Raw genomic sequence first — 144,179 nt, 5'->3', positions numbered from 1 at the left:
GGAATTAAACGTACAGGGGTATCTGACGATAGGCAGGAAGGGAAGGGAGGTGGGGTAGCTCTGTTAATAAGGGATGATATCAGGGCAGTTGTGAGGGATGATATTGGCTCCAATGAACAAAATGTTGAATCATTGTGGGTGGAGATTAGAGATAGTAAGGGGAAAAAGTCACTGGTCGGCATAGTTTATAGGCCCCCAAATAATAACGTCATGGTGGGGCAGGCAATAATCAAGGGAATAATGGAGGCATGTGAAAAAGGAACGGCAGTAGTTATGGGGGATTTTAACCTACATATCGATTGGTCAAATCAAATCGCAGGGGGTAGCCTGGAGGAGGAATTCATAGAATGCATACGGGATTGTTTCTTAGAACAGTATGTAACAGAGCCTACAAGGGAGCAAGCCATTTTGGATCTGGTCCTGTGTAACGAGACAGGAAAAATAAACGATCTCCCCGTAAAAGATCCTCTCCGGAATGAGTGATCACAATCTGGTTGAATTTGTAATACAGATTGAGGATGAGGAAGTTGTGTCAGAAACGAGAGTACTATGCTTAAACAAAGGGGACTACAGTGGGATGAGGGCAGAGTTGGCTAAAGTAGACTGGAAACAAGGACTAAACAGTGGCACAATTGAGGAACAGTGGAGGACTTTTAAGGAGCTCTTTCATAATGCGCAACAAAAATATATTCCAGTGAAAAAGAAGGGCGGCAAGAGAAGAAATAACCAGCCGTGGATAACCAAGGAAATAAAGGAAAGTATCAAATCAAAGACCAATGCGTATAAGGTGGCCAAGGTTAGTGGGAAACTAGAGGATTGGGAACATTTTAAGCAACAGCAAAGAATGACTAAAAAAGCAATAAAGAAAGGGAAGATAGATTACGAAGGTAAACTTGCGCAAAACATAAAAACAGATAGTAAAAGCTTTTACAGATATATAAAACGGAAAAGAGTGACTAAAGTAAATGTTGGTCTCTTAGAAGATGAAAAGGGGGATTTAATAATGGGAAATGTGGAAATGGCTGAGACCTTAAACAATTATTTTGCTTCCGTCTTCACAGTGGAAGACACAAAAACCATGCCAAAAATTGCTGGTCATAGGAATGTGGGAAGGGAGGACCTTGAGATGATCACTATCACTAGGGAGGTAGTGCTGGACAGACTAATGGGACTGAAGGTAGACAAGTCCCCTAGTCCTGATGAAATGCATCCCAGGGTATTAAAAGAGATGGCGGAAGTTATAGCAGATGCATTCGTTATAATCTACCAAAATTCTCTGGACTCTGGGGAGGTACCAGCGGATTGGAGAGCAGCTAATGTAACGCCTCTGTTTAAAAAAGGGGGCAGGCAAAAGGCAGGTAACTCTTGGCCGGTTAGTTTAACATCTGTAGTGGGGAAAATGCTTGAAACTATCATTAAGGAAGAAATAGCGGGACATCTGGATAGGAATAGTGCAATCAAGCAGACGCAGCATGGATTCATGAAAGGGAAATCATGTTTAACTAACTTACTGGAATTCTTTGAGGATATAACGAGCAAGGTGGATAGAGGTGTACCGATGGATGTGGTGTATTTAGATTTCCAAAAGGCATTCGATAAGGTGCCACACAAAAGGTTACTGCAGAAGATAAAGGTACGCGGAGTCAGAGGAAATGTATTAGCATGGATAGAGAATTGGCTGGCGAACAGAAAGCAGAGAGTCAGGATAAATGGGTCCTTTTCCGGTTGGAAATCAGTGGTTAGTGGTGTGCCATAGGGATCAGTACTGGGACCACAACTGTTTACAATATACATAGATGACCTAGAAGAGGGGACAGAGTGTAGTGCAACAAAATTTGCAGATGACACAAAGATTAGTGGGAAAGCGGGTTGTGTAGAGGACTCAGAGAGGCTGCAAGGAGATTTGGATAGGTTAAGCGAATGGGCTAAGGTTTGGCAGATGGAATACAATGTCGGAAAGTGTGAGGTCATCCACCTTGGGGGGAAAAAAAACAGTAAAAGGGAATATTATTTGAATGGGGAGAAATTACAACATGCTGTGGTGCAGAGGGACCTGGGGGTCCTTGTGCATGAAACTCTTTTAGGAGTAAACAAAAAACATTAAACCGTGCCCCCCGATCTGGGGGAAACACCAACATTTACAAGGCCCTTTTTTTATTTTTTTGGGTTTTTTTGGCACAGAATCAAATTTTTTTTCTCCAAGTGCCCCCTATAAAAGGGGAGGGGGACACTAAAAGCACCGGCAATTAAACCAAATTAACTTAAAAACATAAAATCAAATTAAAATTTGGTTGCCTGGCGTGATGATGCACTCCAGTCCCTCCGGTGCCCACCTCTTGCGGAAGGCCGCGAGCATCCCGGTGGACACCGCGTGCTCCATCTCCAAGGACACCCTGGACCGGATGTATGCGTGGAAGAGAGGCAGGCAGTCTGGCTGAACGACCCCCTCGACCGCCCGCTGCCTGGACCGGCTGATGGCCCCCTTGGCCGTGCCCAGGAGCAGTCCTACGAGGAGGCCCTCGGACCTACCTGCTCCCCTCCGCACAGGGTGCCCGAAGATCAGGAGTGTGGGACTGAAGTGCAGCCAGAATTTCAGGAGTAGCCCCTTTAAATAACAGAACAGGGGCTGCAACCTCGTGCACTCAATAAAAACATGGAACACGGACTCCTCCAGACCGCAGAAATTGCAGGCGGCCTGGGAGCCCGTGAACCGGCTTAAAAATTTATTGCACGGCACTGCTCCGTGCACCATCCTCCAGGCCAAGTCCCCGACAAATAGTGGGAGGACCCCTGCGTAGAGTGCCCTCCATTGGGGACCCCCGCCTCCTCCGGACGGCAAGACGGTACGCCATGGTGTGTCCGGACGGCAGGCGAGGATGGCAAAGTTGAGAGTGTGCAGCCCGTACAGGAAACCCCTCCGCGCGGAACTGAAAGGCACGGAGGGGATTTCCCCGAGGCGGCTCAAGTTGTGAGGCGCCGGCCCCCGAGGGAGGTTCCGGGGTTTGGCGCCGATGAGGAATTCCGTCCGGACGGGGGTCAGTTCGGACAGGATCTCCCCACGTGTTTGAGCCTCCTCGATGCACCTAACGGAGTCGGGGCCCAGAGCTCTTTTTAGCGACTCGATGGCATCGGCCGCGTGGCGGACGTTGGCAGAATTTAGGCGCCGCGCCAGCATGTCTGGCGCTATCCAGCCCGCTCCTCCGCCATCGAACAGGTCCCTGACCCTGGTCACCTCACCAGCCACAGCCCTCTCGTCCGACCGCCACCTAAAACCTTGGTCGTGGAGGTACGGATTCCCGAGCAGCGGCTCCTGCAGGACGGCCGCCACTCCAGCTGGTGGAGAGCTGCGCTTGGTGGAGACTTTGTTCCAGACCCTGATGAGTTCCTTGTAAAAGACAAGCAGCTCCCGGAGGGCGATCCTGACGCAACCACACTCACAAACAGGAGCTGCGTGTCGTAGTTGAGGCCGTGCTGCTGGCGGAAGAAATACGTCGCCAGAGCACGCCACCTAGGAGGGGGCTCGACGTAAAGGTATCTCTGCAGGGTCTGAAGATGGAAAGTTGCGAGCTGGGTGCTGACGCACACCAACGACTGACCGCCCTACCCAAGCGGGAGCCTCAAGACCGCCGCAGAGACCCAGTGCTTCCTGTTGTTCCAGAAGAAGTCCACCAGCTTCTTCTGTATCTTGGCGACAAACGCAGGGGGAGGGGTCAAAGTGACCAGCCGGTACCACAACATGGCGGCCACCAGCTGGTTTATGACTAGCGCTCGACCCCTGTAGGACAGCACTCGGAGCAGTCCTGTCCAGCGCCCTAGGCGAGCAGCGACCTTGGCCTCCAGCTCCTGCCAGTTCGCCGGCCAGGCTTCCTCGTCGGGGCTAAGGTAGACTCCCAGATAGAGGAGATGGGTCGTGCTCCAGGCAAAAGGCCTAAGCTCTTCCGGCAGGGAGTCCACCCGCCACTGACCCACCAGGAGTCCAGAACATTTTTCCCAGTTGATTCTGGCGGAGGATGCGGCCAAGTAAATCTCCTGGCACTCACGCATCCTCCGCAGGTCAGCGGGATCCTCTACCGCGAGGAGCACGTCATCGGCGTAAGCCGAGAGGATGACCTCCACGCCCGGCCCTTGCAGAGCCAGTCTCGTCAACCTCATCCGCAGGAAAGGCTCCATGCAGACGGCGTATAACTGGCTGGACATGGGGCATCCCTGGCGCACCCCTCTCCCAAAGCGAAGGGACGCCGTCAAGGACCCGTTAACCTTAATCAGACACTCCGTGGCGGCGTACAAAAGTCGGATCCGGGCGACGAAATGAGTCCAGAACCCGAAAGCGCGCAGAGTTCCGAGCAGATAGTCGTGATCCACCCTGTCGAACGCCTTCTCTTGGTCGAGGGATAGGAAGGCGACCGACAGACCAGCCTCCTGGGAGTAATGGATGAGGTCCCGGACCAGATGGATGTTATCGTGGATTGTCCGGCCCGGGACCGTGTAGGACTGGTCGGGGTGGATCATGTGGTCCAGCACGGCGCCAAGGCGAGCAGACATTGCCCTGGCGAAGATTTTGTAGTCCGTGCTGAGGAGGGAGACCGGGCGCCAGTTCTTAAGGAGGCGGAGATCGCCCTTCTTAGGCAGCAGGGCGATGACTGCCCTGCGCCAAGAGAGGGGCATCTCCCCGGTCGCCAGACTTTCCCCCAGGACCCGCGCGTAGTCGCCCCCCTAGGACGTCCCAGAACGCCCTGTGGAACTCCACGGTCAGCCCGTTCAGCCCCGGGGATTTCCCCTCGAGAGCCGGTCGAGGGCGCCGTTCAGCTCCGCCAGGCTTAGCGGAGCTTCCAGATTTTCGGCGCCCTCCGGGCTGACCTTCAGCAGGTCCTCCCACAAAACTCCACGCGCTTCCTCGCTGGACGGCTCCGGAGAGAACAGGGCCCCGTAATATTCACGGGCCCTGTTGTTGACGCCCTCCGGATCCGAGACGAGAGAGCCGTCGTCGGCCAGCAGCGTCAAGAGCTGCTTACGGACACTCTGTCTTTTTTCCAGCGAGTAGAAGAAGGGGGAGCCGCGGTCCAGATCCCGCAGGAACCGGATCCGCGACCTCACGAATGCGCCTCGGGACCCGACGAGCTGCAGGTCCTTCAGCGCGGCCTTCTTCGCTTCGTACACCGTCCGCAGGGCCGGGTCCCCGACGACTTGACCGAGACGGGACGCCAGGTCGAGCACCTCTTTTTCTAGCGCCCGACCCTGGCCGCCCGCCTCTTGGTCGACCCCCTCGCGTACTCTTGACAGAAGACACGGGCGTGAGCCTTGCCAACGTCCCACCATAGCCTCAAGGAGGGGAAGCCCCCTTGCTTCCTTCTCCAGTCGGCCCAGAAACGACGGAACAAGTCCTGGAACCGCACGTCCTCCAGCAGCCGGTTGTTAAAATGCCAGGACGCGGACCCCGTCCTCGCGCGGAGCGAAGCGAGCTCCGCCCACACCAGGTGGTGGTCCGAACACGGCACCGGCCGCATGGAGGCCGCCGGGACGCAGGAAACATACGCCCAAGACACGTAAAGGCGGTCGACTCTGGACCATCCTACTCCAGGCCTCACCCAAGTAAAGGCGCTGGAGTCGGGATGGAGATTTCGCCAGACGTCCACCAAGTCGAAGGACCCGACCAGGTCCCTCAACTTCTCCATCGCCGTCATGCTCTGCGGGGCACCGGAGCGGTCCCTCGCCTCGAGGGTGCAGTTAAAATCCCCCCCGAGGACAATGCAGTCGCCGACGTCGACGGAGCCAAGAAGAGCGGACACCTCTTCGAAGAAGCGCGTTTGCTGCAGGCCGGGCTGAGGGGCGTACACGTTCACGAGATGGAGCGGCACGTCCCCCAGGCGAACCGTTACGTGCAGCAAGCGGCCTGGCACGGGCTCCTCGACCCCCAAGATCTCCGGCTGAAAATGCGGGGCCAGCAAGATGGCCACCCCACTAGAAGTGGCGGTGAGGTGGCTCATGCGGACCTCTCCTTGCCATTCCAGGAGCCACGTGGCTTCGTCTCCCGGAACGGTGTGGGTTTCTTGCAGGAAGCACACCGCATATTTCCCCTCCCATAGGAGTGAAAAATTGTTAAATCTACGGTGTGCCTCTCTGCTGCCGTTGATGTTGAGGCTGGCTATGGTTATCTTCATGACTAGAGCATAGTACAACCTCTACCTAACCTATTGTGGGGGGGGAGGAGTGGAGTCGTTTGTTGACCTCCACTCCTTCAGCAGCCCAGCGAGGAACTTTTTGAGCCGGCGCAGCTCAAGGCCTTGCACCCTTGATAAGGGCTCGCCCGCGGCCATGGTTTTAGCGGCGGCGCGGACGGAAGCGATGAGCAACACCGGCTCAGACCATCTTTCCAGGGCCAGACGGGCTTGGTCGCGGCGACCCCGGCACCGGACCAAAAAGTCCTTGAGTTCCTTTGCAGGAATGAGGAGGGTCTCAGCGGCGGACGCGAGCAGATCCACCGCCTCACTGGCGATGGACTCTAGATCTTCTCCCGCGTCCCCCACCGAGTCCCCGTCCCCCTCCGGGAGGTCGCCTCCAGCAACCGGCCCATCGACCGCACGAGGTACGGCAAACGGCCCGGCCGCTCCATCCGGCCCTGGCTCTGCCCCGATCCCACCCCCAGGATCGTCGGCAGAGGAGTCCCCACTGGGCTCTTTTAAAATTGGTGCTGGGTTGGGAAGCGACAGCGGAAGGGGTTCCTCTTCCGCCCCAGGAGCCGGGGAACACGGAGAGACCTGGTTTAGGAAATTCTCCAGGTCCACCAAGTCCCTCAGCTCCAAAGTAGGGGGCGAGGGTTGTTGTTCTTCCCCCTCCCCGCCGCCGCCCCCCGGCCCAGCATGTGGATGTATGTTAAAATTGTCTGCAGTTTCATTTTCTGCCAAGTCGAGCAAGTCCCGGGGGAAGTCGGTTATTGGCTGGGCGGGCTCAGGTGCGGCCTTTTCGGCCCCGCCCGCCTCAGTCCCCGGGACGCTCGACCCGGCGGCTACGCATTCCTCCGCTGGCCCCACGCCCCCCACGACAGGCAGATCTTTCACGCCATCCCCGGGAGGCAGAGGCTGGGCAGCCTCGACTGCCTCACCCTCCCCGGGGACAGATTCCTCGCGCCTACAGCGCAATTTGGGGGCGCTGGTGGGGGACGCGGGATACGCGGCGGGCACCGACTCCTCCGCGGAGGGATGTTGTTCCCCCTCCGCCTCATTGGAGCGGCGCCTCCTTTTGTTCCTGGGGGTGCGCGGAGGCAGGGAGACCCCCGTGTCTGCCGAGGCCTCCCGCTCCACCCCCCCCTTTTTCTTATCTTGCCCGCACCCGAACCCCTCTGCGGTATTAGTCAAGGGCTTGGGCACGGGCTCAGGGCACCCCGCGCTCGCCAGTGACGGGGTTGGGCCGAGCGCGGTAAACAAGTTGTTTGGCGCACCGAGGGGACCCGCCTCTAGATGTTTCGCCTTCTTCCGCGCCTTCTTTCCGGTCGGACGCTCTCCCTTCCCCCCGCCGGAGGCCGTGAAAACAAAGGCCTCCAACGATGCCCGCGCACCTACGGCTCCCGGCACCCGGACGCAACTAGGGGGAGGGGTGGCGGCGGCGCCAGCCTTGGCCGCCCTCGGTGGTTTGGCGGCCTTGGAGGCGGGGCAGTTCTTACGAACGTGCCCCACCTCCCTACAGGCATGGCACCGCACGCCGTCCGACGTCCAGAAGACGTGGTAGGCAGTCCCCTCGTGCACCACATTAAAATAGCCCTCCGTTGTCTCCTCCCGTGCCAGCCGGACAAAGAGCTGGCGGCGGAAGGAGAACACATGGCGCAGGCTGTTCTCTCTGAGGCCAAGCGGTATGGGGTTGATCCCCGACCTTACCTCCCCCAGTTGGTGTAGGTGAGGGAGGAGGAGCTCAGCGGGAACAAAGGGCGGGACGTTTGAAATGATGACCCTCTGCGCGGTGGCCTCGAGAGGGTCCACCGGCAGGAACGTCCCGCCCACCGTGAGCCCCTTTTCGAGGGCCAGAGACACCGCCCGCTCCGACCCCAGGAAGAACACGGCCTTCCCAGACATCTTGGAGACTGCGACAATGGCCGAGGGGCCGACTACCCCAGCCATCGCCCGCACGCACTCCTCAATGCTCATTGTGGGGTGGGTGTAGCTCTTGACCCCGTGTTTTCTTGTTATCAGTCTGAATGGTGGCAGGGCAGCAGGAGGTGCAGGAGGCGCCGTGGATGTGGACGCCGCCTGCGCATATGTCCTAGCTGGCCCTGCCACCGGCGTAGATGGGGTCGCCATCACGGGGTCCCTTTAAGGGCTACACCCACCCCAAAGTCACAGGCCTTAATGGTCTTAAATGGCCTCGTTTAAGTATTTAACAGAGGGAGCTCTGAAAGAGGCACTCCTCTCCCCTAGTTGGCAATTGGGGAGGGGCCTTGCTCCCTCTGCTCAGTTGTCTTCATTGTTCTTGTTTTTTTTCACTTGGGAGGAAGGGCTCTCAGAGAGAGAGGGGAGAGACAGAGAAAGAGAGAGGGGGGGGGTGGGAAAGAGGGAAACTGCGAAGGCAGGTCTCCCCTCACAGCAATGGGTGGGTGCACTCCCCAGATGGCAAACAAAACAGTCTTTGGGGTGGTCTTCGGGTGGGGGGGAGAAGATGTCTTCACCTGCGGCAGCTGGAGCCACACAGGTACACACTCCCAACGATGTTAATGAGGGTAATTGAGTTTCTTCAGCCTGGTAGCTCCAGCTATCCCAGGCTAGGCAGTGGGGGAGGGGTGCTTCAGTGGTGTGTGGGCCTAGCTGTAGGCAAGACCCCCACACACACTTCCACACACACACACCCCCCGCGATGTTCCGGCCCTCGAATGGTCTTTCCTCTCCCCACCGATACAACAAAGTCTTTTTTTTGGGAATGCACCAAAACACACCCACCTTTGGCTGAAGAAGTCTTTCCCTCCTTCCACACTGGTAAGTTGTTCTTTTTTCCCCCTCTCTCCAACTCTTTGTAGGAATAATCAAGTTGTTGCAGTCCTCTGTTCTCCTCTCACTCTAGATGGATTGTAATGAAGCCCCTTCCTTCCTCCTCTTCCTGGGCTGGTCTCAGGGCTCTCAAAGGCCTCCCAGACAGGAGCTAAAGCAGCAGCTCCTTCCCTCACTGCTCACGGCTCCAACTCATTAGGCCACGCCTCCAAAGTTCTACCATTGGCCCTTGTGCATGAATTTTTTTTTCTTTTTTTCTTTCTTTTTCTTTTCTTTTTTTTTCTTTTTTTTCTTTTCTCCACAGAATCGAATTTTTTTTTCCCCCTTGTGCATGAATCCCAAAAGGTTAGTTTGCAGGTGCAGCAGGTAATCAGGAAGGCAAATGGAATGTTGGCCTTCATTGCGAAAGGGATGGAGTACAAAAGCAGGGAGGTGTTGCTGCAACTGTATAAGGTATTGGTAAGGCCGCACCTGGAGTACTGCGTGCAGTTTTGGTCACCTTCCTTACTTGAGGAAGGATATACTAGCTTTGGAAGGGGTACAGAGATGATTCACTAGGCTGATTCGAGAAATGAGGGGGTTACCTTATGATGATAGATTGAGTAGACTGGGTCTTTACTCCTTGGAGTTCAGAAGGATGAGGGGTGATCTTATAGAAACATTTAAAATCATGAAAGGGATAGACAAGATAGAGGCAGAGAGGTTGTTTCCAATGGTGGGGGAGACTAGAACTAGGGGGCACAGCCTCAAAATACGGAGGAGCCAATTTAAAACCGAGTTGAGAAAGAATTTCTTCTGCCAGAGGGTTGTGAATCTGTGGAATTCTCTGCCCAAGGAAGCAGTTGAGGCTGGCTCATTGAATGTTTTCAAGTCAAAGATAGATTTTTAAGCAATAAGGGAATTAAGGGTTACGGGGAGAGGGCGGGTAAGTGGAGCTGAGTCCACGACCAGATCAGCCATGATCTTATTGAATGGCGGAGCAGGCTCGAGGGGCTAGATGGCCTACTCCTGTTCCTAATTCTTATGTTCTTGTTCTTATGTGAATATAAGAGAAATGTATAATTTGGAACTTGGCCTTATATAGGATTTGGGCAGCCAAGTTTTGGATGAGCATAAGTTTATGGAGGATGGGAGGCGGGCCAGGATTGCATTGGAATAGTCTTTAGGTGACAAAGCCACATAAGAGCGTTTCAGCAGCAGATGTGCTGATGTTCGAGCATAAATGGGTGATATTATGGAGGTAAAAGTAAGCAGGTGATGATAAGATTAGCCTGGCTGGGATGCTTTACTAAGGAGCAAGGTGTCTCCATTTATGAGCCAAGTTTCAATCAAAGCCAGGACATCTGTACAAACAACAACTTGCATTTATACAGCGCCTTTAATGTAGTTAAACATCCAAGGTGCTTGACAGGAGCGTTATGAAATAAAATTTGGCGCTGAGCCACATAAGGAGATATTAGGACCAGTGACCAAACGCTTGGTCAAAGAAAGAGGCAGAGAGGTTTAGGGAGAGAATTCCAGAGCTTAGGGCCTCGGCAGCTGAAGGCACAGCCGCCAATGGTGGAGCGAATAAAATCAGAGATGCACAAGAGGCCAGAATTGGAGCAGCGCAGAGATCTCGGACGGTTGTCGGGCTGGAGGAGATTACAGAGATAAGGAGGGGTGAGGCCATGGAGGGATTTAAAAACTAGTATGAGAATTTTAAAATCGAGGTGTTGCTGGACGAGAGCCAATACAGATCAGCGAGCACAGGGGTGATGGGGGAACGGGACTTGGTGTGCGTTAAACATCCACAATAAAGATATTGATGGCAAAGGTCTTGTTCACAATCAAATAAACATCCTGGAGGAAAATATGAACATGTGATGACTGTTGATTCGTTGCCGGAGTCTGTAGGGGGTGCGGTGCCGCGGGTGGGTGGGGGGGTAAGTGGTGTAGGTGAGGTGAGTGAGATGGGAAGGTGTTTGGTGAGGTTGGCCTCCAGCAGGTTTACTGCTGGGGACGGTCGGCAAGACAGGCTGATGGGGCTGTTGGGTTTGCTGTTCATAAATTGACAGTGACAGAGGCCTTAATGGGTCCTTTGCAGAATTCCAAGAGAGGCATAGATAGCCTCTTGGTGAAGCTATCTAGCCCAAGAGCATAGAAATAAAAGGTAGCATTGCTGGTTGGCAGGAAGGAGAGGAGAAAAGGGGCCAACAGGGGTGGGAGGGGGGGGGGGGGAATTGGGAGAAAGGTGGTATGGGCACAGGTCTGAATGGCAGCCAAAATGTACAGGTGAATGGACACAAAGAAAAACAGCAACTAGAGGTAGGAACTACTAGAAGCAATCAGAGCTAGACCAGCATAAGTGTAAAAAGTCGTTACGGAAGCAGAAACAGACTTCAGAAGCATATCAGGTAGCGCAATACAGGCAGCCCAGCAGAGAATACCCTCAGTAGAAAGCTGCGGCAAAGATGGAGGTTGTGGTAAAGCCCAGAGGTGAGTGGACAACTGGGATTCAACCTGGGAGATTCTGCAGTCCAGAAACACAAAAGGTAACTGTTATATATGTAAGAACATAAGAATTAGGAACAGGAGTAGGCCATCTAGCCCCTCAAGCCTGCTCCGCCATTCAACAAGATCATGGCTGATCTGGCCGTGGACTCTGCTCCACTTACCCGCCCTCTCCCCATAACCCTTAATTCCCTTATTGGTTAAAAATCTATCTATCTGTGATTTGAATACATTCAATGAGCTAGCCTCAACTGCTTCCTTGGGCAGAGAATTCCACAGATTCACAACCCTCTGGGAGAAGAAATTCCTTCTCAACTGGGTTTTAAATTGGCTTCCCCGTATTTTGAGGCTGTGCCCCCTAGTTCTAGTCTCCCCGACCAGTTGAAACAACCTCTCTGCCTCTATCTTGTCGATCCCTTTCATTATTTTAAATGTTTCTATAAGATCACCCCTCATCCTTCTGAACTCCAACGAGTAAAGACCCAGTCTACACAATCTATCATCATAAGGTAACCCCCTCATCTCCGGAATCAGCCTAGTGAATCGTCTCTGTACCCCTCCAAAGCTAGTATATCCTTCCTTAAGTAAGGTGACCAAAACTGCACGCAGTACTCCAGGTGCAGCCTCACCAATACCCTGTACAGTTGCAGCAGGACCTCCCTGCTTTTGTACTCCATCTCTCTCGCAATGAAGGCCAACATTCCATTCGCCTTCCTGATTACCTGCTGCACCTGCAAACTAATTTTTGGGGATTCATGCACAAGGACCCCCAGGTCCCTCTGCACCGCAGCATGTTGTAATTTCTCCCCATTCAAATAATATTCCCTTTTACTGTTTTTTTTCCAAGGTGGATGACCACACATTTTCCGACATTGTATTCCATCTGCCAAACCTTAGCCCATTCGCTTAACCTATCCAAATCTTTTTGCAGCCTCTCTGTGTCCTCTACACAACCCGCTTTCCCACTAATCTTTGTGTCATCTGCAAATTTTATTACACTACATTCTGTCCTCTCTTCCAGGTCATCTATGTATATTGTAAACAGTTGTGGTCCCAGCACCGATCCTTGTGGCACACCACTAACCACCGATTTCCAACCCGAAAAGGACCCATTTATCCCGACTCTGCTTTCTGTTAGCCAGCCAATTCTCGATCCATGCTAATACATTTCCTCTGACTCTGCGTACCTCTATCTTCTGCAGTAACCTTTTGTATGGCACCTTATCGAATGCCTTTTTGAAATCTAAATACACCACATCCATCGGTACACCTCTATCCACCATGCTCGTTATATCCTCAAAGAATTCCAGTAAATTAGTTAAACATGATTTCCCCTTCATGAATCCATGTTGCGTCTGCTTGATTGCACTATTCCTATCTAGATGTCCCGCTATTTCTTCCTTAATGATAGTTTCAAGCATTTTCCCCACTACAGATGTTAAACTAACCGGCCTATAGTTACCTGCCTTTTGTCTGCCCCCTTTCTTAAACAGAGGCGTTACATTAGATGCTTTCCAATCTGCTGGTACCTCCCCAGAGTCCAGAGAATTTTGGTAGATTATAACGAATGCATCTGCTATAACTTCCGCCATCTCTTTTAATACCCTGGGATGCATTTCATCAGGACCAGGGGACTTGTCTACCTTGAGTCCCATTAGCCTGTCCAGCACTACCCCACTAGTGATAGTGATTATCTCAAGGACCTCCCTTCCCACATTCCCGTGACCAGCAATTCTTGCCATGGTTCTTGTGTCTTCCACTGTGAAGACCGAGGCAAAATAATTGTTTAAGGTCTCAGCCATTTCCACATTTCCCATTATTAAATCCCCCTTCTCATCTTCTAAGGGACCAACATTTACTTTAGTCACTCTTTTCCGCTTTATATATCGGTAAAAGCTTTTACTATCTATTTTTATGTTTTGCGCAAGTTTACCTTCGTAATCTATCTTTCCTTTCTTTATTGCTTTCTTAGTCATTCTTTGCTGTCGTTTAAAATTTTCCCAATCTTCTTGTTTCCCACGAACCTTGGCCACCGTATACTCATTGGTTTTTAATTTGATACTCTCCTATATTTCCTTGGTTATCCACGGCTGGTTATCCCTTCTCTTACCGCCCTTCTTTTTCACTGGAATATATTGAGCACTATGAAAGAGCTCCTTAAAAGTCCTCCACTGTTCCTCAATTGTGCCACCGTTTAGTCTGTGTTCCCAGTCGACTTTAGCCAACTCTGCCCTCATCCCACTGTAGTCCCCTTTGTTTAAGCATAGTACGCTCGTTTCTGACACAACTTCCTCATCCTCAATCTGTATTACAAATTCAACCATATTGTGATCACTCATTCTGGAGAGGATCTTTTACGAGGAGATCTTTATTTTTCCTGTCTCGTTACACAGGACCAGATCCAAAATGGCTTGCTCCCTTGTAGGCTCTGTAACATACTGTTCTAAGAAACAATCCCGTATGCATTCTACGAATTCCTTCTCAAGGCTACCCTGTGCGATTTGATTTGACCAATCGATATGTAGGTTAAAATCCCCCATGATTACTGCCGTTCCTTTTTCACATGCCTCCATTATTCCCTTGATTATTGTCCGCCCCACCATGAAGTTATTATTTGGGGGCCTATAAACTATGCCCACCAGTGACTTTTTCCCCTTACTATCTGTAATCTCCACCCACAATGATTCAACATTTTGTTCATTGGAGCCAATATCGTCTCTCACAACTGCACTGATATCATCCTTTATTAACAGAGCTACCCCACCTCCTTTCCCTTCTTGTCTATCTTTCCGAATTGTCAGATACCCCTGTATGTTTAATTCCCAGTCTTGGCCACCCTGCAACCACGTTTATGTAATGGCCACCAAATCATACCCATTTGTAATGATTTGTGCCGTCAACTCATTTACTTTATTTTGAATGCTGCGGGTGTTTAGGTAGAGTGTTTTAATACTAGTTTTTACACCATGATTTTTAGTTTTGACCTCTCCTGTAGCCCCTTTATATTCATACATATTGTCCTTTCCTATCACCTTATGGTTTACACTTACCCCAGTGCTACTCTGTTGCCTCCTGCCTTTTGCATTCTTTCTTGGGATCCTGTTCATCTGAGCTCTCCCCCACTCTAACTCGCTCAGAGCCCTCTCCTGGGTTCCGAATACTCCTCGCGTTGAGGCACCGAGCTTTCAGGCTTGCCTTTTTATTACACTTTGACCCTTTAGAATTTTGCTGCACATTGGCCCTTTTTGTTTTTTGCCTTGGGTTTCTCTGCCCTCCACTTTTACTCATCTCCTTTCTATCTTTTGCTTCTGTCTCCATTTTGTTTCCCTCTGTCTCCCTGCATTGGTTCCCATCCCCCTGCCATATTAGTTTAACTCCTCCCCAACAGCACTAGCAAACACTCCCCCGAGGATATTGGTTCCGGTCCTGCCCAGGTGCAGACTGTCCGGTTTGTAATGGTCCCACCTCCCCCAAAACCGGTTCCAATGCCCCAGGAATTTGAATCCCTCCCTGCTGCACCACTGCTCAAGCCACGTATTCATCTGAGCTATCCTGCGATTCCTACTCTGACTAGCACGTGGCACTGGTAGCAATCCCGAGATTACTACTTTTAAGGGCCTACTTTTTAATTTAGCTCCAAGCTCCTTAAATTCGTCTCATAGGACCTCATCCCTTTTTTTACCTATATCGTTGGTACCAATGTGCACCACAACAACTGGCTGTTCACCCTCCCTGTTCAGAATGTCCTGCACCCGCTGCGAGACATCCTTGACCCTTGCACCAGGGAGGCAACATACCATCCTGGAGTCTCGGTTGCGGCTGCAGAAACGCCTGTCTATTCCCCTTAAAATTGAATCCCCTATCACTATTGCTCTCCCACTCTTTTTCCTGCCCTCCTGTGCAGCAGAGCCAGCCATGGTGCCATGAACTTGGCTGCTGCTGCCCTCCACTGATGAGTCATCCCCCTCAACAATACTCAAAGCGGTGTATCTGTTTTGCAGGGGGATGACCGCAGGGGACCCCTGCACTACCTTCCTTGCACTGCTCTTCCTGCTGGTCTTCCATTCCCTATCTGGCTGTGGACCCTTCACCTGCGGTAAGACCAACCCGCTACACGTGCTACTCACGTCATTCTCAGCATCGTGGATGCTCCAGAGTGAATTCACCCTCAGCGCCAATTCCGCAACGCGGTCCGTCAGGAGTTGGAGGCGGATACACTTCCCGCACACGTAGTCATCAGGGATACCGGAAGTGTATCCGCCTCCCACATGGTACAGAAGGAGCATATCACTTGTCCGATCTCTCCGGCCATGACTTAACCCTTAGATACACTTAATTTGGCGACAACAATGTTAACAGGTTACTTACTGATATAAAAAATATAAAGAAAAGCTACTCGCCAATCACCAGCCAATCACTTACCCCTTTGGCTGTGACATCACCTTTTGATTTCTTTCTACTTCTTTTTTGCTTTTTCTCCCGGCTGGAGCTGCACCGGCATGCCTTTTGTAGCCCTCACCAACGCCACGAACTCCCGCCTCTGACTGCCGCCGCCTCTCGCTGCCGCTGGGCCTTTTGTAGGCCTCACCAACGCCACGAACTCCCGCCTCTGACTGCCGGCGCCTCTCGCTGCCGCTGGACCTTTTGTAGGCCTCACCAACGCCACAAACTCCTGCCTCTGACTGCCGCCGCCTCTCGCTGCCGCTGGACCTTTTGTAGGCCTCACCAACGCCACAAACTCCCGCCTCTGACTGCCGCCGCCTCTCGCTGCCGCTGGACCTTTTGTAGGCCTCACCAATGCCACGAACTCCCGCCTCTGACTGCCGGCGCCTCTCGCTGCCGCTGGGCCTTTTGTAGGCCTCACCAATGCCACGAACTCCCGCCTCTGACTGCCGGCGCCTCTCGCTGCCGCTGGACCTTTTGTAGGCCTCACCAATGCCACGAACTCCCGCCTCTGACTGCCGCCGCCTCTCGCTGCCGCTGGGCCTTTTGCAGGCCCAGCGGCAGCAAGATTTTGTAAACTTGTATTTACTCTGTACAGCCACCAGAAGGCGCATCCCCTGGAGTCCCAAGGGATCCCATAATCCCTTGGGAGCACAGGTATTTAAGGAGGCTTCACAGGTTGGAGAGGCACTCTGGAGATCTGCAATAAAAGACTACGGTCACACTTTACTTTGAGCTCACAGTGTTCAGTCTGACTCTTTCTCCATACATAACAACTGGTGATGAGATACAGATAGCGAACCCAAAGATGCAGAGAACAGTGGGCATCCTGGAGAAATTCTCGGAGGGAGATGATTGGGAAACTTTTGTGGAATGACTCGACCAATACTTCATGGCTAACGAGCTAGATGGGGAAGAGAACGCTGCCAATCAAAGGGCGATCCTCCTCACCATCTGTGGGGCACCAACATATGGCCTCATGAAGAATCTGCTCACTCCAGTGAAACCCACGGAGAAATCGTATGGCGATTTGTGCATACTGGTCCACCGAAGGAAAGCGTTCTGATTGCGAGGTACCGGTTCTACACCTACAAAAGGTCTGAAGGCCAGGAAGTGGCGAGTTATGTCGCCGAGCTAAGACGCCTTGCACGACATTGTGAATTTGAAGGACTTTTGGAGCACATGCTCAGAAACTTTTTCGTACTTGGCATTGGCCACAAAACCATAATTCGCAAACTTTTGACTGTAGAGACCCCAACCTTGAGTAAGGCCATAGCGATAGCCCAAGCGTTCATTGCCACCAGTGACAATACGAAGCAAATCTCTCAGCACACAAATGCTGCTACAAGTACTGTGAACAAAGTGATGTTGTTTTCGAATCGTAACGTACAGGGCAGGTCTCACATACCTGCAGCTGCACGTCCGCAGATGTCTCAGAGTCCACCATCAAGGGTGATGAATGCAAGGCCATTAACACTTTGTTGGTGCTGCGGTGGTGATCATCATTTCCATTCATGCCGATTCAAAGGGTATGTTTGCAAGAGCTGTGGAACAATGGGACACCTCCAACGAGTGTGCAGGTGAGCTGCAAATCCTGTTAAACCTGCAAACTATCATGTTGCAGAGGAGGACAGATCCACGGAGGATCACGACGAACCAGAGCCTCAGACCGAGGTACATGGGGTGCACACATTCACCACGAATTGTCCCCCGATAATGCTGAATGTTGAACTAAATGTACTCCCGGTGTCAATGGAGCTGGACACGGGCGCGAGTCAGTCCATCATGGGCAAAAAGACTTTCGAAAGATTGGTGCAACAAGGCCTCAGGCCAGTCCTAACTCCAGTTGACACGAAACTAAGAACTTACACTAAAGAACTGATTCCTGTAATCGGCAGTGCTACCGTAAAGCTGTACGATGGAGCGGTGCACAAGCTACCGCTCTGGGCAGTAACAGGCACTGGTCCCACGCTGCTCGGCAGGCGCTGGCTGGGAAAGATACGCTGGAACTGGGACGACGTCCGAGCGCTATCACCTGCTGACGACACTTTGTGTGCCCAGGTCTTAAACAAATTTCCTTCACTGTTTGAACCAGGCATCGGGAAATTCCAAGGAGCAAAAGTGCAGATCCACCTAACTCGGGGGGCGCGACCCATCCATCACAAGGCGAGAGCAGTACCGTACATGATGAGAGAAAGGGTAGAGATCGAGCTAGACCGACTCCAAGAGAGGGCATCATTTCACCGATCGAGTTCAACGAGTGGGCCAGTCCTATCGTCCCAGTCCTCAAGGGAGACAGCAACATCAGAATCTGTGGCGATTGCAAAGTAACTATCAAATCGTTTCTCCCTGCAGGACCAATATCCACTACCAAAGGCCGATGACCTCTTTGCAATGCTGGCGGGAGGAAAGACATTGACGAAGCTGGATCTGACTTCAGCCTAAATGACGCAGGAACTGGAGGAATCATCGAAGGCCCTCACCTGCATCAACACGCACAAAGGTCTTTATGTTTATGACAGATGCCTGTTTGGAATCCGATCAGCGGCGGTGATATTCCAGAGAAACATGGAAAGCTTACTGAAGTCGGTCCCTCTCACCGTGGTCTTCCAGGACGACATCTTGGTCACAGGTCGGAACACAGTCGAGCATCTGCAGAACCTGGAGGAGGTTTTTAGTCGACTCAACTGTGTGGGGCTCAGGTTAAAATGTTTGAAGTGCGTATTCCTGGCGCCTGAAGTGGAGTTCTTGGGAAGGAGGATTGCGGCGGACGGCATCAGGCCCACCAATGCAAAGATGGAGGCAATTGAGAATGCACCGAGGCCACAGAACGTGACAGAGCTGCAGTCATTTCTGGGACTCCTGAACTACTTTGGTAACTTCTTACCGGGTCTCAGCATACTGTTAGAACCACTGCATGTCTTACTACGAAAAGGGGACGAATGGGTTTGGGGCAAAAGCCAAGAAAATGCCTTTGTAAAAGCGAGAAAATTGTTATGCTCAAACAAATTGCTTGTGTTGTATGATCCATGTAAGCGTTTGGTACTAGCATGTGATGTGTCATCATATGGCGTCGGGTGTGTATTGCAACAAGCTAATGATTTCGGGAAACTGCAACCGGTTGCTTATGCATCCAAGAGTCTGTCTAAGGCTGAGAGAGCCTACAGCATGATTGAGAAAGAAGCGTTAGCGTGTGTCTATGGGGTAAAGAAAATGCATCAATACCTGTTTGGGCTAAAATTCAAATTGGAAACTGACCATAAGCCACTTATATCCCTGTTTTCCGAGTGTAAAGGAATAAATACCAATGCATCGGCCCGCATCCAGAGATGGGCGCTCACGTTGTCCGCATACAACTACGCCATCCGCCACAGAAAACTGCGCCGATGCTCTCAATAGGGTGCCATTGCCCATCATGGGGATGGAAATGGCGCAGCCCGCAGATCTAGCCCTGGTTATGGAAGCATTTGAGAGTGAACAATCACCCGTCACTGCCCGGCAGATGAAAACCTGGACCCCTTATTATCTCTAGTCAAAAGCTGTGTGCTTCACGGGAGCTGGTCTAGTGTCCCAGTGGAAATGCAAGAAGTGATAAAGCCGTTCCAGCGGCGCAAAGATGAAATGTCTATACAAGCAGACTGCCTTCTGTGGGGTAATCAAGTGGTGGTCCACAAGAAGGGCAGAGACACCTTCATCAATTACCTCTACTGTATATAAGGAGGCCTCACAGGCTGGAGAGGCACTCTGAGATCTGTAATAACGGACTACGGTCACACTTACTTTGAGCTTGCAGTATCTACTCTGACTCTTTATTCAAGACTTAACAACTGGCAAACCCCACCGCAACAATGCAGAGAACTGTGGGCATCAAGGAGAAATTTTCAGAGGGAGATGATTGGGAAACCTTTGTGGAGCGACTTGACCAACACTTCATGGCCAACGAGCTGGAAGGAGAAGTGAACGCTGCCAAACGAAGGGCGATCCTCCTCACTGTTTGCGGGGCATCAACGTATGGCCTCATAAAAAAACCTGCTCGTTCCAGCAAAACCCACAGACAAGTCGTACGATGAGTTGTGTGCATTGGTCCAGGAGCATCTAAACCCGAAGGAAAGCATTCTGATGGCAAGGTATCGGTTCTACACGTACAAGAGGTCTGAAGGCCAGGAAGTGGCGAGCTACGTTGCCGAGCTAATGCGCCTTGCAGGACATTGCGAATTTGAAGGACGCTTGGAGCACATGCTCAGGGACTTCTTTGTACTTGGCATTGGCCATGACGTAATACTTCGCAAACTTTTGACTGCAGAGATCCCAACCTTGAGTAAAGCCATAGCGATAGCCCAGGTGTTTATCTCCACCAGTGACAATGCCAAGCATACTAATGCTGCTGCAAATATTGTGAACAAAGTCACGTTGTTTTTGAATCGAAATGTACATGGTAGGACTTACACGCCTGTAGCTGCACATCTGCAGATGACTCAGAGTCCGCCATCAAGGGTGGTGAATACAAGGCCATTAATACCTTGCTGGCGCTGCCGGGGTGATCATCGTTTCCATTCATGCCGCTTCAAAGGATATGTTTGCAAGGGCTGTGGAACAATGGGACACCTCCAACGCATGTGCAGGCGAGCTGTAAACACTGCTAATCCTGTAAACCACCATGTTGCAGAGGAGGACAGATCCATGGTGGATCATGACAAACCAGAGCCTCAAACCGAGGAGACAGAGGTATATGGGGTGCACACATTTAGCATAAAATGTCCCCCGATAATGTTGAAGGTTGAATATAATGGACTCCCTGTATCCATGGAGCTGGGCACGGGCACGTCAGTCCATAATGAGTAAATACTTTGGATAAGTTGTGGTGCAGCAAGGCTTCAAGGCCAGTCCTGACTCCCATTCGTACCAAACTTAGAACATACACAAAGGAACTGATTCCCGTAATTGGCAGTGCTACCATAAAGGTCTCCTACGATGGAGCGGTGCACGAGCTATCACTCTGGGTGGTACTGGGCGATGACACCACGCTGTTCAGCAGGAGCTGGCTGGGAAAGATAAGCTGGAACTGGGATGACATGTGAGCGCTTTCATCTGTTGACAACACCTCATGTGCCCAGCTCCTAAGCAAGTTCAGAATGGCAGGCAGTGACTAGTGGAGTGCCGCAGGGCTCAGTGCTGGGACCCCAGCTCTTTACAATATACATTAACGATTTAGATGAAGGAATAGAGTGTAATATCTCCAAGTTTGCGGATGATACTAAACTGGGTGGCAGTGTGAGTTGTGAGGAGGACGCTAAGAGGCTGCAGGGTGACTTGGACAGGTTAGATGAGTGGGCAAATGCATGGTAGCTGCAGTATAATGTGGATAAATGTGAGGTTATCCATTTTGGGGGCAAATTCACGAAGACAGATATTATCTGAATGGCGGCAGATTAGGAAAAGGGGAGGTGCAAAGAGACCTGGATGTCATGGTTCATCAGTCACTGAAAGTTGGCCTGCAGGTACAGCAGGCGGTAAAGAAGGCAAATGGTATGTTGGCCTTCATAGCTAGGGGATTTGAATATAGGAGCAGGGAGGTCTTAATGCAGTTGTACAGGACCTTAGTGAGGCTTTACCTGGAATATTGTGTTCAGTTTTGGTCTTCTAGTCTGAGGAAGGACGTTCTTGCTATTGAGGGAGTGCAGCGAAGGTTCACCAGACTGATTCCAGGGATGACTGGGCTATCATATGAGGGGAGACTGGATCAATTGGGCCTTTATTCACTGGAGTTTAGAAGGATGAGAGGGGATCTCATAGAAACGTATAAGATTCTGACGGGACTGGACAGGTTAGATGCAGGACGAATGTTCCCGATGTTGGAGAAGTCCAGAACCAGGGGACACAGTCTTAGGATAAGGGGTAGGCCATTTAGGACTGAGATGAGGAGAAACTTCTTCACTCAGAGTTGTTAACCTGTGGAATTCCTTACCGCAGAGAGTTGTTGAGGCCAGTTCATTGGATATATTCAAGAGGGAGTTAGATATGGCCCTTACGGCTAAAGGGATCCAGGGGTATGGAGAGAAAACAGGAAAGGGATACTGAAGGAATGATCAGCCATGATCTTATTGAATGGCGGTGCAGGCTCGAAGGGCCGAATGGCCTACTCTTGCACCTATTTTCTATGTTTACCCACCGAGACATCGTAATGATGAAAGCGACAGCCAGATCCCATGTATGGTGGCCCGGTATCGATGTGGACTTAGAGTCCTGCGTTCACAGATGTAATACGTGCTCGCAGTTAAGCAATGTACCCAGGGAGGCACCGCTAAGGTTATGGTCTTGGCCCTCCAAACCGTGGACTCGGGTACACATCGACTATGAGGCCTGTTCTTGGGTAAAATGTTCCTTGTGGTTGTAGACGCGTATTCCAAGTGGATTGAATGTGAGATAATGTCGGCTAGCACGTCCACTGCCACTATTGAAAGTCGGCGGGCCATGTTTGCCACTCATAGAAACATAGAAAATAGGTGCAGGAGTAGGCCATTCGGCCCTTCGAGCCTGCACCGCCATTCAATGAGTTCATGGCTGAACATGCAACTTCAGTACCTCATTCCTGCTTTCTCGCCATACCCCTTGATCCCCCTAGTAGTAAGGACTACATCTAACTCCTTTTTGAATATATTTAGTGAATTGGCCTCAACAACTTTCTGTGGTAGAGAATTACACAGGTTGACCACACTCTGGGTGAAGAAGTTTCTCCTCGGTCCTAAATGGCTTACCCCTTATCCTTCGACTGTGACCCCTGGTTCTGGACTTCCCCAACATTGGGAACATTCTTCCTGCATCTAACCTGTCTAAACCCATCAGAATTTTAAACGTTTCTATGAGATCCCCTCTCATTCTTCTGAACTCCAGTGAATATAAACCCAGTTGATCCAGTCTTTCTTGATATGTCAGTCCCGCCATCCCGGGAATCAGTCTGGTGAACCTTCGCTGCACTCCCTCAATAGCAAGAATGTCCTTCCTCAAGTTAGGAGACCAAAACTGCACACAATACTCCAGATGTGGCCTCACCAAGGCCCTGTACAACTGTACCTGCCCCTGTACTCAAATCCCCTCGCTATGACGGCCAACATACCATTTGCTTTCTTAACCGCCTGCTGTACCTACATGCCAACCTTCAATGATTGATGTACCATGACACTCAGGTCTCGTTGCACCTCCCCTTTTCCGAATCTGTCACCATTCAGATAATAGTCTGTCTCTCTGTTTTTACCACCACAGTGGATAACCTCACAATTATCCACATTATACTTCATCTGCCATGCATTTGCCCACTCACCTAACCTATCCAAGTCACTCTGCAGCCTCATAGCATCCTCCTCGCAGCTCACGCTGCCACCCAACTTAGTGTCATCCGCAAATTTGGAGATACTACATTTAATCCCCTCGTCTAAATCATTAATGTACAATGTAAACAGCTGGGGCCCCAGCACAGAACCTTGCGGTACCCCACTAGTCACTGCCTGCCATTCTGAAAAGTACCCATTTACTCCTACTCTTTGCTTCCTGTCTAACAACCAGTTCTCAATCCACGTCAGCACACTACCCCCAATCCCACGTGCTTTAACTTTGCACATTAATCTCTTGTGTGGGACCTTGTCGAAAGCCTTCTGGAAGTCCAAATAGACCACATCAACTGGTTCTCCCTTGTCCACTCTACTGGAAACATCCTCAAAAAATTCCAGAAGATTTGTCAAGCATGATTTCCCTTTCACAAATCCATGCTGACTTGGACCTATCACGTCACCTCTTTCCAAATGCGCTGCTATGACATCCTTAATAATTGATTCCATCATTTTATCCACTACCGATGTCAGGCTGACCGGTCTATAATTCACTGTTTTCTCTCTCCCTCCTTTTTTAAAAAGTGGGGTTACATTGGCTACCCTCCACTCCATAGGAACTGATCCAGAGTCTATGGAATGTTGGAAAATGACTGTCAATGCATCCGCTATTTCGAAGGCCACCTCCTTAAGTACTCTGGGATGCAGACCATCAGGTCCTGGGGATTTATCGGTTTTCAATACCATCAATTTCCCCAACACAATTTCCTGACTAATAAGGATTTCCCTCAGTTCCTCCTTCTAACTAGACCCCCTGACCCCTTTTATATCCAGAAGGTTGTTTGTGTCCTCCTTAGTGAATACCAAACCAAAGTACTTGTTCAATTGGTCTGCCATTTCTTTGTTCCCCTTATGACTTCCCCTGATTCTGACTGCAGGGGACCTACATTTGTCTTTACTAACCTTTTTCTCTTTACATATCTATAGAAGCTTTTGCAGTCCGTCTTAATGTTCCCTGCAAGCTTCCTCTCGTATTCTATTTTCCCTGCCCTAATCAAACCCTTTGTCCTCCTCTGCTGAGTTCTAAATTTCTCCCAGTCCCCGGGTTCGTTGCTATTTCTGGCCAATTTGTATGCCACTTCCTTGGCTTTGTAGCCAAAACAGTACTGCTTTGAGTACTGTTGAGGGGGATGACTCATCAGGGGAGGGCAGCAGCAGCCAAGTTCATAGCACCGTGGCTGGCTCTGTTGCACAGGAGGGTAAAAAAAAGAGTGGGAGAGCGATAGTGATGGGGGATTCAATTGTAAGGGGAATAGATAGGCGTTTCTGCGGCCGCAACCGAGACTCCAGGATGGTAGGTTGCCTCCCTGGTGCAAGGGTCAAGGATGTCTTGGAGCGGGTGCAGGACATTCTAAAAAGGGAGGGTGAACAGCCAGTTGTCGTGGTGCACATTGGTACCAACGACATAGGTAAAAAAAAAAGGGATGAGGTCCTACAAGATGAATTTAAGGAGCTAGGAGCTAAATTAAAAAGTAGGACCTCAAAAGTAGTAATCTCGGGATTGCTACCAGTGCCACGTGCTAGTCAGAGTAGGAATCGCAGGATAGCGCAGATGAATACGTGGCGTGAGCAGTGGTGCAGCAGGGAGGGATTCAAATTCCTGGGGCATTGGAACCGGTTCTGGGGGAGGTGGGACCAGTACAAACCGGATGGTCTGCACCTGGGCAGGACCGGAACCAATGTCCTCGGGGGAGTGTTTGCTAGTGCTGTTGGGGAGGAGTTAAACTAATATGGCAGGGGGATGGGAACTAATGCAGGGAGACAGAGGGAAACAAAAAGGAGACAAAAGCAAAATATAGAAAGGAGATGAGTAAAAGTGGAGGGCAGAGAAACCCAAGGCAAAAATAAAAAGTGCCACTGAATATAAAGGGGCTGCAGGAGGGGTCAAAACTAAAAATCATGTTTTAAAAACTAGGATTAAAACACTCTACCTAAACGCACGCAGCATTCGAAATAAAGTAAATGAGTTGACGGCACAAATCATTACAAATGGGTATGATTTGGTGGCCATTACAGAAACATGGTTGCAGGGTGGCCAAGACTGGGAATTAAACATACAGGGGTATCTGACAATTCGGAAAGATAGACAAGAAGGGAAAGGAGGTGGGGGGTAGCTCTGTTAATAAAGGATGATATCAGGGCAGTTGTGAGAGACGATATTGGCTCTAATGAACAAAATGTTGAATCATGGTGGTGGAGATTAGAGATAGTAAGGGGAAAAAGTCACTGGTGGGCGTAGTTTATAGGCCCCCAAATAATAACTTCACGGTGGGGCGGACAATAATCAAGGGAATAATGGAGGCATGTGAAAAAGGAACGGCAGTAGTCATGGGGGATTTTAACCTACATATCGATTGGTCAACTCAAATCGCACGGGGTAGCCTGGAGGAGGAATTCATAGAATACATACGGGATTGTTTCTTAGAACAGTATGTAACAGAACCTACAAGGGAGCAAGCTATCTTAGATCTGGTCCTGTGTAATGAGACAGGAAAAATAAACGATCTCCTAGTAAAAGATCCTCTCGGAATGAGTGATCACAGTATGGTTGAATTTGTAATACAGATTGAGGGTGAGGAATTTGTGTCAGAAATGAGCGTACTATGCTTAAACAAAGGGGACTACAGTGGGATGAGGGCAGAGTTGGCTAAAGTAGACTAGGTACACAGACTAAACGGTGGCACAATTGAGAAACAGTGGAGGACTTAAGGAGCTCTTTCATGGTGCGCAACAAAAATATATTCCAGTGAAAAAGAAGGGTGGTAAGAGAAGGGATAACCAGCCGTGGATAACCAAGGAAAGAAAAGAGAGTATCAAATTAAAAAAACAATGCGAATAAGGTGGCCAAGGTTAGTGGGAAACTAGAAGATTGGGAAAATTTTAAACATCAGCAAAGAATGACTAAAAAAGCAATAAAGAAAGGAAAGATAGATTACGAAGGTAAACTTGCGCAAAACATAAAAACAGATAGTAAAAGCTTTTACAAATATATAAAACGGAAAAGAGTGACTAAAGTAAATGTTGGTCCCTTAGAAGGTGAGAAGGGGGATTTAATAATGGGAAATGTGGAAATGGCTGAGACCTTAAACAATTATTTTGCTTCGCTCTTCGCAGTGGAAGACACAAAAACCATGCCAAAAATTGCTGGTCACAGGAATGTGGAAAGGGAGGACCTTGAGACAATCACTATCACTAGTGGGGTACTGCTGGACAGGCTAATGGGACTCAAGGTAGACAAGTCCCCTGGTCCTGATGAAATGCATCCCAGGGTATTAAAAGAGATGGCGGAAGTTATAGCAGATGCATTCGTTATAATCTACCAAAATTCTCTGGACTCTGGGGAGGTACCAGCGGATTGGAAAGCATCTAATGTAATGCCTCTGTTTAAGAAAGGGGGCAGACAAAAGGCAGGTAACTATAGGCCGGTTAGTTTAACATCTGTAGTGGGGAAAATGCTTGAAACTATCATTAAGGAAGAAATAGCGGGACATCTGGATAGGAATAGTGCAATCAAGCAGACGCAGCATGGATTCATGAAGAGGAAATCATGTTTAACTAATTTACTGGAATTCTTTGAGGGTATAACGAGCATGGTGGATAGAGGTGTACCGATGGATGTGGTGTATTTAGATTTCCAAAAGGCATTCGATAAGGTGCCACACAAAAGGTTACTGCAGAAGATAGAGGTACGCGGAGTCAGAGGAAATGTATTAGCATGGATAGAGAATTGGCTGGCGAACAGAAAGCAGAGAGTCGGGATAAATGGGTCCTTTTCGGGTTGGAAATCGGTGGTTAGTGGTTTGGCACAGGGATCGGTGCTGGGGCCACAACTGTTTACAATATACATTGATGACTTGGAAGAGGGGACAGAGTGTAGTGTAACAAAATTTGCAGATGACACAAAGATTAGTGGGAAATCGGGTTATGTAGAGGACACAGAGAGGCTGTAAAGAAATTTGGATAGGTTAAGCGAATGGGCTAAGGTTTGGCAGATGGAATACAATGTCGGAAAGTGTGAGGTCATCCACCTTGGGAAAAAAAACAGTAAAAGGGAATATTATTTGAATGGGGAGAAATTACAACATGCTGCGGTGCAGAGGGACCTGGGGGCCCTTGTGCATGAATCCCAAAAAGTTAGTTTGCAGGTGCAGCAGGTAATCAGGAAGGCGACTGGAATGTTGGCCTTCATTGCAAGAGGATTGGAGTACAAAAGCAGGGAGGTCCTGCTGCAACTGTATAGGGTATTGGTAAGGCCGCACCTGGAGTACTGCGTGCCGTTTTGGTCACCTTACTTAAGGAAGGATATACTGGCTTTGGAGGGGGTACAGAGACGATTCACTAGGCTGATTCCGGAGATGAGGGAGTTACCTTATGATGATAGATTGAGGAGTAGACTGGGTCTTTACTCGTTGGAGTTCAGAAGGATGAGGGGTGATCTTATAGAAACATTTAAAATAATGAAAGGGATAGACAAGATAGAGGCAGAGAGGTTGTTTCCACTGGTAGGGGAGACTAGAACTAGGGGGCACAGCCTCAAAATACGGGGGAGCCAATTTAAAACCGAATTGAGAAGGAATTTCTTCTCCCAGAGGGTTGTGAATCTGTGGAATTATCTGCCCAAGGAAGCAGTTGAGGCTAGCTCATTGAATGTATTCAAGTCACAGATAGATAGATTTTTAACCAATAAGGGAATTAAGGGTTACGGGGAGCGCGCGGGTAAGTGGAGCTGAGTCCACAGCCAGATCAGCCATGATCTTATTGAATGGCGGAGCAGGCTCGAGGGGCTAGATGTCCTACTCCTGTTCCTAATTCTTATGTTCTTACGTTCTTAATACTATCCTGATTTCCCTTGATAGCCAAGGTTGAGCCACCTTCCCTTTTTTATTTTTATGCTAGACAGGGATGTGCAATTGTAGTAGTTCATCTATGCGGTCTCTAAATGTCTGCCATTGCCCATCCACTGTCAATCCCTTAAGTATCATTCAATCTATCCTAGCCAATTCACGCCTCATACCTTCAAAGTTACCCTTCTTTAAGTTCTGGACCATGGTCTCTGAATTAACTCTTTCATTCTCCATCCTAATGTAGAATTCCACCATAGGGGCCTCGCACAACGAGATTGCTAATTAATCCTCTCTCAACACCCAGTCTAAGATGCCTAGTTGGTTCCTCGACATATTGGTCTAGAAAACCATCCCTTATGCACTCCAGGAAATCCTCCTCCACCGTATTGCTTCCAGTTTGGTTAGCCCAATCTATATGCATATTAAAGTCACCCATGATAACTGCTGCACCTTTATTGCATGCACCCCTAATTTCCTATTTGATACCCTCCCCAACATCACTGCTACTGTTTGGAGGTCTGTACAAAACTCCCACTAACGTTTTTTGCCCTTTGGTGTTCTGCAGCTCTACCCATAGAGATTCTACATCATCCTTCCTCACCATTGCATTAATCTCCTCTTTAACCAGCAATGCTACCCCACCTCCTTTTCCTTTTATTCTATCCTTCCTGAACGTTGAATACCCTTGGATGTTGAGTTCCCAGCCCTGATCATCCTGGAGCCACGTCTCTGTAATCCCAATCACATTATATCTGTTAACATCTATTTGCACAGTTAATTCATCCACCTTATTACTGATACTCCTTGCATTAAGACACAAAGCCTTCAGGCTTGTTTTTTTTAACACCCTTTGTCCTTTTAGAATTATGATGCAGTGTGGCCCTTTTTGTTTCTTGCCTTTGTTTACTCGGCCTTCCACTATTGCTTTTTACCTTTCTACCATCTGTTTCTGACTCCATATTACTTCGCCCTGTCTCGCTGCATAGGTTCCCATCCTCCTGCCATATTAGTTTAAACACTCCCGAACTGCATTAGCAAATGTTATCCCCAGGACATCAGTTCCAGTCCTGCCCAAGTGCAGACCGTCCCTTTTGTACAGGTCCCACTTCCCCCAGAACTGGTTCCAATGTCCCAGGAATTTGAATCCCTCCCTCTTGCACCACTGCTCAAGCCACATATTTATTCTAACTATCCTGCTCCCGCTCCTCTGATTAGCACGTGGCACTGGTAGCAATCCAGAGGTTACTACCTTTTGCGGTCCTACTTTTTAATTTAACTCCTAGCTCCCTAAATTCAGCTTGTAGAACCTCTTCCTGCTTCTTACCTATATTGTTGGTACCTACATGTACCACGACAACTGGCTGTTCACCCTCCCTCTCCAGAATGCTCTGCAGCCACTCTGAGACATCCTTGCACCAGGGGGGCAACATACCATCCTGGAGTCTCGGTTGTGGCTGCCGAAACTCCTATCTATTCCCCTTACAATAGAATCCCCTATCACTATAGCTCTCCCACTCTTTTTCCCGCCCTTCTGTGCAGCAGCTTACCCGATGTCCTGGTGAGTGTCAACGGGCCATGTTTTACCAGTGCTGAATTCAAAGAATTCATGACCCCTAACGGGATCAAACATGTCACATCTGCCCTGTTTAAACCAGCGTCCAATGGTCAGGCAGAGAGAGCGGTGCAAACCATCAAGCAAGGCTCGAAGAGGGTAACCTGCTGAACTGCTCATGAAAAGAGCACTTAAGAGAAGGCTCTCGTTAGTTCACCCTGATCTACATGAACAGGTAGAGAGCAGGCAGCTTCAACAAAGCGCATACCATGATAGCGCAAATGTGTCACGCGAGATTGAAATCAATGATCCTGTATTTGTATTGAATTATGGACAAGGTCCCAGGTGGCTTCCCAGCATTGTCGTGGCCAAAAGGGGAGCAGGGTATTTCGGGTCAAACTTTCAATTGGACTCATTCACCGGAAACATTTGGACCAAATCAAACTCAGATTCACGGACTATCCTGAACAACCCACCTTGGACCCTACCTTTTTTGATCCCCCAACATACACACCAGTGGCAACCGGCACCACAGTTGACCACGAAGCAGAACCCATCATCCACAGCAGCCCAGCAGGGCCCAACACACCAGGCAGCCCACCAAGGCCAGCTGCACAGCAGCCCAGCGAGGGCCCAACAAATGATTCAACAACACCAGCTTTCACACCAAGACAATCAACCAGGGCAAGAATGGCCCCAGATCGACTCACATTGTAAATAGTTACACTATTGACTTTGTGGGGTGGGGGGGGCGGGGGAGGGGGGAGAGTGTTGTTATATATGTAAACTTGTATTTACTCTGTACAGCCATAATCCACAGGTATTTAAGGAGGCCTCACAGGTTGGAGAGGCACTCTGGAGACCTGCAATAAAAGATGAAGGTCACACTTTACTTTGAGCTCACAGTGTTCAGTCTGACTCTTTCTCCATACATAACAGTAACATCAGTCGTTTGTGGATGGGCATAGTAGGCTGGAGCAGGTTACCTTAAACTTGAAAAAATGGAGTGACAGAGCAGAGTTATGGATGCCGAAGCATACAATATACAGGAAATCAAACGTGAGCAGAGTCTCAACTACTGAAAAGACCACTGATTAAAAATACAGAATAAAACAGGTTTGGGAGATGGTACAATTTTATTTGAACCAAATGAGGTGGCACTGGTGATGACCTAGCACTACAAATGCCCCCTTCAAAGGGGGAGCACCACCAATAAAACACTAATAGTTAAATTAAACTGATACATGCAACAACAAAAAATCCCTAAATTCCAATTCTATTTTCAATGTATTATACAATTAATGAGCGGTGGTGCCCACCGGTCATGAAAGGAACAATAGGCATTGTGCTCTGTAGCAGGTAGCTTTAACTTATAGATCCTAAAGTCCCCCTATTTCAGTATCCAATTGGTTCTTAAATGATTCCAGGGATTCTGCCTCCACCGCTCATATGTTGAACATAAGAGCACAATAAATAGGAGCAGGAGTAGGCTATTTGGCCCCTCAAGCCTGCTCCACCATTCAATAAGGCCATGGCTGATCTTCTACCTCAGCTCCACTTGCCTGCACTATCCCCATATCCCTTGATTCCCTTAATATCCAAAAATCTGTCTAGAATATACTCAACGACTGAGCTTCCACAGTTCCATGGGGTAGAGAATTCCAAAGATTCACAACCATCTGAGTGAAGAAATATCTTCTCATCTCAGTCCTAAATGGCCGACCCCTTATTCTGAGACTGTGAATCCTGGTTCTAGATTCCCCAGCTAGGGGAAACATCCTCCCTGCATCTACCCTGTCAAGCCCTGTAATAATTGTGTATGTTTCAATTAGATCACTTCTTATTCTTCTAAATTTTACAGAATATTGGCCTTGACTCGTCAATCTCTCCTCATAGGACAATTCCCCCATCCCACAAATCAGCCTGGTGAACCTTTGTTGCACTCCCTCTATGGAAAGTATATCCTTCCTTAGGTAAGGAGAATAAAACTGTGCACATAACTCCAGGTGTGGTCTCACCAGGGTCCTATATAATTGTAGTAAGATGCCTTTACTCTTATACTCAAATCGTCCTGTAATATAGATCAACATACCATTTACTTTCTTAATTGCTTGCTGTACCTGCATGTTAACTTGCAGTGATTCATGTACAAGGACACCCAGATCCCTCTGAACACCAACATTTCCCAATTTCTCATTTAAAAAATGCTCTGCTGTTCTATTTTTCTACCAAAGTGTCTAACTTCACATTTCTCCATATTATATTCCATTTGCAATGTTCTTGCCCACTCACTTAGCCTGTCTATATCACCTTGAAGCCTCTTTGCATCCTCCTCACAGCATATATTCCCAGCTAGCTTTGTATCATCAGCAAACTTGGATATATTACATTTGGTCCCATCATCCAAATCATTGATACAGATTGTAAATAGCTGAGGCCCAAGCACTGATCCTTGCAGTACCCCACTAATTACAGGCTGCCAACCCGAAAATTACCCATTTATTCCTACTCTCTGTTTTCTGTCCATTAACCAATTCTCAATCGTTGCTTGTATATCACTCCCAATCCCATGAACACTAATTTTGTTTAATAACCTCTTGTGTGGCACCTTATCGAATGCCTTCTTCCTCCTTATCTATTCTGCTAGTTACCTCAAAAAACTAACAGATTTGTCAAAACGCGATTTCACTTTCATAAATCCGTGTTGACTCTGCCCAATCCTATTATTATTTTCTAAGTGCCCTGTTACCACATCCTTAATAATAGATTCTAGCATTTTCCCCTCTACTGATGTCAAGCTAACTGCTCTGTAGTTGCCCATTTTTTCTCTCCCTCCTTTCTTAAATAGTGGGTTTACATTTGCTACCATCCAATCCACGGGAACCGTTCTAGAATCTATGGAACTTTGGAAGATGACAACCAAGGCATCCACTATCTTTATAGCCACCTTTTTCAAACCCCTAAGATGCAGGCCATCAGGTCCAGGGGATTTTTTGGCTTTCAGTCCCATTAATTTCTCCAGTACTATTTTTTTACTAATACTAATTTCTGCCAGTTCCTCATTCTCGCGAGACCGTTGGTTCTCTAGTATTTCCGGCAAGTTTTTTGCGTCTTCTTCCGTGAAGACAGACACAAAGTATTTGTTTAATTTCTCTGCCATTTCCTTATTCCCCATTATAATTTCTCCTGTCTCAGCCTGTAAGGGACCCGCATTTACTTTTGCTAATCTTTTCCTTTTTACATACCTATAGAAGCTTTTACAGTCTTTTTATGTCTCTCGCTAATTTACATCCATATTCAATTTTCCCTCTCTATCAATTTCCCTCTCCGTTATGGCCATCTGACCACAACATTGCACAGTTTGGTCACAACCTCCTCTGACATGTATTCTAGTGTTTTGGCTTTGTAGTTCAACATTCTATTGACATTGCTGCTTTGCCTTGGATGGACAATCTGAACATCAAGTCTATGTAGATGCTATGTTTCTCTTAGCTTTGTCCTTAGCTATTGCAACACCATTCATAGAGCACATATATCACTTATCTTTTCTTCCTATTTACAATACCTTATACTTGTCTGCATTAAGTATCAGCACTGTTCTTGCCGCTTACATATTTATTACATAACTCATTCTGTAAATTCTGAAGTGTCTGCTCCAGTTCCACTGACCTTGCTCATTTGGTGGGATTTGCAAATTTGACCAATTCTATTGAGTTTATGCATCCAAATCATTTGTGTAAATTAGAAACGAGATTGTTCCCAACACCAAGCCCTGGGGCACCCATTACTAACCCCTCCTCAACTCTGATTATAAGTCTTCTCACAAGTATTTATTGGTTCTGGCCCATCATCTAATATCTTACCCATTATCAAGGTTTACCCTGGATCCCTACTTTTGAGTTTAACCAATAGCCCTTCATGTGGAATTTTGTCAAATACTTTTTCAAAGTCCAGGTGTATCATCTCCTCTGGCTTTATGCAGCCCACTTGGGATGGCGTTTCCTCAAAGAAGTTGAGGAGATTGATCAGGTAGGATCTTCTCCTTTTGAATCCGTACTGACTGTTGCCTGGTAGTTTCTGGCATTTCCCTAGTATGAGCTTTGACTTTCGCAAATTTGAGATGTCTAATCAGAGGAAATGTTAAACTTAATTCCATGCTCTGGATTTTGCCTGATTTCTGTATTCCCATTCCATCATTGTTCCCTACAGCCAGAACAGCTTTCAGTTCTGGCATTTCTATTCTAATGCTTCTAACAGTCATCTATATACATTTTTGTTTGCATTTACCTCCTTTCATGTCCCCCAGTGTATGTTTATTTGTGATCTCCAGTCAAGGGTATCATCATTGACCACTATCCATCCTGTGATTTATCTCATCTGGGATTTGGCTTGCTCCCTGCCCTTCTCTCTCCCTAATGTAACATAAATGTTTTTTTGCAAATGTCCTTATTTTTACTTGGTTAGGCAAAGCCCGTCATTCCCATACCAGGGCTTTTTATTTGGAAATTATTCCTATTTATTTATGAAGGTAGCATTGTATTTCTCCCCACACCATAATGGCAGCCACTAATTTATATCCTTGAACTTTCCCCCTTTCCCAAACACTGGGTTCAAGCACTCCAGAATATGATTATGTAATCTAATATTCAATGAAGTAGTGAGTGATTGCTGTCATAGCCTAACATCTATGGTTGGGAAAATGTTGGAGTCCATTATTAAAGAAGCAGTCGCAGGACATTTGGAAAAGCAAAATTCGGTCAGGCAGAGTCAGCATGGATTTACGAAGGGGAAGTCATGTTTGACAAATTTGCTGGAGTTCTTTGAGGATGGAACAAACAGGATGGATAAAGGGGAACCAGTGGGTGTGTATTTGGACTTCCAGAAGGTGCCACATAAAAGGTTACTGCACAAGATAAAAGTTCACGGGGTTGGGGATAATATATTAGCATGGATAGAGGATTGGCTAACTAACAGAGAACAGAGAGTTGGGAAAATGGTTCATTCTCTGTTTGGCAACCAGTAACTAGTGGGGTGCCGCAGGGATCAGTGCTGGGACCCCAACTATTTACAATCTATATTAACGACTTGGAAGAAGGGACTGAATGTAACGTAGCCAAGTTTGCTGATGATACAAAGATGGAAGAAAAAGCAAATGTGTGAGGAAGACACAAAAAATCTTCAAAAGGACATCAACAGGCAAAGTGAGTGGGCAAAAATTTGACAGATGGAGTATAATGTTGGAAAGTGTGAGGTCATGCACTTTGGCAGAAAAAAAAAATCAAAGAGCAAGTTATTATTTAAATAGAGAAAGATTGCAAAGTGCCGCAATATAGCAGGACCTGGGGGTGCTTTTGCATGAAACACGAAAAGATAGTATGCAGGTACAGCAAGTGATCAGGAAGGCCAATGCTATCTTGGCCTTTATAGCAAAGGGGGTGGAGTATTAAAGGAGGGAAGTCTTACTACAGCTATATAATGTATTGGTGAGGCCACACCTGGAATACTGTGTGCAGTTTTGTTTTCCATATTTACGAAAGGATATACTTGCTTTGGAGGCAGTTCAGTGAAGGTTCACTAGGTTGATTCCGGGGATGAGGGGGTTGACTTATGAGGGAAGGTTGAGTAGGTTGGGTCTCTACTCATTGGAATTTGGAAGAGAGGTGATTTTAGCAAAACGTATAAAATTATGAGAGGGCTTGACAAGGTGGATGCAGACAGGATGTTTCCACTGATGGGGGAGAATAGAACTAGAGGGCACGATCTTAGAATAAGGGGCCACCCATTTAAAACAGAGATGAGGAGAAATTTCTTTGAGGGTTGTAAATCTGTGGAACTTGCTGCCTCAGAGAGCTGTGGAAGCTGGGACATTGAATAAATTTAAGACAAAAATAGACAGTTTCTTAAACGATAAGGAGTTATAGGGAGCTGGCAGGGATGTGGAGCTGAGTCCATGATCAGATCAGCCACGATCTTATTGAATGGTGGAGCGGGCTCGAGGGGCCGTATGGCCTACTCCTGTTCAGATTTCTCATGTTAAGTCAAAGCAGGGTGCCTGTTCCATTAGTTTAGGTTGATGTTAAGGATCCCTTGGCACTATTTGAACAGCATGGGTTTCAACTGGTCACCATTCCTTCAATCTGCTGCCACCACCACCAAGATTGCTGGTTATTTTATCATACGGTACATAAAATGGCAATTGTGTTTGCCTATGCCATGCATTCAAAATAATTTATTGTATTTAAAGTGTTTAGCCTTTTATGTTTGTTGACTAAAGCAAGCTAATCAGGAACCATGGTAAGCATGATTAATTGTGCTCCATCATATAGTTGGTGACACCCATGATCTCCCATCACTAAGTTACTGAACTCAATGATGGCTCTGCGAGTGTGTTAAATAAGTGGAGTCCTGTGATCCCTAAGGAGGAAACAAAAGTTAGAGTCTCCCTCCCTACTCCCCATCCCATTGTTACCACAGACCTGGTGATGTTTTAGAAGAGTACTGGTGGATGTTGATAACTCATTCGCCTCTCCACCCTCTTGGCTGGGGACGGTGTGAGAAAACAGCTACTTACATTTATATCGTGCCTTTAATGTTGAAAGTGTCCCAACGTGCTTCAGCTGGGGGTGGGGTGGAGTAAACATAAATAGAAAAATGAACTGAATGAGCCTGGGAGGAAGACATTTGAAGGGGTGACCTGAAGCTTGGTAGAATAAGTGGGGTTTTAAGGTTTTTAAAAAGGTAGAGATGTTGAGTAGTTTAAAAAGAGTGAGGTGCACAGAGTAGGGCTGAGACACTGAAAGCTCTGCTGCCAAAGGTGAAGCAAAAGGTAGGGGTGCACAAAAGGCCAGTTAGAGGACCAATGTAAAGTCAGAGGAGGTTGCAGAGTTTGGGTGGTGTGAGGCTGTGGAAGTATCTGAAGACAAGAATATAAATGTAATGCTTTGGGGGGGTAGGAGGACAGTGTATGTGAGTGAGGACAGGCTGATGGATGACTGAGACTTAGTGCAGGATAGGGTACAGGTGGAAGAGTTTTGGATAAGTTGGATGCCAGCAAGGAGAGCATTGGAGAAATCAAATCTGGAGATGACAAAAGTATGGACAAAGGATTTGGTGGCGGTTAACGTTGTGCAGGTGGAAATAAGTAGTCTTGGTGATAAGATATTATCGGTTTTCTGCATCAAACAAGGTACCCAAGCTTTCACGTGGTCTGGTTTAAGCCTCAGTGACTGAGGTTATGAAGACAGTCAATGATAAGGGAGCGAAGTTTATGTTAGGGGTTAAAACCAATTGCTTCAGTCTTCTCAGTTACTAGTGAGGAGCGAGGAGGGGGAAAAAACACCAGTTTCACAAAATTAAAGATAATTAAGAACAAAGATTTAGATAATCTTTGCCTAATTGACTAATTACTCAGAAGTCACATTCAGTTTTAGAACAGTAAAGATTTCGGCATTGTTAGCATATACTACTCGCCTCACAAATGTGAAAAGACCAAGTCATTATTTAGAATGAAGGTCAATGGCTGATCAAATTGTCCATAAGGATAAAATTTAAGTATCGAAACGATGTTAAAACACTAGAATCAACAGAATGTTCTCCATGTAACTAAACCAAAGTCAACAGAAGAATAAAAATGAAACAAGTAAATGTCTCAGAAGTGAGAAATCACTTTTCATGACTCACGGAGACATATTGCATAGAATTAGCACAGAAACAGGCAATTCGACTCAACTGGTCTAAGTTGCCGTTTATGTTTTATATGAGCCTCCTCCTATCCCCCTTTATTTAACCTTTTCAGCATATCCTATTCCTTGCATATGCTTATCTAGCTTCTTAAATGCATGTTATTTGCCTCAACTACTTCTGGTGGTAGCGAGTTCCACATTCTTACCACATTTTGGGTAAAGAAGTATCTCCCGAATTCCCTATTGGATTTATTGGCAATTATCTTGCATTTATAATAGGAACCATTTTTTTTTGTGAAAAAATGCATCTTCGTGATTCCTTAATATTGCTTTGATGCTTACGGTCTATTATATTTTTGTGCCTTTATCTACCTTCTTGCTGTTTGGCTTCTACATTTTGGGTCACTCAAAAGGCAAGTCCCAACCTCCTATAATAGCCAAGTGTCCGCATTAACCTTGTTATTAAGTAGACTTACAGTATTGTGCCCAGGATGAACGAACAAAAACACATTGCAATTAAATATTTCCACCTAACTCAGACAAAAAGATTCACAGCTCTAAATGCAATCTGCTCCTGAGAATTGCCATTTTTGTGCTAAAAAATTAAATTGTCCAATAACTTTATCTAACTAATGTAAAACAGTGGGATTTGGTGCTTAAAAATGGAATTCAAATAATCTGAATTAAAAGTGCAGTTGAACTGCTTTCTCAGTTTAAAGTTGTATCTGAAAAACACCTGACAATGCAGCAATCCTTTGGTACAGCACTGTAATGTCAATCTAGATTATATGAAGTCCCAGAGCCATTAGTTGGGGGGGGGGGGGGGGGGGGCGGAGGAATGGGGTTGAAGGAGAGAAGAGTTTCCAAGACTCCTGCTGGAAAGTGGACGTGAATGGATGTCAATTAAGGACAGGATTGGGCTTAGCTTTGCTATGATGCCTGGTAGGCTTGAATCACCTATTGGCATTCACTGTCTAGGCTCACATAAATAAAGCCAGAAAATGCTAGAAATCTCAGCAGGTCAGGCAGCATCTGTGGAGAGAGAAACAGAGTTAACGTTTCAGGTCGATGACCCTTCGTCCGACCTGAAACGTTAATGGTTGCTCTCTCCAGATGTTGCCTGACCTGCTGAGATTTCCAGCATTTTGTGTTTCTACTTCAGATTCCAGCATCTGCAGTATTTTGCTTTTGTATAAATAAAGCCACTTGGTTGAGGTACCTGTGGAACTGCACACTATCTAGGAACCAATACCTGTGGCAGGAGAAAGGGGTGAGAAGGGAGTTCTGCAGGAAATAAATATACACACACAGCAACAGCTCTTGCAAGACTGAAGATTTATTTAGAACAGTTTTGTTTCTGCACACATTTTCCAATTGTCAGCCAGCAATTATTTTACAGAACGAATGTAACAATAATAGAATCTATTTCTTCATTTACATTTATATATAACTGAACCAAAAGGTCCCTAGAGTATCATAGTCCTGGCCAATGACATCTTCAATCAGTAGATCTCACCACCAGTAACTCAACAAAAATCAGTGTCTCAAAAGAATTAACAAATGCTGGGGTAATACTTTCAATGTAAAGTAATCCTCCAATTTAGTCAATATACAGTTTCTCAAGTTTCCACCTTGGAGGAGTCATTTGATTAATGACTGTGAATAGTGTACATCTAGTTCCAGCATTAACAACTCTTAAGTCAGGTATATCAGTTCAATACAAAGCAAAGCTCCCTCTTAACAATATGCCTCAGCCTCTACCCAAGAGTACAGTAGTGTCAATTTTTCATTCCCACACCAGCCATCTTGTCCTGAGTCAATATATTGAAGCAGTGTCAATTTAGGTACTGTGGGCCTATGCTCCCTGGAACTGGATTGAGACCAAAGTAATTTCATATAGGATTCAAACCCAAGCGCCGTACATGAAAGAAAGGTCGTGTTGAACCTACACTACCATAAAGTTCCCCTGCAACTTAAAATCTTTAGCCGAGGAACTTCCTGGTTACTTTAAATGGAGCCTAAAATAACACTTCACCCGTAAAAAGGTAACTTAAAATAAATCCTCCTCATAAACTAGACAGGGGAAAGGACATTATATTGAAAGCAGACACAAACCTATATCCTTCAACTTGTATTATTGAAAAATAAATTGCTTTGTGGAACACTTTATTTACATAGTGAATTGGAACATAACTAGAGTCAGCAGACAGCATTTCAAGTCAGCCAGGATAATAGGATGAAGGTCTCTCTTTGCTGAGCTTAAGGATCCTAGTGAAGTGCACTTGGGTAATCTCAATCCAGTTGCTTGGTGTTGTATGGCAATAATTGCTTATCTTATTCAGAGGGGCCATAGGAATGGCTGGTACGAAAATGGAAATGTCACATGGGTAAGTGGAGGGTACTTTTGAGTTGAAGCTAGGGTAAATTTTTGGGGGAGCAGAGGGTTCTTTACTCCACAGCTCAATGTATTGTATCTGACCTGGGGGAGTTGTTGATCTGGACAGTGGGTGCCTGCAAGGGAAAATGCTTTATCAGCAAGACCAAAAAAAAACTTAACAAAATATATTAAAACTAAATTGCAAACACATTGCATCAACAGGAGAACAGGATATAAAGACTTACTGAGCATGACAAGCAATAGAGCGGAATATCAGTAGCTATCCACTCATTGCATAAACGTAAAACAAGATTGTCATTTCAATTCTGTATTTTAAACCAGCTCCATCACATGGATATGTTGGTTCTTTCAATAAGGTCAACATTCACCAATAAAACTTTCAAAATAATCAAATTCTTAATTCTCTGAAGCTGATTTTCTGGATGATAACTTGAACAATTTTAGCAAAATGAGTAAAATACAGAACAAAATCAAGATTATATCCATCTTATACAATGTTTCCTTTGTACAAGCATGCAAAATATGAAAACTGATGGCACAGTGAAAATGTAACCACAAATTCTGTGAAATATTTTGACTATGTTAGTATTTTGAAACTTGAGTTTTGCTAGTTTGATGTTCAATCTTTTGAAAACAAGCTCTCCAAACCAGAGATTGTATAATGCAGGCTGGAGCATCAATAGATGTCCTTTTAATGAAGTCTTGGTGGCCAAGTAGTATTACAGCCAATGCAGGTTGTTTTCCTGAAGTTGTAAATAATTTCAAAACATTCAGTTAAAGACTATTGGCCAGCTGGGAATGATTTAAAGAATAATTAATACCTGAAAATTAGAAGGGCTAATCTCGCAGAAACTACAGCCATTTATAAAGTCACCTGAACCCTTGAACATTAAAATCACTCTAGCATATTTCAAGCCCCACAACTCTTTTATCCTCTCTCCTTAAGAAGGCATTAATGTTGGGTACAGTTCCACCTCACCCATAGGGCCACTTTTCATGTGTGAACCTGGACAACAAATGGCAGCTGGCAATTTGACAGTGGGGGGAATCATAACAGGATCAGACTCCGCTCTCATCTAACACCCACATAGGCAGATTTTCTAGCAGCAGTCATGAGACAGTAATTAGTAACTAACTCTGGCTGATTTGTTCTCCATAATCCTGAGATATTGAGACAAATTGTAGTCTCCTAATTGTGCCCAGGCAGAGATCAACTTACTGAGCATAAAATAGGAATGAAACCCAATATGTTCCTGGTTTGTGTGGCGGAGTAGTATACTGTACAGTGAATATTTTTAGCAGAAAGTTTATCATACACTAAACCATAACTATGAACAGATCAGACTTCTTCTTTTTAATGTTTGAGGGGAGTAACAATCTGAACATAGCAAAAATCAGATCATTGCCAGACTTGTCCAGGTGTGTATTAAAGGTTACTTCAGAGCAGCAATGCACAGCCTGCAGCCCTTGGCTATTTGTTCCTCCCAGCCAACGCAAGTTAGTCCCATTCACACTTACATTTATTGATTTGTCCGGTTTGGATTTTGTGGATCTGGCGATTTGGAAAGCAGTGTTTATAACACTGGTGAATAAATTCTGAATCAGAACATGAAAATCTGTATCAGTAATTTGAGATATATGAAAATTAATGAAACAGGGACTTGTGGCCAAGAGCCTGTGGTACATATCTACACAGTCCATCAAGACAAAAGCTTGAGCACCCCTGCTTCAGAGGATGTTATCACTTCCTTAGAGCAAGAATTTGCATTTATACGTCTTTCTCGACCTCCGAGCATCTCAAAGTACTTCACAGCCAATTGAGTACTTTTGAAGTGTAGTCAGTTTTAATGTCGGAAACCTGGCAGCCAATTTGTGCACAAGATCCCATGTACAGCAATGAAATTAATGACCAGATCATCTGTTTTAGATGTTGATTGAGGGATGAATGTTTGAATGTTGCCGTGGGATCTTTTACAGCCACTTGAGGGAGCAGACAGGACCTCAGTTTAACATCTCATCCAAAAGAAAGCACCTCCAACAGTGCAGCATTCCCTCAGCACTGCACTGAAGCGCAGCATTCCCTCAGCACTGCACTGAAGGGCAGCATTCCCTCAGCACTGCACTGAAGGGCAGCATTCCCTCAGCACTGCACTGAAGGGCAGCATTCCCTCAGCACTGCACTGAAGCGCAGCATTCCCTCAGCACTGCACTGAAGGGCAGCATTCCCTCAGCACTGCACTGAAGGGCAGCATTCCCTCAGCACTGCACTGAAGGGCAGCATTCCCTCAGCACTGCACTGAAGGGCAGCATTCCCTCAGCACTGCACTGAAGCGCAGCATTCCCTCAGCACTGCACTGAAGCGCAGCATTCCCTCAGCACTGCACTGAAGGGCAGCATTCCCTCAGCACTGCACTGAAGCGCAGCATTCCCTCAGCACTGCACTGAAGCGCAGCATTCCCTCAGCACTGCACTGAAGCGCAGCATTCCCTCAGCACTGCACTGAAGGGCAGCATTCCCTCAGCACTGCACTGAAGCGCAGCATTCCCTCAGCACTGCACTGAAGGGCAGCATAGATTATGTGCTCAAATCGAGTCAGAAGGTTCTGGATTCAAGTCCCAAACCAGAGGAGTGTGTGCTGCCACTGAGCCAGGACTGACTACCTTCTGTATCCTACAGCCCTAGCTTCAAAAACAGATACATAATCCAAGATGTTTTCTCTTGTGAAATACACCTGTATAGCCATTGTCACAACACTTCATGCAAAGGGATGCAAAAAAAGATCACAAGAGTATTCATGGCAGAAACCATTGATTGGGGACCAACAATGGCTTCCAAACCCATATTTCGGTCAGGGGAAAACTTGAGTTTATGCTGAAATCATTGTCTTCTGCCTGACACACTAATTCCCTTTAAGAGCTATGTAGATGCCCTTGGGGGGGGGGGGGGGGGGGGAATATATAAATCTTTTTCAAAACATTGTATGTGGGACACAAGGGCCGGTGATGCTTTGCAGCGACAGTTATTTCTCGTTTCTTCCCCACCCCATGCAGCAAGTCTCTCAATGTTTACCTACCTAGAATTGAGAGGATTACAGCTTTTTGTTCATTATCGACAGCCATGTTAAGTGATGAAGTGCTCCTGCCATGCGTGCAGAGGGGCCCAATGCTGCAGATGGAAAGCTCAGCGGTACGTGAAATTTACTCTGCCCAGATGCTGCAGCAGATAGCACAGGCAAGATCAGTGCAGACTCCTTGTGGACATTGCTGAATAAAGACATTGTAGTAGCCGGAATGGATTCCTTTTGCAGAGTTTCACAAATGTAGCTGGAAACTATATAAAAAAAAAAGTATTTCATTAATTAATACCTGGTATTATCCAGCAACCAGCATGGAGAAGTATGCTGGGACCTTCTCCATTCTGTGCTGGGTACATTCTTGTTCAGACTTAATTGGGATGTGCTCAGTTAAACAGCGGGTTGATTGGCATAGTTTGTCCAAACTTTGACTTCTATCATAACAGGGTGATTCAATTGCCTTGGCTTTCCAGTTTTGATATTTTAATTTCCAGATTATTTGTTGCTGTGTCTGCATGTTCTTCTAAACTGTTTATACTGATATCATTTTAATTTTCTTGCTATTTGCAACTTCTTCTTTCTCCACTTTTAGCCACTTCCTCCTGGCCCCCATATCTTGTGCTATTTCCCTTGGCCAGGAAGGACAGTTCAACACACAACCATCTCTGGGGGTGGAGAAAATAACACTCTTTGTTCAAGAGATAGGAGGTATATTTTGATTGGTGCAAGGAGGGACCATCCCTGGGCATTGTCCCCTTCTCCAAAAAAAAATTAAGTCTGGCAAACTTACCATTAAGGGAAAGCAAAAGTCAAGATGTCTGCTGAGATTAAAATGTAAACTTATACCTATGTTTGATCAATGAGGTTTTTTCACTGTTACATCACATTTATTATAAGCACGGATTTCAATTTGTAATCACTTAGTTACCCAAGAAAAAATTGCCAATGACTGGAGCACAGTCGCTGGACTATAGACTGGAAAGCCAGCCTCTCTTCTCCTAAAAAGGCATGTTCATTGTGGGTCACAAACAGATTCAATTATTTTTCAGGGCGAGTTGCTGTAGGGAATTTAGATACGTTCTCCTCTTCCTATGCCTCCACATACCTGAATCATTTATAGCCAAGATGGCAGATATATAATCAGTCCTTTGCCAATTTCATTCTGAAACCTGATAAGTACATAAAAGTAGTGCTGTAATCCTTTCAGACCTTTTCCTCTCTGTACAGCAGCACTTAACCTGTGCAACTCAACAGAGGAAGTCTTTCACTTTCCATGAAAATATCAGCATGACCGACATATTTGCAATGTGTGGATCAGCTACTGCTTTCTCTACTGAGGTTATACTTATTTCATGGAGAGCGAGAGAGAGAAAAATAAAGAGAAAGCAGAGAGAGAGAAAGCGAAACCAGAGAGCGAGAGAGAGAGAAAGCAGAGAGAGACTTGCATTTATACAGCGCCTTTTACGACCACCGGACACCCCAAAGCGCTTTATAGTCAACAAAGTACTTTCTGAAGTGTAGTCACTGTTGTAATATAGGAAACACAGCAGCCAATTTGCACACAGTAAGCTCCCACAAACAACAATGTGATAATGACCAGATAACTGCTTTTGTTTTGTTGATTGAGGAATAAATATTGGCCAGGACACCAGTGATAATTCCCTTGCTCTTCTTCAAAATAGTGCCATAGGGTCTTTTTCCACCCAAGAGACCAGGGGCCTCGGTTTAATGTTTCATCTGAATGATGATAAGCAAACATATAAATCAGGGTAATCACAAAGATAATTACGGATGAGAAGGCCATTTGGCTCATTTTAATAATTCATCCAGAATGATGTTTCCTCAATGCAGCATCTAATTGGTTCTTAAATGATTCCAGGGTTTTTCACCTCCACCACTTAACCAAGAATCCATTGCAAGTGTTGATCACCGTGAAAAAAAATCTCCCAATATCAATACTCCATTTGCCTTTCACTAGTTTGAATCTGTGACTTTTTGTCCGACTTTCCCAATGTAATTTGAAATAATTTTCCAAATTTACCGTTTCTGTTTTTTTTTTTTTATTAAATTCATGTCCAATCGTTTTCCAATCGTTACAATTCTTTGTCAAACGCCAGAGGTCACCCTGCACCAGTCAAGGATCACTCTGCGCCAATGCTCTTAGCCAAAAGGCCTAGAGCCACTGCACCGTTCCTGGAAGTACTGCAATACCAGGTTCGTGCCATGGAGGTGGATGGGTCAGGTCCCCCACACACCTCCGTGGAGGTGGATTACAACCTCTACAAGATCACCTGTTAGCTTCCTCCTTTTCCAGTCTTTCCTCATAACTTGATCACTAAGGTTGGAGATTAGCACTGCCAACACCCAAATGTCTCACTTGTCTCAGGTGACTATAATTGGATTTAGTATTCAAAGTATGGTCTTACCAAAGCTCCATACAGTTTTATCATGACTTTAAAGCTACTGTTTTAGCTATGTAGTTCAACATTCTATTAGCTTTGTTGATTTCTGCTTTGCTTTGGCTGGCCATGCTGAACATCAAGTCTCAAGACTCCTAGGTCTTTTTCAACTTCATACTTAGCTACTTTAACAACATTCATGGAATATGTGTTTTTGTTTTTTTTATATAAGGCTGCATTTATTGCCCATATTCAGTTGCCGTGAGGTGGTGTTCGCTGGTTACTCTTTCAACCATTGCAATCTTTTTGGTGTTGCCCATTTTTGCTTCCTATGCACATACTTTACAGCTTTTTGTATTAAATTTCACCCGTCATTGTTTTCCCCACTTATATTTGTTCACTTTAGAGCACCGTGCTAAAAGTTACATGGCCTTCCCTTCGTAAGACCAGCCCTTAAGTTGTTTGGCCCAATCAGGCAACATCTTATCAAATGGTTCAGAGAAGAGCCCATTTATATGAATCCAAGTTTGCTCTTTATTTATTTATTTTTTTTTGGAAATTCGTAGCCAATCGTTCCAATTCTTTGTCAAATCACAAACGCCAGAGGTCACCTTGCACACGCCAAGGATCACTCTGCGCCAATGCTCTTAGCCAAAAGGCCTAGAGCCACTGCACCGTTCCTGGAAGTACTGCAATACCAGGTTCGTGCCATGGAGGTGGATGGGTCAGGTCCCCCACACACCTCCGTGGAGGTGGATGGGTCAAGCCACCCCACCCACCTCCCGTTTCCAAAAAAGCAAGCATATACCTTCCTGATCCAGGGAGAACCACCCGGAGGTCATGGTGGCTACTCCCCTGTCAGGTCAGTTACACATGATCTTAGCCAAAAGGCCGAGTTTGCTCTTTATTATTTTCCCTCAAGTTCCCAGTCCCAGCCTCATCAGGGGAGATAACTCAACAAAGAACAGCAAGTCTTCCACACCACTCTCTTGCACTGTCAAGTGGCTCATTCAAGAGCATGACTGTATGGAATGGAAAGCATTCTCAGCAGAAGAGTGGTGTACCAAGAATACCAAAGGAGCAATAGATTGAATCATTTAATCCAAAGTGAAAGTGCAGTTAAACAGACAAATGTGTCCAACATTTCTAATACTTACCTTTTTTGCTATCTGTTTTTACAGAGGGCTGAACCTTCTCTGACTTGAAAATTTCAGCTGAAATATCTGTATTCCACAACAAATTTATATTAGCGAAGACCATTAAAATATAACAAAATGATTATTGACAAATGTACTGCAAATTTTTAAAATTCTAATTTGCATACAAAAGCTATCCACATGACTAATCGCCAATACTTCCTTCCAAGGGCTATTATCCCCTTTTGTTTGGACAAAAAGACCAACTATTGTTGACACAGTACTGTTTGTCCACCAGTAGATGGGGTGTTCAAACTGGACTGAAATCTCAATTATCAACCAAAATGGAAATGAACTCCAGTAGATAACAGCAATTAGTGGCTAATGGAGTGTCTCAACTTCAATGTAGAATGTTGATTGTTCTGCCTCAGTTCTCTCTCTCAGGACTCACCAACATTACTCCTGCTGACATGTTTGGCTGACACTAATAGTTGATCACATCATCTCATCTGGTGACACTGCAGCACTTGTAAGCAGCAGCCTCTGCATTTGATTTTAAAGTTATGTTGCGCTGACAAGAGTGCAGTAAATTCCACTGATGGGAACGATGGAGGCAAGCAAGCGCATTCACCTCTGTAGCTCGCAGTATAGTGGTTGCCTTTGATTCAGTAGCTGCAGTTACAGGTGTGGTGGTGGTGGTTGGGCCGGGGGGAGGGAGAAGAGAAAGAAAGCGCTGTAAGCCAGTTCAATTAATTAGCTGTTACAGCACCAACTGATTTTGCCAGTATGGGGACCGAGCACAAACAGATTTTAAAAAGCCTCAACTCCCACTGGTCAACCAAAAGTTTTTCCAAATAAATCAGAGATGTGGGATTAAGGAGGCATCTGCTGTATGAGCCATTTGTGTAGTTGTTTGCACAGTACGCCAGTACCACGACTGTCTCCTCAACAATCCCCACCCCCTCACCGACATACACTGGCTCCCAGTTAAGCAACGCCTCAATTTTAAAATTCTCATTCTTGTTTTTAAATCCCTCCGTGGCCTTCCCTATCTCTAATCAGCTCCAGCCCCACAACCCGAGAAATATCTGCGCTCCTCTAATTCTGCCCTCTTGAGCATTCCTGATTTTAATTGCTGAAATATTGATGCGGTGTCATCAGCTGCCTAGGCCTCAGGCACTGGAATTCCCTCCCGAAACCTCTCTGCCTCTCTTTCCCTCTTTAAGACGCTCCTTAAAACCTACCTCTTTAACCAAGGTCATCTGCCCTAACTTCTTCTTATGTGGCTCGGTGTCAATTTTTTATGTCTTATAACACACTCATGAAACAGCTTGGGATGTTTTACTACATTAAAGGCGCTATTTAAATACAAGTTGTTGGTGTTCTCTCTTCTGTCTGTCCTAAAATCACGGCTTCATACTGGAATATTGTTCAAGTCGCTGGGTATGCTACACTACTCAACCCAAGTGGCCATTCTTCACGTGCAAATCTCATCCATGAGTGTTTGCAGAGTATGCACCTATGTATGTGGTCATCATGGCCAAGCCTGATTGTATCCAACAACTACATGCACTTTCCAATGAGTCACTGCAATCAGAAATAGGATCCAGGGCTGATTTTTCCCTTCTGTAGTTCACTGGTATGACTCGAGCTCTAGCACTATTGCTATTCCAGCAAAGATCAGCAGATGAGAAATTCTGGTCTTAATGGTTCAGTTCCATACTTACCAGCTTATTTACCAACTAAGCCATCACTGGAGCTTCTTTTACAAAGAATTAGTAATTTTGACATTATCTATTTCAGTTTTAATTATTTTTAAAATTTAAATCTTGCAAAAATTGATTTTGGTGTGGCGGGGGGAGGAATTTAACTTGGGAGAATTACAAAGCCTGTTAAGGAGCTGAAAGTACATTACAAACAAATGATATGATTGCAGAACATCCTAGAGTAATGATTTCATCTTGATGTTAATTCAGTTCTCTCTCTCTCTCTCACTGATGGGCTCAGTTTGCATTCTAATCTGCTCCTTCAAATCATACATTCGTGTATACTACACCCTCAAATAAAAGTTCCTGCACAGTTAAGAAAATGTTAGCTTTTCCATCCTCCAATTTCAACACTACACTGCTGTACTCACCAGGCTGGCCACACACACTTGGAATCTTTGCACTGTATGGCACTGCAGAATGCTTAGAATCAATTAGTGAGATATAGAACTCATCTTGTGACTTTAACTCTTCTTCTGAACTTTGGAGATAATCCACAGTGTTCAATGATCCACAGCACAGGTCCTGCTATAATTATATACACAGTAAATAGGAGGAACACACAAAAGTAACTTTGATGAAAAAGTGATTAGAAGTTAAAGTACACTAATTTAATCAGTGGTTCTAGAAATGTTTGGTATTACACAGAAATGCATTACCCCACTTTAAATTGAAGAATGATTTCTGCACAAAGTATCTGGCATAAAAAATACAAAGGGTCACCTGAACTTTGAGAATTTATAACTCAAAACCAGACGACTTTCCCTTCCTCCCCCCCACCAAAATCAATTCATACCCAAGTCTGCCCAATCTTAACATCTTCGGTTCATCCAACCAACTAGAAGCATCTCAGCAAAAGACTTGTGACTGAATGCTACCCATTTCTCTTATAATATATGGGAAGTGCAATGCCAAAGCAAATCTCTATTTAAATCTTAAAATTAGTAAAACACGATAAGTCTACTTAATACTGAATGTTTCAGGTGTATAAAGTACACCTTTTGATTGTTTACTAGTGTAATAAATTGCTCTTTGTTCAGCATCCCTTAACAGATGGAACATTAGAAATTGATGGATATTAAGTTGCTCTTCAATTTGGAGCGGCAATTCATTAAAAAGGATAAAAAAATTGTGTTAGGGTTGTTTTAAACACAGATTTGGTGATTGGGGAATCAGGGATAGGGTGGATGCAAGGCTCAGCATTTCCTGCAGAGCCAGAAGCAGCAATATGGTCAGTGGGCCCGGCGCAGACAGAGGAGCAGCCAGTAAAGGAGCAGGTGAAACCTGGGGACTTTACTCTGAGTAAAGAGTGAAAGATTGTTTCCACTGACACAAACCTTCTTTCACAATTTAACAGACTGTCTCAACTCTACAAAGCTATATCCATCACTTGCAAAAAATCTTCACAGCTGTGGAATCTGGACTTTTATTTCTGAGGGCATATAAAGTCCCTTGTGGCAAACAAGACAAGCATCGCCAAGAGCATGCAGAAATCAAGCGCAGGCAGCGGAAAGAGGTGCGGCAAGCCAGTCCCACCCACCCTTTCCCTCAATGACTATCTGTCCCACCTGTGACAGGGACTGTGGTTCTCATATTAGACTGTTCAGTCACCTAAGGACTCATTCTAAGAGTGGAAACAAGTCTTGCTCGATTTCTGAGGGGCTGCCTATGATGACAGCCAAAACAGACAGTACTGATGCCAGTTATTCTGATAATAGTGCAGATAGAGCTGGTACCAGTTACTCCTACTGGTGCACAAATCAGAGCGGTAATTAGCTATTTTTGTAATAGTGCACAAAGGTTGGTTACTACTGATCAACTCGGATTGCTGAAAGCACATACTTGCTTTTCCTCCTCCATTTCAAGTGCTGGGAGCTTGTTATATTCAGTTTCTTCAGTGACTCCCAGTACAGACATCTTCAAAGATTTAGGATTATCGTCCACTGAAGTAACAGAGCAAAATGGATATGGTTCCAGATACGGCAAATCAAATGTTAGTGATTCAAAATCCTGTAAAAGAATCGGTAGATCAACTTTTTTCTCTCAACAGGTTGCTCGTGATCGAATAGAATTCTACATTGAACGGCCATCTATCGCAATCAATGTATACTAATTAGTATTGGGTGAATGACCAGCTTCATAGAATTGGAGGGGAAGGAAGGATAGATTATCCATCTCCATATGTACAACATTTAGGTTGGAGGCTGATGAATTAGCTGCATAGTGATTAAGAAGGATCATCTGTGGTTACTAATACTTCCCATTGCTAACCTATAATCCTTCAGTGGACATCATTTATTATTCTAGCTACATACCTTCATGTCAGTGGTTAGACAAATAAATTTTGTACACCAGTTGCTCCCTCCTTATTGGGATATTATGGGTCAGGAATGGGAAGCATGATCCTAAAGCAGAAAACAGTATCCAAGTGGTTACATTCTTCTGTCATAGTATACAAATTACCTATTAGACTTGCCTCCCAATGAATCCTTCCAGTTCTGTCTCCAAGGCACGTTGGGGTGTTCACAGCACTATGCGTCTCAAGCTTACCAATGGTAGACCTGTTGCTCAATGGTTCTCCCCACCTTCCAAACCTTTGAAGTGGCCTTTCTCTTTTGATTGTTGCTTTTTCCCACTGCAAAAGGGTATTGGTGAGGCTACACCTAGAGTACTGTGTACAGTATTTAAGGAGGTATATACTTGCATTGGAGGCAGCTCAGGGAAGGTTCACTAGATTGATTCCTGAGATGAAGGGGTTGACTTATGAAGAAAGGCTGAGCAGGTTGGGCCTATACTCATTGGACTAGAAGAATGAGAGGTGATCTTATTGAAATGTATAAGATTCTGAGGGGGGCTCGACACGGTAGATGTAGAGAGGATGTTTCCACTCGTGGGGAATCTAGAACTAGGGGCATAGTTTCAGAATAAGTGGTCGCCCATTTAAAACCGAGATGAGGAGGAGTTTCTTCTCCGAGTCATAAATCTGAAATTCTCTGCCCTAGCGAGCTATGGAGGCTGGGTCATTGAATATAGTCAAGGTGGAGATAGACAGATTTTTGAATGATAAGGAGTGAAGGGTTATGGGAAGCGGGCAGGGAAGTGGAGCTGAGCCCAAGATCAGATCAGCTATGATCTTATCAAATGGTCTACTCCTGCTCCTATTTCTTATGTTCTTGTGTGTTCCAAGCAGTGAGCAGGAATTGTTTTATGTTGCCATGGACCTTTTGCAATTTTATTATAGTATACTGTATAAAACTGTTTGAGCTTTAAACACGAGAGGCTACCCAGCAAAATTGTGGGAGGCCTTTTACTTGCTTAAACTGTTTGGGGGTGGTAAGAAAGGAAACTGCAAGCTTACAACTTTCATTCTGCTTCACCCACAGGATAGTAAAAGCACAAGGAGTGTTAAGAACATATAGGGGCAGAATGTGGTCGGTCTCGGAGCACGCCATCATACCACCTTTGAAATTGACTGCAATTTCTGGATTTCCGCATGCGCTAAATTTCCAATTTGACAGATCATCCATTGTAACTGTCAAATCCTCATTGCTGGCTCAGAGTTGGGCTAATTGCCCATCAACTGCACAGCAATTACGCAGGAAAATTTTATGGCTGGTGCAAACCGGCCTGTTTGAACGATAAGGGAGTGAAGGGTTATGGGGAGCGGGCAGGGAAGTGGAGCATCAAAACAGCAGCTTGAGATATGGTTTTGCGTGTGCAATGAATGGGTTTAAAACTTACCCAAAAATTTTAAAACAGTAAAAATAAATAAAGATTAAATATAAATAACTGTCTTTCCAGGAACAGCAATTGCATGGTTTCAAGACAGGTTTTCATAAATCTTTAGGTTAATGAACTTGGTGTATTTGGGATGTTTGAGAGATTTAAGGCACTTTCATTTTTTGTGCATTAACAATTATGTAATATTGCTTAAACAGAATGACAGGTTCCAAAGCTCTAAGTGCATGTCGCCATTTAGAGATTAATTTTTTTCCTTGCATGGAAAATTATTGGAAGTCGACCGACACTTCCACATGAAATTCTGCACTGTCTGCCTAAAATGCCTGGGTGCACCAAAACAGGAGGACGGCAGAAAGTTCTTCTCCAATCCATGCCCGATAAATGAAATGAATGGGCATCGGTGATTTGTTTCCTGAGTGCCTGAGATCGGTGGGCCACTATGCTGGGCACAACTCTACTGTGAAACAGCGCAAGTTTTCGAAGGGGGCCTCGCACTAGGTAAATGCAGACTTAGTTTGGAGGTCGCAGCGTACTCCTTAGCTACACCGCTGACCACAATTTCAGGGCCATGCAGCTATACCACTTTTCCAAGTGGTCCCTCAATATTCCCTCCCACCAGGATCCATCTCTTAGAAGTCCCACAACCCTTCTCCAATGCTCCCACAATCTGCCATCATCATGCCAGTATTCCAAAGCACACCCTACCACCACTTCCACATTCCCAACACACCACTCTCAGACACCAAGATCACCTGGTCTCCAGTGGAAGTTACCAAAATAGATACAACAGATGCAAGCATATGACACAGCCCAAAAGTTCTTGCAGGACGTGCTAGATTCCTGGGCGCAACTTCACTCAAACTCAAAACCCCATTTTAAGCTGTAATAGTCAAAGAAAAATCCTATTTTTGTGCAAATATTTGTTGTTTCTTCTCCTGCCCACAATGGAATGCCTTAGATGGCAGGTTGGTCAACTTTAAGTGTGTGAAAAGGAGAAGAATTATTCAGGAGTACCTATCCTACTATTAGAACATAAGAAATAAGGAGCAGCAGTAGGCCATTTGGCCCCTCAAGCCTGCTCCGCCATTCAATAAGATCATGGACTCGGTTCCACTTCCCTGCCCGCTCCCCATAAACCTTTACTCCCTTATCGCTCAAAAATCTGTCTATCTCCACCTTAAATATTTTCAATGACCCAGCCTGCACAGCTCTCTGGGGCAGAGAATTCCATAGATTTACAACCCTCAGAGAAGAAATTCCTCCTCATCTCAGTTTTAAATGGGCGGCTCCTTATTCTGAGACTATGTCCCCTAGTTTTAGTTTCCCCTATGAGTGGAAATATCCTCTCGACATCCACCTTATAGAGCCCACTCATTATCTTATATGTTTTGATAAGATCACCTCTCATTCTTCTGAACTCCAATGTGTATAGGCCCAACCTATTTTCATAATGTTTGGATTCATAGTGTCAGTCACGTTTCTTTCATGCTTTTTCCAGATATTGTAGACATCATGGAGGTAGAAAGCCCAAGAAATGGGTAACAGTGAATGTGATAATCTATTATATATTAGAAACAGTGTGTGGTCTCAGGAATCCAAAAGACTCTGAACCCCTGCTCATAGGTAGCACTGTAAACACAATGTTGTGATCAATTGATACCAAAGGGCAGTAGCAAATGTTAAGCGACAGCCTCGAACAGCATCCTCAATAATGTTCAGGTATGCATTTCAACCCAAAATTGCCATTCATAGAGGAAATGGCCAAGCAAACACATCCCAAGACATATAATTCTGAATGATCATAAATTGTGATAATTGAAATGGCAGCATTTATTCAGCTGCTGAAAGCATGATTAGATTTGTAGAAGTCAGTTGGCAAAAGAACCAATAATGGCTGGGAACCTCTGCATTTACTGAGTTGGTAAAAGCACTAAAAATAATCTTAGTACACAGTAATATTGTATCTGAAGTGCAAAAACAATAAATCTCTTGCGACAAAACTCCACAAGTCAACCAGACCACCTCCCCCCGCCACCCCCCAACCATGGATTAAATATGGGCCTGGACAACCTCTCCAAATCCCAGTCATTGGAACACAAGACAACCCTCCTCCCTCATGCAGAAATCGGTTCCTTGATCACTGAGCATTGTTCTGGACACCCCCTCGCCCCACTAAGTATGTCCACCCCCCCCTTTTCTCAGTAAGCAACTTTTGGGAGAACTACCCAACTCTCCAATAACTCGAAAATGGAGCCCCGCATTTCCTCCCCTCCCCTACATACAAATTTCCACTCCCCCTACCTCGAGCAAAATCATCGTATCTCCATCTATCCCTTGACTCCCTCCCATCCTCTTTCCCCCTACCTAGGTCCAATTAACCTGCTTGACTTGACTCATGGTGTTTATCACAGGAAATTGATAGTTATTTAAAAACTCAAACAAAACTAAACATTGCCATAATGTCACATTCCACAGCTATACAATGAAAATTAATTCACCTGTTCACTGTTCCCTCCATGTGCTGGGATGTCTGATTTTTTGTAGTCCTTTTCAGCTGTAGAGAGTTTAGGTTTCCTGTCAAGTGGGGTTGTTGTAGACTCCTTAATTTTTGATGGCACCTCTTTTACAGAAATTGGTTTTGGTTTCAAATACAGGGCAGCTGGGTTAAACAGCCCAAATCCCTACAGCCAAAACCAGAAAGGAATTATAACCAAAGTTCAAAGAACTATTTTGTGGGTTACTGGAGCTGGACCAACATATACCGAAACCCAGTAACAAGGACTCTCTTGCTCCTTACCAGTTTGTGAGCTAATTTATCGTTCTTTTTTATTCGTTTTAAAATCAGCACAAAAGTCTCTCACTTGGTGGTTCAATGCACTCGCTCCTTAAATCAAAGTAGCAAGTTGGATTGTGCTCCCCAGCCATCTAATTTTCCAATGTCAGCCATGCTGAGGCAAAGATACCATGCCAGAATGCTGTCTAACATCCTGTACTATTTTGCGAAATCTCCCAGCCTCAGGCTGAAGAGCAGCATTTGGACAAAGATTCAACAGGTACTCCGCTCACCAGTTTGGATAAGGAATGGCATGTGGGTCAGTGTAATTAAGAGGGCCATTTAGAACACATGGACTAATTTAAGAAAAAGGATCAACGGCACTGACTATACCTTAGTGGCATTGTCTGTAAGACAGGGCACAGCATGACCTGCATTCTTAAGAACATCATTAATATAAATATCTTCATCTGTAGAGGTATCACAAAGGAACAAGTGCAGCACATCCTCAATGTATCCACAAATCAGGGCCACCAGTGGTTGTTTTCCACAGAATCTCAGGAACTGATTTTTAGCAGCTGTGCTCCAATCATCCTGCCAAAGGAAAATTAAATCTCTATAATTAAGTGTTGCATCTGGAGAGGTATCACACCTCACAGCATCATGTCTGTAGGACAAAAATGGTTGGAATGAGGACTTTTGTTCATTTAACAAATACTAAACATCAATCAAAACCAGTTTGATTCAGCCATTAACTAACAATGAGTAAGCAGCAGAAAACCAAGAAATCCAATTGCTATTTTTGAATACAAATCATTAATGTATGTAGGAAGAATTTTAATTTATATAACACCATACAAGTTCCAAGTGATTCACATACAATTACTTTGAAGTGCAGTTACTGTGTTGATATTTGATGTCTCCAAGATACGAGACGACTAATTGATGTCCTGTTTCTGACTGCTCCGTTTTTGATCGGAGCGGAGGAGCAGTGAGCGTCGACTTCAGGGCCCAGGAGGTGCGAGGGCCCAGGGGCAGCCCACACTGAAATCTATGGAGAGTAGGAGCATATGTGCACTAGGTCCGTGCAGCAGAGCTTGGTCTCCAGACGCCTTGGTTAACCCTTGTCACTAAATCAAGACCTAGCTCTGTCAAGCCCGTGAAGTGGCTGGTGTGCAACGGCCACCCCACGTTAAAAAAAAAATCCATGCACAGGCATCTTCCACCCTTCAGTCTGCAGTTCGGGACCTAGAATGTCAGGTCCCTCGTTGAAACACCTGTAAACTCATCCCTTTTTGGTGTGGAAGCAGGTCATCCTCAATACGAGGGACTGCCCAATACGATTATTACGGTGAAAAGCTAACCATTTTTCCCTACAGCATGAATTGAATAAACTACCTTTTTGGTGATGCTGTTGAAGGAGTATTTCGAGCTTAAATTATTGGATTGGGCTTTGTGTCCATTTTTCCTGCAAATGTTTTGGTTCCTCGAGGGAATTTTGCTATGTTAAAGATGCTATATAAATTCAAGTTGTTGTTAATTGGCTTCTCTCCAAATACAGCAAGTCTTGCATCCATCATCACCTCTGCTAAAGTACCAACACCTGACCTTGTCCCCTTGATCTATTCAGCAGACCAGCCAGGCCAGCACAAAGTTCTTCAGCATGCAGTCAATCACAGCATTGTCAGTACCACTGTATAGTTGTCAACAGATATGTTGAACAAATGTACAGCTTAGGATAAAACCAGTGTGGGGGTCAGGTTGCTAAGGTGTCCACCCACCCATCCCAAGTGCTTCTCATCCAGCATGTCTGCCCCGGGGGGGGGGGGGGTATCATTTACTGTTCATCTATCTACTAGTGCTTTCCAGCCCTTCCATCGGCTCACCTGCGTGCCCAGTGTGCTTTTCACGTTGCCCACCCTCCTTCCTGCCCTACGTGTTATCCTGCCCACCTGCGCAGCAAGAGTGTTCACAGTCGGCAGCTTGCCCAGAGTGCTTCTTAGCTTGTTGAGACATGAACAAAAACATTGAGAGTTGCAGTAGGAGATTGAAAGGGAGCAGGAGATAAAGGAGAACAAAAACAGTTAAAAAAAAATTAGAGAAAGCAAGAATGGAAGCAGGAGATGCAAAAGTAGCAAACGACAGATAAAAGTAGAAAGGGGTATGAGAGGGAGAGAGTAGTGAATACAACCAGAAGTGGAAGCGAGGGAGGAGGAAGAGACAGAAGTGCAAGAGAAGTGGGAGATAGAGCAAACAGCGCAGAAAGAAAGTATAGAGACTGAGGAGGAAGAGAGCAAGTACATGGAGGAAATGAGGGGCGGATGAAAAGAACACAAGAAAAATCATTTTGTTTATTGTTTTAAACAGACTTACTCTTAACAGAAGGGTTTGAGAATTGTAGAATTATATAGTTTTTAGTAATATTTAGTGAAGGATGGATATGTTGCTTAAGCAAGCGATAAGCAGAAACAACCAGGAAATATTTCGCTCCAGAGCTTTAGAATCTTTCTCCAACAAAATTACATGTGCCCACCCTGGCCCCTCCCAAGAGATGCAGTGCCCATCATCACCACCAATTCTGCCTCATTCCAGCACAACACCTCTACTTTTTCAACCTGATTCTGGCATTCCTCCTAATAGAACATCACTGCCAGCAACAAAGTGACATACAAAGATAGAAAGATCGAGGAGGAGACTTACAAAAGGATTTGGACATAAAGAATGAAAAAAATACAGCTAGTGTGTGTGTGTGTGTGTGTGTGTGTGTGTGTGTGTGTGTGTGTGTATATATACGCGTGCGTGCCTGATAAAGAAAATGAATTAGAATGGGAAAGAACAGTTGCAGGGGAGTTTCTTTTGTGTGAACAATACCACAGCAGTCGACAATTATAAAACAGTGTGTATTAGCTTAACACATCTGTCATTAAAAAAAGAGCATCTGTTAACTCTTCTTGAGCACCTGATGAGATCAGAGAGTTTTAAATTGGATTTCTCCATAAAACCACAACATATGCTTAATGCTCGACATAAAATATTTCTTATGAATAAACTGCTGAAATATATTAAAAATATTGGGCTAGAAATTCAGTTTTGGGTCATAGCATTTTTTTGTGGCGGAAAAAACTGCTATGACTGTGAGGCCAAACATTCGGGAAAATAAATGGGAAAAATGAGCCCGGCAGGAAAAATCACCGTTGTATGAAGATTCGCGGTGCAAACTGCGAATTTTCTGCAACTTTTCTCCGAGGCCGATACCGCTGCGAGTTGGGCCTAGGGAGGTGAGAGGGAAGGGGGGGGGGGAGGAAGACACACAATTCCACACCACCCCCCCCCAAAAAAAAAATCATAAAACATTCACAAGACCCTTTTCTAGCGAACTGCTGCAAAATAATTTAAAAATAAAAAGTTTAACTTACCTTTTTTGCAAGGTTTCATAACTACTACCATTCCTAGACCTGCACCAAGGTTTTTCCTCAGCGGAATTTTTGGTCCCATCTACAGGTCACCGCTGAGCCAAATATCAGGCGAAAGCGCTTTTTCCAGTCTTGCACGCTGGCGGTCCGCTCCCTAGCGGTATTTCAAAAACCACCAACACAAGACTTCGGAATTTCCCGCACAAAATGGCGAAATGCGCCAAAAACCCGACGGAAAGTTGCGGAATTTCCAGCCCAATGTTTGTACACACTTCCATTATCAATTCCTACATCCACATTTATAATCGAAACTATCTATGTAAAACTCATCATACTGCAATTGCACCCTAAGTTTTGGATCTGTACTTTCCAAATTGCTGCAAGTTTTGCTATTTAACTATAAATAACAGAAAATCAAAGTATGATGTAAAATAAAGACCCAATGAATGACTTTAGAATAGGGACTGAATTACATTGGTGTGCCCTGGTAGAATTATATCTTGCCCTCCAACCATGCGTGACCTGAACAGTACATTCATTTCCTATGTGGAATACTATGGAAGGTCAACTAGTAATTTTTAAACTGGGAAACTTTCCTTTAAACTTTCACTTGGTACAGGGTACAGGGCACAATTTTGAAATTTGGAGATGATGTAAAAAGTGAGGAAGGTAGTAATAGATTTCAAGATAGACAGGCAGGCTGGTGGAATGGGTGGGCACATGGCAGATGAAATTCAGAGTGAGGGAATACATTTTGGTCGGAAGAATGAGGAGAGACCATGCACTTTGGCAGATAAAATCAAAGAGCAAGTTATTATTTAAATGGAGAAAGATTGCAAAGTGCCGCAGTACAGCGGGACCTGGGGGTACTTGTGCATGAAACACAAATGGATAGTATGCAGGTTCGGCAAGTGATCAGGAAGGCCGATGGTATCTTGGCCTTTACTGCAAAGGGGATGGAGTATAAAAGCAGGGAAGTTTTGCTACAGCTATACAAGATATTGGTGAGGCCACACCTGGAATACTGCATGCAGTTTTGGTTTCCATATTTACGAAAGGATATACTGGTTTTGGAGGCAGTTCAGAGAAGGTTCACTCGGTTGATTCTGGGGATGAGGGGGTTGACTTATGAGGAAAGGTTGAGTAGGTTGGGCCTCTACTCGTTGGAATTCAGAAGAATGAGAGGTGATCTTATCGAAACGTGTAAGATTATGAGGGGGTTTGACAAGGTGGATGCAGAGAGAGTGTCTCCACTGATGAGGGAGACTAGAACTAGAGGGCATGATCTTAGAATAAGGGGACGCCCATTTAAAAGAGAGATGAGGAGAAATTTCTTCTCTGATGGTTGCAAATCTGTGGAATTCGCTGCCTCAGAACTGTGGAAGCTGGGACTTTGAATAAATTTAAGACAGAAATAAACAGTTTCTTAAACAATAAAGGGAATAAAAGGTTATGGGGAGCGGGCAGAGAAGTGGAGCCGAGTCCATGATCAGATCAGCCATGATCTTATTGAATGGCGGAGCAGGCTCGAGGGGCCCTATGGCCTACTCCTGTTCCTATTTCTTATGTTCTTATACTAAATGGTTCAATTTTAAAGGGGGTGCTTGTGCACAAATCTTTGAAGGTGCTAGGACAGGTTAACAAAGCAGTTAATAAAGCATACACGATCCTGGGCTTTATAAATAGAGGCAGAGAGTACAAACAGCAGGAAGTTATGCTAAACGTTTAGAAAACAATAGTTCGGCACACCTGGTGTCTTGCGTCCAATTCTAGGAAGGGTGCAAAGGCTTTTGAGAGGCTACAGAAGAGATTAACTAGAATGGTTCCAGGGATGAGGGATTAGGCGATGTTACGTGGATGGATTAGAGAAGCTAGGGTTGTTCACCTTGGAGCAGAGAAGGCCAAGAGGAGATTTGATAGAAGTGTTTAAAATCATGAAGGATTTAGATCAAGTAAATAAAGAGAAACTGTTTCCAATGGCTGAAGGGTCAATAGAGAGGGCACAGATTTAAGGTGATTGGCAAAAGATCTAGAGTGGTTGTTAAGAAAAACTTTTTTTATGCAACAAGTGGTTAGGACTTGAAACGCACTGCCGGATAAGATGGTCGATACAAATTCAAGAGTAGCCTTCAAAACAGAATTGGATAAGAAGGAGAAAAAAATTGCAAGGATATGAGGAAAGAGCGGGGGAGTGGGACTAACTGATTGCTCTTTGAAAGAGTTGGCGCAAACGGAATGGCCTCCTTCTGTACTCTACTGTTTTATGATTCTATGCCGAGGCCCACCATAATTGGACCAAAAGCAACTGCAGTGGGATTCACTTTTAAAACATCTGCAAAGTTGATTCAAGCCACATTTGGCTTCTGCCCTACCTCAGTTGGTTGTAGCCACATAAGCGTTGATGGAACTCCTTGGGCGGGAAGCTTTGAATGACAACATCTAAAGAAGATATAAAGCAATTTTAGGATTGGAGATAGCAAGGATCATTTAATCTTTATAGGTATTTAGCTGGCAAGATCTAGTTTCTACAAATATTTCATATCATGTTTGTGTCTACTCTATAACGTTGATTACAATTGAGACAGGTACATTTTATCTAATTTATAATAAATGAATTGATAAAAGGTTATTTCAGTCCATTGTACCTACAGGATACCACAGTGGCCTGAAGTTGAATCAAAACTGGACCTACTTGAAGCACAATGACATTCATCTTTAAAGACTTAAAACTTCCTTCTCACGGGGATTTAGATTTTGGAATAGAATTTTTCTCATCGATATTGTTTCTTACGACCCACTATTCCTCCAACCCATGGTGTACATCCTATTATGTAGGTTGATGGGACAATGGCTTCTTTCAGGATGTTCAACATCTAACTCATTCCTTGGCCAATAGCAAAAAATGATGCTGTGGAGTGAGATGACCCATTTTAAATTGCATATGCAATGGTCTTCCTAATGAAAACAAGAATTCTCATTACCCTGATGAATGTATCCTCAAACAACTGGAGATAAGCAGACCCAAAACAGACGTAGGATAGAGGCAACCCATGTAAAATAAGTTGCTCTTACTTGAGGAATCTTAGTCTGGATCTTTCCACAGAAGAAATATCCCCAAAGTCAACATAGTACACTTCCACTTGTTTTTCATCTAACACCCTATGGATGATGACACGGTACCACCACACATCATCAGGGTTCCGCACACAACACACTTGTCCTGGTTGGACAAATGAATCTGGCATCACATAGCGTTCAGAGACCTCTTCATAGGAGTAGCAACGTCTGAAAAGTAAAACATAATTAACACTTAGCACAATGATGCCTGTTCAGAATGCATGACCATTTCTGAAACTGCCTGCCAGTAATGCTAAGCTTTGTTTGTAAAGAAAGAAAGACTTGCATTTATATAGCGCTTTTTACAACCACCGGATGTCTTAAAGCACTTTACAGGCAATGAAGTACTTTTGGAGTGTAGTTACTGTTATAATGTGGGAAACGTGGCAGCCAACTTGCGCACAACACACTCCCACAAACAGCAATGTGATCATGACCAGATAATCTGTTGCAGATCTACAAATTTATTAAACTCTACTTACCAAAGGGCATTTTAAAAATAATCAGCTGGAATCTATTCTGATGTGGGTAGAGTACTGATGAGCTCTTCTTCCATGTTCCCTGTAGGTAACAATGGAAGGAAGGAAGTGCTTGGAAAACTACTGTATGAAATGCAAAGGAGTGTTCCATTAGGATCACCCACCATTTGGCCCTCTACCACAATGGAGTGGCTGTCCTGTCTTAGCACATGTATTTGCAGGAATGGCACACTTTGCTTTGATAAAACATCCAGGGGCACCAACTCAGTTGTACTGTACCATTGAACTATAATCATCTCAGTCCATCACCATTCACGCTACAATTAACTTTCTTCAACAGGAGAAATCGTGGTCTTGGGTTGGATCCAGTGTTCCTTAGACTAGATCATCCAACAGAAACAAACACCATATAGGTCACACAGGAGCTATCAGAAGGCAGCTACTTAATATAGTACATCACTGCAGCAGCTTTGATGTCAAAAAAATATTACATTGGGAACTCCTTTTATAAGTGTTCAACGACAATCTTTGTAACACACCCAGGAATAAGATCAAAAATTATCTACTCCAACATCATACTGTCTGCGTTGATTTACATTTTAATTGTGGTTCAGACATGGTGTTAAAAATTCAATGGCAAATCTTTTCATCAAAATGGGAGTATACTGCATACTTTAGTTTCTATTTAAAATTAAAATCTTAAGAGCAGGTATTACAATGAATTTTTTTTTTTACTTGTTAGGGGTAAGAGACAAAGAAAAACAAACAAATATGACAATAATGAGTCACTGGTAAAATCCTGTACCTCATCTCAATCATTAGATCCTCGAGCATCACAGAGGTCCAATCCCCATAGAAACGGACATAAAACTGACTGGGCGAACTCACACTTTCTACAAACACACAGACAAAGGAGTCTTCCTCCAGCTCTGGTAGCTTGTAGAGATTTCCATCCTGTATAGCATCTGGTGGAATCTCAAATTCTGGTGAACACTGGGTCTTCTTGACCTGTATAAATGACAACAAACTGTAAAGTAAGGCCTACTATCTTTCTCTGCAGGTAACTTATGTTTGTACATTGTCCCCTCCCCTCCCTCCCCGTCCCTATATTCTTCCTCTATTGGGAGAGTTGAACTTTATGAATCTCCACAAATGTCATTAATTTAATTACTTGGTTTGACCAGAAGATACCTTGGTTTCCTTGGATGATGCAAGAAGAAAAGCAGTCAGAGTTTTCCTTTCCCTTTTCAGACAATCAAGATTGGTAAACACTTTGAATGGCCTTTTAGGCAAGCACTCCAAGAATCTACCTTTCAGTTACTAGGCTCTCAGATTCCGAGTTCAACACTTTACCCGAGTTACTTGAAGCTACTGGCTGTATGTCGAGCCCAGTACCTCTATAACCATTGAGATCTTGAGTAAAACAATACATCTCTAGAATTATTGGAATCTGAATCAAATGCTATAACCACTGGAATTACCAAGGCCCTCAAATCAAATTTGTTTGGATTACTGAAAACAGATCCAATAATTTCACAATCAATCATATATTACAAAATAAACTTTGGAACCACAGCCTAGAAAATGGAGTGAATAATATAGTAGAATTACAGATTATTAAGGTTTAGGTCCCTAGACTGTTGGTCAGAAACTTAACATTCTGATTTTGTTTTGAAGCTGGGAGATCTCACTATAACTAAGCAGCTTGCACTGAGCGAGGTAAAATTTACACAAGCTTTAAAAGTGGCCTCCGTCAGCTGCATACAACACTGCCACCTGAAAACACTAAGTTCACAGTTCAGCTGCTGGCCCTTACAGCTGGAAATGATTGTGGGCCTGGAATTTCCTGCATATTTGCACAAGCAGTCGTGCGTAATTATAATATGCTCAAATTGCGATCGTCGAGCAATCCCTCCACCTGAAATGCATCCCCGCTCTCAAGGGCCCTGCCCCTAATTTACAAAACCTGCGTGCTAGTTTCCTGCAATTGTGCTTGCTCAGAGCTCACTTCAACTTACGAGAAACATTTAGGCACCCAGAATCACCTGAAGCAGGCCCAAATCAGCTACTCCAGAAAGCATTGAAGCCATTCTCATCCCAATAACAGAGAGCCATTTTCCAGTCCTTTTGAGAAATAAAAATGACTCTTTAGCGCACTCTAACCCTGCCTGCTATTATGAGCTATGAGGATTAGGAGGCCCGGAGAGTGAAGCACCCCACACACAAGTATCGGGAATGTATAGGCTTTGATTGATATTCCTGATGTCCACATCCCATGAGGGAGATTCTGAGCTGCCTCTTGCAGCCTGTCGTGTACAGGTGGTACTATGCCTGCTGTTGGAAGGCCTGAGCCACAGAGCTGGAAGCTGCAGCAGCCAGTTGGACCACACCTTCCACTTCATCCTCTGCCCCAGTCATGAGCCTCAAGGTTGGCAGTCATCAGACTGGCATGGCCTACATAAAAGAGACTGGAAGCCATGATTCATCACGTCCTCCAGTCGGTCACCAAAAGCCTCAAGAGCAAGAGGTCAAAGCTTTAGTCAAGCTATACCCTGCTGAGGAAGCTGATGGGTGTCCCAATGCACAGGCTACCTGTGCATAGTTGGTGCTGAGCATTATAGCAGACTCAGAGACTATACCCGCAAGAAGCTCCATGTTACTGCTGATGGATGCCAGAGCCCTTGTGCTCCTCTGATGCTCCACCAGCAGGCACCTCTTCAGGCCTGCAGCCAGAAAGTCAGGCTCCACTGACTCAATAATCTGTGGCCACCTTCACACGCCTCAGCATCTCCCGCTCCCTCTTCCTGTATTTCAGACATCGGTGAGAAAAAAAAAGATTTGAGACAATGGAGACTCCCTACAGAATGATTTAAATGAGGTAATAAAATAGCTTTATGACAGGGAGTTGTGCGCTATTAACCTTGCACACCGCAGCCTCTCTAACGAAATTTCCAACCTTTCCCTAGCCCCCCACTTTTATAGTCTCCCACCCTTGAGGTCACATGGGGTATGTTCCAATTACGTCCAAAACACGCTATTTACGCCATTGTACATATGCTAATGAGATTGCCAAGATATTTGAGCACAACTTGGCATTGCCAGAATGGGCGCAGAAATGGGTGTAATTTCGGGTACAACTTCCGGGTTGCACGCCCGCAGGAAATTCCAGGCATTGGATTGGTAGCACATGAGGGATTGAGGAATAATAATAATTGTTGAGAAAAAATTTTAATTGGAAAAGATTTTAATCTTTACCATTGTAATATTAAGGGTCTTTTCAGGCTGCTTTCTGTCTGCAGTAATTGCATTATTCCAGTCTGCAGATGGGAATGCGTTGATTTTGTTCAGTTGCGATTCCTCTTGCTCTAGAAGGAGAAGACATTAAATCATTGATTTCATGGTATTAATGTATTTGTATTGGAGAAAATTAAAAAGATTTACCAATACTAATCTACTATGGTAAATCATTTATTTTGCAAAATAAAATAATCCAGCCCCACCTGGAGGACTGTGTGCAATTCTGGTCACCATACTGAAGTGGGTACATCCTGGCATTAAATGGCACCGAACAGGGAAGTTACATTAATACCTTGGATTAGGTACCTGAGATTGCGAGGTTCCAGAAACTAGGACTGTTTACACTGGAGAAAATGTAGCTCAGGAGCGATTGACATATTCAAGCTTCTAAGGGGTATAGATAAATTGAGCCCTAATAATATGTTTGACGATCACATTCTGCAAGGAGCACTAATGCATGCTCAAAAGAGGGAAGGTGAACAGACAGTTTAAATTTAACTACACAGAAAGCTATGGCTGTATGACACAGACTGCCTGGGAAGGCAATGGCAGTGGATAGTGTTCGTAAATTCGGGAGAAAATAGGATAGATATCTGGCAGAGAAAGGACTTAAGGGGAATGAGAGCTAGGACACAGTAATTTTAGAACTGCGTGATCAGCCTGATGGTCTGCAATGGTTTATTTTGTTTTATACATTACCTCCAAGCATTCTCAATAGTATGTTTCAACCCCAATTTAAGATTAGTACCCAATATTTTATCTGGGTGAATTTTTCCTTTCCTACACATTTGGGGCTTTGGAGCGAGATTCCTAATTTGGTGTTATGTGCCACAGGTGCAGACCCACTAGGAACTTGATCGAGATTGCCCAGGCTCATTTTATTTTGGAGCCATACAGCTGGTAAGAGTGACACTAATCCCTTTATCGACACTGCCACTGCAGGAAGACACTGAACGAAACATCAGGCATTTTCCACGGGTATGAGGGGGAGAGAGGAAAGAAAATCGTATGGCCATTCACATTGTAATGTTTTAACAAGTCTATAATAATACCCACCTACACAGTATACCATCTCTCAAGGTTATCTTCTAAAGGTATGCATTAAGGGAGATTTAAAGAAGAATGGAGAAAAGCAAGTTTATTTAACTTTTAAGAAATACAAAAAGATTCTAAGAACCCAAAACATAATTGCCCAGAATTTGCGGTCAGCGGCGATGCAAATGCGTTCGCCACTGGCCCCGAAATAAGCTTCGCACAAAGATCTGTGTGTTGAAAGGGGGGGGGGGGGGAAGGGAGGGAGGCACAGCAGTCTGTGGAGGAGCAATGAATAACAGACCGCAACTTCAGGATTTCCGGGTCAGGCTGCGCATGTGCTAAATCCTGACGTTGCGGTCAGTTTCAAGGGCGAAATTAGGACAAACGCTACCCGCTCACGGTCATCAGGACCGCAAATTCCGGGCTGATGATTGGGACCTCAGGAATCCAAAGGGAATCTGTGGAATTTAGTCGTCTAAAGATGAACATCTTACAACTAAACAGAAAATAAACTGTGCTTGATTAGGCTTTTACTTTGAAGCGACTTGCAGTGTCTCATGTCAAAGACTAGCCAATCCTGATTTAGGGAGTCACGTTCCACATAGAAGATATCACTTAAGGCACCAACAAGTTCAGTCACACTATAGAAGCCCAGCTCCTTTAAGGGAAGTTCCACTCCAAAAATATTCTGAAAGTCAAGAAAGCACATTTTTTTAGATTAAGACATTTGTCTACTGTTATTTGTAAGCAGTTTGCTCACTAGATGACCAACAGGATACTGAAACTACATTGAGGATCTCCAAGAAATATTAGATTTGCTACATTAGGGCTTTCTTCCCCCCCCCCGGCCAGGATGTATATAAATTTATTTAGCATAATTTCAGTATCAGGTTTGGTGATCTGCATCATAAACAGTTGGTTATCAGTTAGGACAATCATCATCATCATAGGCAGTTCCTCAAAATCGAGGAAAACTTGCTTCCACTCCAAAAATGAGTTCTTAGGTGACTGAACAGTCCAATACAGGAATTACAGTCTCTGTCACAGGTGGGACAGACAGTGGTTGAAGGAAAGGGTGGTTGGGACTGGTTTGCCGCACGCTCCTTCCGCTGCCTGTGCTTGGCTTCTGCATGCTCTCGGCGAGGAGACTCGAGGTGCTCAGCGCCCTCCCGGATGCACTTCCTCCAACTAGAGCAGTCTTTGGCCAGGGACTCCCAGGTGTCAGTGGGGATGTTGCACTTTATCAAGAAGGCTTTGAGGGTGTCCTTGAAATGTTTCCTCTGCCCACCTTGGGCCCGCCTGCCGTGTAGGAGTTCCAAGTAGAGCGCTTGCTTTGGGAGTCTTGTGTCAGGCATGCAAACAATGTGGCCCACCCAGCGGAGCTGGTCGAGTGTGGTCAGGACAATAGGAGAAAAGTGAAAAGTAGCTGACAGTGATTTGTGTAATTTCATCCAACACAAGAGACCTTTCTATGCATACATTTTTCAACACTGGTATATTCCCATTAAAGTAACTCAGCTGGTTCACACCAGCAGATGTGGTGCATAGACAAGTTTCAGATTGGAGGTTGACTAACAAGAATTTCTTTCGTGCTCCAAAACTGCTAAGATAAGCAAAGCAATTATATTCCACAGAAGGGAATAAAGATAACATTCTGTAAAATGCTGTTAAGTCCTCTGGATACCATTTAAAAGAAAAGAACATATACTTTAAAAAATAAAATTCAGTATTCCGTATTACTTAACAATGTTGGAATCCATTGCAAAAATGACAAGGATGGAAAGTTTCTATGAAAACAAATCTATTTGGCTAAAAGAGCACATTCCAGAAATTATTAAAAACAGCAGTTCTGATTTGTTAGGAATGTTGACACAATTTAACAAGTATACGTCAGTAAAGTGTAGAGAATGTTGGTCATGAACACAGCCTTTTCAACCAATTATTTAAAACATTCTGTAATATGCTTCATTGAAATAGGCTAAGTTGTATAAATAGTTTTCTCAAATAAAAACAGAAAATGCTGGAACTACTCAGCAGGTCAGGCAGCACCTGATGAGAGAGATTCAGAGTTAACATTTCAGGTCAATGACCTTTCATCAGAATTGAAAAACATTATAGAGATGTATCAGATTCTTTGCAAGTGCAGGGGCAGGGAAAGTGGGGAGGGGAGGAAAGAACAAAAGAGAAGGTTTGTGATAGGGAGGAGAGATTAAATGTCACAAGTAACAAGATTAAAAGACAAAAGGGATGATGGTACAACATGAAAGGAGATGGTAATGGGACGAGTAAAGAAGCAAAAGATGGGTCCCAGAGGAGGTAAATAGCATAGTCGACAACTGCTTTCCAAAAAAACGGGGGCGGAGGTTATGATTTGAAATTGTTGAACTCGATGTCGAGTCCAGAAGGCTGAAAAGTGCCCAATCGATAGATGAGATGCTGTTCCACGAACTCCATTAGCACAGTGTAGGAGGCCGAGGACAGAGGTCAGAGTGGGAGTAGGGCGGGGAATTAAAGGGACAGGCGACTGGAAACTCCCTTGCGGGGGTCGCCCTTGCGGACTGAACGGAGGTGTCCTGCAAAGTGATCACCCAATCTGCATTTGGTCCCCCCAATGTAGAGGAAACCGCATTGCGAGCAGCAAATACAGTACACCAAGTTGAAAGTACAATTAAATAGCTGTTTCGCTGGGAAGGAACGTTTGGGGCACTGGATGGTGGGGAAGGGGAGGTGGTAAAGAAGGTATGTTGCATCGCCTGCGCTTGGACAGGAGCGGGTGTTGAGGGTGATTGAAGAGTGGACCAGGTGTCGCAGAGGGAACGGTCCCTTAGGAATGCTGGGAGGGGAGGGGATGGGAAGATGTGTTTTGTCGTGGGGTCACGCTGGAGTTGGTGGAAAATGATCCGTTGAATGTGGCGGCTGGTGGGGTGGAAGAGGTGATGACAAGGGGAACCCTATCGTGGTCTGGGAGGGAGGGGAAGGGGTGAGAGCAGAAGTGTGGGAAATGGAACCGACACGGTCAGGGAACGGAGGGGGGATTCTCGGTTGAGGGAAAAGGAGGACATATCAGAAGCATTGGTATGGAAGGAGACATTGTTTTCTCATTCTTGTACACGTGTGCACGGATATGCGTTTTGTTCACATTTATGACTCCTGAAGTTACCTTGAATTCCATGGGGATATTGGTTGCCAGTAACCCATCAGGTCTTTGTGCTACTGTCTAAATTAAGACAGAATAGATCCATCAGAAACCACATGCAGGACTGAACTATGAACAACAATTTTTTTTAAGCTTTTTATTTCCGAGTTCATGGCTAAACTAATAAAATAAAACTAATCTGTGGTCAGTTAAGCTTGTAGCTAAAGGTCTCCATTTAATAAGAATGACATAGAATTTAAAACTTCACATTAATTACAAATCAATTATAAAGAAAAATCTGCTAAGGGAAGACAGGGGTTTTAAAGCCAATCGGTGGCATAGAGCAGAAGCGACCAGAAATCTTTTCAGCGGTATCAGAAACTATTGCAAATCTTTCGCTAGAATACATTTTCTAACCCCAAAATGGGTGCTTCATGTTATATTTCAGATCCAATTTTTATTGAATTACTTGAAGTGCAACATTTATGAATTAAACTGCAACAAGCAATGGCAAAAATAGTGGAAATATAAAATAACTTTTTTTTTAAAAAGTAACACTAAAATTCGTAGCCATCAGATTTGAAGATTATGCACGTTGGCACTAAGTCATGCTCATTATACATGTAGGAACTATCATTTTGCCCCAGGTTAAATGATTTTCACTTCATCCATCCAGAATTTCCTGAAGCTATTCACAATCATCTGTGGAGCCTGTACACACATCTACTGCATGGTATCTTCCAGCAGTGAAGGGGAGTGAGACAGTCATCCAATTATTCCACTTTAATTGCAGAGTATCTTCCACGGGTTTGCTCACCACTACATTCAGCAGCCCCAACACATGAGTCATTCCTGGGAGTACTTTGTTTGTAGCTATTTCTTGCTAGAAGTTATTCAGCAGCACATAAATGAATCCAGGACAAATCATAAAGAACATGGAGGACAAAAAAATACCTTTTCAATCCAGCTGGTCAGAGTTCAAAATTAGAATACACAGTCCACTATCTATATTCTTGCATTGATTTGCTTACCAAATGACTGCCCAATTTTCTCTTAAAATGATTAAAGTTTGCAACCTCAGTAACTTCTCTGTGCAGTTCAGTCCAAGCATTCATCACCCTCCGTGAAATAGCTTTCTGATCTGTCTGTCCTCCTTTTCTCTCTCTCTCTCTCTCGTTGAGCTTCATCTTGTGCCTCCTTGCTGCAAATCTCAGTACCATGGAAAACAGTTTTTCAGGGTTCAACTAGTTATTTCCCTTAAAGATCTTGAATACCTCAGTCATTCCTTCTCTGGGACAAATAAACACTGCTTCTGTAGTCATTCTCTGTAGCTCAGGTGCCTGTTGCAGGCATCAGCTATTTAGTCCTTTGCTGCAGCTCTTCCAGTACTATAACATCCTTCCTGTAATATGGCAATCAGAAATGCAGACCGTATTCCAGGTGGTACGGTACCAAGACCCATTATAGGCCCAGTATCATATCCTGTGATGTGTTCTATTCCAACGCAATACAACCCAAAATTCATTAAGTGGAAATGATATGTCCTTGGGGCATGCTGAGAGTGTACTCTGATCAGATTTTCCAATACAGGACATTTTGAAAGTGTAATTTTTGCAATGCTGAACTATAAATATTTGAATAAATCATTGAAACTGGGTTTGCTTCCTTTCTAAGTCAATGGGAAGTTTCTATCCAGTGCTTGTGTGTGTCAGCCACTAGGCTCTCAAAAGCATGAATGCTTTGAACAAGATGTCCTTCCATTTATGCAGTGATATCGCTTTAATTCAGAGTTTGATCATGGTAACCCCAACTTCATCCTGCCGTTTCTCACTGACTCGTATCAGCAAGCTTCCCTTCAAATCTCGAAAAGCTGCTCAATCATGCTTTTCCCCCACAGAATGCACTGGGGGACTTTTAATGTCCATCTTGCTGAAGAAACTAACGGTGGCATCTTGAAAAATGGAAGAGGAAAATGAGCCAAAAACTTCTTTGGTGAAAACGAAATAATATTCCCAGGAATCAGGATGTCATTAACAGCAAGTGGATCAAGGGGGACAGAAACCAGATGGTACGGGGGCAAACCAAACAATACCCATTGCCCACCCGAATTAAAGTTTTATTTGTGCAAGAGTTGCTCTAGCAAATGTCTAACCACGCTTTCCCCACCTCTCAATACGAGCAGGAAATGACAACCAGCCTGTCACATCTGCTCCACGGGCAGTCACTGAAACCATGTTAGAGCTGCAAACTTAGTTTATTTTGTTACATAGGATTTTATATTTGACTGCATGTTTACTATGCTGTTTTATAATGCAAGAGTAACTGTGAATGAGTCCCGACTTAAAAAACCTACGAGACAAAACACAATTGCAGTGTTTTCATGCCTTTTACTTCGGACTGTACAAATGGAAAACACCAAGGAAGATATTGCTCTGTAGCTTTAAACTTTAAGGTCAAGTGTCCCCACCCATGACGATTTACAAAATATCTACGATTCAAACTGACCACCACATGGTTTAACACAAATACATATACCTCTCCTTGCTCCCAATCACCTCCCCAAAAAAAGTGAAACAATGTTCAATTTCTACTTACAAACCGAATTTTCTCCTTCACTTTTGAATCAATGGTCCCTCCGACCCCTTTATCTACAAGTACTGTCCTCAGGTCTTCTACAAGCTGGAACACAAAAAGGTACAGGTTGACAACTTGTCATTTCAAACCACCAATTAAAGAACAGAGGTGAAGCCAGTGAATGAAACTGCAGTTACACCAAGACACCAATCAGCACATTGATGACAGGCAGCCTATTACCTTCCCAATTGTCACTTACAGTTGGCTACCGGTCAGCCTATTTTCAGCAGAAGCAATTAAGCCATTCACTGGCCTCTACCCATTTAGTTAAGATTACATAGCCATAGTAAATTCCTTCAATGTAGTTTATTCTCCATATCTCAAGGAACTGGCATTATCAATGGGGCAGGGGAAAATCAGAGACATGGCCATCAGCATTTCTTTAACATGCTCAATAAAAGCACATTTTTTCACTGTAGCGATTTTTCAAGAGTTTCATCCGAAGGTCTGAAAGGATAGCAGAAATCCAGAATTATGCCGAGCAAGATTTCTGTTCAGTAGTCTATGCTCTCATATCAACAGCAGACTGAAGTATTTTTGAAAATTATTCATGCCGCTATCTTCAGCTGAATAATGTAGGTAAATACTTACAGGCAAGTTATTCTACCACATCTCCCTTGATACAAAAGCAGTTTTGGGAGATCAATATATCTATTATCCATTAAAAATGCGGAGAGAATCGCAGCATTCCATCCCAAATTACATTGAAAACTCCTAAGTCAGGCTTTATCAATGTGAAAAGCAATTTTAAGTATTAAACGGTCGGGTAACATTAGCCGAAAGAAATGTTCCTACTGTGTAGTCTTGGTGTGTTAGCATCAAGTCTCCCACCATCCCCACCAAGTGTTCTTCTGGGAATGTGTTTTCCTCAAGCCATAATGAGACTGGATTGAAAACAGGTTTTAATTTGCAAGAGAATAGATCCAAAATAAGTGGCACAAGAAGAGAAAGATTAAGTAGCCAGTTAAGCTATTCCCTACACTTGAACTATATGCCCACTGCAGTTGATCTGAGTAACACACCTAAATCCCCACTACTGCTCTTGCAGACATGTGGCCCCAGGTCTATTAACTCTGGCAGTGTGCATGAAAGATTATTATCACACAGCTACTAGTGCTGCATCCGAAACCTGAAGTGTGTGGCTATGCAGACAACAGATGAACTCTGTTAATCATTATATAATTCCACCCGCTTGTAGATCTTCCTATCTAGGTCCTTGGAATTGGCTGATTTTACTCTCACCTCTCTCTTTCCTCCCTCCTCCTCTCCTCTCCTCTCCCCACCCCCATCTCATGTTTTATGGCTTATGAACGACCCAACACAGAGAAGGCATCTGTGGGTTTCCGTCCCACAAGTGGTCAAAGGAGGCTTAAGGTGGAGTGATACAAGAGTCCATAGTGGGTGCAAGAGAATTTCCACGGCCCAGTTGGGAGAATTTGCTGGTCTTGGCACTGGCTCCTCCTCCCTCCAAGTAAGTTTCGTAGCTCCCTCCCAGATTGTTTTGTCCCCCACATCGTTTGCCTGTTGCCTTCCATTTCACTTCCCCATTTGCCCCTTTCCTCCAACCTCCTCCTGTTCACATCTTTTCCTAACACTCGTTCAGTTTGCATTACAAGGCAATCTTCCTGGCAATCCCCACTCACCCTCTGCTGAAATAAAGAGCACTGGCCATGCTCCTTCCCAGTTAAGAAATTGTGACGGACCACTAGATCCATACCTCTCTGAACAAGTTAGCCTCCTCCCTGCTGGATGTCTCTCTCAAATCCCTTCTGATCTCTCATTCTGCCCTTACTTCATCTATTTTCCTGCTGCCGATCCCAGTCACAATCTAGCTACACTGAGAATGAGAGGTGCACAAGAGAAAAGACAGAAAGAATCAGCAAAACAGAGACAGGCAAGAACAGCAATGGAAATCAACCAGTACTAAATTTAAATCCTTGAATTGGTCATGCAGTCACATGCCCGATATACTTAAATCAATGAGTAATGCTGGAACAGTAATGTCTGTTCTGTTTACTTGCTCCAGAGGTGGGCTGTAGCCTCTCAATTTGGTGCAACAAATGCAACTAAAAAGACAAAAAATATTGGAAATACAGACCAGGTCAGTCAGCATCTGTAAAGGGAAAATCCAGGATATGATGCTTAAGGTGTGTATCTTTCATCAGAAAGGTTGTGATGGAAGGGCGCACACCCAAAAATGGAACAACAAATACTGACTGAAATCTGTGCACTTCTAGCATTTTCTTCTTTGTAACATTTAGATTTGCAGCATCCCATTTTCAGTTTAATTTTTCAGTTTACAGACATGCCATTTACTCAGACTGTGAGGTTAACTGTGCAAGTTTTCCAGTTGTCACACTTATTTACTTCCTATCCCAATGTTAAATCATAGGAGTAAGCCATTCAGCCCTTCGAGCCTGTTGCACCATCCAATTAGATCGTGGCTGATCAGTACCTCCATTTACCTGCCTCTGCTCCATGGGGAACATGGAGATGGCAGAAATTCTGAACAAATATTTTGTATCCGTCTTTACAGTAGAGGACACTAACAATATCCCAACAGTGGATAGTCAAGGGGCTATAGGGGGTTGGGGGAGGAATTTAACACTATCACAATCACTAAGGAGGTGGTACTCAGTAAGATAATGGGATTAAAGGCAGATAAATCCCCTGGACCTGATGGTTTGCATCTTAGCGTCTTAAGAGAAGTAGCGGCAGGATTGTGGATGCATTGATTGTAATTTACCAAAATTCCCTGGATTCTGGGGAGGTCCCAGCAGATTGGAAAATTGCAAATGTAACGCCCCTATTTAAAAAAGGAGGCAGACAAAATGCAGGAAACTATAGACCAGTTAGCCTAACATCTGTGGTTGGGAAAATGTTGGGAGTCCATTATTAAAAGAAGCAGTAGCAGGACATTTGGAAAAGCAAACTTCGGTCAGGCAGAGTCAGCATGGATTTATGAAGGGGAAGTCATGTTTGACAAATTTGCTGGAGTTCTTTGAGGATGTAACGAACAGGGTGGGTAAAGGGGAACCAGTGGATGTGGTGTATTTGGACTTCCAGAAGGCATTTGACAAGGTGCCACATAAAAGGTTACTGCAGAAGATAAAAGTTTACAGGGTTGGGGGTAATATATTAGCATGGATAGAGGATTGGCTAACTAACAGAGTCGGGATAAATGGTTCATTCTCTGGTTGGCAACCAGTAACTAGTGGGGTGCCACAGGATCAGTGCTGGGACACCAACTATTTACAATCTATATTAACGACTTGGAAGAAGGGACTGAGTGTAACGTAGCCAAGTTTGCTGACGATACAAAGATGGGAGGAAAAGCAATGTGTGAGGAGGACACAAAAAATCTGCAAAAGGACTTGAGTGGGCAAAAATTTGGCAGATGGAGTATAATGTTGGAAAAGGCAGAAAAATCAAAGAGCAAGTTAATATTTAAATGGAGCAAGATTGCCAAGTGCTGAAGTACAGCGGGGCCTGAGGGTACTTGTGCATGAAACACAAAAGGATAGTATGTGGGTACAGCAAGTGATCAGGAAGACCAATGGAATCTTGGCCTTTATTGCAAAGGGGATGGAGTATAAAAGCAGGGAAGTCTTGCTACAGCTATACAGGGTATGGTGAGGGCACACCTGGAATACTGCGTGCAGTTTGGGTTTCCATATTTACGAAAGGATATACTTGCTTTGGAGGCAGTTCAGAGAAGGTTCACTAGGTTAATTCCGGAGATGAGGGCGTTGACTTATGAAGAAAGGTTGTGTAGGTTAGGCCTCTACTCATTGGAATTCAGAAGAATGAGAGATGATGTTATCGAAACATATAAGATTATGAGGAGGCTTGACAAGGTGGATGAAGAGAGGATGTTTCCACTGATGGGGGAGACTAGAACTAGAGGGCATGATCTTAGAATAAGGGGCCGCCCATTTAAAACCGAGATGAGAAGAAATTTCTTTTCTCAGAGGGTTGTAAATCTGTGGAATTCACTGCCTCAGGGAGCTGTGGAAGCTGGGACACTGAATAAATTTAAGACAGAAAGAGACAGTTTCTTAAACGATAAGGGGATAAGAGGTTATGGGGAGCGGGCAGGGAAGTGGAGCTGAGTCCATGATCAGATCAGCCATGATCTTATTGAATGGCAGAGCAGACTCGAGGGGCTGTATGGCCTATTCCTGTTCCGATTGTGTTGAGGGATAAGAACATAAAATGAATTACCAACTGAAATTTGATTAGTCATGCTTCCTTAGCATCGCCAGTAACTAGAATATACTAATCGACAGGGTACAGACAAAATGTAATCAATGGGACAGAATATACTAATCAGCAGGGTACAGACAAAATGTAATCAAGGAAATAGGACAGATTGTAACTAGAATAACCCAATCACCAGGGCACAGACAAACGTGTAGTCAAAGGAGATGGGACAGATTATAGAATTACTAAAACCAGGAGGAGAAACCCTATCTAGGCAGAGAGAACCCAGGAACAACACTCGACAGAAGCAAGGACCAGGAAACGACTCTTGAAGAAACAGTGTCAGGACCGGATTGATCACCGTATGTTGAGTATGTTGAGTTGAACAAAGTTAGTATTTTGAGCGGAAAGGAACACCTTTTCTGCAGAATTAAACAGAGTTAAGCAGAGTTAAATAGAGTATACGTAGTGAGTCTTGTACTACTTCTGTATTGGGGAATTATAGAGTATAAATAGTGAGTCTTGTACTTTTCCTGTATTAAACGAACATTAACGATACTATCATTTGTCTAGTTTGTAATTTGATATTTAACTCCGGAACCGTTGCAGGCAACTACTAGTCACACGACTAGCGAAATTGCCGCTTGCGCAACACTGATCCACTATCCAGACTTTTGTGGTGTGTGTGTGTGTGTGTGGGGGGGGGGGGGGGGGGGGGACTGAGAGTTTCACAATTCCACTCCTGGGTGTGAAAAAGTACTTCCGAATTTCACTCCTAAATAGTTTAGCTCTAACTTTATTATGTCACTCAAGTTTGCCAATTTTAGTTATTATCCAAATCTTCTAATCTTTTTAATTCTCTATATTTATTTTCATAAATAACATATATAACAGTGACTACACTTCAAAAGTAATTTTGGGATATCCTGAAGTCTTGAAAGCCACTATATATTATTAATACAAATTCTTTACATCTTTAAGTCTCTTACTGATGTCTCATCCCCTGCTCTGCACCACACCCATCCAGCACCCGACTGGTCTCTGCCACCTCTATTGATCTTCTCACTATTCCTACGCTACTCTACTGCCTGTTGTGCCATACATGCTACCTTTCCTTTCTGCCCAGCTCTATTACTCCACTTTCTCAGTCACCCTGCCGTCATTGCTCCTGCTCTGCTCTCTTGCTTCTGCATTCACTACTGGAATTCACCTAATGCAGTTGCTGCTTGCTCTCCTGCCCCACTAGCTCCATGCCCTCTGCCTTCTTCTGGGACCCCTCCTCCTCCGCTGGTCTCTATTTTCACCAGACTCCTGCTCTTCCATCCCACACTCTTCTGATTCTCTGCCACTCATGGTGCTTCATCCCAGCCTTTGCTTCTGTCTGCCTCCTCATCCTCTCGGTTTGTCTTTCTGCCATTTCAGGTGCTGCCTCTCTCCTCCAGTGCCCTTAACCCTTTCTCACTACTGATCTCAACCACATCTTATTCTCAAATCTTCTCCATCTGCCCCTCTGCCTTTCCCCTGGCCCTGCATGGGCCATATAGGTTACATGCTCTGTCCTTCAGCCTACCTCCTGCTGGTATCCTAGGCATTTCATTACTTTATACACTTTCTGATCTGTCCATTCCAAGGCAATAGAGATCCAACAATGGGAGAAGAGATTGGTGAGGGGGAGACGGTGCAGAGAAAAATCAGTGATTGACTGGGACACATGGTTTCAAAGACAGACAAGTGAGAAATCAGAGACACAGGGAACAGATAGATAAACCTTATAAATCAAAGGAGGCAACAAATAAAAACATAAAAACATCAGAAATTGAGAGAGAAAATACTGCAAAGATCAAATCCAAGAAAACCAAACATTACAAAGAAAGCTAGATCACAGATAAGCAACAGAGAGGGGCAATGATCGATAACAAGACAGACAAATGGTCAGAAAAAAATGACAGTGAGAGACAAGACACCTAGATCATAACCACAAAACCCAAGATCATGGATGCAAATACAAACCAATTATCATGGAGGGAAAGACATTGTGCAAACACTTCATGGAACAGAAAGGAACATCAGGGGAGGAAGCAAGAAAGAGAGACATCAACAACAACTTGCATTTATATAGTGCCATTAATATAGTAAAACATCCCAAGGTACATCAGGGTGAGAGTGATACATACTCATTATGATCTTTAAAACACAACTATTAAATTGTATTACACAACTCATTTATTTTAGTCTATTTCTAAGATAAAAGGGATAATTAAGCATTCTACTGGCAATGCTAGTATGAAGCTCATAAAAGCAGTCTGGGATCACTCATTCGTGATTTCACACGTTTGTGACTTGACTTCCCTCTGTGGGGAAAAGACCCAATCTCTTCTGCAACTTAATGGATAACAGTATGTGGAACTGCTTTCCTCTGTGGGACAGCACATTGAAGCTCAACACGCAAAATATAAATGATATCATCCAATATTCTTACAATGACCAAATAGGTGCAGACCTTTTTCAAACCTCCATCAAAGTACCCTGGGTCTGGAGCAGGATCTGGTACATTCCCTGGCCTCAAAGGTGACACAATCTGTTTTTCTGTGGGTGGGTTGATGGGGTTTGGTAGCACTGTTGTCACCTTTGACTGGACTGGATTGTCCTGAATGAACTGATTTGGCTGTTTACCTAAATCAATATAAAACAAAATTAGATGGTGAAATTTGCAACAGCAACTGGAAGAGCAAACTGCAGCTGTATGACAGAATGCATCAGTGTAGGTTTTCATCCTCTCCAAATAATATAACCTGGCATCCCGAGTCTACCACAGCACTTGTTGGTTACTTTGTGATTCTTTGGCAGGATGCTTGATTTCAACAGGCTGAACTAAAAGAAAAGGCCTGGTTTCAAAGTAGCACTCAAGACAATCCACAATTTATTAATGCTTTGGCAGGTCAGCAAAGGAGTAGTATTAACCAGGGCGGGGGTGTTAAAAAAAAAGAATTCTGACCCACAACCTCCTGTTTTAATAGAGGCGGGAAGGCGGTGGGCAGCCAACCCACTCCCAGGAGGCGGCTGTCTATTTAAATATTATCACAAGGCTGCCTTGCCTCATGGTGATCCACCATTTCAAATTTAACTCTGGCTGGTTGGGTTTTGTGGGTCTCGGGGAACTTGCCAGCTAAAGGGAGACGAGGACTGCTGTTTCCAGGAAGCAAGTTCCTTTACACTTAACTGTTGGATCCAGAATCTCTGCCTCACCACCTCCCTCTCCAAAACCTCCCATCTCCCCACATGGCCTCCCATCTCTCTCCTCCCCCCACACACCCAGAGGCCTCCAATCGCCCCCCCCAAACTCCTTCCGCATCCCCCCCTCCCCACCATACCTCTGATTTCCCCCCCCCACCCCTTCCTCCCTCCCTCCCTCCCTCCCGTCCCGATCATCCTCTGGCCTCTCCTCTCTGCGGCAGGCCTACCCACCCAACAGCCAGAAAGCCTCTCCATTTGGCTGGCTGTGGGCAGGAAACAGAGCTATGATCAGGCCCTGCTGTTAAATTCGGCAGGGCCTGTGGGAAACCCGTTCCCTCAGGTTTTCCCCAACCGCTTTCTAACCCCCCCCCACCACCCGCCTCCAGATTAAAATTCCATCAAACATCTATGATCATCATCAGTTACTCTCCTGAATGCATGAACATTTGAAAGGCGGATGAACAAATTGGTAGAAATTAAGAATTCTTTGAGCTTTAAAGAAAACAAAATAAACCACATTTAAATTAAAAGGTAATTTACTGTTTAAAAATAAATGTAAGGAAGAAATTCCCCATTAAAAACCCACCTTGCTTAAGCGGACTTTCTCTATTTCTGTTTCTTAGCAATAGCAGGGAACCCCGGCGTGTCTGTTGGATCTCAATGTCATCTGCAGCTGCTCTGAGAACTTCCTGTAAGGAGTAAAAGCCATACCTCGTGTACTGAAATGATCGTCCGTAAATTTTCACAAATGACTTGTCAAAATCAGACAGCAGGACACCACCAGGAAAGGATGCCACCAGCTCTCTAATTTCACATTTCACTAATGCGGGTAGAACTGGGGTGATGTTGCACCGCCTAGGCACCAATGCCTGCTTCTGCGGGAGTTCGTATCTAGTTTTTCTCGAGCTACGTTTGGTCTTGGAGACCTTTGCTTTTGCCACCAGCTCTTCAATTGCTTTTGTTGTTTCATTCCCAACCGCTAGAAAAAATTATTTAAACAAATTAATAAATGCTCTAATTTATCCTCTATGCAAACATGAAAATGATCCAAAAACAAAACATCTCTCATGATCCGTGTAATGTCGCATCACTACTACACAACACATTACCTTCCCACACCATGTGCAATGGTCTAATCCCATCTGTAAATTTGTTTCATTTGATGGACTGTTAAACAAGTAATGCTGAGAGCACTGTTAATAAATTTATCTAAAAAGACCAACCGTGAAGGCTGCTCCATAAAAATATTAAGTACTTCTCAGTTATAAGCATTTGGTTCTTTGGCTTACATACCATTTAAAAGGGTGACAGGAAAACACTAAGGCTCATCCAAATAATAGTGCAACCACAAACAACTCACCCAGCCGCTTAACAATGCTATCCTCCTGCATGAGGTTAAAAAGGAAAGAGAAAGATCAGCCGCCATCTCAGGAAAAATCTTGGGAAATTACTCCCCAACTTCTGAAAACAATCAATCAAGCTTCAGGAGATTGCAAAGGGATATAGACAGGCTAAGTGAGTGGGCAAAAATTTGGCAGATGGATTATAATGTGGGAAAATGTGAGATTATGCACTCTGGTAGAAAAAAAATAGAAAAGCAAATTATAATTTAAAATGGAGAAAAATTACAAAGTGCTGCAGTACAGAGAGACCTGGGGGTCCTTGTGCATGAAACACAAAAGGTTAGTATGCAGATACAGCAGGTAATCAGGAAGGCAAATGGAATGTTGGCCTTTATTGCAAGTGGGTTAGAGTATAAAAACAGAAGTCCTGCTACAACTGTACAGGGTATTGGAGAGGCCACACCTAGAGTACTGCGTACAGTTTTGGTCGCCGTATTTAAAAGGAAGAATATACTTGCATTGGAGGCTGTTCAGAGAAGGTTCACGAGGTTGATTCCGGAGATGAGGGGGTTGACTTATGAAGATAGGTTGAGTAGGTTGGGCCAGACTCATGAGTGCAGAAGAATAGGAGGTGATCTTATCGAAACATATAAGATAATGAGGGGGCTCAAGACGAGGTGGATGCAGAGAGGATATTTCCACTCATAGGGGAAACTAGGGGACATAGTCTCAGAATAAGGAGCTGCCCATTTAAAACTGCGATGACGAGGAATTTCTTCTCTGAGGGTTGTAAATCTATGGAATTCTCTGCCCCAGAGAGCTGCGGAGGCTGGGTCATTGAATATATTTAAGGCGGAGATAGACAGATTTTTAGTGATAAGGGAATAAAGGGTTATGGGGAGCAGGCAGGGAAGTGGAGCTGAATCCATGATCAGATCAGCCATGATCTTATTGAATGGCGGAGCAGGCTAAAGGGGCCAGGTGGCCTACTCCTGCTCCTATTTCTTATGTTCTTATGTACTAGCCCATGCCCATCATAATCACAATTAATTAACACATTTCCTGTAGCTGGAAATATCCTCGACTTGGGAACTGAAGATGCCATTTAATGCACTGTAGCAACTGCTTACCACGCCTTAGCACAGGACGATGATTCTGCAGAAAGAAATACTTCCTGGCATCTAACTCAACTAGTTATCTGTGGACTGTAAACGCATGACTGCTAGTCCACCTATCCAGTTCAAACAGCCGACCTAGGTGGGCTGTCTCCAATACTTTCATTTTGAAAACTTCAATCTTCAAAATTTTCACTAAACATATAAATGAAGTGTTAAGAGGGAACCTATGCTAAGGAAACATGGGACATAGTGGTTGAGAATCTGCAGTGGCATGTATAGTGCAATGTGGGTGCACCCTTGCAACTTCTCATTTGGTGAATTTCCAGTTTCAACAGGTAACTCAGGGGAAATGGTCATGAACAGGCCAGATGCCTCCCCCACAGAGAAAAAAAGACCAGAACATGGGACACCCAGCTATACAGCAGCATTGATAAAGAGCTTAGAGCAAGTTTCCAGTCTAGCTTTCCAGCCAAAGATGACGCCTATCATAAAATGACCGTGTAGGTTTCAGGTAGAGAAAGAACAAAAACTTTCTAAATCAATAAGAATCAGTTGTTTTTTTGTGTATTAAAACAGAAGATTCCAGCTTACCTTTCAAAAGGATACTGCCATCTCCATACGTGTCAATTTTGATAGTATCCGGTATGCTGGAGGCAAGCTCTAGAACAGACCTGTAACCTAAAGCACACAGAGGCAGCCGCTTTCCCATCATCCGGCAGTAATCTCTTTCGAGCTCGATAGGAGTCAGACTATTTTTGGCAGAAATCAGCAGAGACCGCAGCTCCTTCTTTAGAACCTCCAGCAAGTTCTCCTGATCTGACATTCTAGCACACTACAATAATCATAATTAATAAATAAATGAGATAGATAGATAGATACATAGATAGATAGAATTTACAAGAGTCTCTCTCACTTCCCTTAAGTAAAAACACTTCTACACTTAAAACAGCTATTAGGAGGACACAATCTGGTCAGTGGCCGGATTAAGAAATTAAATCGGATCTGTCCATTGAGTTCTGAAAAAAGGGCTTTCATTTTATTTCTCCAGTTAGTGAATCGCCTGTCGTAAATTGGAGGAAATGGGTTGTCTTAAAAACTGGAAATATTAAAATTGAAGATCAACCCTAGAATACCATTAAACCAATAGAAAAATGTAATTGGGATTACTGTTCTTTTTTTTAAATGAGGGGTTATTTTTTGCATAGTAATGCTAAAAATCCATTCTTGTGGTCAAGATTACTTAAGAGGGACAGAAAATTAGTTCTTAAACATCTTGAAGTGATATGACATCTGAATGAAGCTCTGCTCCTTTGTGTATATCTTTGACATTTGGTTTGCCTCCCTCCCACCCCACCATTTCAGACTCTGCCCTTAATCTTACCTCTGCTTTGAACTAGTGGCTACACCACTCCCTGTCCTAGCAGCTCAAAACTGGGCACCCCATGAATCGCTGTGGGCCATCAGTAGCAGAATTGTATTCCACCACAACCTGTAACCTAATGGCCCAGCATATCCCTCATTCTACCATTACCATCAAGCCAGGGGACCAACCCTGCATGTCAGGAGCAGCACCAGGCGTACCTAAAAATTAGGTGCCAACCTGGGGAAGCTGCAACACAGGACTATATGCATGCTAAGCAGCAGAAACAGTATGCTATCGACAGGACTAAGCGATCCCACAATCAACGGATCAGATCAAAGTTCTGCAGTCCTGCCACATCCAGTTGTAAATGATGGACCATTAAACAACTAACGGGAGGAGGAGGCTCCATGAATATTCCCATCTTCAATGATGATGGAGCCCAGCACGTGAGTGCAAAAGACAAAGCTGAAGCATTTGCAACCATCTTCAGCCAGAAGTGGAGAGTGGGTGATCCATATTGGCCTCGTCCCAAGGTCCCCACCATCACAGAAGCCAGTCTTCACCCAATTCGATTCACTCTGCGTGAAAAAGGAAGCGGCTGAGCGCATTGGATACAGCAAAGGCTATGAGCCTCGACAACATCCTGGCTGTCGTGTCGAAGACTTGTGCTCCACAACTAGCTGCACTTCTAGCCAAGTTGCTCCAGTACCGTTACAACACTGGCATCTATCCGACATGTGGAAAATTGCGCAGGTATGTCTTGTCCACAAAAAGCAGGACAAATCCAATCTGGCCAAGTACCGCTCCATCAGTCTACTCTCAACCACCAGCAAAGTGATAGACGGTGTCGTCAACAGTGCTATCAAGCAGCACTTGCTCACCAATAACTTCCTCCCCAATTCCCATTTTTGAGTTCCTCCAAACCACTCAGCTCCAGACCTCATTACCTTCGTCCAAACATGTACAAAAGAGCTGAATTCCAGAGGTGAGTGGAGAGTAACTACCCTTGACATCAAGGCAGCATTTGACCGAGTGTGGCATCGAGGAGCCCTAGTCAAACTGAAGTCAATGGGAATCAGGGGCAAAACTCTCCACTGGCTGGCGTCATACCTAGCACAAAGGAAGATAGTTGTGGTGGTTGGAACTCAATCATCACAGTCCCAGGACATCGCTACAGTAGTTCCACAGGGAAGTGTCCTAGGCCCAACCATCTCCAGCTACTTCATCAATGACCTTCCCTCCATCATAAGGTCATAAGTGGGGATATTTGCTGATGACTGCACAGTGTTCAGTGGCATTTGCAACTCCTCAGATAATGAAGCAGTGCATGCTCACATCAGCAAGACCTGGACGACATTCAGGCTTGAGCTGATAAATGGCAAGTAACATTCACGCCACGCAAGTGCCAGACAATGACTATTTCCAACAAGCGAGAGTCTAACCACCGCCTCTTGACATTCAACAGCATTACCATCGCCGAATCCCCCACCATCAACAGTCTGGGGGACCACCATTGGCCAGAAACTTAACTGGACCAAGTACATAAATAGTGTGGCAACAAGAGCAAGTCAGAGGTTGGGTATTCTGCAGTGAGTGTCTCACCTCCTGACTCCCCCAAATCTTTCCACCATCTACAGAATTCAGAAGAATGAGGAGGTGATCTTATCAAAACGTGTAAGATTATAAGGGGGCTTGACAAGGTGGGTGCAGAGAGGATGTTTCCCCACTGATACGGGAGACTAGAACTAGAGGGCATGATGTTGGAATAAGGAGCCACCCATTTAAAACTGAGATGAGGAGGAATTTCTTCTCTCAGAGGGTTGTAAATCTGTGGAATTTACTGCCTCAGAACTGTGGGTCATTGAATAAATTTACGACAGAAAGAGTTTCTTAACCGGTAAGTGAATAAGGGGTTATGGGAGGAGGGCAGGGAAGAGGGCCCGAGTCCATGATCGGATCAGCCATGATCGTATTAAATGGTGGAGCAAGCTCGAGGGGCCGTATGGTCTACCCCAATTTCTTATGTTTTTACAAGGCACAAGTCAGGAGTGTGATTGAATACTCTTCACTTGCCCAGAAGAGTGCAACTCCAACAACATTCAAAAAGTTCAACACCATCCATCACCTTAAACATTTACTCCCTCCACTACCGGCACACCATGGCTGCAGTGTACACCATCTACAAGATGCACTGCAGCAACTCGCCAAGGCTTCTTCGACAGCACTTCCCAAACCCATGACCTCTACCAACTAGAAATACAAACGCAGCAGGCACATGGGAACACCATCACCTCCAAATCACATACCATCCTGACTTGGAAAAATATTGCCATCCTTTCATCGTCGCTGGGTCAAAATCCCTGGAACTCCGTCCCTAACAATACTGTGGGAGTACTTTCACCACGTGGACTGCAGCAGTTCAAGCAAGCAGCTCACCACCACCTTCTTAAGGGCAATTAGGAATGGGCAATAAATGCTGACCATGCCAGCGACACCCACATCCCAGGAAAAAAATTAAGAGGTCCAGCAGCAATGAATATATCCCAATCTACTCAGTAATTACTGAAGCTGCCCATTAGAGTTTCTAGTGCTTAATGTAGCTACCTTTCATTTAAATTCAATTTAAAGTGTTATCTATACTTCCAACTCTTTAATTTAAAATAATTTAAAGAAAGGAAACGTCAAAAAAGGAAATGCCAGGATCAATTTCTTGTTCTGAGATTGTGTATCAGGGAATCTGATTGGACAACAAGTTACTAGCAGCACTTATTGGCAGGTCAGCCAAAGATAGGAGTACAGCTCTCCTTTTTTATTTTTCCTGTTGTAGTTTTTTTTTTAAATATTCAATGTTAATGAACTGTCTGATGTCCCTCTCTCTCTCGCCCTCCCCATTCCCTCCCTCCTCCGTAGTACTTTTTCGGGCAGTATTGGTTAGGGCCAAAAATCAGAAACCTTGTCTATACTCTAATGAAGTGTTGAGGTCACTGCAAGTTCTTAATGACATAAAAAACAAAAAATGCTGGAAATATTCAACAGGTCAAGCAACATCTACGGAAAGAGAAACAGGGTTAACGTTTTAGGTCGATGACCTTTCGTCACAGAACTCTGAATGAGATGCCCCAACTCACTCCACAGGATAGCAAAACGGGAGCAGGTCATTCAAGGCAGAATTATGAAAGGAGTGGGGATAGAAGAGAGATGGAGAGACAAACCAAACGTATCCCCATGGGGAGAATTTTTAAAATAAATAAACATTTTTAAAAAGTGACAACATTAGGCTACAGCAAAACTCGGGACAGAACATCTGCCGCTTTGGGAACCTCCAACGCCTTCTTGTTATTTCCGTTTTTACACTGTGAAAGGGACTCTCCCCCTTCCCCTTCCATAGTTATCTGTACGTTTATTCTGATTCATTCTAACGGCACGCACACAAAAGAACTACTAATTTTACCTCGGCTCGTTGAACAAAATACTCCGAAATTCGTTCTTCGAGCAGAGACATGGCAATATTACAGAGCGTGATCCACTTGGCTCACTCCCAGGACTTGCTCAAGTTAACATTAAACCATTGCTGGCTGGGCCTAACGCACGCATGTGTTTATTTTATTCATTAATTGTCGGCTGTAACCATGGGGACACTCCAAAAACTCACCATTTGGAACACGGTCCCACACCAGAGAAACGAGCGGCAGGCAGGGCTGTGATATTTGAGGGGCCGCCGTGTTTCTCGGAGCGGTTACTGGGATGTTTCTAAAGGTCGCCTCCGCCTCACGTGCAGCCTCCCGCGCGGTGGCGCAGCAAACCCTCCCCCGCCTGTGCACCAAGCCCATGTCCTGCCAAACCACACCCACACAGTCACTGTGGGACACACATAACTGTTTCACACTGTGTTTGCACCAATATTATTCAAATCCCCAGCAAACCACAGTCGTTTAAAACCATTTCTAATATAAGGATAGGATATTTTTCACTTTAAAATAATGGCAAACATGACCAAGGACATTCGGGCGATGGTGGGTTCCTCTTTTAATGGGTATCCATGTTTGGTCTGCCATTATTGGCCATGATGGCAGGCAAGCAACAACTCAACAATCTCCACGTATGCTGCTTGAAGGTGCTGGATAGCTCAGAATTATGATTTCCTTTCACACCCTATAGGGTCAGAGCTAAGGTGGAAGGATGGCTGGGGGTGCAGGAGGTTTAAGTCCAGATTTGGACTCTTTGACACACCAACAAGAACATCCTCCAGTGCTGTGATACCATAAGGCATAAAATGGCAGCACAATGAGGAATTGAAAAACTGAGAGTAAATTATTTGTAGTCAATTTTTGCCACGTCGTGATGTAGAAATTGATTGATCTGTGATTGGGGATCTCGATTCCCATATTGTATCCTTCACTATTCACATCCCCCCTCTATCTCCACTTCTGCGTCCATCCTTGCAAACACGACCCAAAATCACTTACAACTCCCAGCCGTTTAGCCTTTCCCCCGGTTTGCCACGATACTTCTAGAGCTACCGATCTGCTGACTCACACCCTCACCTCCACCTTTGATACTCTTGTCTCCAGCAAAACCCTTACTCTCTCTGAACCTTATCTTTCTCCTTGGTACAGCCTACATCTTCACTCGCTCAAGTTCAAAGAATGTTTACGGTACACAACTGATTGAGCCCTTCATTGCCAAGTCTGGCTGGACCACATCAAGTAATATCAGGCTCTCCTTTGCCAAAACTGGTCACTATTCCAGAATCATCCGGGAATTCAAAGATAACCCCCAGCTTCTTTTCTCCACTGCCAATCATCTTAAACCCTTCTCCCCTCCTCCCTCCAAGTGCAAGGAGCTCATGGACTTATTTGTCATTGAGATTGAGACCATCTGTTCAGTTGCCTCTGCGACATCCCTCTTTTCCCCTCGCACACAAAGCCAGGCTTCAACCTGCCCAAGCTCTGAACTTTCATCTTTCTCTTGTTTTCTCTATCTCTCCCAGTGTCCTCTGCAAGCTCACCTTGTCCATGAGACCCATCTCCTGCTCTCTTGAACCTATACCTATTAAACATCTCATCCATTTCCCCCATGCTGATATAGTAATCGGTTCCCTCCCCTCAGGTTCTGCCCCATTCTCTTTCAAATCTGCTATCACCCCCCCCCCCCACAAACCTTTCTGTCCTTGCCAACATCCCATCTGCAACCTCCCTTTCCTCTCAAACATCTTTAAACGGGTTGTCGCTTCCCAAATTCGCAACTCCATGTTTGAACCTTTAAACTCAAGTTTCCACTCCTGTTGCAGCACTAAAATGGGCCTAAGCAAAGTCACAAATGACATCCTCTGTGACTGATGCATTATCCCTCCTCAATCTTCATGACCTATCTGCAGCCTTTGACACAGTTGACCGCACCATCCTCTTCAAACGCCTCATCTCCACTGTCCAGCTGAGTGGGACTTCCCTTGCCTGGTTCCACTCTTACCCATGGCTGTTGTATCCAAAGAATCTCCTGCAATGGCTTCTCTTCCCACCCCCACACTATTACTTCCAGAGTCCCCCAAAAATCTATCCTTGGCTCTGTCCTACTTCTCATCTCTACATGCTGCCCTAATCATCCAAAAACACATTGGGTTCCATGTATACACCACGACATCCAGTTCTACCTCAGCATGGTTCTACCTCTCCACTGCCTGTGTTGTTAGACTGCTTATCTGACATCCAGTCCTGGATGAGCTGAAAATTCCTCCAATTAAACATTCGGAAGACCAAAGCCATTGGGCCAAAATAATGGAGAGATTAACAGCGCTCACCATTATTTACGCGCAAATCGCACAGCAACTTCAGGCAAGGGAAGATGTTGTGGTTAATCACAAAAATCCAGAGGTCGTTGTTCAATAAGCACCCTTCCATCACTAGCTTTGCGAAAACAGCTTCTTGCTGCCTGACTCCCCATTTCAACTGCATTGAATGGCGTGAAGTTCCTGTGGCATGGTAGATACAAACTAAACTTGCCATAGAAAGTTAGGGTTGTCCATGTCAGTCTACAGCACATCTCTTCACCTTCCCCTCACTGGCAGCTGCCTGGGCCCCACATTTTGGAATTCTCCAACTGAACCCCTCCGTCTCTCGCATTTTCTCTCTCCACTTTAAGACCCTCTAATCGCCACCTCTGACCAAGCTTAAAATCTTTCTTTATAACATATCCTTTAGCACAGTGTCCTTTTTAAAAACTAAATTTGGCCGTGGAAAGCTTTAGGTTGTTTTTCGATGTCATACGTGCTATATAAATGCAAGTTGTTGCTGTTCCACTCCCCACACACAACCCCAACATTCTACTGAATAAAAGTTACTCCTTGCAGAAACTTAGCTTATCCCCGAAATGAAGCAGACCAAATGGACCATTTGTTTACACGTTGTCTGGAAAAAAAGATCACTTTCTTTTATTAAAGACTTTTGAAAATTTTATACAAAAGATAAAGAATATGCAATGGCTACAGTGATGTGGTAAATATCTCCACAGGTGAGGTTCTAACTTGTGCAAGAGAAACTTCCAAGCGGATTGTATGTAACCTGACAAGTGGAGCAGATGAACTGGAAATATTTATGATTTTTGCCATACACAAGGCCATGACACATTTTGTAATAGTTCTAAAGTGAACATTTTGATCTTAACGCTTCTTTTTTGTTATCTCACAAAAGTCACTTAAAGGTCCTTTGTAATATACCAACAAGAAACAGGGGCTGGGAGTCCCAAGCGATTTTTAGAACTTCAGTGCAACTTTCAAGTACCAATGAATTGGAGCATGAGCTGTGGTACTGGATGTACAGCAGCCTAACCTTCTATCCTGCTGCTCCAAAAATGGCAACAACAAAAGCAGTGTCACTTTTAAGAGTGTCGGGCCAGGAGGAATAACATGAATCCTCCCACCTGCTGCTGGTTGCTCAGAGGTCCCCACTCCCCAGGATTGTACCCACTTTTAAGGGAAAACGTCTGGTTTAGCTCCACAGAGGAGCCACCAGATTTCCCACCCCCTCCAACAGATCAGTGAGCTACAGATAAACCTTGCTGAGTACTGGCAGCTCTAAATTACTAGGTGAGACCTGATCATAAAAATGGTTTATGGCTCTTGCTGATGCCATCAGGCGGGCGGCGAAATCATCTTCATCGACCCAATGTTCACACAACCCATAAAATTGGCATCTGAATGTTTACTTTCATTGACGTTGCCCTAAACGAACAAGCTTAGGAACTCAAAAAAAGGCAACCAGTTTCTTTGCTGCTGTTTACGGTTTAAGTCTGAAGGATTCTGAAGGACAAACCAAGTAATATCTGTACATTTTTCAAATCTAAAAATCTTAATAAGCATTGAAAATAATTAATCCTGCAACCATCACTGGCCATTTCACAAAGATCATTCTTTCAGTGCACCATATTGTGACAACATATTCAATGTCCATTGCAGATAGTTGAGAAGACTGTAGTCTTGTTGCAATCTTTCTTCATACAGGAAGGGGTAGTGACTGAACCTCATCTAAGCATTCGGTGTAGGCCTCCTGATACTCTTCATGAGGTTTGATCATTATCACACATGTTGGCCGTTTCGATCCTGCAGCAGCTCCCAGATCCTTGACAAAAAACACAAATATTCCCATTTAAACTCTCCATAATCCAGTCTCTTGTGTACAAACATAACTGCAAATCAGATAATCAGAATACTCCCATGTGCTGAAACAGTAGACCGAAAAAAATATAATTCCAAAAATATTTTGTTAACTCAATGCCTCCTTCAATATTTTTTAATTTAGTAAAATTCTAACACTTTGTTTAACCAATGTACCTGTAGCCACTGGAAATGAAAAGAACGGCACACTAATTTCTCATAACACTGAGCAGCTCCATCTAATCTAATTTTTTCTTTCAGATTTCTAGCATTTTCATTTTTTTTCCCTTTATTTGCTTCATCCAATTTGTCTGGGCTGGAATTGGTTTTCCAACCCCATTAGGCAAAGTTATCTGAGAAACTTTCTCTCTGGTATCTTGTAAAAACAAGTACCAGGATTTTTTTTTGTAATATAAAACAAACCAACTAAAGTCATACCATTTTGGAAGGAATGTAGGCATAGGGAAGGCTGTTATCTTCACACAAGATTGGCAGGTGGCTGTAAACATCAATTGGCAGTGTATCACCAGCCAATACAACTATCCTGCAACCAGAGAAAGAAAACATTACTCTTTATAATTTTGTATTGTGCTAAAGAATACATTTTCTCAACATTACATATTTTTCTTTCTGCTCCATTACCACAAATCCATCAAGCTATCAGTGCATTTTTGAGTCATGTGCTTTATAAAAATTGATTCACAGGATACAGGCAGCTACAGTATGCATCAGATGTATCGCCCAAGGAACAAATGGAAGTAGATTTTGCTTAGTTTGCTAGGAATCAACATTACTTTAAATGCAGAGGTAAGGAAGATGCATTCAAAAATTCTTGTTTTGGTAGATATTCCAGGTGAGACACAAAACAAGATGCTGGGGACGGAGTAAATGGTAGGATGGGAATCAGGAGAAAATCTCTCCACTGTCTGGAGTCATATCTAGCACAAAGGAAGAAGGTTGTGGTCGTTGGAGGTCAGTCATCCCAGCCCCAGGACATTGCTGCAGGAGTTCCTCAGGGCAGTGTCCTAGGCCCAACCATCTTCAGTTGTTTCATCAATGACCTTCCATCCATCAGTTAGAAGTGAAGATGTTCGCAGATTATTGCACAGTGTTCAGTGCTATTCGCAAGTCCTCAGGAAATGAAGCAGTCCATGCCTGCATGCAGCAAGACTTGGATGAATTCCAGGCTTGGGCTGATAAGTGGCAAGTTAACATTCGTGCCTCAAAAGTGCCAGACAATGGCCATCTCCAACAAGCAAGAGTCTAGCCACCGCCCCATGACATTCAACAGTATTACCGTTGCTAAATCCTCCACCATCAACATCCTTGGGGGGGGGGGGGGGGGGCGGGCTCACCAATGACTAGAAACTTAACTGGACCAGCCACATGTATCCACAATATTTAAGAGCAGGTTAGAGGCTAGGTATTCTGCAGCAAGTGTCTCACCTTCTGACTCCTCAAAGCCTTTCCACCATCTACAAGACAAAAGTCAGGAGTGTGATGGAATACTCTCCACTTGCCTGGATGAGTGCAGTTCCACTCAAGAAGCTCAACCATCCAGGACAAAGCAGCACGCTTGACTGGCATCCCATCCACCACCTTAAACATTCACTCCCCCCACCACCGTGGCTACAGGATGCACTGCAGCAGCTTGCCAATGCTTCTTCGACAGCACCTCCGAAACCCATGACCTCTACCACCTAGAAGGACATTGGCAGCAGGCACATGGGAGCACCATCACCTGCAAGTTCCCCTTCAAATCACACGTCTTCCCGACTTGAAATTTTATCGCCATTCCTTCATTGTCACTGGGTCAAAATCCTGGAACTCCCTTCCCAACAGCACTGTGGGAGTACCTTCACCCACACAGACTGCAGGGGTTCAAGGTGGCTTACCACCATCTTCTTAAGGACAATTAGAGATGGACAGTAAATGCTGGCCTTCCCAGTGATGCCCACACCCTGTAAATGGGATAATTCAAAAAAGGATACAGTAGGAGAATTCAGGACCAAAGAAAACAAACAGGTCAAATACGGAAAATGGGGTCTGAGGCTGTGACTACCAGGAATTCTGTGCCCAACAGCAGTGTAACTTCATAAACAGTATTCTACAAATAGAAGTCAGCTGTAAAAGCTTCAGCATCTTCATAATAGGTATGATGGAAAACAGTTAAATCTGTGGAGAGAGAGTATTACCTACTTAGTTTTCCATTTTCTCATACTGGTCTCTGCACAACCCCAACCAAAATGACAGGCCATTGCCTGAGGCCAACCAATAAGATATGCAAGTATCACCCAAATTGAATCTCTGCACAATCCCTCCCTGCGGGAAATGGATGATCTTCACCTGTTGTATTCCCAAACCAACATTGCTAAAGCAGGCAACTGAACCTGCAGAGGATTATGGACACAAAGCCACATCTACCACTTTGTAGGACAGCATGCTATGGTCCCAGCACACTGCATTTACTTTTTTGTAAAATAAACTGTTTCCAAGAATTTCAATGAAATATTACTGTATTGATTAAAACAACTGCTTTGTATGTTGTATTAGAGAGCAGACACAGATTCCATTTCACACTCACCCTTTCTCCCCCTTGTTGATGAATTTTTGGACTTCCTTCACTCCGCGTCGAATTTGCTTCACTTTTGCAGCTGCAGGTGAAAATGGAAATTAATAGAACTAGATGTGGTTAAAGAAGCAGTATACAACAATCCTACACTCTCCCATATTTACCTTTCCTCTGGAGCAAAGCTTCATATACAAATCAGCAAACTCAGAAGCTGCTTTTTACTTAACCTTTACTTAACTTTACAATAAACAGTTCTCATTGTACAAAAACAGCTATCAGTTTTTTAAAACAATGTAAAGATTTCCTTCCCAGCACCACAAATGGTAATTATTTGTTTCTGTAAAGCCAAGTTGGAGACATTACCTGTTGGACCAACTATACTAAAATCAATTGCATGGTTTGGTATACCTTTCTCCATTTTAATTAGTTGTAATTAGAGGCATCATACACTATCCCCCAGATAGTCTGGAACACACTATTCCATTGCTAAAATGCAGTGGTGTTCAACCAGGCCTTATACCAACCTTTGAAATACTCCTTTTTATTCTAGCTCACCCTGCACCACTCTCAATAGGTCCATATGTATGTGAATTATGTTCCTACTAGATCTAGGTCCTATATAACAGAACTACATTGTATTGAAGCTGTTTAAATCCAGTTATCCCTTTTTCTAATGGATTTCTATGCCTTTCAGATTGCCAAATTGCAACATGATTTGGAGATGGTACCCTCCTCCCTCTCCTAACTCTCCAAATGTTGTTATAAGAACAGAGACCTATATGTCATCATTATCATAGACAGTCCCTCGGAATCAAAGAAGACTTGCTTCCACTCTTAGCATGAGTTCTTAGGTGGCTGTACAGTCCAATACAAGAACCACAGTCTCTGTCCCAGGTGGGACAGACTGTGGTTGAAGGAAAGGGTGGACAGGGAGTCTGGTTTGCCGCACGCTCCTTCCGCTGCTTGCTCTCGGCGACGAGACTTGAGGAGCTGAGCGCCCTCCCGGATACACTTCCTCCACTCAGGGCAGTCTTTGCCAGGGACTCCCAGGTGTAAGTGGGGATGTCGCACTTTATCAAGGAGGCTTTGAGGGTCTCCTTGTAACGTTTCCGCTGCCCACCTTTGGCTCGTTTGCCGTGGACGAGTTCCGAGATGTATGAAAACGCCATTGCTAAATAGCTTCCAAAGACACTGTCTCGGCTGTGGTTACAGACTAACCAATCAACCCAATCAGCAGCCTTCGGTCGCCTGAGGAAAAGAATGTTTGAAGACCAGGCCTCCAAAACTGCCACCAAGCTCATGGTCTACAAGGCTGTAGTAATACCTGCCGCCCTGTATGGCTCAGAGACATGGACCATGTACAGTAGACATCTCAAGTTGCTGGAGAAATATCACTAACATGTCTCCACAAGATCCGACAAATCCCCTGGGAGGATAGGCGCACCAACATCAGCATCCTCATTCAGGCTAACATCCCCAGCATTGAAGCACTGACCACACATAGAAACATAGAAAATAGGTGCAGGAGTAGGCCATTCGGCTCTTCGAGCCTGCACCACCATTCGATAAGATCATGGCTGATCATTCCCTCAGTACCCCTTTTCTGCTTTCTCTCCATACCACTTGATCCCCTTAGCCGTAAGGGCCATATCTAACTCCCTCTTGAATACATCCAATGAACTGGCATCAACAACTCTCTGCGGCAGGGAATTCCACAGGTTAACAACTCCGAGTGAAGAAGCTTCTCCTCATCTCAGTCCTAAATGGCCTACCCTTTATTCTAAGACTGTGTCCCCTGGTTCTGGACTTCCCCAACATCGGGAACAATCTACCCGCATCTAACCTGTCCCGTCCCATCAGAATTTTATATGTTTCTATGAGATCCCCCTCATCCGTTTAAACTCCAATGTATAAAGGCCCAGTTGATCCAGTCTCTCCTCGTATGTCAGTCCAGCCATCCCAGGAATCAGACTCCCACTCGATCAGCTCCGCTGGGCAGGCCACATAATCCGCAAGCCAGACACGCGACTCCTAAAGCAAGCGCTCTACTCGGAACTCCTTCACGGCAAACGAGCCAAAGGTGGGCAGCAGAAACGCTACAAGGGCACCCTTCAAAGCCTCCCTGATAAAATGCAACATCCCCACTGACACCTGGGAGTCCCTGGCCCAAGACCGCCCTAAGTGGAGGAAGTGCATCTGATAGGGCGCTGAGCACCTTGAGTCTCGTCGCCGAGAGCATGCAGAAATCAAACGCAGGCAGCAGAAAGAGCGTGCGGCAAATCAGTCCCACCCACCCTTTCCCTCAACAACTATCTGTTCCACCTGTGACAGGGACTGTGGCTCTCGTGTTGGACTGTTCAGCCACCTAAGGAGTCAATTCAAGAGTGGAAGCAAATCTTCCTCGATTCCGAGGGACTGCCTATGATGATGATGATGATGACTGGCCAGCGACATTGGACTATATTGAGCTTGTGTGAAAATGGGGTTTACCAAGTTACAGAAGCTATCCCATAACAAAGGTCGAGGAAGTGCAGCGTCCCAAAGAAAAGCAGGTCACGCCTGCCATCCACTGTCCCGAATCACCACTTGGTGCACCACAGACACAAACCAGCATTGCACCATCATCAAATGAGTAGTGGGTTGAAAGAGGCACGCCGGGCTCTGCAATGGATTGCCCCCAACGCTTTACCTTTCTTCACACATTTGTACAACTTCTTGCTCAGTTTCCGCGAGGCCAGCGGCTGCGCAATCGCGTTCACATTCGCCACCAACTCCTCGTAGGTTTTCTCCGGCAGGATCATCGACTCCTCATTCTCATCCTGCTTCTCCTTCTTCATCTTGGGGGATTTCATTCCGTTTGGCTTGGTTCACTCTGTGTCACGCTAACCAGCAGATCCGCACTCAGCACATGCCAATGGCGGAAGGGATAGCGGCATCCGGGCTAGCCACCCGTCAATCAGGCAAAGGGCCACCCACTTCCGGGAAATGACAGCGGCAGAAAGTGGGCGGGCCCGCTCAGTGCGTCACTCAAGGCAGGGAGCAAGGTGCGAGTGGGGTGGTTGGATGTCGGAGCACTAAAAGATTGCATTTTAGGGATAAAAGAAAAAGACTTGGATTTATATAGCGCCTTTTAGAGCAACCAGCTGCCTCAAAGCGCTTTAGAGCCAAGAAATACTTTTGGAGTGTAGCCACTGTATAATGTGGGAAACGCGGCAGGCAATTTGCGCACATCAAACTCCCATAAACAGCCCTCATCATCATAGGCGGTCCCTCGAATCGAGGATGACTTGCTTCCACGCCAAAAAGTTCACAGGTGTTTCAGTGAAGGACCTAATATTCCAGATCCCGAGTGGAAAACGCCTGTGCGTGGATTTTTTTTTAACGTGGGGTGGCGGTTGCACACCAGCCACCACAGGGGCTTGACAGAGCTAGGTCTTGGTCCAGTGGCAAGGGTTATTCAAGACGACTGGAGACCTGCTCTGCTGTAGGGACCTAGTGCGTACACATATCGCAGTGTGGGCTGGCCTGTGCTGCCCCTGGGCCCTGATCATGTCCCTCGATATTCTCGTGCTGCTTCTGCAGTCCCTGCCCACGCTCCAATCAGCGAACTGGATCTTAGTGACGTCCAATCCAGTCGCCCTCTTTGCTGCAGTCAGTCTCCTGCTCCAGAACGTGCTGCTCCCTGGAGTGGTATGCTGCCACGCTACTCCTTCCACTCCCCGGCCTGCTCCGATGATGCTCGCAGGCTGGGGGCCGCAGAGACTGCTGGGCCACGCTGCCCCTGCCACAAACAGCAATGTCATAATGACTAGATAATGTTTTTTTTTAATATGGTAATATAGTGGGGTTATGTAACTGGACTCTTAATCCAGCAGCCTGGTCGAATGATCTGAAGTTCCAAATCTCACCGCGGCAGCAGGGGAATTTAAATTAAGTTGATTCAATAAATCGGAAATAAAAAGCGAGCATCAGTAATGGTGACCATGAAACTAATGGATTGTCATAAAACCCATCTGGTTCACTGATGCAAATATGGTGGCAACAAGAGCAGGCCAGACGCTGGGTATCCTGCAGCGACTGTCTCACCTCCTGACTCCCCGAAGCCTTTCCACCATCTACAAGGCACAAGTCAGGAGTGTGATGGAGTACTCTCCACTTGGCTGGGTGAGTGCAGCTCCAACAATATTCAAGCAGCTCGACACCATCCAGGACAAAGCAGCTCGCTTGATTGGAACCCCATCCACCACCTTAAACATTAACTCCCTCCATCACCAGCTTACCATGGTTGCAGTGTGTACCATCTACAAGATGCTCTGCAGAAACGCAAGGCTTCTTCGGCAGCACCTCCTAAACCCGCGACCTCTACCACCTAGAAGGACAAGGACAGCAGGCGCATGGGAAAGCCACCACCTCCACGTTCCTCTCCAAGTCACACACCATCCTGATTTGAAAATATATCGCCGTTCCTTTATTGTTGCTGGATCAAGATCCTGGAACTCCCTCCCTAAAAGCACTGTAGGAGTACCTTCACAACAACTGCAGGGGTTCAAGAAGGTGACTCACCACCCTCTTCTCGATGGCATTTTGGGATGGGCAATAAATGCTGGCCTTGCCATCAATGCCCACATCCCATGAACGAATAAAAAAAAATCTCCACCTTTCCCCTTACTGCTCTTTCCAACTTTCCTTGTTTTCATATTCCATGTCATTTACCACCCCTTAAGATCCATGACATCTTCCTCCCTGTGATCTCCCTACGTCTCTACACTTAGCAATTCCCCATCCATAATCATTTTAATTTACACCTACATTCCCCTAGCCTTTCTCTTCACTCAACCTCACCACATCAACACCTTTGGCCTCCCTTCAACATTACTATCGACACTGCTTCCCCATTATCAAGTTCTCAATCACTGATAAGGCTATCCTTAGACCATGTCTTCATCTCTCCGTTTACCTCGAACCCCACTACCCTCACCATCTGCTCCTTGTAACACCCCTCTACTGTTTCCTCAAACACACTTCCAAATTCTCCACTGCCGCCTTTGGCATTACCCCTCCCCAACCCATGATAGCAATACTGCCTTTGTTGGCTTACTCCATGGCTCTCTCACTTCCATCTTTGATGCCCTTATCTCCACCAAATAAATCAGTATCTCCCACATCTGTTTCTTCCTGGTGAAGTTCCCACCTTTGCACTCCAAATTGAGGGCTGCAGACTTGAGCACACTTGATGCATGAGTGGTCTGGTCATCCACTGCTACTACCTTGTCTTCCTCTCCAAGACTATATCCCCCACCTGCTGAGGATCATCCTGGAAAGAACCAGCCACTCTTTGGTTTCTCCATGACAAACCATCACCTCCATCCTCAATTCAAACACCAAGATTGGGGAGATCGCTGATTTCTTTGACTGTGAGATCAAGATCATCTGCACAGCTGTCTCAGTGGTCTCCTTCCCTTCCTCTACTCTTCCCCTCTGACCAACCCAACCACTCACTGACCCAGCAATCTACACTTTCTCCCCAGTACTAGCCAACTCATTTCCAAGAAGCCCACCTCCTCCCTCAATTCCTTCTCCATTCAACCACCTTTGCTGGCTCCAATGCATGCAGATATGGCACTGCCCCTCTTTTCACAGTCTGTTTGTTCTCTCCAACTACTGCCCCACCATTTTGTCGACTATAAGTTGTTGCTTCCCAGCTCCATGCCCATTTCTCTGAGTCCCTTTAATCCGGCCTCAATGCTGTTTGAGAACGCCCACGTCAAAGTAACCAACCATATCCACTGTAACTATGGTGCATTAACCCTCCTTGACATCTTTGTGGGATTCAACCCAGATGACTATGTCATCCTCTGCCACCTGTGTATGGGGCTGTCCTTATTTGGTTTTATTTTTACCTGTCTCAGCACTGCCAGTGCATCTCCAGCAGAGTGATGGAAGGTGTCTTTGACAGTGCTATTAAGCAGCACTTATGCACCAATAACCTGCACACCAATGTTCAGTTTGGGTTCCGCTGGGATCACTTGGCTACAGACCTCATTACAGCCTTGGTCCAAATGTGGACAAAAATGAGCTGAATTCTAGTGAGGTGAGAGTGACTGCCCTTGACATCAAGGCAGCATTTGACAGAGTGTAGTATTAAGGAGCCCTAGTAAAATTGAAGTCAATGGTAAACAGGGTAAAACTCTCCACTGGCTGGAGTCATACCTAGCACAAAGGAAGATGGTTGTAGGTGTTGAAGGCAAATCATCTCAGCCCCAGGACATCGCTGCAGGAGTTCCTCAGGGCAGTATCCCAAGCCCAACCATCTTCAGCTGCTTCATCAATGACCTTCCCTCCATCATAAGGTCAGAAGTAGGGATGTTCACTGATGATTGCACAGTGTTCAATTCCATTTGCAACTCCTCAGATAATGTAGCAGTCCATTCCCAAATGTAGCAAGACCTGAACAACAGTCTGGCTTGGGCTGGTAAGTGGCAAATAACATTCTCACCACACAAATGCCAGACAATAAACCATCTCCAATGAGAGAGTCTAACCACCTCGCTTGATATTCAACTGCATTACCATCCTCAAATCCCTCACCATCAACATTGACCAGAAACTTAACTGGACTAGCCACATAAATAGTGTTAACAGGAGGTCAGATGCTGACGCTGATCCCACCTCCCAAACCTGCGACCTCTACCACCTAGGACAAGGGAGCAGATCACCAACTGCAAGTACCCCTCCAAGTACATTAATGATTTAGATGAGGGGATTAAATGTAGTATCTCCAAATTTGCGGATGACACCAAGTTGGGTGGCAGTGTGAGCTGCGAGGAGGATGCTGTGAGGCTGCAGAGCGACTTGGATAGGTTAGGTGAGGGGGCAAATGCATGGCAGATGAAGTATAATGTGGATAAATGTGAGGTTATCCACTTTAGTGGTAAAAACAGAGAGACAGACTATTATCTGAATGATGACAGATTAGGAAAAGGGGAGGTGCAAAGAGACCTGGGTGTCATGGTACATCAGTCATTGAAGGTTGGCATGCAGGTGCAGCAGGCGGTTAAGAAAGCAAATGGCATGTTGGCCTTCATAGCAAGGGGATTTGAGTACAGGGGCAGGGAGGTGTTGCTACAGTTGTACAGGGCATTGGTGAGGCCACACCTGGAGTATTGTGTACAGTTTTGGTCTCCTAACCTGAGGAAGGACATTCTTGCTATTGAGGGAGTGCAGCGAAGGTTCACCAGACTGATTCCCGGGATGGCGGGACTGACCTATCAAGAAAGACTGGATCAACTGGGCTTGTATTCACTGGAGTTCAGAAGAATGAGAGGGGACCTCATAGAAACATTTAAAATTCTGACGGGGTTAGACAGGTTAGATGCAGGAAGAATGTTCCCAATGTTGGGGAAGTCCAGAACCAGAGGTCACAGTCTAAGGATAAGGGGTAAGCCATTTAGGACTGAGATGCGGAGGAACTTCTTCACCCAGAGAGTGGTGAACCTGTGGAATTCTCTACCACAGAAAGTTGTTGAGGCCAATTCACTAAATATATTCAAAAAGGAGTTAGATGAGGTCCTTACTACTAGGGGGATCAAGGGGTATGGCGAGAAAGCAGGAATGGGGTACTGAAGTTGAATGTTCAGCCATGAACTCATTGAATGGCGGTGCAGGCTAGAAGGGCCGAATGGCCTACTCCTGCACCTATTTTCTATGTTTCTAAGTCACAGACCATCGTGACTTGGCAATATATCGGCACTCTTTCGTCACTGGAACTCCCTCACTAAAAGCACTGTGGGAGTACCGTCACCTCGGACTGCAGCAGTTTAAAGTGGCAACTCACCCACCACCACCACCATCGAGGGCAATTAGGGATGGGCAATAAATGATGGCCTTGCCTGCGACGCCCTCATCCCATGAACACAAAAAAAAGGCTTGGTCATCCCATCCCTGCATAATCACCTTTGGAGTTTCCTAAGGATTTAAGATTGGCTCCCCCTTCCTTCTCCTCGCTCATGTTGGTGGTAGATGTTGTGTGGCTGGGAGGTGCTGTTGAAATGAGCTTGGTGAATTGAGGCCAGTTCTCTACCAATTCCCTTATGAAACTGACAACTAGGGAGTACCACCAGAGCAACCTGATGAAGACTCACTCTCACTGACTATGGGGAAGCATCTAGCTTGGATTCAGTATCTTCCCATGAGAGAACAGCTAATGCAAGTAAAATAGCAAGTAGGGATTTTAGCCTCCCCTCATCCCACTGATCTCCCTGCTCTGTTTTCCTGTCTTTTACATTTGCCTTTTCTTTTGCTACATTTTGCTTACTTAGTTTTCAAAAACATTTCCACTAATTTCCTCAAACTAAAAGATTAGCTACTTGCAGATAGACCTATAGTTGGTTTGCAAATCTTTCTGCTGGTTTACTGCAGCCTCGAGTTACAGTTTTAGAAAAGTTTGGTGAAAAATAGATCTGGATTTTTAAACTGTACACTCGAGATTTAGGTTCGGTTTAACATTGATTAAAGGTTTCTTTTTTTGTGTGCGTTTGTAAATGTTCTCATAAAATGGCTAATTTGTAGCTGTTTCTAACAGATTCAAAAAAAAGGAACAACCCCTTGTGTAAGAGAATGAGTACAAATGTAACAATTGGGTTCTATTATTAGAGCCAAAGGACTGCAAAGAAAATGTTGTTCTACCCCAACAGACCTGCTATTTTGAGAAGCCAAGGATACAGGATGGGGTGAGGGAAAGGAACAAAAACACCAAAAATAAATTGTGTTCTGTGTAGCAAACTGGAATCATGTCATTAGATTTTATTGAAAAATTGAGATAAGTACAAACAACTATGAGATGGTCGGTCAATCAACTTTATGAAATTGAACCAAACATAGTACTAACTATAAAAACCTTTATTGAAAAAAAAAATCAAAGAACGTATTTTCCTTTTTGTAGTGAGGAATATGCCCCACAGATTAACAGCAGTCTGCATTCCTGCGGCTCCTCTGCAACTTGTAGAGTGATTACTGTCCCTTCTTCCATGTTATTTACCATTTATGCAACTCTTATCGTATTACTACAGCTACAAATATAACTACATTCAAATACACTGCATTAATGGTGCAATGAGAAACAAAAAGACAAAAAACATTCATTTTCAATCATTTCCTCCAACAACCGAAGTACTGTAATGAAAAGAAAAGTCACATCAGTTTTTTTTAAAAGATACATTTGATCCAAAATACTAGGATTTTTTTTGCTACAAATGGGATGTTTCAACAACTGTGTAAGGCTTACAATACTACTGTGGTACAATCATTTAGAGGTGCAAATATCATTGCCAACTGAGAAAAACAAGATACCAACAGAAATCAAATAAGATGTGCACACATGGATCCAAAAACAAAACTGTATACCCACTGCCCCATTGTTCGATAAGTATACAATAAGTCAGAAAGCTGCCAAAAGCTACATTATTCTCAGTCTTAATCATTTTTTTTCCAAATGAACGTTATACTCCACATATGAATGATGCAAGTCCGTAACCTCACCCATGGCATGTGCAGAGTATAAACCTTTGACTTTGCAAGTAGGCACTAAAGCCCAATAAAAGGACACCTGAAATAGACCATGCCACAGCTTGTAAAGCATTGATGGATGTTACAGATTTTGCATGTGTCTTAGATATTATCTCGGTTGCGGTCAGCCACATACATGGCCCAAGCATCTTGCATTTAGCAGCATGCCAATGCTGCCCATTCTCGTTATATAACCCAGGGGCATTGTGATCAGAACTGTGTATCGTATCCTTTGCATGTGCCCTCATGTGTACTTCTTCAATCTATCAGCAGACAGACTGTGCAATACGAGTCCTGATGCGAATCATTAAGTTGTGTTATTTTACAGACATCAAGCAAATATAACTGTCAAAGCTAAACCCATTTCCTTCAATCTCACTTCTCTCCTTAAAAAAGATGAGCAAAATAAACTACTCACCCCATTTCTTTTGTGGACTTGTTTTTTTAGCATTTCTTTTCTTATAGGTAAATTCTAACTGGAAAAATATATCTTCTTCATTTAAGCTTCCAGATCCAGGCCTATCTTGTTTCAAACCTGACTGACTGCCCAAGTCTTTTCTCCTATATTCTCTCACTATTCATAAGATATAAAACTTATTCCCCATTCAGGGATTCACCAGTCGGCCTGTCAACCAAACTAACTATCCCCTCTCCTAAGAGTATGGGCTAGACTTTCCACTTTGTGGCTAAGGCCGGAAAAAATGGGCCTTGTTCCAGCGATGCAGGACCTATCGCCCGTGCTGATCGCCGGCTCAAGGCCCATTTTTTTTTGTTGCTATTTTCCACTTGGCCTTAGCCCAGCGATGTCAAATGGGCGATGTGATTTCTCAGCAATCTCATGATCGCCCAAAGAAAACGGAAGTGAATGAAAAAAAAAGCTTTCCTAACAACGCATTACTGCGCATGTGCAGGTTGATTTTTTTTCAGGTTGATGCTCCTTCCCGCGTTTTGAGGGGTCAAGGGTCTTCACACATGCTCAGAAGCTCTGTGTGGGGCTGGGAGAGGGGGGGAAAAGAGAGAGAGAGAGAGAGAGAGAGAGAGAGGGAGGAGAAAGGAAGCAGGTTATCTAGTGATATTGAAAATACAGATAAATCATGACTGAAATGGTCACTTGTTGTCATGACTAAAACGGTCACATATTATTACTTAAATGGCCACTTGTTCTTTAAAATGTTCAATTTCTTCTAACGTTTTGGGGATTTTGAGGGAAGGGTGGGGGGTTGGAGGGAGGGTGTTGTTCATTAGTTCTTTAAAAAATTCATGTTTCTTAATAAAAAAGCATTTTTTTCTACAACTTTTGTACCTTCTCTCTTACATAAGTTTTACAATGTACAGTTTTTCATGCTTTTTGTTTGTTTATTCTGTTTCCCCACAGAAATGAAACTTTTGTTTAAACGTAACTGTAATTGAACGTTTGAATATCAACAATAATAGTTCATGCAAAGCGTTCATTAATGAGCTGCTGACGCAAAAGCTTAGCGGCCGTGTAACTGCCACTGGCTACTGGTCTTCGGGAAGGGTGTGGTGGTACCAGTGCTAGATCGCCATGCTGATTAAGCTCCCCTATTTCCTCAATAAACTCTCGGTCTGTGCCTCCCTGGTCATTGGGAAGTTTTCCATCCTGCGAGCGTAAAGGGCTTCAGTCACCTGTCGAATGCAGCAGTATGTAGCAAGCTGAGAGATATGGCAGATGTCACCAGCTGAAGCCTGAAAAGATCCCGATGTGTAAAAGGCTGGGCAGCAGTAACCTTCACCTCAACAGTGCGGTTCTGATGGTGCTGGAATGCTGCAGATCACCCTTGACGAGTTGACATATCTCATCCATGACCTCCTTCCGGAATTGCAGCCTCCGAAGACAAGCATTTTCAGACAAGTTCAGGTCGGATTGCTTCTCCAAGTATCTTCGTTGGCTGTATGGTCGCCTCCTCTGTCTTCGTCTCCGTCTACGCGTTACTGTGCCACCTCTTCGATTGATCCTTTCAGTAACCAGTGTGTGAGCAGTTGCAATTAAAGGCAGGGAAAGCATAGGCACCATAATCACCATCAATAATTACTTATTGATTTTAATAATCTCTGCACTCTATACACTCTAATCACCGTAAAAGTGCCCTTTCTGTAGTCTCTAAGCTGTATACCAGTCAGTTTGATAGGCACCAATCAATATTAAATAACTTCACTATGTAAAAGCTATGTATTAAATAATTCCAATATATGAGATCTATTTAGCATAAATAAGTTGATAATACCTATTTATATTCCCAGTCCCAAATTTCTGAGTACAATTTGCTTCAATTTTACTCTCTAAATAACTCAGAATTAATTCTCCACTCTTCCTCAGAAGCTAAAAATGGTGTCCCGAGTGCCCATTTCCCTCTCTAAGGCCCTGAAAAAGCATCTATTTTTGAGCACTCTTTTGGGCCTTGCGTTGGCCCAGCGAAGTGTGTGCTAGGTGCTGAAACTTGGGATGGGCCTTGTATGGGCGATCATCTCGGCGATCAAAGTGGAAACTTGGGGGCCTATTTTTCCGGCGATGTTTAGGGCCTAGTTTCCACTTTTTGCTCAAAATGGGCGATAGAGTTCAGTTTTGGGCGATAGATGGGCGATGTGAAGTGGAAAGTCTAGCCCTATGTTCTTAGCAGACACTTCACGGCGAGCTCAAATTAATAGAATTATCCCCACAACAGCAGGTGTGGTTGTTTTATTAGGTCTTCAGAGACAACATTCATTCATTCTCAGGATGTGGGAGCTGTTTGCTGACATTTATTGAACCACTATCTTGCTAGGTCACTTAAGGGAGTGGGTTAAGAGTCAAGTATGTTGGTGTGGGACTGAAGTAACATATAGCCTACACTGGCCAAGTCATCCCTAAAGGACAATAGTGAATCAGTTGGGTCACTTTAATGACCAGTTTTATTTTCTTTAAACTGAATTAAAATTTAAGTGGGATTTGAACACTCGTTCTCTGGATTATTAGTCCTGACCGCTGGATTACTAGCCCAGTAACACAGCCACTACTCCACCATACCCCATATCATATATAATGAATTGTTTAATAGTCAGTCAGTCATTGTAGACAACAAGATAGCTTGCTCATTAATGAATCTAAATCATAAAAATTTACAGCACGGAAGGAGGCCATTTCAGCCCATCGTGTCCGTGCCGGCCAACAAGAGGCTATCTAGCCTAATCCCACTTTCTAGCTCTAGGTTTGTAGTCCTGCAGGTTAAAGCACTTCAATTGCACATCTAAGTACTTTTTAAATGTGGTGAGAGTTTCTGCCTCTACCACCCTTTCAGGCAGAGAGTTCCAGATCCCCACAAACCTCGGTGAAGAAATTTCCCCTCAAATCCCCTCTAAATCTACTATCAATTACTTTGAATTTATGCCCCCTGGTTGTTGACCCCTCTGCTAAGGGAAATAGGCCCTTTCTATCGACTATATCTAGGCCCCTCATAATTTTATACACCTCATTGAGGTCTCCCCGCAGCCTCCTCTGTTACAAAGAAAACAAACCCAGCCTGTCCTCATATTCTCCACTCCTGGCAACATCCTCATAAATCTCCTCTGTAACCTCTCCAGTGCAATCACATCATTCCTGTAATGCGGTGACCAGAATTGCAAGCAGTACTCTAGTGTGGCCTACCCAGTGTTTTATACAGTTCAAGCATAACCACCCCCTGCTCTTGTATTTTATGCCTCGGCTAATAAAGGCAAGCATTCCGTATGCCTTCTTAACTAGCTTGTCTACCTGGCCTGCTACCTTTAGGGATCTGTGGACATGCACTCCCTTTGTTCCGATACACTTCTCAGTGTCCTACCATTTAATGGGACCGAACTTGGTGGAAGTTAAGTTCCACCCAAAGGACCGCTGAGACACCCGACGGTACTTTGGGCGGGAGTTTCGTTAAAATGTCATGGAATGACCGCCCGGTGGCAAAACACCGACTTACGTCATGAATCTGGGCGACAGCGGGCAGGAGCTCCCAATCTCGGCGGCAAATGCAATCCTCGGCAAAGTACTGCCGAAGATTGAGTCAGGGCAGGGGGGGGGGGGGGGGAAGAGCAGTGGGGAAGCACATAAAAATAAAAATTTACACAAAAAAACCATCAGGGGACCCCATCCACCCGAGTCACTGTAAAATAAATAAAAGAAGTTTACTAACCTTTTTTTTTTTTGCATACCGTTGAGGACAGACCTGCCTCCATGCGACAGTCCTTCTCCCTGCTGCCGTCGATTCCTGCCTGGACCAAACTGGCAGCTCAGCGGGCGGGAGGACACTTACGTCAGTTGCGCGCTAGTGGACATCAGTCGGCGGTTCCCAGTGGTCTTCCCTCCCTGCCGGCGGGAGGCCGCCACGAAACTGGCACCAAGGGGAGACCGCCCAGAAAATGCGGTGACAGTGGGCGGTGAGTCCACCAAGTTCGGGGCCGTGATGTATTCCCTTTCCTCGTTAGCCCTCTCCAAATGCATTACCTCACACTTCTCTGGATTGAATTCCATTTGCCAATCTTCTGCCCACCTGACCAGTTGATTAATATCTTCCTGCAGTCTACAGCTTTCTCCTTCATCATCAACCACATGGCCAATTTTAGTATCATCTGCAAACTTCTTAATCATACCCCCTATATTCAAGTCTAGAAAATTGATGTATACCACAAAAAGCAAGGGACCTAGTACTGAGCCCTACAGAACCCCAATGGAAACAGACTTCCAGTCACAAAAACACCCATTAACCATTACTCTCAGCTTCCTGCCTTTGAGCCAATGTCTCAATCTAGCAGTCTTCTTAAACTGCAAATTCACTTTTTTTTTTTAAAAAGCCATTAAATAAAACTAATTTCCAATTCCTCTACCTGAAAAAAAATCAAAAATCCAAAGCATGACAATGGCCGTTTCTCACTTTTTGCATATTCCTTTTGTAAGTTCATTTGGTACTTATTGTAAAGTTCCAGCACATTTTTATTCTGCCTATTGAAGGAACCTCATGATTCTTAGCCTGGAGGTGTATAGGGAGACACGACACAAAAAGCCAAGGAGGAATTTGGAGCTGTATGGCCTGGGCAGAAAATAGATTTAAGGAATGCACCAGCCTCTGCTGCAAAAAAGCAGTCTATGCAAATTCCTCCAGAAGTACCAAGAGTGGGAGGAGTAAGTAAACAAATAATAAAAACATTTTTTTTCCACTGAACTGTAGCCAAAATGTATTACCTTGTTTTTCTATTCGATGCAAGCTTTTACCCATTGAGGCTTTTGCTATAGTCAGCCAATTCCACTGTTTCCAGTATATCCTATGCAGGTAAAAGTGACAAATTAATATCACAGATCAATAAAATCAACACAGCTTCTTTATGATCTTGGGTTGGAGTCCCAGCACATGCAGATCTACCCAGAGATCAGGCACAAGCGTGACAGGAATGTACCACAATTTTGTGCCCGATTCCTAAATTCAACATCTCTACATCATTTAGTTTCTCTCCCCTCATTTTAGGCCCCTTTGTGCCATTCAACTTTCACTGACCAAGAACAAAGGTAGTTATGTAAGTGACTGGGATGAATCACTCTCCCATTTATGTTCTTTTTGGCTCCAGCACTCAAGATCAGTGTGCTATCTTGTGGAATGTTTCATTTTAAAGAAATATGCCATATTAAGGGCTCAATTTTCCCAGGTCATTTGCGCCGTTTTTTCTGGTGTATTTATTTTTTTCAAAGTTTCCCCCTGCGATCTGCGCCAGCATAACTGAGTTAGTTACGATTTTTCTAGGTGAATTTTTTTTAACGTAATAGGGGGCATTCCTTCATGTCTGTGCCGGTTTTCATAATTTTTCACCAAAAAATTTTCCTCCTAGGTCAGCGTATCCAGCCACTCCCAAAAAACCTTCTGGTGAGTTACTAGAAAGCAGCGCACATTGACAAATCGGCACTGAAAGACGCCATTGTTTTTAAATCGAAGATTTTGGAGGGAGTCAAGAACACTCTTTTTAAAAAAAAATTAATAAAGTTCACTTTTTTTTTTTAAACCTGTCAAAGTAGTAAATGGAAGTTTTTTGGATTTCAGAAGTTTTCATTTTTTTTTATTCACGCGCCACCACCGAACGTCTTCAAGCAGGGCTGGAGGGTCGTAGCTTTGGCCGGCAGAATCATCCCCGCGCCTGGACACAGGCTTGGGGCTTGGCCAGAAAACAAGCCCGGGGGGGGGGGGGGGGGGGTGGGGGGGGGGAGGTGCCGACCAATCGGAAGGCTTACACACCGAGCCCGGGGAGCGAGGTGCCGATCGGAAGGCTTTTGAAGACTGCAATGAGTTTGGGTAAGGTGGGGGGAAAGAGAGAAATCACAAGACTGCAATTAGTTGGCGGGGGGGAAAGGGGAGAAGTTTTAATAAATCGAAATAATGACAATGATTCAGTTTTAATGTAAAATATATTTTATTCAAAAGTTTAACGGTTTGTACTTGCGCCCATCTCTCCTCCACCTTATTCTAAGACCGCTCGCCGCGCTTGTTCTTGGTGACTCCACTACCCCTGCCCGCAGGTGGTGGCACAGCGTTTCTGGGGTTGGTACCAAGCTTATTCTTTCTAAGATCTCGGGTAGTGCGCACCTGTTGGGTGGGGCGGCAGGCAGCAATGTGGAGGGCCCAGCTTTGGGCTCTTCAGAGGCTGGTGTGGGGATTGGAGTGGGAGTTGCAGTTGATTCTGTCAATGGGTGCAGGGTCTGGGCGTGTTCCCTTATTGCAGCAGCTAACTCCAACATGCCGTCCCTCATGCGCCCTGACAGTGTCTCAACGACCTGCAACATTCCCTCCCTCGGTCAGTGATGTGGTTGGCACTATCTCTGACATTCCTTCCCTGATGGTCACCGACAGCGCATCAGTTACCTCTGACATTCCCTCCCTCATGGTCACTATTCCCTCACTTATGGTTCCAGACATCGTTCACATTTCTCATGATATTGCTGTTACTTTTCCAGACAGTCCTGCTACCTCATCACTCACCCCCACTGATGGTGTCCAGGAGTGATTAGGTAAGGTCAATGCTCTCCGTTCTCAATGACATCATGTGAACTACATCTGTTAGATCCTGCAACTCAGGATAGCATGGTCGAGCTCTCATTTCCCTCCTCCCCACGGGCGTGGCTCGCACTCCCCCACTGGGACCCGCAGCCTGGGATAGTGGAGCACCGGGTTTACCCTGCTGCACCACACCACTGGGACCTGCAACCTCCGAAGATGGGGCCCTGAGTGTGCCTCGCTGCACCCCACCACTGGGACCCATAACCTCGGATATTCAGAAACCATGGAACGTCCCACCACCACTTAAACCACTAGTCACGGAAGGGGCTGCCACCGCAATGAGCGGCACCTCCTCCAAAGTCAGTAAAACAGGGTTGGAATCGAAGATGTTATCCTGGTCTAAATTTTCTTCTACATCGTCAGGGTCGGCCTCAAGTTCTGCAAAATATAACAGAACACAGACAAATGGTTAGCACAGAGGAGGGGGACAGGGTGGGTGGCATGAGTAGGCTCACACAGCGCAGGCCAGGCAGCAGGCTGATTTGAAGGACCACGATGACTGATAGCACATTGCATCAACTGAAGGGTAGCTGACGGAGACATCCCCAGGAACCAAAGCATAGCTAGCCCGCGCAGTACTTAACATTTAGCAAAGGCAGACGGTGGAATTTGCAGGACTTACCCTCTCCCTCATGTGAGGGCCCAGCTTGTGCAGTGATGATTGCTTTTCTCCAGGCAGGACCCATCAAAACAGTGACCCTGTCTTCCAAGGGTATCAATGACACTAGTTTTGCCGAGCCTCCTCCTGTTCGGGTTCTTTCTCGTTTGTTTGTGCCACTTTTCTCTGCAAAGATGAAAACGCAACTTTTTAAAGAGGGTGTCTTTCTGCTGGGTGGGACACATACAGTTGGTATTTACAATTGCATTGAAATGATGAAAATATTACTTACACTAACTACTTGACCAAGGTCTACCACTTCCTTTTACACTGGTCTCCAGATCTCGGGGTGGTCACCATTGCGCAGTAATCTTCTGCAACTTGGTTCTACCGTTTCTTCATTGCTTTGGGTGGAACTTTTGTGTGACTTCTGCTGGTGTCCAGCTCCTGCCATCTGTTCTCAATCACAGTAACTAGTGTCTCCACTTCATCCTGCAAGAAATTTTTGGTCCTTGCACCATGTTGCATCTCGTATTGCTGCAGCTATGATTTTTCCAATGCTCTCACGCAGCACTTGGAACACACACAACTGGCACTTTAAAAATGGCCGATTGCCAACTCAGCTGTACTGCGCATGCGTGTTCATCGCAAACGTCAAAAACTTAACTTCTTTTGTCGCACATGTGCAGAAGGTGCAGCATCATTTTTTTTGGCGCAGACAGCAGGCTCCACGCCTCAAGGCAACTGGACATGCTGCGCGGCACCAAATTTGAATTATAGATCGGGGAAACTTTGGCAAAATATTTACGGCGCATTTCTGGCCTAGAAAAACAGGCATAACTCTGGCAAAACGCCAGAAAACAGGCTTGGGCAAAATTGAGCCCTAAAAGAGGGAAAGAGTGTTTCTACAAACAAGTATTTTGCCAGATGAACAAGCAGTCACTTAGCTTAACTGCTTGTCCCCAAAACATAGCTGCTGTTTAAGAGGATGGATTCATTTAGTTCAGAATTTCCACAAACATGGCTTTTGTTTATAGAGAATGAATTGGCTCACCATGGAAATTGGTTTACCATGGAAATTTCCACAGAAGTTCATGAACAACTGTCCAGCGAGAGGTTGATATCGATGAACAGCCAAAGCGGGAAAAACACATTAAGAAAAGGGTAAAATAAAGCACAGAAACATTTTATTTATATGTGATTTATATTACTAACATTTTTTAACCTATTCTATAAGACAGGTGCATTAGGCAAGAAGGATACAGATTTCTTCTGTACTGCCTCTATTCCAGCTACAGTATAAGCAAGCAGAAGATTCTGTACATCCTATGTCCTTTACGGTAAGGAAACCTGATGTAGGTTCCTCATATCCTATCTGAATTAGAATTTAGGGAATTAAATAGTACTAGTTGATCTCCCGTGACTAAGTGCAGTCTTAAGTTAAGGAGGGGTAAAAGGTGGAGAATAATTGCACCAGGGATGAGGTAAAATTGCAAAGATAGGAGGTGAGAATGGGGCTTGTGGGGGAAGGTATGCAGGAAGGGCAAGTGGGAGAATCATACAAATTTACAGCACAGAAGGAAGCCAAGCGGCACATTGTGGCTGTGCCGGCCGAAAAAGAGCTATCCAGCCTAATCCCACTTTCCAGCTCTTGGTCCGTAGCCTTGCAGGTTACGGCACTATAAAGACGCAATATAAATGCTTGCTGTTGTTCACCAGTAATTCAAGATTGGCGCTTCACCAGGGAAAATTAAACAAAGCATCAGGGCATCGCTGATTACTTATATACAAGGCTGTTGAGGCCGATCATAGGGATGAGTAGAAGCAGCACAATCAATTTTTCCTTCTGGTCACCACAGGACTATTGGGGGCAGCACCAGAGAGCGACGAGGCTGCAGTACTGCAAGCAAGTGATTGTAGGAAGGCAGCTAAACAGCCAGTCGTCTTCTTGGGCAGTCCCTCGGAATCGAGGATAACTTGCTTCCACACTAAAACGGAGTTCTCAGGTGAATGAAGAGTCCAATGCGGGACCTACAATCTCGATCACAGGTGGGGCAGATGGTGGTTGAAGGAACGGGTGGGTGGGGGGCCTGGGTTGCCGCGCGCTCCTTCCGCTGTCAACATTTGGCTTCAGCTTGCTCTCAGCGAAGAGACTCGAGGTGTTCAGCGCCTTCCCGGATGCCTTTCCTCCACTTTGAGCGGTGTTGGGCCAGGGATTCCTAGGTGTCTGTGGGGATGTTGCACTTTTTCAAGGAGGCCTCGAGTGTGTCCTTGAAACATTTCCTCTGTCCACCTGGGACTCACTTGCCGTGTCGAAGCTCCGAGTTGAGTGCTTGTTTTGGGAGTCTCACGTCAGGCATGCGGATGATGTGGCCCGTCCAACGGAGCTGATCGAGTGTGGTCAATGCTTCGATGCTGGTTGGCCTGAGCGAGAACACCAATGTTGATGCGCCTATCCTGCCAATGGATTTGTAGGATCTTGTGGAGGCAGCGTTGGTGGTACTTCTCCAGTGTTTTGAGGTGCCTTCTGTACATGGTCCATGTCTCTGAGCCACATAGGAGGGCGGGTGTCACTACTGCCCTGTAGACCTTGAGCTTGGTGCCGGATTTGAGGTCCTGGTCACTCTCTTCCTCAGGCGACTGAAGGCTGCACTGGCACACTGAAGGTAGTGTTGGACCGCGTCGTCGATGTTTGCCCTTTTTGAAATAGACTCCAGAGGTATGGTAAATGGTCCACGTTGTCCAAGGCCTTGTCGTGGATGTTGATAACTGGGGCAGTGTTGTATGGCAGGGGCAGGTTGATAGAGGACCATTGTCTTACGGATGTTTAGTGTAAGGCCCATGCTCTCGTACTCCTCGGTGAAGGTGTTGACGATGGCTTGGAGTTCGGCCTCCGACTGCGCAGACACAAGCGTCGTCTGCGTATTCGAATTCAATGACAGAGGATGGGATGACCTTGGATCTGGCCTGGAGGCGGCGGATGTTGAACAGATTTCTGCATGTCCTGCAATTTAGTTCCACTCCAGCAGGGAGCTTGTTGAAGGGGAGATGGAGCATTGCAGCAAGGAAGATCGAGAAGAGCGATTGTGCGATGACACAGCCCTGCTTGATCCCGGTCCGAACGTGGAATGGGTCTGTGGTAGATCCATTGGAGATCACGGCTTGCATGTCATTGTGGAGCAGGTGGAGAGTGGTGACAAACTTTTGAGGGCAGCCGAATTGGAGGAGGACACTCCATAATCCCTCATGGTTGAGTGTCAAAGGCCACCATGTATAAGGGTTGGTGCTATTCCCTGCATTTCTCTTGTATTTGCCGCACAGTGAAGATCATGTCCATTGTGCCCTTAGTGGGTGGAATCAGCATTGCGACTCTGGAAAAAGCTCTTCAGCCACAGGGAGAAGACGATTGAGGAGGATTCTTGTGATGACTTTCCCGATGGCTGACAGGAGGGAGACTCTTCTGTAGTTACTGCAGTCGGACTTGTCACCTTTCTTGAAGGTGGTCACGATTACAGCGTCTGAGATCTCCTGGCATGTTCTCCTCCTTGCAGATAAATGAGGTCATGAATCCACACCAATAGTGCTTTCTCCATCATGTTTAGTAGTAGTAGCAGTTAGAATGGCTCAGTTTCTGTGATTGCCATTCAATAAATGCTGAGGAAAGAGAAGCACAGCAGCAGTGACAAAACCATCACGAACAGAAAGTACTGGCAAGCTGAACCCACACGAAACAAAAAAAAAGGATTAGGGAATACAAACACCAATTTCTTTGGGGTACTGAGGTGAGAACAATGGATTCACTTGAGCAAGATGTCTGCTGTTCTTGGGGAAATAGACTACTACAGCGCCACTCTGTGGTGAATGTTAAATACTGCAGATACAATTGACAAAGGGCTCAAGTTCAGTTGATTGACAGTCATGTAATGTTATGTGGGATAATGCTATGCTCACTGTACCACCTACAGGTGCAATACATAGGAACAGAAGTAGGCCATTCAGCTCCTTGAGCCTGTTCCGCCATTCAATGAGATCATGGCTGATCTGTATCCGAACTCCATCCACCCGTGTTGGCTCCATATCCCTTAATACCCTTGGCTAGCAAAAATCTATTAATCTTGGATTTAAAATAATTTGAGCTAGCATTTACTGTTCTTTGTGCGAGAGTGTTCCACACTTCTACCATCCTGAGAGAGAAAGTGTTTCCTAACTTCCCTCCTCAAAGGCCTAGTACTGATTTTAAGGTTAGGTCCTTTTGTCCTAGACTCTCCCACCAGCAGAATTTGTATCAATTTATTTTAAAATCCTAAAAACCTTAATTAAATCTTTGATATCCTTCGATATTCAGGGAATATTAGCCCAGTTTGTATAATCTCATAATTTAACCCTTGGAGCCCTGGTAATGTTCTGTTGAATCTGCGCTGCACTCCTTCCAAGACCAATATATCCTTCCTAAGATGCAGGGTCCAGAACTGTACTCAGGACTCCAGATGTGGTCTAACCAGGGCTTTGTATAGCTGTAGCAAAACTTCGTTGCCTTTATATTCTAGTGCTCTAGATATAAAGGCCAACATTCCATTAGCTTTAAAAAAAATTTTTTTTTTTGTTCCTGACTACCTTTTAGTGATCTGTGTACATAGATCCCTAAATCTCTTTAGACCTCCACTGTTACATAAGAAATAGGAGCAGGAGTAGGCCATTTGACCCCTCGAGCCTGCTCTGCCATTCAACAAGATCATGGCTGATCTGATCTTGGTCCCAACACTTCCCTGCCTGCTCCCCATAATCCTACACTCCCTTATCATTCAAAAAACTGTTCCTAGCTTTTCACCATTTAAAAATGGCACCACCACTATAGTGGTGAAACCACTCACTATTTTTAATATATGATAGGTAGTATCTTAGAGCATTGTCCTTTTACCTCCAAGACCTGGTCTTGAATACAATCTCTCTGTCCCTGCTGACTATATTGGTAGTCTCAACCTGGAGGCTGTGGCACAAACTTGGTAGTCTCAGAGGATATAATCATGATTGGATCAAGGCATTGTACATCGTTGATGCAATATTGAAGAATTTCATCCTGCATCCTAACCCTCAATATACTCAACAGGAGAGTGCTTAACATTGGACAAGTGGAGCAGAAAGTGAAAAAATGCCCCATTCACGAGCACCACTACTGGCACAGTCATCGTTTGCTATGATTAGTAGAAAATTAAAATTTAAAAATAACATTTTAAAATAATTTAGCATAAACAGAAGGTCAATGCCATTAGGTACATCAGGTAGTTCAAGCAGATGACATTTCAAATCCTGAACAAATGGTCACAAATTAGAATCCTTGAGCTCACTCAAATTTGCATACTTCCATTTCAGCAAGGTTACGAGTAGCAGTGCACTCAGACATAACATGAGAAGTTGGAAGGCTGCAGTGTGGATGTGAAAATCGACTGTCCAACTGATCATATCTGAACTACACCACCCGCTGGTAGACCAACATGGCTTTGATGGTAGTTATGGACAACCAAGAATCGGACATGTCTTCTTGCTCTTCCAGCTTGAGAAGGACGTGTGAATGAGATTCCACTCTCCCAGGTGAATTAAGTAGATGAATGATAGTCATCCCACTGCCCTAAACTGGTCATATCACTTAGAGACTATATAGAGTGGAAATGAATAAATGTTACACACTGGTGCAGTAATGGATGTTCTGCCGAAGTTGGAATTCAGACACATTGTTGGACAAGATAGAGAGAGCTTTACTTTGCATTTAATGTACTATATCGGACCTGGACACGCTTGATGCTGATACTGTTACTGTGTACCCAAAGTGGAAAATATTCTACTTCCTGGGATTAACACCCCTCACTAAGTGCCACAAAAAAATTCAGTTTTTAAATAAAATAAGCTGATGACAGTCACAAGTTCTGCATCTTTCACATCATAAAATAATCATTGTAATATACTGCCATCAGTCAGATATACTGTACTACAGGTTTGTCTACTAGGTTTATAATTTCTTATTAACTTACCCAAAATAATCAAACAGGGCCAAGTTGTTATTTCAAGTTGGCCGATCATATTACACTTCAGTGCTTCGTTTGAATTTTATTCTAAAGACAATAAAACTGAGATAAATAAAGTTTATTGGAGAAGGACCCATGTGTCATACCTGGATCTGTTCCAAGACATCTCGCTGCATTTCCACAGTTTTATGATAAACGTCATGATCGGAGCTGTTGTACATTACCGCATTCTGAAACATCAGCATGATATCCCGCTGGAATTCTGCTGTTGTGCGAATCAGCCCTTTTCTGATGTTTCTCTTTATATTGGATAAATCCATTGGTCTGTAATAAACAGATGCAACAAAAACTGGCTGCAAAATAGACAGACAATTGAAGGATACACAGGTGATGTCTTACACAGAACAATTCTTGGCAGCAGGCACAATTTTGTGCTGGTGCACAGAGACGTCCTCATTGGAACACTGCAGGTTATAAGAACATAAGAATTAGGAACAGGAGTAGGCCATCTTGACCCTCGAGCCTGCTCCGCCATTCAACAAGATCACGGCTGATCTGGCCGTGGACTCTGCTCCACTTACCCGCCCTCTCCCCGTAACCCTTAATTCCCTTATTGGTTAAAAATCTATCTGTGATTTGAATACGTTCAATGAGCTAGCCTCAACTGCTTCCTTGGGCAGAGAATTCCACAGATTCACAACCCTCTGGGAGAAGAAATTCTTTCTCAACTCGGTTTTAAATTGGCTCCCCCGTATTTTGAGGCTGTGCCCCCTAGTTCTAGTCTCCCCGACCAGTGGAAACAACCTCTCTGCCTCTATCTTGTCTATCCCTTTCATTATTTTTAAATGTTTCTATAAGATCACCTCTCATCCTTCTGAACTCCAACGAGTAAAGACCCAGTCTACTCAATCTATCATAAGGTAACCCCCTCATCTCCGGAATCAGCCTAGTGAATCGTCTCTGTACCCCCTCCAAGGCTAGTATATCCTTCCTTAAGTAAGGTGACCAAAACTGCACGCAGTACTCCAGATGCGGCCTTACCAATACCCTATACAGTTGCAGCAGGACCTCCCTGCTTTTGTACTCCATCCCTCTCGCAATTACCTGAAGAGTGCTGGTATGTGGGAAAGTTTCAAAAAATCACTCAACAGAACGATAAAATAAATATTGTAAACTGCCATAACATAACACTTTATTTTTAAGGTCAAAGCAAAATAGCTGTACTGCGGTTGCTGGAATCGGAAATAAAAACAGAAAATGCTGGAAATACTCAGGTCAGGCAGCATCTGAGGAGAGAGAAACCGAGTTAATGTTTCAGATCAATGACCCTTTGTCTGTTTCTCTCTCCACAAATGCTGCCTGACCTGCTCAGTATTTTCTGTTTTTATTTTAAGTTAACTTAGTTGGTGATTTGTATGTTTGAAATTTTTTATTCAAAATGATGTCCCTGATTGAAAGTGTACAATCAAAGCTGCTCTGTTGACCAAGAATATCTCTTTAATTCAGGAAACAGCACCCAGATTGTTAAGCAACAGTTAATAGTGTGTGCGCACATTTGCTCATGCTTGCCTTCCAGCCCACACTGTTAATGATACACATTCTCAATGTGGCTTTGAGTGTGCGCTGGTTTACAATACTGTATATAAAAATACAATCGAAGTTCTGATGAAAGGTTACACTAAAATATTAACTTACATGTTCTCTCTAGAGGTGCTGATTGACGAGTGTTTCCAGCATTTTTGTTTTTGAATACAATTGAGGGGTTCATATGACAACAATAGAAACCTGAAGCACTTTGTAGTCATCTAAGGTCTAACATCGCAAAGTTGTTGTACATTATATGGAGAGTGGTGTCAAAATTTACCTAGTGTTTAGTGCCATCTTAAATTACAACCCAATATCCTGTGATCAATGCTCTAATCATCCAAAAAGTTGACTAAAATAAAATTTATTTTCTACAACACACATGCATTAGGCTCGAGGGGCTAAATGGCTTACTCCTGTTCCTGTGTACAAAATATTTTGACTCCCTAACAACTGGCTTCAATAGTGTGCTACTTAGAGGGTTATGAAAGGGCCACAAAGCATGTATAGGGGTAGAGTTTCTACTTTGGGCGCAAGTGGCAATCTGGACGCAAATTGCGCCAATATTGCGCTGGTTTTGAAAACATTTTTTTAGTCGGGTTTCTGCTCAAACTAATTTGCATATTGGCGAACGTAAAATCTGCCACGAACCAGCGCAATTGGGTTTAAGAATGTAATATTATGCTTTAAAAAATATTCCTTGATGTGTGAGAATTGTAATTTGGTGCAGTTTTATTACTACAGCTGAAAATGAATTTATCAAAAAATAAGCATATTTAATCAGAGTGTCTAGTTCACCACCTGTGAATAACCCACTTTTAAATAAATGAAAATGACAAAAAAAACTATACAGAACCTTTTGCTAGTTATATTGAGATAATCAGTTTTAGTAAATTTTTTAAAATTGTATTCAACAGCTTTTAAAACGTGTGTCCTTGCGCCTAAAGAATCCAACATAATTTTTTAAGAGTCTCCCAAGAAGGCCTGAAAACAAGCAAAATGAGTGGAAACTCGCAATGGTGATCAATATGATTGGGGGCACGGCTCCAGCGCCATGTTTTTAAACTTAGTGCAAAAGATCGCAAAAACCTGATTTGCGCTAAACGTAATTTGTGCTTAAAATTCCGCGATCCTTTGCGCTGGTTTGGCCAATTTTGGGTGAATTGCATCGAAAAAACCCACGGCAACTTAAATTAAACTTATTGACCTGAACTTTCTGCTATGTTTCCACTAATTTACAAAAGTAGCTCTACTACTAACCTAGACAACTTGTGTACCATTTTAAGGTATAGCGCATGCTGGAGAGCGACGGCTGTGAAGAGGACGACTGGATTGGACGTCACCAAGATTGGACAGGTACAGCAGGAGCGGCAAAGTTGGGGCGCAGGAGCGTCAAGTGATCATGGAGCGACGTGATCGGGGCCCAAGAGAGGCGTGAGTTTGGGGCCCAGAAGGGGTGAGAGCCCAGGGGCAGCACTACAATATGTGCGCAGACTAGATCCATGCAGCTGGTCTCCAGTTGTCTTGGTTAATCCTTGCCACAGGACCAAGACCTAGCTCTGTTAAGCCCGTGTGGTGGCTGGTGTGCAACGATCACCACGTTAAAAAAATCCATGCACAGTCATCTTCCACCCTTCAACATGTAATTCAGGACCTGCAATATTAGGTCCTTCATTGAAACACCTGTGAACTCATCCCTTTTTGGCACGGAAGCAAGTCATCCTCGATACGAGGGACCGTCCATGATGATGAGACAACTTGTGTATCAATGGCAATGATGTTGACCTCATCAAGGAAGGTGTAAATGGTATACTTTGTGGAGCAGGTGGCCACATCATCCATCCCTGTGTGTATTCGGTTGAGCACTGTCCACTGTCTTCGAAGGAGGTCGAAGCCAGGGACCTCTGCTGTTGGGTCAGCGATGAGGTGTTGGTTCTTTATTTGCATGTGTACCACGATTCCGTCCATCTGGACAGTGGGTCGATACCAGTTGCATGAATATTGGCTGCTGTTACCCAGATTGGCCGACGTAATTTTAAACGCTTTCGTGGTGGGTTTTTCCAAGTCTTAGTGAATAGGAAGGTTGGTGTTGCTCATGATTTCTTCCACCTCATGGAGCACGATGGCGTCGCAGTAAATGGCAGGCGGGGCATTATGGAACAGCACTGGGAGCCATTCAGTTGGAATAGTCTTGAGCGTCCCTGACACCGTCCTCATTGTGCTGTTTAGCTGATAACAACCTACACGTGGTCTCTGTGTGCTAGTTCACCGAGAACTTGCCAGCTAATGTCATCAAGATGACCAAAAGCCCGAAAGGGACCTCTCGGTCTGAAAAGCATGAAAGCTTCACCTGCATTGTACTGACATGAGGTCTCTGAATTCCTCGTTCATGGTTTTCTAGAGTCAAGTCTCCAAGCGTGTTGAAGCTGGCCATTATCATGTCATGGAGATGTAATGGACTGTGTACTTCGCTTAGTTGTTAGTGAGTGCATGTTACTGTGCTTGATACTTATGTACCCAAGGTCTCCCCTTCACTGATGCTGCTCAACGACAAGGTCCCACACAAGAGATTAATGTGCAAAGTTAAAGCACATGGGATTGGGGGTAGTGTGCTGACATGGATTGAGAACTGGTTGGCAGACAGGAAGCAAAGAGTAGGAGTAAATGGGTACTTTTCAGAATGGCAGGCAGTGACTAGTGGGTTACCACAAGGTTCTGTGCTGGGGCCCCAGCTGTTTACACTGTATATTAATGATTTAGACGAGGGGATTAAATGTAGTCTCTCCAAATTTGCGGATGACACTAAGTTAAGTGGCAGTGAGAGCTGCGAGGAGGATGCCATGAGGCTGCAGAGTGACTTGGATAGGTTAGGTGAGTGGGCAAATGCATGGCAGATGAAGTATAATGTGGATAAATGTGAGGTTATCCACTTTGGTGGTAAAAACAGAGAGACAGACTATTATCTGAATGGTGACAGATTAGGAAAAGGGGAGGTGCAACGAAACCTGGGTGTCATGGTACATCAGTCATTGAAGGTTGGCATGCAGGTACAGCAGGCGGTTAAGAAAGCAAATGGCATGTTGGCTTTCAGGGGATTTGAGTACAGGGGCAGGGAGGTGTTACTACAGTTGTACAGGGCCTTAGTGGGGCCATACCTGAAGTATTGTGTACAGTTTTGGTCTCCTAACTTGAGGAAGGGACATTCTTGCTATTGAGGGAGTGCAGCGAAGGTTCACCAGACTGATTCCCGGGATGGCGGGACTGACCTATCAAGAAAGACTGGATCAACTGGGCTTGTATTCACTGGAGTTCAGAAGAATGAGAGGGGATCTCACAGAAACGTTTAAAATTCTGACAGGTTTAGGCAGGTTAGATGCAGGAAGAATGTTCCCAATGTTGGGGAAGTCCAGAACCAGGGGTCACAGACTAAGGATAAGGGAAAAGCCATTTAGGGCAGAGATGAGAAGAAACTTCTTCACCCAGAGAGAGTGATGAACCTGTGGAATTCTCCACCACAGAAAGTTGTTGAGGCCAATTCACTAAATATATTCAAAAAGGATGTAGATGTAGTCCTTACTACGAGGGGGATCAAGGGGTATGGCGAGAAAGCATGAATGGGGTATTGAAGTTGCATGTTCAGCCATGAACTCATTGAATGGCGGTGCAGGCTCGAAGGGCCGAATGGCCTACTCCTGCACCTATTTTCTATGTTTCGATCTGCTCAGCCTTTGTTGCACAATATTGTCCAACTGTGTTCAAATTGCTTCATGAAATGCAAGGAGGTTAGTGTAACCCTTCACGCTCCATGGCTATCTGTTATGAGGTCTGAATCACAAAGTGACTCAAGAGTGACTGATGGCAGTGCTATGCCTCTGCTCAGCAACAGCTGATACTACTTCAGCCACCACCTCGAACCCTTCCTCTTATTAAAACGTTACTCACAGAATTCCTCTTCTAAATTGCTAAAACCATTCAATGTGTATCTCTGGGCTGGTGCGTGCTTCACGTGATTAAGTGGCAATGACAGAAAGTGCTGTGGTGAAGCTGTGCTAAGTCTAGCATGTTGCTCCAGAAGTTTTGGCATATCTAACAAGAATTTAAAAAAACATGTTCGGTCTTGTTACTATGCAGAAGGTACATGGCACATTTTGTGATGCAACTGTCACTACTTTGCACCTGCTGAAACACATTTGCTCTAAGATAAATAAATATACATTAAATAAGTGCTGTGTATTTTAGGGAGAAGCAGTTTTATAGCCTTATGCATAACTTATTGGAATGTAAAGTACTTTGCCCACAGGTTTGTGAGAATGTTTGAAAGCTGAGTGAATGCACTGCAATTGTCAGTTGTATGTGTGAATAATGATAGTCAGTCTTCAATTTTTCTCTGTTGCATCATACTAGGTTCTTGTGTTATACTCATTCTCAACCACATTTGTTACTTCCCCTTTACGTATTTGCAACATGTAATGGATCAATTCAGGTTTAATATCTCAAACAAACTGATCAGCTACTTGTAATTTACTTTTTTGGCACCAATAGTTGCCTACATGTAAAGGAAGCTCCTTGCACGACAGGATATATTTATCCACAATCTTTTCCAGTTCTCACCTTGACACCTTCTTCTGTATATAATCCCAAACTCCTATGCAACATCCTCTCGCCTTGCGTCACTCTCAGGGTAATGGTGGCTTGACCCTCCATTTTGTAGCGAGCACTTTGCCAGGCCCTCATATTATCTTCAATGATCTGCAATCCTCACCTCTATATTTAATTTATACCTTCTCTGCTGTCCCTCCATTTTTCACAAAAATGAACACTCTACAGTTGGATTGGCCCACAGTGAACTGTTTATGCTGGTTAAGTGGCCGCTAAGTTAGTTGAGTAGTATTCTTATAGGTGTTTTCCAATTGGCTAACCAGTTGTTCGTTATTTTTGACTCACTTTTAGCTCGTATATATGAGCTACCAGAAAGTTGAGTAAAATTATGCATTCTTGTAAATGTATTAAAAAAGGTGAACATTGAAGTTTCCATTTAAATCACTGCATGCGCACAGAGAAGAATTTCACTCCCACGCAGATCATTTCTTCCACTAATACAGACATCATCATAGACAGTCCCTCGGAATTTAGGAAGACTTGCTTCCACTCCTGAAGTGAGTTCTTTGATGGCTGAACAGTCCAATACGAGAGCCACAGACTTTGTCACAGGTGGGACAGACAGTCGTTGAGAGAAGGGGTGGGTGGGACTGGTTTGCCACACGCTCTTTCCGTTGCCTGCGCTTGATTTCTGCACACTCTCGGTGATGAGACTCGAGGTGCTCAGCACCCTCCCGGATGCACTTTCTCCACTTAGGGCGGTCTTTGGCCAGGGACTCCCAGCTGTCAGTGTGGATGTCGCACTTTATTCGGGAGGCTTTGAGGTGTCCTTGTAACGTTACCGCTGCCCACCTTTGGCTTGTTTGCCGTGAAGAAGCTCCGCGTAGAGCACTTGCTTTGGGAGTCTCGTGTCTGGCATACGGACTATGTGGCCTGCCCAGTGGAGCTGATCGAGTGTGGTCAGTGCGAATACAGTACTGTACTGACAAATCTATCTTTTGGCTTTGTTCTGCTACTGCTACATTGCTGTTTAGGTCTGTTTGCTGTATTTATGGTCATTGTCACAACATTAACACTGTTTAGTGATATGAAAACTGTGTGTCATATTCTACCCAGAGACTAGTGACAATGCAATGTGCTGCTAAAGTCTTTCTTTTTAATTATGTCAGCAAAGATGGAAATGTCAGTGGAGAGGCCACATGTCAAGCTGGCACAATGAGCTTCAGTTGGAGAAGTAATGCTCGTGTGTTGGAGAGAAATGTGTGTATTGGGCAAAAGCTTATGATGCAATCAGTTGGAACAGACATGGAGAATGCTCTGGCTAGCAATCTGACCTTTTAAGATTTTTACACTGCATAGATCAGCAAGAAACCCATTGCTCTAGTGAGAGAGTGAGGGTGACAGCTACATAAACCAGTAAAGGAACTTCTCGTCAAAGACAAGCTTGGTACTTTGGCCATAGCTAAGAATCAGTTTGGTCCCAAAACCAATTACTATCCTTCCCAGACCAATTACATGATACTCGCTGCGGTGCTTGTGCTTTGCTCTGGGAATCGCACTCCAGGTAAGTGGAAGGTGTGCCTGGAGTTAAGTCATCTGTCTCCAGCATGGCCTTGCAAAATTTAAATTGTCATTGCGCCTTTTTGCCGAGTTTGTGACAGCCTTCGCATTTCTCAAAAGTATGCCCAATGGGAAGGCAACCAAGGTACAAGTTGTGACAGTTAGTATGGAAAAATACCCTGCAACATGATACACACAGAGTTTGAAATCCAGTAAGAGCATGAGCCAAAGAAGAAACCTGGTCACAACTGAAAACTTAAGAACCTCAGTAATCGAGCTACAACGATAAGGAAGCAATGCCAAAGCAAGTCAAATGTCGAGAAAGAATTGTGTTTATATCACTAGTATTCTAAAATTTACTATGCACTTGGCTACATTCCAGAACTGATTTAAGCTATTGACTGTGTTGCCGAGAATTCCCATTTTGTTTCCACACTTGCAGGGTTACCTAATATTTTAGGCTTTACATAGAAACACAGAGAAAAATAGGTGCAGGAGTAGGCCATTCGGCCCTTCGAGCCTGCACCGTCATTCAATGAGTTCATGGCTGAACATGCAACTTCAGTACCCCATTCCTGCTTTCTCGCCATACCCCTTGATCCCCCCAGTAGTAAGGACTACATCTAACTCCTTTTTGAATATATTTAGTGAATTGGCCTCAACAACTTTCTGTGGTAGAGAATTCCACAGGTTCACCACTCTCTGGGTGAAGAAGTTTCTCCTCATCTCGGTCATAAATGGCTTACCCCTTATCCTTAGACTGTGACCCCTGGTTCTGGACTTCCCCAACATTAATACTATTGTGATTTAATCCTTCAAAATAAAGAATCTGGATTCTCCAATCAGCATCGGCCATCTTACAAACCTCCTTCTCTGGTACACCAGCTAAACTGCCTTCTCAATCAGCCTGGGCTTGAGGGGTTTTGGATATTAGCACAGTCTGAGTGTATCATATTTATACCAGCATACTTTTTTTCAGGAAAAGATCAGCAAAGTCAGAAATCCGGCACGGATTCGGTCCCGAGGATTCCGGATTTCAGTCTATTGATTTTCTTGTCTGAAATCCGGAAAACCCCAAAAATCAGCACGGACTCAGTCCAGAGGATTCTGGACATTGTACCTGTACAGTGTTCTGTACTTTTGAACCATGCAAATCCTATTCATGGAAAGTAACTGGCCAGCTTGAATAATGGAGATACAAAACTAGAAAGGTACTGATTCACTTTCTTTGTTAATTGACGTTAAAACATTCTCTGGGTGATTAAATAAATGCACGTAGAAACAAGAAGAAGTTGTACTGGATCTGTTAAATGGGCATGAACTAAGAAAAGCTTTTCTTATTCTGTACTTTTTATTTTCTTAATCTGTGCGCTCAGGTGTGTTACCCTGAATTCCTGACTCTCTTACCTGTGCACTCGGCTGTGATAGCCAGGAACTCGTTCTTCAGTTACTGGGTTCAGAAACAGACTAGCAAATCTGCAATTCCAGAGATAATCAGCACAATAAATACATTGGCACAAAAATACATGTTTTCATCTGCTTTAAACTAGGAACAAGCAGCAAATAATTCAAGATCTAACATTACCAGTAGATCTCTCATATAAGTCAGAAAATACGCTGCTTTATAAAGAAATCCATAATATGTAATACAGTTGATCCACAGTGCTACTCTCTCTCCCTTCCTGTATGTCTCTCATTCATTCATTCTTTCTTTCTGTATCTCTACTCTCTCTCCCTCTAAAGGCAATTTTCCAAATTCACGCTTTGGGTGGAAGCAAGTTTCACCTGCCTGGAACATGCCAGAAGTCCGGTTGTAAGCTGTGCACGATTTTCTGGCTATTAAGTTAAACGTGCCAGAGTTTTCAATCTGTGCTCCTACTGGCAAGGGGCTTTCCAGGAGCACAAGGTTGGAAAATTATTCCTCAAGTGTCTTCCCTTCTGTGTTTCTTTCAACGTTTGTCTTTTGCTTTGTTTTCTGTATCTTTCATATGGTCTCTCCTTTTCTGCTCAGCTGACATGGAGATTGGGAGCCAGATTCCAGGCCCGAGACTTTTGATAGCTCCAGAAATGGACTCTCCTCTCTTTGAGAGTGAAGTTTGGGAAATGTGTCATCTGGTCACATTTGCACAAGGAGGCTCGGGGCCAGGTCAGAGTGTGAAGGGAGCAGAAGGCTACAACCTAGCGTTTGATAGTGAGGGAATGGGGGCAAAGCCTGGGGATGCATTTCTGGATGTGTTAACTAATTGCTTTGTGCTGGTTATTTGCATTACTACTAACTGCAGTTTTGGCTATACATATATAAAATAGGTATTAGTCAATATCCCTTGGGAAGTCAAGATCATATGTAGTCTTCCGGTGAAGGGAAGTTAAGAAGGCAAGGCATACAGACTGAATTTAGGTGCCATTTTAAAAAGTCATATATTCTGTCCTTATTTTTATATTTCCATTATAAGTTCCTATGTCCACATTTATAATGGAAGCTGCTTATGTAAACTTGCATGCTGTAATTCTACCCTCCTGCCAGTGATGGCACTGCAACAGCTCCACTGACAGGAGGGTGTAATTACAGGGTTATAAGAGGCAGTTTCCCCTTACAAATGGGGATATTGGAATTTATCATGAGAAAAGTGGACAGGAAATGCACAAAGATGTAAGATTTTTAATAAGATATATGTAGATTTCTCTTCGGTTTTGTCGACAGGATGTGTGCACAGATGAAATGCAGCCTCCTCATCCTAAAGTCAATGTTATTACATTTACACAATTAGACCTTAAAGGGTCAGGCCAGCTTGCACACAGCACCCACTGAAACAAAATATTACATTCTTTGTTACATTCCATAATTCTCATCTGTATAAAACAGAATATCCTCCAACATACCATAAGCAACACTATGGGAGATCCACAAGTATCTATCTAACTATATATAACTAAAATTGATGTGTCTTGTCACCTGTCAGCATTCTTTATAGAGATTTTGTGCTAATTGTGCTTCTTTTCTGTTCCATTTGTAATGGCCTGTGGTGCCTGTAGGTGGTACTATAATAGGATTTCCCCAGTCACATACGCCACTGATGCTGTGCAATTTCCTGTTAAAAAGCTTGGAGCTCTACCGGCATTAGCAGAGAGCCCAACTGCATGAGCCATGAACTCCCCTGGATAACAACCGATAGTTTTAATGTAGACCAATCTGATGCAGTCTCCCTGGCATGAATATTGTGTGCTGCAATGTTATTTAAAAAAAAAATTGAAACACTCAATGTCTGTGGTGCAGTCGTTTCTAGATAAAAGTAGTAGAGGCAGTCCTCTCAATCATTGCCTGTTACTTCTGCGCATGTCATTACAGAATCTCCAAGGGACACAATTAATGCACCATCAATGTTTCTTGTCACTTTGTTTTAAATGTACTCCTTGCCAATACAAGCCCTCACACAATTTTCACTGCATCCCACACTCCAGATGCAATATATAAGTGATAGCCTCGCTAAACTCAGTTCCTCCACTGGCTTCACTCAGTGCAACACAACTTAGCTGCAATGGTGCATCACTACTAAATGGCATAAAGATTTGGGCATATATCTGTCCTTTCATGAATTGCAAGACTACTTTTCGGCTCGTATGACAAAATGACACAAAATTCAAGGAAACCAGTCCCAATGGAAGAAAGGCTCATGAATCATGGCTGATTGACTCCCTTGCAGAAAGTAGCCCTGGACATCCTGGCATATTAGAGCATGGAGGAAATGAGGAAAGATAAACAGAAGGTCTCCCCTTTCCCTCCCCCACATACTTCAAGGGCATGATAGTATTTGTCCCCATTCTCATTCTCTTCCAAACAGGTATCCACAAACCACACAAACAGCATCTTCCTTAGAAAAAGGAAGAACTTGCATTTATATAGTGCCTTTCATTACCTCAGAACATTCCATAGCACTTTACAACGATACTTTTTTTGAAGTGTAGTCACTGTTGTAATGTTGGAAACGTGGCAGCCAATTTGCACACAGCAAGGTCCAAGAAGGAACTTTAAACCAATAAAGAGGTAAGAGGGTTTGAATGGAAAAATAAGATTTAAAAAAAAGAGGGGATAAAAGCAAAGCCAGAGTACAAAAGGAGATAAGGATAATCTAAATAATACAGGAACAGAAAAGGTTATAGGAAGTAATAAAATACCTGTTAAAAATGGAGTGATGAAAAATAAAAACATTAATTGCCTGTATAGCAATGTACAGAGCATTAGCAACCAAAGGTGTGATATGTCAAAAAGTGTTAGAAATACACCATCAGGATATATGGTTGAGTTGGGACAATTACCCAAATAAGAATTAGGTATATGAATGCACATAGCCTAAGAAATAAAACGTGAGTTAGGAGCACAAATTCAGCTTTAAGGATTGATTTAGTAGCCATTGTAGAGACCTGGGCATGATTGAGAGCTCAATATCCCAAGCTGTAGGATCTTCAGAAAGGGCAGGGAAATTGGGAAAGGAGTAGCAGCAATATTGATAAAAGGCACAATCACAGTAGTAGAAAGAAAGGCTTCAGTAGCAGTGAACAGGCAATGGAAACAGTACAGTAGAACTAAGGAATTGTAAAGCATGCACGACTCTGGTGGGAGTTGTTTACGGATCTCCTGACAGATAAATAAAGCAGAAACAAAAAGTGATTATAATGGGAGATTTTAATTTTCACAAACTGGGAGAAGCAGAATAACTCAAGCAGTAAAGGCAATACATTTCTGGAATGTATTCGGGACATTTTTTGGGAACAATATGTTTTAGAACTGACAAAGAGAGAAGACCATAATGAATTTAGTGAGGAGTAACGAAAGAGACTGTTAACAATCTAACTGTAAGGGAACATCTTGCAAATAGTGCCCACAATATGATTGCATTGGTTATTAGATTGAGTGTGAGAAGCAAGAATCACAAACCAAGATTTTAAATTTAAGTGAGGTAAAACTTCAAAGGGATGAAAAAATAATTGACCACATTAAACTTGGTTGAGCTGTTAATGGGTAAGCGTACAGACAAACAATGGGAAATATTCAAATTAGTATTTGGTATATACAAAACTAGTACATACCACGATTGCTGTGTACTTTTTGGCAAAATGCGATGTGGTTTTCCCCAGGGATCTGTAACTAGGGTCTCAGCTTTTCCCCATTTATATCAATGAATCAGATGAATAAAGCGTTGTATATCTGAGTTTGTGGATGCAATTAGGAGGCATAGCAAGTTGTATAGATGGGACCAGGAAGTTGCAAAAGAACACAGACAGATTAACTGAGTGGGTAAAACTGTGGCAGATGGAGTTCAATGAATGGAAGTGTGAGGTAATCACTTTGGATCCAAGAAAGACTAATCAGAATATTTTCTTAATCACAAGAGACTAGAAACTGTGGAGGAGCAAAGGAATTTGGGTATCTAGGTACACAAATCACCAGAAGCTAGTGGACAGGTACAAAAAGTAATCAAATAATCTCAAGGGGGTTGGAATATAAAAAGGGAGGAATCTGTTCCCTTGCAGTTATGCTTTAGCTGTACAGAGCCTCGGTCTGACTCCATTTGGAGTACTCTGTTCAGTTTTGGGCACCACATCACAGGAAGGAGATAGCGACTTGAGAGGATACAGCACATATTTATTGGGACTACCAGGGTTTAAATGGCTGAATTATGAGGGCAGGTTGCACAAACTTGGCTTGTATTCTTTTAAGTTTAGAAAATTGAAGTGTGTTTAAACTGATACAATGATTCAATAGAGTACATATAGAGAAGCTATTTCCACTCATGGGGGAATCCAGAACAAGGTCACAAGCTTAAAATTAGAACTAGACTGTTCAGAAGTGAAATCAGGAAGCACTTTCACACAAAGGATGTGGAAATGTAGAATCCTTCCCCCCAAAAGAGTGTGGAAGCTGGGTCGATTGAAATTTTCAATACTGAGATCGACAGAATTTTATTAGGTAAAGGTCTCAAGGGTTCTGAGTTAAATGCAAATAAATGGATTTGAGGTGCAGATCCACCATGATCTAATTGAATAGTGGAATACGCTGGAAGGACTACTGTTCCTCCTATGTTCCCAAAAACAGCAGTGAAGTAAATGACCAGATTACTTGTTTTCGCTGCTGGCAAAGGGATAACTGTTTACCAGGTCACTGGGAGAACTCCCCTGCTGTTAGGGGATCAGCATTTTAAAATTGGTCCCTTGTCTGTCATTGTAGAGCTGCAAATCGCTCAGAGCAAAACAGCATCCTGCAGTGTGTGAGGAGCATGCAATTATATAGTTGACCACTCTAACCTGAAGTCCTCCACTAAGGCTATGGAGATGAGAATTATACAAAGGATTTGGTGAGGATAGCAATTTGAGGGACTTGGGAGGGGATAAAAGTATTGAGACAAAGAGTTGTTGAGCAGGTCTAGCACTACCGATGTGTCAAGGTGGGTGGAAAGTTTGAGAGGAAATTGGGAGCTGGAGAAGGTGTTGGAAAGGGAGAGAGGGAATCCTTTTCTGCAAGGGCAGAGGGTGATCACAGAGTGGTTTGAAGCAGGGTGATGCAGATTGCTGAGGGAAACAAGTAATCAGAGATGGTTTTTATTGGAGATGAGATTTGAGGTGCAAGACCACTGAAAATGACAAAGTCAAAGGAGTGGTTGTGACTGGTTGTGTGACACTAGGAGTGGACAGGAGAGAGGACAAGAGGAATTTAAGTAAAGGCTAAAATCACTTTGGATGAAGTCATTTGGTGCAGAGGTAAGTGAAGAGATTTCAGCTAGGAAGTTGCCAGAGAACTTGGGAGAATGATAGACAAGAATATATTTAAATGAGAAATGTAAAGGATGATTGAGGTTGAAGGATTCCAAGGAAGAGAACATGCCAGAGGAATAAGAGGTCAAATTGAGATGATACTGGCAACGAGAACCACACCATCACAGTAACAATTATGGTATGTGGAATGAATAGCCAGGTGAGGCCTATTGCTCCTTGCAAACAAAGCATCTCCCTGCATCTGTGCCTCGCAGCCTAACTGATTTGGCATACACTAACCAATTGTGTCTAGAAAGGATTTGGTTGCCTAAATGTTTAATTCGGCACAGATCTTCATACCCACAGAAGAATGTGGTGGACGTTTTGGCAAGCTGAACTCCAGGAGATGGCATAGCTATGACAGTCTCTCTTGTGAAATGGTTTATTTGACATCTCCAGGAAGAACTGTTTGCGCTAATAAATATTGGTCTTGGGAGAAAGACAGGAGCATACTGTGCTGTACTCACACCTGCCTTTCCTGTTCTCTGAAGAACTACTGTTTCTCCTCCAAAGCTAGAGTGCCATTGGAACACTCAAAAGGATTTCAATTCTGACCACTTTACATGCTGCAAATGAAATATCAGTTGAAAGCAAGACTGTTGTAGGAAAATAAGTTGTAAATAAGATTGTTGTATTGCAGACCAGTCAAATTCTAACAGCAATATAAAGTAATATGCCAATAAAAATGCAGATAAAGCAGTTTTAAGCCCACAAAAAACTTTTAAATCAACTCTGAAAAGTGGTACACACCTTTGAGAAGCCAATTCTTGAAACCCAAATAATCATGCGTCACTTTTATACAGGTCAGTTTGCTATGAGGGGATGCCCAGAAAAGAATATGAAATCCAGCACGGGTCAACTTGCATAGGATTAACAGGTATAACACAAGGCTCACACTGGAGCACGGCAGAACTCCAAAAATTGTAAACATTTTGTATTGTGAAATGCTGTGCTCTGAATTGGGTGCTCAGACCTCCAAGCCTGAGCCTATGACTAACTTGCCTGACCAGGACAGCTCTGGCTGGATGGGAAATCTTACAAAATCTATCCTCTCATATCCCTGTACAAAGTTTCTAATTTATAGTGTAATGTAGGCCAATTGTTCTACTGATGTTATTTTGCAATAATTTTAAAATGTTTTTCTGAATAACATTCAATTTTAAGTCAAGTGTGCTCACGCTCATTAAAAGCTTCTCAATTATAGTGCTTCTCTATTACACTCAAAGCCTCATTACAAGTTTCTCATTATAACAGTATATTATACTAAAGTACTTTTTAATGTTATATTTTATGCCATTAAGGGATATTTACTACACTGCAAACGATCATCATCACGAGACATCTACATCCCAATGATCACGTTCTTATGAGGTTAAGGTGTAACATTCTCTGATTTATTATTTTTCTGTTTTGTATCCGATTCTGACCTGTGGCTGGCTATCTCCTTCCACATGAGGAGCACTGTCCTTTTCCAGTTCCTCTGAGCTGAAATCTGATCCTGGTCGGTACTTGTAGATCTGATGAATAGACTAAAATGGTAACTATACTGAAAATACATTCAATACATTGTGAATGGGCATACCTGTGTATATCTTATCTGAGTTGTTTCATCTTTTTCAACAGATTCTCAGTTACCTTTCTCCCTCAAGCGCTTCATTGTTTTTCCTAACTTTTTCCGCAGAGCGGTGGCGTACCTGAGCGGGAGCAGACCAATGCCTGAAAGTAGGGATAAAAGCCACAGCAGACCACAGCATACGGCCAGTGTGATCTCTTGGACTAGTTTCGATTGCCTGGTTGGGTCGGAGGAGAATTTTCCCAGATTTTTTCCCCAATGGGCTTGGGTTTTTTGCCTCTCCCAGGAGATCGCACGGCTCCGGGTGAGGAGAACTCTGCTGTGTGACATCACAGATAAGGCAGGTAAGTAATTGGTAGTAATTGTGGGCTAAGTTTTTCTTTAAATTAACATATAGTATATAACTAAATACTAAAAACTAACCATTATTTGTTTAACTAATTTAATAACCTGTATAGGGTAAATACTTGATTAACGCTAAACTAATTAATTAAATAATATAATGGGAAAACAGGAGGTGTGTTGCTGCTGCAATATATGGGAGCTTCTGGACATTTTGGTCCAGGGTGATTACATCTGCGCTAAGTGTCTGCGGCTCAACGAACTTCAGCTCCGCGTTGAGGAGCTGGAGTCCGAGCGGCAGACATTGCGAGACATCAGGGAGGGAGAGGGACCTTTTGCTCCAGGAGGCAGTCACACTCTCTAGATTAAATACTTTAGAATTGACACATGATCAGGGACAGGAGGGTGTGACTGCGAGTGAAGCAGGTAAAGGGATCCAGGAGGTAGTGTTGCAGGAGCCTCAGTCCCTGCACTTGTCCAATAGATTTGAGGTTCTTGCAACCCTTGTAGACGAGTGTGCAGACTGCAGGGTGGATGAACAGACTGACCAAGGCACTGTGGTGCAGAAAGCCATTCAAGTGGAGTTTGTAAAGAGGCAGGTGGTTGCAGTAGGGGACAATATAGTTAGGGGGATAGATAGGGTTCTCTGCAGCCGAGAGCATGCATCCCGAAGGCTGTGTTGCTTCCCCGGTGCCAGGGTAAAGGTCATCTCCTCCGGGCTGGAGAAGAACTTGCAATGGGAGGGGGAGAATCTAATTGTCATGGTACACGTAGGTACCAAAAACACAGGTAGGACTAAGAAAGAGATTCTGCTGAGAGAGTTTGAATAGCTAGGGGCTAAATTGAAAAGCAGAACCAGAAAGATAATAATCTCTGCATTATTACCTGAGCCATGAGCAAATTGGTATCGGGTGAATACAATCAGGGAGATGAATGCGTGGCTCAGAGATTGGTGTGGGATTCGTGGGGCACTAGCACCAATACTCGGGAAAAAAAGAGAGCTGTTCCGTGCGGACAGACTACACCTGAACTATGCTGGGACCAGGGTTCTAGCCAACCAAATAACTAGGGAGGTAGACAGGGCTTTAAACTAAATTGGGGAGGGGGGGGAGGCGGGCGGACAGTGGAGAGAAATCTAGAATGCTAAAGAGAAAAGAAAAGGAAGCAATGCAGGAAAGTGATTGTGGTAAGGATAACCAAATTGTGTCAGGAAGGGACAGAGCATACAAACAAAAGAGTGCACTAACAGATAGGGTCCAGGTAAGAAAAAATATCGAAAAGACAAATAGGGCTATAGTACAAAATAATGTTAAGATGTCTAATAATGTTAAAAAGACAAATTTAAAAGCATTGTATCTGAATGCACGAAGCATCTGTGATAAGGTAGACGAATTCACAGCGCAAATCGATGTAAACGGATACGATATAGTTGCAATTATGGACACATGGTTGCAGGGTGACCAGGGTTGGGAACTGAATATCCAAGAATATTCGATATTTAGGAAGGATAGGCAAAAAGGAAGAGGGGATGGTGTGGCGTTGTTAGTAAAGGATAAAATCAGAGCAATAATGAGGAAGGATATTGGCTCAGAAAATCAAGATATAGAATCAATGTGGATGAAGCCAAGGAGCACCAAGGGGCAGAAAACATTGGTGGGAGTTGTCTGTAGGCCCCCAAACAGTAGTGGTAGTGTAGGGGATGGCATCAAACAGGAAATTAGTGATGCATGTAACAAGGGTACTACAGTAATCGGAGGTGACTTTAATCTACATATACACTGGCCAAACCAAATTAGCAATAACACTGTGGCAGATGAATTCCTGGAGTGTGTACGAGATGGTTTTTATACCAGTATGTTGAAGAGCCTACTAGGGAACAGGCCATCCTAGATTGGGTATTGTATAATGAGAAGGGGTTAATTAACAGTCTTGTTGTGCGGGGTCCATTAGGGAAAAGTGACTATAACATGATTGAATTCTTTATTAAGATGGAAAGTGAAGTAGTCCAATCTGAAACTAGGGTCCTAAATCTAAACAAAGGAAACTACGAAGGTATGAGGAATTAATTGACTATGATAGATTGGGAAGATTCATTAAAAGGCACGATGGTGGATAGACAATGGCTAATATTTAAGGAACGAATGCATGAATTGCTACAGTTATACTTTCCTTTATGGCATAAAAACACAAAAGAAAAAGTGGCGCAATGATGGCTAACAAAAGAAATTAAGGATAATATTAGATCCAAAGAGGAGTTATACAAAGTTGCCAGAAAAAATAGCAAGCCTGAGGATTGGGAGCAGTTTAGAGTTCAGCAAAAAAGGACCAGGAGATTGATTAAGAGGTGAAAAAGAGAGTACGAGAGTAAACTTGCAAGGAACATAAAAAACGACTGCAAAAGTTTCTATAAGTACGTAAAAAGAAAAATGTAGGTCCTTTACAGACAGAAGCGGGAGAATTTGTAATGGGGGACAAGGAAATGACAGAATAATTAAATACTTCGGTTCTGTCTTCATGGAAGAAGACACAAATAATATCCCAGAAATTCTAGGGAACCAAGGGTCTAGCGAGCAAGAGGAATTAAAGGAAAGGATTATTAGTAAGAAAATAGTGCTGGAGAAACTAATGGAACTGAAAGTTGATAAATCCCTAGGGCCTAATGATCTGCATCCCAGAATACTAAAAGAGGTAGCCATGGAAATAGTAGATGCATTGGTTGTCATCTTCCAAAATTCTATAGATTATGGAACAGTTCCTGCAGATTGGAGAGTGGCAAATGTAACCCCATTATTTAAAAAAGGAGGGAGAGAGAAAACACGGAACTACTAGCCTATCAGTAGTAGGGAAAATGCTGGGGTCAATTATAAAAGATGTGATAACGGCACACTTAGATAATATCAAAGGGATTAAACAAAGTCAACATGGATTTATGAAAGGAAAATCATGTTTGACAAACTTCCTGGAACTTTTTGAGGATGTAACTGATAGAATAGATAAGGGAGAACCAATGAATATAGTGTATTTGGATTTTCAGAAGGCCTTTAATAAAGTCCCATATAAAAGAGGTTAGTGTGCAAAATTAAAGCACATAGGATTGGGGGTAATGTATTGGCATGGATTGAAAATTGGTTAACTGACAGGAAACAGAGGGTAGGAATAAACGGGTCTTTTTTGGTGTGGCAGGCAGTGACTAGTGGGGTACCACAGGGATCAGTGCTTGGGTCCCAGCTATTCACATAATATTTGGATGAGGGAACCAAATGTAATATTTTCAAGTTTGCTGACGACACAAAACTAGGTTGGATTCTGAGTTGAGGATGCAGCAAAGATGCTGCAAGGTGATTTAGATAGGTTGGGTGAGTGGGCAAACATATGGCAGATGCAGTATAACGTGGATAAATGTGAAGTTATCCACTTTGGTAGGAAAAACATAAGTATTATTTAAATGGTGATGGCTTGGGAAGTGTCGATGTACAGAAGGACCTGGGTGTCCTTGTACACCAGTCATTGAAAGCAAACATGCAGGTGCAGCAAGCAGTTAGGAAGGCAAATGGTATGTTTGCCTTCATTGCAAGAGGATTTGAGTACAGGAGCAAGGATGTCTTACTACACTTGTACGGGGCCTTGGTGAGACCACATCTGGAGTATTGTGTGCAGTTTTGGTTTCCTTACCCAAGAAAGGATATACTTGCCATAGAGGGAGTGCAGCGAAGGTTCACCAGACTGATTCCTGGGATGGCAGGACTATCATATGAGGAGAGATTGGGTCGACTCGGCCTGTATTCACTCGAGTTTAGAAGAATGACAGGGGATCTCATTGAAACATAAAATTCTGACTGGATTGGATAGACTGGATGTGGGGAGGATGTTTCCCTTGGCTGGGATGTCTAGAACAAGGGGTCACAGTCTAAGGATACGGGGTAGGAAATTTAGGACCGAGATGAGGAGAAATTGTTTCACTCATAAGGTGGTGAACCTGTGGAATTGTCTACCACAGAAGGCTGTGGAGGCCAAGTCACTGAATATATTTAAAGAGGGAGATAGATAGATTTCTACGAACAGAAGACATTAAGGGGTATGAGGAAAAAGCGGGAATATGGTGTTGAGATAGAGGATCAGCCATGATCATATTGAATGGCGGTGCAGACTCGAAGGACCGAATGGCCTACTGCTGCTCCTATTTTCTATGAGTCTATGTACCATGCATCACTCATATCCCAAGGATTTGCCAAAGCTGCTGTAATCTGATGGGCAAGGACAAAAGCAATATGAATTTTCTCACCATCAACTTTCCCTTGTGTGCTCCCTCCTGTGAATACCTTTTGGTTTGCCTTGCCAAGGTGAGACTTTCCATCCCTCCATCTTCCCACCAGTGACCCAATGGGAGATTGGCAAATTGCTTTTTGAAAATCACATACCCAAAATCCAATCCACTGTCCTTTATGTTTGCTTGTGGACATTACCCAAAGTTATTTTCTTCACCCACTTTTAATCATCTTCCCAGAGTATGCACCAACTGCAGCTAAGATTGCAGGTGAGCAGACTTCAACCTTGTCTACTCTTGAGCTAGTCAGGAAGTACACAAGAGCAGTCTATTGATGTAGCTGCCTATGCAATTCCATTCTCCTTGTAAGGAACCATCTGGCCTGCACTCTACGTCTCTCAAAGCAACTTGGCCGAGTCATCAAGTCAGCAATACTGTGAGTCACAGGCATGAACATACATCTCACGCAATGTGCCATCATTCTACCATCCATTTTCTTTTTTTCATAATAAATAACTTTAAAGAAGAACAAGATAATACATGGGATGTATTTCAATAGTATGTTTCACTAAGTACAGTGATACATGTACAATATTAGTATCAGACAATAAAAAAAATACATAACTGTAGATGCTGGAAATCTGAAACAAAAACAGAAATTGCCAAGTTGTAATGAAGAGCCCACACCTGAAACATCAACTTGTCCCATTCGCTCCACAAATTCTGCCTGAGCTACTAAGTGTTTCCAGCATCTTCTGTTTTTGTTTCAATATCAAAAGAATTGAGTGCAACGTAATTTCATTCGTGTTATGGTTGTACTTGCAGGTACTGGACACCACTCACCGACAGCATTCCTGGTCAATAAGCTGGATTTGTCATTTGTTTTCTTCTCACATTTCTTTATGCTCATTATCCCAAACTTTCAAAATAGTCTACTCCTGATGCCCACATCCTATCAAATTTGCTCAATTATTTTGGTTATCAAGAACATCGATCTACAGTTGTATCCAACACCAGCAAGAGCCATTGTTTAATTAGAGAGGGGGATGGGAGTCTAATCTATGCCTCCATATAACTTTCTTAATCATGGGTCATAAAATCAATAATTTTATTTCTTCTTGAGATGTGGGGAACACTGGTAAGGCATTATTTATTGCCCACCCCTCCTTACCCAGAAGGTATTCATGTAGTGTGGGACGAGAGTCACATGTAGACCAGCCTGGGTAGGTAGGGGTGATCTGTCTGCTACCGAAGGTCATTTGTGAATCAGTTGTGTTTTTATAACAACCTTGCAGTCATCGTCATTTTTCTCTGTTGCCAGCACACAAATGATAAATGATAAAAATTTCACAATATGCCACTGTGGGATTTGAATTTATAATCTTTGGGTTGCTAGTCCAGTACCATTAACCACTTGGCTACTGTGCTGTGAGCTTTTTTCTGTGTCTTTAAAAAAAAAAAATACCCATTCTCATCTTCAAATCCCTCAGTGGTCTGCCTTAACATCTCACGATTTTCTCCAGGCATATGTTCCTACTCACGTCCTTCACTTCTGACTCCAGATTATTGCTTATTCCCTGCTCCTTCAAAAAAAATCAATTTAGGACTGAGATAAGGAGAAATTTTTTCAACCAGTGGGTTATGAATCTTTGGAATTCTCTACCTCAAAAGGACTGTAGATGCTCCGACATTGAGTATATTCAAGGTTGAGATCGATAGATTTTTGGACTCTGAGGATTGGGCAAGAAAATGGAGTTAAGGTCGAAGATCAGCCATGATCTTATTGAATGATTCATAGAAATTTAGAAAATAGGTGCAGGAGTAGGCCATTCAGCCCTTCAAGCCTACACCACCATTCAATAAGATCATGGCTGATCATTCCCAGTACCCCTTTTCTGCTTTCTCTCCATACCCCTTGATCCCCTTAGCCGGAAGGGCCATATCTAACTCCCTCCTGAATATATCCAATGATATATCAACAACTCTGCGGTAGGGAATTCCATAGGTTAACAACTCAGTGAAGAAGTTTCTCCTCATCTCAGTCCTAAATGGCTTACCCCTTCTCCTTCGACTATGTCCCCTGGTTCTGGACTTCCCCAACATCGGGAACATTCTTCCTGCATCTAACCTGTCCAGTCCCATCAGAATTTTATATGTTTCTATGAGATCCCCGCTCATCCTTCTAAACTCCAGTGAATACAGGCTCAGTCGATCCAGTCGCTCCTCATATGTCAGTCCTGCCATCCCGGGAATCAGTCTGGTGAACCTTCGCTGCACTCCCTCAATAGCAAGAACGTCCTTCCTCAGATTAGGAGACCAAAACTGAACACAATATTCCAGGTGAGGAACACAATATTCCTGCTCCTATTTCTTATAAAACCATGCCCGCTGAACTTCTCTTCCTAAATCACTTCACCTTGCTACCTCCCTGTGTTTTCAAAAGCCTCATGCAAACTAATCTCTTTAATTGTGTCTTACGTCTCTCTTCTCGACACTCGACACCCGCCCCCCACCCTCAACCCACCAAAACATTTCATCCCTCTCCTGCTTAGTATCTATCTCAATGTCTTGGTAAATGCTCAGAGATATTGTTTTATATCGGGAGTGGTATATGCAAGTTGTTGTTTATGAGAGAGAATGAGTTTCCCATACTATTAAGTGCCCCAGTCCACGATTTCAGATATTATTGTAAAATATTATTGTAAGATACGCGTTTCAGAACGTTTCCATTTGAGGGTACAAAGAAAGGTGTAGGTCAAGTGTCCCAATAGTTCTCTTGCAGTGCAAACACTCCAAGCATATCATTGTTTTTTTATTAAAGGTAGGGTGATGTCTAGTAGGTTCGATGCGGTATCATGTGCAGGTTGTTTTACAAATAGTCTCACAAGGGGTCAAAAACCCTAGTACAAGATTTCTTATTGATATTTTAAGGTTAAGCGTTACACGATTGATTCCATGAGGTTGAGTTTCGGCCTGAGTTGCTCCTATTTTTTTGGAGCAACTGGTTTAGAATAGAGTATCTTAGAAATTGCAAATCTCGGCATTTAGTTTGCTCCAGTTCTAGTTAGTTTGGACAGTTTCATTTTGGAACAGATTTTTTTTCCCCAAAAGGGGACGTGTCCAGCCACTTATGCCTGTTTTGCAAGTTTAGGCAGCGAAAACTTACTCCAAATTAACTTAGAATGGAGTAAATGTAGATTTTTGTACGCTCAGAAAAACCTTGCCTACACACTTAGAAAATCAGACATAGGTTACAAATCAGGCGTATGGAACGGGGGTGGGGGGGGGGGAGGGGGGATGTTTACAAACATGAAACACATCACTTTTACAAATGAAGAGCCATCATCAATAATAAATGATAAATAAATCATTAAATCAACCAATAAATCAATCAAAAATGTTTTTAAAAATTATAAATAAAAAATTAAGTTTCTACTCACCGAGAGCCCTCCAATAGCGTGCTGGGACGGGGCCTCCCCCAGTGTGTGTGTGTCTCTCTCCCAGTCAGTGTCAATGTATTTCTGACATCGAGGGGGGAGGGGAAAAGGAGAGAGAGGAGAGGAAGGAGGCCGAACGTGAAGAAGCCGGGCCGAAGACTTCGGGCGGGGCCCGCCTCCAGTAAGATGCCGGGCTGGCCCGCCGAAGAGGGAGCGGACCGGAGCTGAGGGGGGGGCGTGGTGGTGAGAGAGCCAGAGGGAGCGTGAGCTGTACAGAGGGGGGAGCGTGAGCTGTACAGAGGGGGAAGCCAGAGCCACAGCCAGAGCAGGAGCTGGAGGAGGGAGATGCAGTCTGATCTTCGCCTCCCCAGTGAGCCCATTCGGCCAGGGCTAGGGGCGGTGTGCTTTGGGCCCCTTCCGCACAGCCTCAGGCGCCTGGAGCTACTGCACATGCGCGCGCACACTGTAGCGCGCATGTGCAGAGGTCCCGGCACTGTTTTCAGCACAGGGACCTGGCTCCGCCCAGGGAGGCAGTTGAGGCTAGCACATTGAATGTATTCAAATCACAGATAGATAGATAGATTTTTAACCAATAAAGGGAATTAAGGGTTATGGGGAGCGGGCGGGTAAGTGGAGCTGAGTCCACGGCCAGATCAGCCATGATCTTGTTGAGTGGTGGAGCAGGCTCGAGGGGCTAGATGGCCTACTCCTGTTCCTAATTCTTATGTTCTAATGTTCTTATGAACCAACTAGAGAGCTGGCCATTCTAGACTGGGTGATGTGTAATGAGAAAGGACTAATTAGCAATCTTGTGCGAAACCCCTCGGGGAAGAGTGACCATAACATGGTAAAATTCTTTATTAAGATGGAGAGTGACACAGTTAATTCAGAAACTAGGGCCCTGAACTTAAGGAAAGGTAACTTCGATGGTTTGAGGCGTGAATTGGCTAGGATAGACTGGCAAATGATACGTTGATCGTGGATAGGCAATGACAAACATTTAAAGATCACATGGATGAACTTCAGCAATTGTACATCCCTGTCTGGAGTAAAAATAAAATGGGGAAGGTGGCTCAACCGTGGCTAACAAGGGAAATTAAGGATAGTGTTAAATCCAAGGAAGAGGCATATAAATTGACCAGAAAAAGCAATAAACCTGAGGACTGGGAGAAATTTAGAATTCAGCAGGAGGACAAAGGGTTTAATTAAGCTTGTTCTGCGCCACGCCGAGGGCCTGGAGAATACCGAGGTAAGTTTTCGGCGCGGTTTTGAGCGCTGAAATCAGGCGTGGCTCGCGGGGCTGCGCCAAACTTGACCCCTATATTTCTAATATGTATTTTTAGGTCACTTACAGCTGGGAGGATGTGTGGCTGCTGGCTACTGACTCATCCAAGACCAAGAACTGCTGAGAACTGAAGCTAACATCACTCTCCGAGACAGACAACTCTATGCCAAATTCCGAAAGGTCAACGTCACAAAACTCTTCTTCACTGGTAGTATCCTCCTGAAACTTAAGTCCAAAAGTCACAGAAAATATTATACCAGGACTTCCTGCTGCAGTGATAAACTTCATGATGTTCTATTTTCTAAAATTTTTGTTGTGCTCATACCTCCAGCAGACTGTCTCTCATTGAGTTGTATTCTACTCTAGACAGTTCTGAAATATGAACATAATAATTAATTTAAGTCGGTCAACATTCTTAAGTGGAACATATTCTGGTCCAAGTACATTTAAAACAAAATTAAAACACAATGATGGCCGAGTGTGTTAAGCCCAGTTTCAATTCACAATCTATGCTGAGTGCAGTAGAAACAGTATAATTGGCTCAACACCCATGGGTTAGGGAAGGGAAAAAAATCAACTAGAGTGCCCACTCCAAATTGCTATCCACTGGATTATGCTGGAAATCACATAGGTGCATGATAAGGCTTGGTGATGCCATCTATTACTGAACAGCCTGCAACACTCACCGTCTAATCTCACAAAGAATGGCCACCTTACTGAGGTATCCTACGGAACCACACCTCAGCAAGAATCAGTGCTTTGAAGAGAAAAAAGGGTTGAATATTGCAAATAAAAAGGCTTTAAAAATTATGGCCAGGATTTTGCGGCCAACGGCAAAGGGATGTGCTCACCGCTGACCTGCGAAAAACCTGTCCACAAAGATTTACCGGGCTCTAAAACGTCAATATCCTCGATTCCGATTACTTTAAATCTGGTGCCATCCAGAGAATCTGTGGCATCCAGCAACAGTGAAATCATCAGGTAGTCCGATCAGCCAAACAGAGTGAAGAATTCTCACAGAAAGCATAGCAGAAATAAAAAGCATGGATTATAATACACATTTTAATCATTGTGCAGAAAGCAATATAAACATTCGGACATACACATGGAATTATGGAAGCAGCTGAAATATCAAACAAACTTAAAATTATTATTTAAAAAATCATGGATGTTTTAAATGTTCTTCTGAGGGAATGAGACTCCACACATGTAAAATTACTTTTTCAGGGCCAAAGAAGTTGTTCAGCAGTAATTATCACTTAGTACGCCATTAAAAACTCAATTATACCTCATTAAACAAGGCTTAACATTTTTAATGGTTTCTACTGCGAGAATATTGCGTAAAAAACTGAAGTTTGCGTCATCTCACTGATTCTGTGTTGATTGTAACTGCAAAGACTGCAACAGTGCGCGCTGTGGAGGTCACAACACAGAAAATCAAACAGTGTTTCATGATCTTAGCTTCTACTTATCCCTATAACCTTTTATCCCATTCTCAAGCAAAGATTGTGCAACTGTGCCACATTTATAATGGCATTTATGATCATTCCAATAGCTGTCAGACACTTTCTCAAATACCAAAACACAGTAGTGACATATTACTTGAAAAATTGTCTGTTTTCAATTCAAAAATAATTGCATCAACATTTCATATCATGCACTGAACAGCTAGTTTATATCTCAAGAGTACAGCATTTAATATAAAGGAATACATTTAGCTTCAAATCACACTACTGCACTGTAGTGGATTGAGATAAAAGTAGCTTATGGCATTGGGAGGCTAGATATTTGGACTGTAGTGAAGAGAAATCCCAAAGTGTCAATATTAATCATGATGTTTAGATGATTATTCATTAATGAATTAAAAAAAAAAATCTATGTTCCGTAGACTGTCACCCCCAAATTGGAGCTGCAACAAGGCTGATAGCAATACTGTTATTGAGCAACCTCTGCTAAGAATAGAAAAGGATATGAAGATCAAGGATACAGATATCGATGATGCATTAGATATAATTTCTCACATTTTAAAAATCTGCAGTATTGACATTGCAGAAAACAACATGAAAATTGAAGAAAAATTTTGTACAAGCCTTATCGCAGTCACTCACCTGTTTGTTCATTTCCCATAATGCCATCCTGTGCCTCTACAAGAAGTGGCTTAGTCCTCGTATAAAGTGCAAGACAATTGCAGCTGCCACCCAAGCACTAGAGAAACAAGAAATAGAATACCATGGCA

The 144,179-nt window shown here is 44.2% G+C and overlaps 3 protein-coding genes across 8 annotated transcripts in view; all 3 read right to left on the bottom strand.

The window, feature by feature from the left end:
- Positions 1-38,723: 38,723 nt before the first annotated feature.
- Positions 38,724-86,803, bottom strand: tdrd5 (tudor domain containing 5). 5 transcript variants are annotated; one of them, XM_070900976.1, is made up of 18 exons: positions 86,676-86,803; positions 82,252-82,492; positions 79,786-80,178; positions 78,466-78,638; positions 71,724-71,807; positions 69,153-69,209; positions 66,527-66,680; positions 64,916-65,025; positions 62,466-62,668; positions 61,137-61,349; positions 60,437-60,503; positions 55,045-55,245; positions 54,377-54,559; positions 49,980-50,147; positions 48,509-48,665; positions 46,393-46,458; positions 42,837-43,093; positions 38,724-40,506 (listed from the first exon to the last, which is right to left on the bottom strand). In XM_070900976.1, the coding sequence occupies exons 1-17, from the start codon at positions 86,676-86,678 to the stop codon at positions 42,852-42,854; spliced, it is 2,715 nt and encodes a 904-aa protein (XP_070757077.1). In that variant the 5' UTR covers positions 86,679-86,803; the 3' UTR covers positions 38,724-40,506; positions 42,837-42,851. The 5 variants fall into 5 exon arrangements, with proteins under 5 accessions (XP_070757077.1, XP_070757079.1, XP_070757080.1 ...); XM_070900978.1 differs by having other exon boundaries at positions 38,724-39,876; XM_070900979.1 differs by lacking the exon at positions 46,393-46,458.
- Positions 86,804-89,423: 2,620 nt separating this feature from the next.
- On the bottom strand, positions 89,424-96,200 carry nhp2 (NHP2 ribonucleoprotein homolog (yeast)). Its single transcript, XM_070856743.1, has 4 exons — positions 95,933-96,200; positions 93,256-93,325; positions 91,110-91,215; positions 89,424-90,636 (listed from the first exon to the last, which is right to left on the bottom strand). Exons 1-4 carry the CDS (start codon positions 96,093-96,095, stop codon positions 90,511-90,513), a joined length of 465 nt encoding a protein of 154 aa, XP_070712844.1. The 5' UTR covers positions 96,096-96,200; the 3' UTR covers positions 89,424-90,510.
- A 5,827-nt stretch (positions 96,201-102,027) lies between these two features.
- The window catches only part of LOC139281067 (bromodomain-containing protein 8-like), a 124,843-nt gene continuing 82,691 nt past the window's right edge, over positions 102,028-144,179 (bottom strand). Inside the window, exons 23-30 of one of the 2 annotated variants that reach the window (XM_070900974.1) lie at positions 144,052-144,148; positions 142,269-142,315; positions 142,011-142,168; positions 132,470-132,571; positions 125,643-125,711; positions 116,639-116,816; positions 108,017-108,096; positions 102,028-102,414 (exon numbers count right to left, since the gene is read on the bottom strand). In XM_070900974.1, the coding sequence (XP_070757075.1) occupies positions 108,043-108,096; positions 116,639-116,816; positions 125,643-125,711; positions 132,470-132,571; positions 142,011-142,168; positions 142,269-142,315; positions 144,052-144,148 (705 nt within the window). In that variant the 3' untranslated portion in view covers positions 102,028-102,414; positions 108,017-108,042. The remainder of the gene's footprint in view (positions 102,415-108,016; positions 108,097-116,638; positions 116,817-125,642; positions 125,712-132,469; positions 132,572-142,010; positions 142,169-142,268; positions 142,316-144,051; positions 144,149-144,179) is intronic. The other variant, XM_070900975.1, reaches the window with a different exon arrangement.

The sequence above is a fragment of the Pristiophorus japonicus genome, chromosome 15 (assembly GCF_044704955.1).
Source record: "Pristiophorus japonicus isolate sPriJap1 chromosome 15, sPriJap1.hap1, whole genome shotgun sequence".
Classification (NCBI taxonomy): domain Eukaryota; kingdom Metazoa; phylum Chordata; class Chondrichthyes; family Pristiophoridae; genus Pristiophorus; species Pristiophorus japonicus.
The sequence above is the reverse complement of the archived record's forward strand: the minus strand, read 5'-3'. Positions and strand labels throughout refer to the sequence as shown.

What these genes read in the sequence shown, in the direction of transcription:
- tdrd5 (XM_070900976.1), bottom strand. An exon ending in TTACAGACAATGCCACTAAG is followed by an intron (nt 54,560 to 55,044) that starts GTATAGTCAGTG and finishes TTTTGGCTGTAG; the next exon opens with GGATTTGGGCTGTTTAACCC. An exon ending in ATGGAGGGAACAGTGAACAG is followed by an intron (nt 50,148 to 54,376) that starts GTGAATTAATTT and finishes ATTCTTTTACAG; the next exon opens with GATTTTGAATCACTAACATT.
- nhp2 (XM_070856743.1), bottom strand. Translation starts at nt 96,095, where the DNA reads ATGAAATCCCCCAAGATGAAGAAGGAGAAGCAGGATGAGAATGAGGAG. An exon ending in GTACAAATGTGTGAAGAAAG is followed by an intron (nt 93,326 to 95,932) that starts GTAAAGCGTTGG and finishes TTTCACCTGCAG; the next exon opens with CTGCAAAAGTGAAGCAAATT. An exon ending in ATCAACAAGGGGGAGAAAGG is followed by an intron (nt 91,216 to 93,255) that starts GTGAGTGTGAAA and finishes CTCTGGTTGCAG; the next exon opens with GATAGTTGTATTGGCTGGTG.